The sequence below is a fragment of the Hibiscus syriacus genome, unplaced genomic scaffold (genome assembly GCF_006381635.1).
Source record: "Hibiscus syriacus cultivar Baekdansim isolate YM2019G1 unplaced genomic scaffold, ASM638163v2 tig00110577_pilon, whole genome shotgun sequence".
Taxonomy (NCBI): Eukaryota; Viridiplantae; Streptophyta; class Magnoliopsida; order Malvales; family Malvaceae; genus Hibiscus; species Hibiscus syriacus.
In genome coordinates, this window is record NW_024062788.1 from 240,229 (window position 1) to 384,407 (window position 144,179).

General features: G+C 34.4%; 12 protein-coding genes, 1 long non-coding RNA gene and 1 pseudogene across 14 annotated transcripts; 5 read left to right on the top strand and 9 right to left on the bottom strand.

Annotated features, from left to right (window-relative positions):
* Nucleotides 1-4,000: 4,000 nt before the first annotated feature.
* LOC120133110 (piezo-type mechanosensitive ion channel homolog) lies at nucleotides 4,001-20,400 on the bottom strand. The gene is given in 19 exon segments (XM_039149761.1): nucleotides 4,001-4,550; nucleotides 4,710-4,854; nucleotides 4,953-5,109; nucleotides 5,371-5,862; nucleotides 6,570-6,728; nucleotides 9,307-9,702; nucleotides 9,853-12,338; nucleotides 12,726-14,264; nucleotides 14,785-15,015; nucleotides 15,116-15,289; nucleotides 15,467-15,595; nucleotides 16,188-16,362; nucleotides 16,465-16,870; nucleotides 17,456-17,571; nucleotides 18,185-18,371; nucleotides 18,495-18,651; nucleotides 19,511-19,668; nucleotides 19,762-19,921; nucleotides 20,325-20,400. Coding segments are annotated over 18 exon segments (7,266 nt in total). The 5' UTR covers nucleotides 19,785-19,921; nucleotides 20,325-20,400; the 3' UTR covers nucleotides 4,001-4,414.
* A 2,908-nt stretch (nucleotides 20,401-23,308) lies between these two features.
* On the top strand, nucleotides 23,309-24,455 carry LOC120133127 (probable galacturonosyltransferase-like 4). The gene has a single exon (XM_039149777.1). It carries the CDS (start codon nucleotides 23,492-23,494, stop codon nucleotides 24,335-24,337), a length of 846 nt encoding a protein of 281 aa, XP_039005708.1. The 5' UTR covers nucleotides 23,309-23,491; the 3' UTR covers nucleotides 24,338-24,455.
* A 1,575-nt stretch (nucleotides 24,456-26,030) lies between these two features.
* On the top strand, nucleotides 26,031-26,867 carry LOC120133194. The gene is made up of 2 exons (XM_039149836.1): nucleotides 26,031-26,419; nucleotides 26,855-26,867. The coding sequence occupies exons 1-2, from the start codon at nucleotides 26,031-26,033 to the stop codon at nucleotides 26,865-26,867; spliced, it is 402 nt and encodes a 133-aa protein (XP_039005767.1).
* A 2,673-nt stretch (nucleotides 26,868-29,540) lies between these two features.
* LOC120133150 (adenylate isopentenyltransferase 3, chloroplastic-like) lies at nucleotides 29,541-30,791 on the bottom strand. The gene is made up of 2 exons (XM_039149800.1): nucleotides 30,615-30,791; nucleotides 29,541-30,527 (listed from the first exon to the last, which is right to left on the bottom strand). Exon 2 carries the CDS (start codon nucleotides 30,516-30,518, stop codon nucleotides 29,553-29,555), a length of 966 nt encoding a protein of 321 aa, XP_039005731.1. The 5' UTR covers nucleotides 30,519-30,527; nucleotides 30,615-30,791; the 3' UTR covers nucleotides 29,541-29,552.
* Nucleotides 30,792-41,056: 10,265 nt separating this feature from the next.
* Nucleotides 41,057-43,114, top strand: LOC120133104 (small nuclear ribonucleoprotein SmD1a-like). The gene is made up of 4 exons (XM_039149754.1): nucleotides 41,057-41,178; nucleotides 41,319-41,395; nucleotides 42,602-42,793; nucleotides 42,902-43,114. The coding sequence occupies exons 1-4, from the start codon at nucleotides 41,165-41,167 to the stop codon at nucleotides 42,961-42,963; spliced, it is 345 nt and encodes a 114-aa protein (XP_039005685.1). The 5' UTR covers nucleotides 41,057-41,164; the 3' UTR covers nucleotides 42,964-43,114.
* Nucleotides 43,115-51,380: 8,266 nt separating this feature from the next.
* LOC120133121 (F-box protein At2g27310-like) lies at nucleotides 51,381-53,621 on the top strand. Of its 2 annotated transcripts, none has more exons than XM_039149770.1 (2): nucleotides 51,381-51,674; nucleotides 52,206-53,621. In XM_039149770.1, the coding sequence occupies exon 2, from the start codon at nucleotides 52,375-52,377 to the stop codon at nucleotides 53,506-53,508; it is 1,134 nt and encodes a 377-aa protein (XP_039005701.1). In that variant the 5' UTR covers nucleotides 51,381-51,674; nucleotides 52,206-52,374; the 3' UTR covers nucleotides 53,509-53,621. The 2 variants fall into 2 exon arrangements, with proteins under 2 accessions (XP_039005701.1, XP_039005702.1); XM_039149771.1 differs by having other exon boundaries at nucleotides 52,358-53,621.
* A 12,501-nt stretch (nucleotides 53,622-66,122) lies between these two features.
* LOC120133135 (protein FANTASTIC FOUR 2-like) lies at nucleotides 66,123-66,917 on the bottom strand. The gene has a single exon (XM_039149785.1). The coding sequence runs from the start codon at nucleotides 66,910-66,912 to the stop codon at nucleotides 66,133-66,135; it is 780 nt and encodes a 259-aa protein (XP_039005716.1). The 5' UTR covers nucleotides 66,913-66,917; the 3' UTR covers nucleotides 66,123-66,132.
* Nucleotides 66,918-72,493: 5,576 nt separating this feature from the next.
* LOC120133239 lies at nucleotides 72,494-98,371 on the top strand. The gene is made up of 3 exons (XR_005517075.1): nucleotides 72,494-72,505; nucleotides 90,612-90,768; nucleotides 98,360-98,371. It is a non-coding gene; the product is annotated as an uncharacterized LOC120133239 (long non-coding RNA).
* LOC120133236 (late embryogenesis abundant protein 3-like) lies at nucleotides 84,508-85,251 on the bottom strand. Its single transcript, XM_039149868.1, has 2 exons — nucleotides 84,770-85,251; nucleotides 84,508-84,686 (listed from the first exon to the last, which is right to left on the bottom strand). Exons 1-2 carry the CDS (start codon nucleotides 85,145-85,147, stop codon nucleotides 84,522-84,524), a joined length of 543 nt encoding a protein of 180 aa, XP_039005799.1. The 5' UTR covers nucleotides 85,148-85,251; the 3' UTR covers nucleotides 84,508-84,521.
* LOC120133235 (FCS-Like Zinc finger 8-like) lies at nucleotides 90,514-92,060 on the bottom strand. The gene is made up of 2 exons (XM_039149867.1): nucleotides 90,785-92,060; nucleotides 90,514-90,699 (listed from the first exon to the last, which is right to left on the bottom strand). The coding sequence occupies exons 1-2, from the start codon at nucleotides 91,492-91,494 to the stop codon at nucleotides 90,630-90,632; spliced, it is 780 nt and encodes a 259-aa protein (XP_039005798.1). The 5' UTR covers nucleotides 91,495-92,060; the 3' UTR covers nucleotides 90,514-90,629.
* LOC120133238 (3-isopropylmalate dehydratase large subunit, chloroplastic-like) lies at nucleotides 94,788-95,844 on the bottom strand. Its single transcript, XM_039149869.1, has 3 exons — nucleotides 95,524-95,844; nucleotides 95,204-95,303; nucleotides 94,788-95,093 (listed from the first exon to the last, which is right to left on the bottom strand). Exons 1-3 carry the CDS (start codon nucleotides 95,580-95,582, stop codon nucleotides 95,013-95,015), a joined length of 240 nt encoding a protein of 79 aa, XP_039005800.1. The 5' UTR covers nucleotides 95,583-95,844; the 3' UTR covers nucleotides 94,788-95,012.
* Nucleotides 98,372-102,670: 4,299 nt separating the features above from the next.
* Nucleotides 102,671-103,577, bottom strand: LOC120133195 (annotated as a pseudogene).
* A 1,322-nt stretch (nucleotides 103,578-104,899) lies between these two features.
* Nucleotides 104,900-107,481, bottom strand: LOC120133126 (anamorsin homolog). Its single transcript, XM_039149776.1, has 8 exons — nucleotides 107,376-107,481; nucleotides 107,019-107,163; nucleotides 106,423-106,589; nucleotides 106,273-106,353; nucleotides 105,771-105,930; nucleotides 105,528-105,664; nucleotides 105,155-105,229; nucleotides 104,900-105,025 (listed from the first exon to the last, which is right to left on the bottom strand). Exons 1-8 carry the CDS (start codon nucleotides 107,376-107,378, stop codon nucleotides 104,987-104,989), a joined length of 807 nt encoding a protein of 268 aa, XP_039005707.1. The 5' UTR covers nucleotides 107,379-107,481; the 3' UTR covers nucleotides 104,900-104,986.
* Nucleotides 107,482-109,969: 2,488 nt separating this feature from the next.
* On the bottom strand, nucleotides 109,970-114,492 carry LOC120133233 (sulfate transporter 3.1-like). Its single transcript, XM_039149862.1, has 11 exons — nucleotides 114,071-114,492; nucleotides 113,780-113,987; nucleotides 113,172-113,343; nucleotides 112,972-113,037; nucleotides 112,570-112,683; nucleotides 111,593-111,709; nucleotides 111,363-111,489; nucleotides 110,991-111,277; nucleotides 110,714-110,904; nucleotides 110,554-110,639; nucleotides 109,970-110,441 (listed from the first exon to the last, which is right to left on the bottom strand). The coding sequence occupies exons 1-11, from the start codon at nucleotides 114,399-114,401 to the stop codon at nucleotides 110,179-110,181; spliced, it is 1,962 nt and encodes a 653-aa protein (XP_039005793.1). The 5' UTR covers nucleotides 114,402-114,492; the 3' UTR covers nucleotides 109,970-110,178.
* Nucleotides 114,493-144,179: the final 29,687 nt, after the last annotated feature.

Sequence of the window (144,179 nt, forward strand, 5' to 3'; positions counted from 1 at the left end):
TCTATTTTGGTTACTAAAGTTTTAAAAAAATAATTTAGCTACTCAACTTTCAAATTACTCTTGTGTTAATCACTCTAATTTATTTTCTTAATAATTTTTTGACATGAAATTTTTTATTATTGTTTTATTAATATATAATTAAAATAAAAAAAAATATTGAAAGTTAGAGTGATTAAATTAGGAGTAATTTGAAAGTTAAGTAATTAATTAAAAAAATTAAACTTTAGTGACCAAACTAGGAGTGAGAAGATAATTTAATGATGGATGGTGCAATTTACCAATAAAAAAGGTGCCACATACAAAAACACGATATGTTTTTAACAGCGACACGAACCAAGTGACCTCGGTGATAAAAGAATTGCTGTTATTCCTTGAGGTATTGCGTTCGAGCACCAGAAATGTCATAGATGTGAGCATTTAATGTCAAATTAGTTATTTATGAACAAATATTGTCTTGTACTTACCCCATATCCCATATCGATAAAAAAACAATTTTCTAATAATATGATACTAAAATGAAACAAAAATTAAACGTTAGATATAATTTTAAAATAAATGAAAGTTTATATACTAAATGTGTAGTCTACCCTTATTTAATTGATAATATAATTCTTATTTGAAAAGCCACGTCACTGGAAATCCGGCTTCTAAAACTCTCATTCCATGCAATTTCCAAATGGAGCCCCTATATCATGGATTTTTTTTTCTTCAATGGATTACATTTTAGATGGGAAAGCTATCGAATTTAAGATTATTTTGTAAAACGTAAAACTATAGCTTTGGTTCCTCTTTATGTTTAACATTACATATTTGAATACGGTAAAGGACCAAAATCATAATTTGACCATGGAAGCAAGCTTTGGAAAAAAAAATAGTATTTAAGCTAGCAAGCAATATTATAGCTTCATCCGAGGTCCCCCATCAAGGTTTCCAGTAAGGCTCCTGGATGGCATGGCATGGCATGGATATGAAAACAAAATAATAAGAAATTTGTGATGGGAAAGTGACAAAATGGCATCCACGAAAAGTAGGGAATGAATAAATAAATAGAGTTGTAAGGGTTAGGTGAAGAATAATGATATTTAAAGAGGACTAAATCTGAAAGTCCAGCTGGGATTTGCTGTTATCATCGATACGTGAGTTCCTTTTCTTCTCAACTAAATCACATCGACACCTTCTTCCTATAAGCCCTTTTGGCTTTTGGCTGTTGGGAGATTCTCCTCGCTTCATTTGAATTATTATTTTAATGTTAATGTGTCATAAAATTAATTTAATGTAATATTTTAACTAATATTTTTCGTCATTTGATCGTTATGGTGTTAATATGACGGTCCACGGTATTGATATGACAGTCTACCTGTCATGTTTGAGTTACCAATTTAAGTTATCCACCATGTTATCAACTACCGTGGACCACACGTTATCACAGTAATTATCAATGACAAAAAATGTTGGTCAAAAGACCTCATTAAACTTATTTTATGAGTTAAATGGCCACGTTAAAATGAATAATACAACAAGAGAAAATAACCTCAGTGACCAAAAATCCTAGATAATATACGATTTTGACCAACTTTTTTTGGATTTGCGAAAATGACCAACAAAATCGCAATGCGATCTCTAATGCGCATTGCGATCTCCACTATCGCAAATTCGCGTTGCATTTCGCGTTGCGATTTTCCATTTCGCGTCGCGATAGTTGAAAATCGCGTTGCGATTTTTCATTTCGCGTTGCGATTTTCCATTTCGCGTTGCGATAGTCTACAGTTGTCGTTACGATTTAAAAAAAAAGATTTTGTTTCTTAAGAATTTTCTCTAAAAAGATAGTATCCGCGCGGACGTGTCGAAGACACGTATGACCACGACCACGACCACGGCCCGAGACGGACGGCGGCGGCGGCGCGCGAGAGTCCCCCTTGTTCTCTATCACTCAACAAGGAAGTGGGAAAGCCAAGCCTTAAATATCATTCCCAATAGTATTTTCAATACTATGTGGGATTGAGCATTACCAACACTTGTTTCCAATACAATATGATTATTCAGGAAACAATTAACAATCATGCACCTTAAAACAACTGAATTAGCAACCAATTGCATTAGTATTATACGATTAAATATGTCATAATTAAAAGTCAATCTACAATCAATCGCGATTATTGTAATTTTAAGCAAAACATTCAAAAATAATATCACTATTTAAGGCTCAATCTCACATAGTATTGGGAACAAGTGTTGGTAATGCTCAAATCCCACATAGTATTGGAAACACTATTGAGAATAGTATTTAAGGCTTGACTTTCTCACTTCCTTGTTGAGTGATAGAGAACAAGGGGGACTCTCGCGCACCGTCGCCGCCGCCGTCCCGTCTCGTCTCGTCTTGTGGTCGTGGTCGTGGTAATGGTAATACGTGTCTTCGACACGTCCGCGCGGATACTATCTTTTTAAAGAAAATTCTTAAGAAACAAAATCGTATATTATCTGAGATTTTTGATCACTTAGGTTATTTTCTCATACAACAATCACATTATTATTTTTTTAAGTATAGGACCTCTAACTCCTTTTCGCCTATAATAATTTATTTTAAAATATTGAAATCTTCTTACATTTATGTTTAGTTTTATCGTTGATTATTGATTTGATAACTATAAAATTAAAAACGTAAAACAATTTTTTAAGTCATCTACATTTATAGTTTGTATCAAATTGACCCTAAAAAATTATAAACATAGATGATTGAAAAATAATATTGGTCAATTAATGCTAATATTTTGACTTAATAAACTATTTACCCCCTAAATTATACATATTTCACCGAGTTATCCTTTTTTTTGTCATTTAGCCCCCCTAAACTTTAAAAACGTTACACAAAATCCCATTTTCAACATTATTTGGAGAAAAAAAAACAGGTCAATCAAAGATAGCCACATTAACGCCTTACTTTTATTCTCTAATTTTTAGTTGATATTAATAAATGGGAGAAATTTTAATTAAATAAATTTAAAATATTAAAATAAATATCAGCTTTGGAATATTTACATAAGCCCATTTTTTTGTTTAGAAAAAAAAAATCAGATACTATTTTATTATATGGAGATCTAGAAGTTGAGCTTAAAGTGTAATGATTTATTTATATTTTTTCCCAAAAAAAAAATTATAATTGTTATATTTGTTGATGATTCGAAGGAGAGAAGGCTCCATCAGAGAACCCTTTGAGCTGGTAAATATGAAAAGGACTTGATCTTCGTTAAACAGAGTGATGATATGTAGGTTTAGAGGGGAAAATTAATAATGGATATAGTTTTTGTTAAGTTCAACTTACCTCACAGCAAATTCTTTTTCTTCTTGTCTCCTTTACCATAATTATTGCTTCCAAGTTATCCAGAATAAATCAAATAAAATTTGATAAGACAGAAAAGAAGATGAGGTTTTACAACTGCCGTTGAGACAATATTGGTATAGCATCAATAATTGTGTCTGTGTTTCTCTATAAGTATATGTACGCATGGTTTTTGCCCGAAAATTTTAAATTAGTATATATTTTAAGTATTTTATTAGTATTTATTTATTGATAGTCTGTTTTCGATCTTTTTAAAGTTTTATAAGTTGGTATTCTTTAAAATTTTAGAAATTCGTTCCATTAATAAAAAATTTTGTGTCCATAGTGTATGTTGTATAAGTTAAGTGGTCACAATAAGCTGTTGAGAAAGTGGTAGCTGCAAATCTTATCAGAACATTAATGGTGCACGAAGCTGGAATAATCACATGGTTCTGCTGCAGTGGCGCAGACAGTGTGGGTCCGGTCGAGGCATTAACAGAAAACAAAACAGCAGAAACCTTAACAGACTGTTAACTAAGTTGTCAGAATCATCAGTTGACACCAGAACTGGGATCAAAATCTTAGACGATCTCCAAAGCGCAGATATTTTTGAAGAATGCAGCTTCCTCTTCAACTCGGATAACTTGTTTACAAGGCATAAAGTTCTAAAATAATATTTGCCCATGTAAGGCTACGGTTTCAAAATTTGTAAAGCAATAGCATCATTGTATTCATTTGTAGAAGAGCATCTAATACTGTACAATCTATGTACATGGCCAGCATAAGAAACTCCTCCCTAGAAATCATTCCTTCATATAAAAGCAACGACGCCTTTCTCATACCAAATTTGAAACTAAGCAAATGACATACTGCAAGAACATGGATTGTAGTTGCTAGTCCATAACATACTGCCTGTTCCTCATGTTCTGAAGCGTAGCATTTTGTGTTTCTTCTGCATGGGGAACGAATCTACGACCACCAGAGATTTTCTTGGCCACCAAACAAGAATCACAAACCATTTCAATTGGTTGTAGTAAGTCAGGCTGTCAGTCAAAACTAGTTTCACAAATAAAACTGTAGGGATTCGATATCGACAACCTAGTCAGGTTTGGTGTACTCGAGCAGGACGTGAGGTGACCTATAAATCTTCACTAGGGTCCAGTAAAGGACTTCTTCAACTCCAAGCTCACCCTCTGCTCTTGCAGCATATATGTTTTCGCAGATGGCTATCAACCTACACCAAAAACGAATCAGCGGCTATCAAGGAAATAAGAAATGAGTGGAATAATTCTCTGTGCCTTCATCCACTACCCTTCTACGAGTAAGGAATTCTACCATTCTCTACCCTTTTAAGGATACATCTTTGATTTTGATAGATAAATTAAAACCGTACCTGTCACATGAAGGTAGGTTTTCAAACGGTATCCTCATTCTTAAGTCGGAACACTGAAGCCTGATAAAGCGACCAACAGCAAGCACAAAAGTAATGTAGAGACCCCAAATGCTGAACTTGCTCAGCGTGTCTCCAAGAATGCCTTCTGATGTTGTATCGCAATATTAATTGATTCAATAAACAAAATCATAATATATTCTTATTAGAACAGATGCAACATACAAATGGTTTTCTAGAACTTACGCGGAGGTGTTTCTTCGGATACTACGATGGCCATCGGTCCAGTCCAACCTCCGAAGTTCCTTACATTAGACGAATTGAGATCATGGAACGACCACCACTCAAAAGCTGCACGATTGATAACAAGATCTGCGCTCACTGAAATAGCTCCTGAAGTTACCTGTAAATTTGGGTTTGGTGTCAAAAACAGATTACTAATCATTATACACCTTTCACAATAACTTCCTATAATTTAGGGTCTCCCCACCCCATTGACTGAATGATCAATAGCTTAAACTGAAGCAATAGAGTATAGGGTGAAACATTTTTACTAATAATGTCACTAAAGATGAAATGTTATCGATGGAAAAAGTACTAACTGATGTATTGTGAAGGGAGAGGGACGTGAAAAAGGAAAAACCAAATGAAGAGTCCTGTGTACCTCTTGCTCAAAAGATCTGACTTCACCAGAACCAGTGACACGGAAGTATCTTGGATAGAGATTATACACCCTAAAGCTTATTGTAGAACCATTGAGAACCTTTTGGACATCTGATGGTTTGGGAAGATTTTTGGAATCGACAGGTTTCTCATATTTCACGACTTCCTTGCCCTTTGGTCTTTCTCTTGTAAGCAGCCAAGTAGAAGTTATAACCATGTCCCTATCCCAGTCAAGGAACTCAATAAACCTTCTCTTAACCACATCAGAGACAAGCCAAAAAATGCTTGCATCAGCTAGGCAGCGTATCAATTGTATATCATTCTTATTGTAGGCATCAAAATTAACATCAGAATTGAGGTTATCCCATTGGAGCTTTTCACAGAGAGTTGTCTGATACAAGGTCAACCTTCCTCCATTAGTAATAATGTCTATCTGAAAACTTGCATCATTGATGGGATTTGCAATATTTGTCGGATTGCCACTGCTGTACATCTGGCCGAACAGAACAAAATAAAATTTATCGACTGATCCAGATATAGAATACTTCTTCCACCTAGTCACAGGTAACAATATAGCTAGACTTATTGACATTCATAGTTATGTACGACTTCTAATAACAGCATTACTGATGCCAGTATGCACTGTTATACAATACGGATGTCATAACTTTCAGTTAAACAATTGCAACATTTTATTTTATCAGGTTTTAAGCGTAATATCATACAACAGTTGTAGTTTAAAGTTTTAGATTTATTCTTTGTTTTATTCACATCTGGGCTCAGAAAATAGCAAATAGAAAGCAGCTCTGACAGAACTCCTTGCCCCTTGGATCATCTGCCAACATTTTATAAACTTCAAAGTGAGGATAAAAAGAACTCCACGTGTATGAAGTATACATGATAAACTCAATCAATGGAATCTAATCTGCGTTGGGGAACCATGATTTTACGTAGGCCTGAGAATAATTGTAAAGGATAGGTACACTTATGTTTGATGATCTAGATTTCTTTAAAAAATAAGGCATGCATTATTGATGTTGGGTCAAATCAATAAACAAAAGTCAATAAACAAACAGAGTCCCTTCCGAAAAAGAAGTTTCTGAAATAGTTTCTAGGTAGTAGATGCTACACTGAAAATGGAAATATATATATATATATATATGTTATGCATATAGTATATCTGGTTAAGAAATCCCTTACCAGCATAGGAGTCCAAATAACACAAATTAATATAAAGAAGAGACATATCCCATTACAGCACTTGGTCATTTTTGTTTGCTTCTCTCCTTGTTTGTGTGTAGCTCTATTCAACACAGCATCACATTTGGCAAGGTACAAACTTGCATTTATATCTTCCAGCTGAGAAGAAAGCAACATGTTAATTCCAGATAATCATCAGGAAATCAATTCAATCAGACTCATCGTTTACTAAAGCTCTGAGCAACTATTCTTTAAAAAACAAGTAATACAAAAACCATTATCTGAAAAAAGAAAAAACATGTACTAAGGTCCAAGTAATTGATCGCAGAGCTTCTTTATTTTTCAGAATAATTTCCACGAGTTCATTAATTCATTTATTTCTGTTTCACTTTTGGACGAGAAAGTGCAGAGGCGGTGAATTAACCAGTTGATGGTAGTAATTGCATACTCAAGTCGGATGAAATCATGCAACAAGTAGTTTTTCTAAGTCGTGCAATTGTTATTTCGGAAAGTTCGGCATCTACCGTTAAAGAGCAGAATCAAACTTTCTTCTCGTTCTCTGCCCTTGGAGAATTTGGGCAATATTTTCCAGTTTTGTCCAAGTTTTTTTGTCAAGCATCCTATCTATGGTATAGAGATTAAACTTGAAAATAAGGGCACAATAAACCCTCATTTAGTTGATGTGGGATAGATGAAAACAAACTTACAAGTGATAAAAATGTACCAACCACCAGGATAACAAAGTGACAAAATAGTGATTAGCAAATAAATACTAAAAAGGTCCTGTAGGCTAAATCTTAGGATTAATTTATTGCAGTTAATGTAGGATATTAAGTTACCTATTATAGGAGGCTTATATTTGGGTATATACTCATACAGTTCATGAAAAATATATACAAGTATTATGTTTTTTTCTTAAATCATTGGTTACTTTACCTACCCATAAACGAGTTATTGGATGTAAATGAGTGTTTAACGTCAAATTCTATCTTGACTAACCTCTGCATTAGTTAGATATAAAGAATATTTTTCTTCATGATGATCTTTAAGAGGAGGTATATATGAAGCAATCATCTAATTTTGTTGCTAAGGGGAGTATGAGAAAATATGTCATATGAAAAAAAATCTTTACATGACTTAAACAGAGTTCTTGAACTTGATTTGGGAAGTTTATTCAAACTTAGTCCTTCAAGAGGAGGTATATATGGAGCTATGACAATGCTGATAATCAAATTGCAGTTAACATTACTTCTAATTTAGTCTTTTATGAACGAAAAAATACATTGAGGTTGATTCTCATTTCATTCGCGAGAAGATCTAATATGGCTTGATTACTATCGATTATGTGAAAACTGGAGAATAACTAGATATATTTTTCAGAAACGCTCTTAATGGGGTCTGAAATAACCAAGGAATATTTTCAAAAAGACTCTTAAAGGGGTCTAGATCAGTGTTATCTAATTCGTGATTCGCGGAACATGTATAAAATCACAATTCGTTAATTTTACCGTTTGTGGTTTATTGTGGGTAGACTTCTTTATAATGGATTTTGGTTCGCTGATAATTTTTTTTTAATAATTTGTCTATATGTTAAACAGTGAGAATATAATATTTTTCATAATTCTTTAGTTATTATAAAATTGAAGGACTAAGTTTATAATTAAACCAATTATCTTAAACAGTAAAAAACACAATACTAAAAAGAGCTATTTGAGTTTCATGAGATCTCAATTTTACTTTCTTCTCTTTCTCTTCCCACACTTTCACTCTTTTCCATCTTCCTTTCTTCTCCTACACCAAAACGCCTATCAATAGAATTTGTCGACTACACCACCGACGACCGGCAAGATCAACCCTTACACAGTCTTCATTACTGCCCCTTCTACTGAGCTCTTGCCTTTATCTTTGTTTCCTTTGTTTTTGTTGTGATGGGTTTTTGTTTCCTTTGCTTGTATTGTGATTAGTTTCTATTTTCTTTGGTTTGCTGTGATGGGTTTCTATTTCTTTGGCTTCTTGTGATTTTTGTGTGTGATGGTTTTCAGTACGCTAATTTCATCATTTCGGTACGCAAACGAACCGTGAATTGGGACAAGATATATGGGGGTGTGGGGGTGGGGAGCGAATTAGGTAACACTGGTCTAGATTGATTATCTATGTAACAAGCTGGACATATTAATATTTATGCTCAAACTTGAGGGTGAGTGTTAAAAATTTTATAAGCTAAATCTTAGGACTAATATATTGTAATTAATGTAGGGAGCTTTATATTTGTATCCATACCCATACATGTGATGAATAACATAGACGAGAAGTATTATTCTCTCTTTTTCTGCGTCTGCAGTCCTAAACCAAGTGCACATATTGATGAATAACATAGACGAGAAGTATTATTCTCTCTTTTTCTGCGTCTGCAGTCCTAAACCAGGTGCACATACTTGTGAGATTATCACTAAAAGAATTTTCCAGGACTTAACCTCTGTTTCCGGAAACTAAAAAGGTCCTAAACCTGTATGTTTCCACCCCTTTAATGCCTAAAGCTTAGCCTGTTTCCCTACCCTAAAAACAACTAAATTTCTTGAATCTAAGCCAATATGAGCTCATAGTAAGATATTCCAAATATTTCCTCAATTACAGTTGGTGTATAATTTCCAAAGGGGCAGGCAACTAAACCAACTTAAGTTTTCGCACGCGGCTAAATAAAAATGCTAATAATATAAGAAAAATGCTATGGACTTACTTTGAGCCAGTCATACATGGTTAATGACGTCGTTGTGCATGACCAATCGAGTACGCATCGTAATTCATAAAGAAATGGTAGAGCCCGATAAAGTCTATAGGCTAGGTAATTAATTCTTGAAATCTTGCTGGTCAAAAACTGCATATACAAGGTGGTTTTCTGAGGAATTCCATGTCGAATTTGTACACCCTGAAGTGCTAAAGAAACTGCTTTAGCAAGAAATATAGCACGGAGTGCTAGCCGTCCAGCATGCTGGCCAGAAGGTTCCATCTGCCAAGCACACTTTGTAATTGAATACGTGAAGAGAACAAGATTGAAAAGATAGAAAATAACTTTTCCTGTGGCGAATGAACAGAGATAAAGTATGCGATCAACAACAATCAAGAAAAAGATGATGCATGAAAGAATTTGACTGAATTAGGATTTAGATCACAATATATTAGGCATGATAGCTTAAGAGAGAACGCAAAGAAAATTACAACTAAGCCATGATAAATACTCGTGTAAATCAAGGTGGTTAAGAAGAGAGAGAAGAAATAGACTTACCATTAAGATAATAACAAACTCTATAGGGAACTGATCTTCTAGCTGATAAACATTTAGAAGATCACTATTGTTCTTTATGACAGATTGGTAGAAAATTGCAACCAAGAAAAATACAGTAAGATCAGCAACAAATATGTAAGCATAGAGATCAAATTCCCTTTTTCCACCACCAACTACAGAGAGTATTTGGTACGGGAATCCCATCTCTTCAACAAACCCAGCATGCCGTGCCTGGAGAATTTCTTTTGCCACATCAGCTGCTGGAGTTAGAGACTTGTACCAACCTGCTGGCATACATCCTATCAAACGAGATGCATAAACCACCTCAAAAACAACCAAAGCCACGTTTTGATCTTCTCGACTTCTTTCAATGCTTTGAACCTGAACCCTACTTGCAAGTGGACAATGGCCTCGGATTTTTTCAGTACATCTCTTATCATGAACTACCCTGAGCAGTTGATTTATTCCAGACTCGACCCTTTCTGGCTGAACCCCATCTTTTGGCCACAAGTGAACATCCATGGACACTTGAACAAAATAAGGTGGAGTTTCTGCTCCCTGTATCAGTGATTTCCAGTACCAGAAGAATCTTCTAATTACTTGTTTCACCATATCTATTACAAATTGGAGCGACTTTGATACCTTTTCTCTCCAGCTGTAGTTCACAAGAACCTCTTTTCTATAAAAAGAACTCCATCTGTTGAAGTTAAAGTCAGTAGAGAACATCCATTCACCATCTTTTGCACTTATAGAGCTCTGTATGAGGGTAAATAAGTAGACAAGAAATAGAGGCAACGAGCACACAACAAAAGATGACTTGATTTCACAAGTAGGAAATCCTATGTTACGTAGTAGGTCTGAATTCACACTCAATCCACAATGCTGGATTACAATTTGAAACATATACTGAAGCAAAATATAAACCTCTGTGTAAATTAGCATAATAACCCAGAAGATATAAGTTGGACCAGTATTCACACATAGAGCATACAAGAAAAGAGCTGCAAGATACACCATGGAAAGCAAACCGAAGTTCCATATAAAGACAAGGACAAATAAGCAGTAACACACAACATTGCTATTAGACTGCATTCGGGACCATATATGGCATAAGATCCTTCCCAGCTGCAAACTTGTAGCATCGGATCTTTTATCAGATTGCCGAGAAGAAGAATTGTTCAAATGCATATTCTGCATCTTTTGGCTCTCTGACTCATCATATGCCTCACCCTTGACATAGAAGCCCTCATTCATATCTGAATCTTCAGATTTTATGTTCAGGAAATTGGCAAGGTTATTAACTGCCTGATTTCCAATAGACTGTACGTGTGAAACACCATCACCTAGGAAGTTTACAGCAGAAATTAAAGGATTGTCCTTTGATCGGCTTTTCCTCCTTTGCCCTGTATCAAAAATAGCACAATCAGCATCATGCTCAATTTCAGTGATCTCGCAAGGTCTATATTCCTTTGAATTGTTAGGGGGTTCCACTACTTCAGGATTTTCTCCTTTTATATGAGCAGCATATGCATGTACATCAAGTGGAAATACTGAATCATCCTTAATAACTCGCTCTTGCTTCCAAAGAGTGTTTTCCTCTTTTTCAGGTGGCTCAACATCCCTATTTGAGGTCAGGGAAACACTTCTACTCTGTAGGCCTTTATCATCATGAGAAACATCACTCAGAGTTGCAGTTGAGTTCTTGCTATGAAGCTGTGTTTGCAAGTTAAGCATCTCAGATTTCATGTTCTCCACTTGCAAGTTGCGCTGATGTTTCTTCTCCTCAGATTCACGACTCTGTTGTAACTGTGCAGTTTTCCATGCAGCTTTTTTCTCTTGCTCACGTACAATTGCACCAATTTGCTCTGCTTCAAGATACCTTGACACGTAATCAGACTCTTGGGAGCAAAACATATATGACTGAAGAGATACCAACATAAATATGATAATCTCAACAAGTACAGATCTGGAAGTAATTCGAAACCCATAGTTATACTTTGAAAATCCAATGACTTCATATAAGTTGACAGTTTTGCACTTCCCAGAACTAAACTCCCCTACGAAAGGAGATTGATAGGCAAGAGAAAGAACGATGACCGCAAAGTTGTAGATACGCAGGAATTTGAGCATTTTATTCTTCTTCTTGAGAATTTCAAGCCTCATCCGAGAAAATAAAAGAGCAAAAGCAAGATAACCAAGGTGCAGAATATCATACTCAAGAGTTCCAGTAATCAAAATCAGTACCAGGACAAGGTCCAATAGATGGCAATAACAATAAAGTCTTACATAGTCAAGAAAGGTCCATGTGCTTTTGGTTTCAAAAGAGAGTTCTCGCCAAACAAATAAATTTTCATGTTGAGACATCATTTGCAAATATGTTGATGACCCTGAGAAATATGCTGACTGATCTGCACGAAGTTTGAAGCACGCCAGCAGAAAGACCAAAAAGTAGCTTATAAGCATTCGGGGCTCATCAATGATCAGTCCTACAGGAAAAGGGGGAATCACTTGCAGATGCTTGAACTTTCTTTAAAGTGAACATGGAACACATTTAAAATCGATAGATAAACATGGACCATTGACATAGAAGGAATTATATCAACTCTTCCAAGTATAAGCAAATTAAAGACAAGTTATAAAGCAGTCTAAAAGTTGTTTAAATACCGAAATGAAATATACCAAACTTCTTACCAACAGGGGAAAGAAAAAAAAGGATTTAAGACATGTCCAAGTAGCATACAGGATAATGATAAGACAAAGATCATTAAAATAAGTCAAATTTTCTTCTAGGAATAAAAAAGAAAAGTATGAACTGTTCTTTGCTTGTCTTCCTATTTAAGGTGCAATTAGTATATGGATTAAGAGAGCAATACCTAGCCAACAGCTCCTACAATATTGGAAATATGAAGATGAGCTTTTCCAGCAGTCATGGCAACGTATTTCAGTCTGATTTGGTTGATTCAGAGGAAACATACTCTTCCAGAGGGCAATATACTCAAGGATGAGTATGGAAGCAAATAAGAATACAAGCACCGGCCATAATTTATGTATTATCCAGCGATCCAAAACGACACAAACAACAAGCACCACAATATATATCATAGATATAGCATTCAACAAAGCGAAACTTGCAAGAAGCAAAGCAATCATGTTAATCTCAAGACCAAGAAGGTTAAACATGTTTTCTGTCCAGAATTTCAAATATATTTTTAGGAGAGCTTTCTGAGTTTCGATTCTTTCTTCCCTTAAAACAAGGATCCTCTTCTTTTTCCACTTATGACTCTCCTTGCTGTTTCCCCAAAGATATCCGAATGAACATTTTCCCATGCTGCTAACCTCAGAGCCTCCTGCTTTGGAGGACACAGTAGGAGTTGCTTGAGATAAAGCAGCATTCAAAGATGACCACGAATTGTTTGCTTCTCTGACTTCTCTTATAGGTACCATTCCAACAGAAGATGATATATCTTCCCTATTAAACAAGAAGCCATTAGTGAAGGCATCCTCCGCTGACAAAAATAAGGGACAAGGCTCATCCCACTTGCCTCTGTTTGAAATACCACTTGGCATATTATCCAACCAAAAGAAAACATTGTACTGAAGGATGCAAGCAGAAATTACCAGCACCTTTCCCCTCAAGCCCGATTCTACACCCCAAAATCCCATCTCATATGAACGGAGACCCAGAATGAGTGACAGATCAGAATGTTTTTGCCCTGGAAACATTCCAGCTTGTTTACCCCACATCTGAAAAAGATACTCAGTTGTGACCAGAAATCCAGTATAAACTAAGAATGATTTGGATGGAATCCGAGAAGCCTTAGGTAAAGTTGAAAATATGACAAGGCCAAGTAGATACAAGAATCCAAAAGCAGAAATTGGAGACAAAGACGCATAGAATAATGCGACAAACAGGATCTTCTGACTGTGCCAAATCAGAAATCGCCTAGTAAAGCCAAGAACCCCAGAATCTAAAGGATTGGCAAAGCCAGTCTTGTACTTGTTCTTTCTCCTTTCATAGCTATAAAGTTGCATCACAATTAAAACTGCTAGAGATTGCCAAATATTATCCAACAACGAAGCTTCAGGATCATAACCCAAATAAAAATACAGATCCATAAATCCAGACAACCAAATCCTAAAGCTGGTAAAACTGCTTAAGCTATAGATAAAAATGAACACCGTGACAGCATATGTTTTCAATGGAAACCATAAGCGCCTTCTTGTTCTCTCACCAAGTTGTCTTCCAATAATCCAGACAAGAAGAAGGAAGATGTATCCAAATGATATATAGTTGGGTGTTACCATGAGAACAGTAATAAGAATAGTCAGCAAAGCAATGTAGGTTCCACATGCTCTGTACATTGATAAAAAATTCTGCCCAATTCCACTAAGGAATGATGCTATCGTTCTCTCTGAAATTACATAAAAAAAATAAGTACATAATGCTGTCAATAGAGCAGTAGAGGTAAAAGGGGTGCTAGAAATGTTGATAAACAAATCAGTAGAAGCAATCACACTATAATATGTATATCTATTATTGAAGATCTTTAAGACTCCATTTTCATGAGAAAACAGTCATCTCAAGATCAGGCTAAGAACCCGCTAGAGTCCAGACATTCTAAAACCATTTTCTATTATGTTTAGATCCATAAAACCCACTAATACAGGGTATATATCAACTTGTACTAATTTCCACAATTCCATTTGCTATAACCTTCGAATAAATTGTTGAGCATGCAACTTACCAAGTGCTCTATCTAGAGTACAACCACAGACGTATAAAAAAGATTGTACAACCACATCATGACCATGATTTGCCCATATTCATTTCACATAAGCTAAAAATGAAGGACAAGTAGGTAAATTTTATTGTAGCATTTGCCACTAATATTGGAAAACTGAACCCTTTTTTAGGCATAAAGGAGATTATACCATAAGAAAGATTATCGTGGCAGAAGGATGTATTTGGGGATACATATACTGACAAGAGGACAGATTTGTTTAAACCAGCTCTCAAGATGCTAAACCCAACAGGAGGACAAGGGCTGTGCTGCACAATTGCTGAGAATGAAAATAGCACCTCAAATCCACGGTTATGAATTGCACAGACGCAACAAAGCAAAGCTATTTCCAGAAAGTTCCCCGAGCTTTGATTAAGGAGACCTGCATCAATTTAGAGAAGATAGTTTAGTCTGTTCCTCTTTCCCGGGAAAGAATTCCATCCTTCCATCTTAAGTCAACAAGCAAATAAAACAAAGCATACCTAAATGTGACATTATTTCCATACTCCAGGAGCCTTTTTGCTCCAAAGCATCAGAGATCAAATCAATCCGAAGAAGGTATACTAATGCAAAGTGAGCTTCACAAAGAAGAATCAGAGACCCACGTATCTTTCTGCTGATGTTGTGGCTCAAAAGATAGATCAAAAAGAAAATTACTGAAGCAGAGGTAAGAACATGAAGCCAATTAGAAATTACCATGGATAAACTCAAAAGTAATATCAATTTGCACTTGCTTATGTGAATCCTCCAAGAACATTGGGCAAAATCCTTATGATAAATGACAATTTTAACTTAACTAAGTACTATAACAGACAAGGTTTAATAGAACATACTGTATACATCATGGATAAATCCATGTTTCATTGCTATGATAAATATCAGAGCAAGCATGATTGCTCGAGAACATTTCCGTAGTCCCCATGCAATTGTAGCCACTATGAATACCTTGGTCTCTCCATCCACTGAAAGTAAAGGATATGATAAAATGAATATATAGATTAAAAGTATAATTAACATCCTTTTGCATCCATGAACAATCTCAAAATAGATAAGAAATAGGAAAGTAGCAGTCTAATGATTATACCCTAGTAGCAGATTGTAAAATATTAAGAAGAGAATGTTTTCTTGTATTTTATTCATCGACATTATATTGGTATATATACAAGTATAAAACCCTATAATATGTAAAGTGATATCATACATAACTAGGAAATATCATACATTAGATACAATATATATCACCCCTAAAATTTAGCCTGTATATTTGTAACACAGATATAATAAATAAAACCTAAGAAAGTAATATGTTTTATCTGCTATCTGGAAGCAAGAACATCAAAGCAAAAATTTTAAATGATATAATAACAAAAGAAACTAAAGTATTGGAGCTTGCAGTTGTAAAATAGAAATCTCACTCCATATATGCACACAACTCTAGAATTACATCCTTTCTGAGGAATCATAGAGATATATTCTGAAGCCAATCTATTAATCGTCCTCAAATGCATATTCCAAAAAAGAATTAGATAGCATTCAGAATATAGATCTTCATACCTTTCACAGAACAGTTGTTTGATGATAGTGCAGCCTCATCAGATAAGTAGAGGAAAACCGAGTTATTTACGAGATTACCCAAAGCAACCAGAATTCCGAGACAAAACTGTGCAAGCAAAAATAGTCCTGGTATGGGATAATGCCAAAATCCAATCATATCCCAAATTTCCATATCCTGCATGCGACCAGAGATCGATAAAACATAAGAAAAATGAAATTTGAACCATTTAAATGTACGATAAAGAAGAATCTGCAAACTTCCAAAAGAGAGGAGTACCTTCCCAAAATTCCTATTCAAGAATGCAAATGCCACATTGAATATATAGGTGCTAGCAGCCCACGAAAGAATGAAGACAAGAAGGAGCCCATTTAAACGGTGTAAATGAAACAGGGAAGGAAAGGAGTATAGAATGTAACCAACATATACAAGTAGCCCCAAAGCACATAGACTTGCAAAATGAAAACTCCAGAAGGAAAGAGCAAATAAGGATACCTGTAAAGTTTCCACTGAAAAATTACATACAAACCTCAATATTAATAAAATTAAATAAAGACCTAGGAGAGTTCAGCAACATCTAGTATAAGGTTGTGATCATACTGGAAAACCATAAGTGAAAAAGTTGATGGTGAAAGTCCGGAAAACTGCCTGTCGTAGTAAAACATTGGTATGCCTTACACCAGATCTGGAGAATTAGCTGTAGTCATTACATAACTCAAAACAATCCATTGTTTAATGCGTGAAATTTTCTTTATTTTTCCTCAAAAACAGGAGTAGAAGCACAAATGATGCATGAACATTTTGTCCAATGTAGTTTATCAAACTGATAGTACATATGTCGGTTAAAAAAACAGCATAAAGCTAGCGGAAAAGGAAATTGTGAATTAAGGTGGTAATTCAAATAATTCAAAATGATGGCTTCTCAAACATAATTTTGAGACAATAAATGATTTTGAAAAAGAAAAGTTGTTCCCTCTTTTTCTTAGTATCCTCTCACTACTTCATCTTCCTATCAGGGTAGAAAAGCTTGCTCAAAATGGTAAATCATAAAATAAACACTTTTAGGCTAAGAAAAGGAGAACTTCAAAAACAGATACAATGGTATAAATGATTGTTTGAATCAAAAAGCTACTTCTATACTAAAGATGCAAGAAAGAACTAAATCTATGAAGAAAACAAAGACCCTTGAGTTTGAAATTTATGGTGTATGCATAAATATTCTCTCTTTTGAAGCATTCAAATAACAAAACACAAGATGTATGTGTGTTACCTTGATTCACGAATGAAGAATGAATGCTTTGAGGGAAGTAGTTGCTCTGTCAAGTTACTTTCTTGCATGGACATGATAACATCCATTTCCTCCAAATCATATTTGACATAGGATAGCTGCACTCCAAGTCGGAATATTTAAATAGAAGGATTATACACCCAGACGAAAACAGTATAAATATTTAAAAGCTTAACAACACTTTTAATGTAAGATCACAGGAAGCTCAAGAACAGAAGTTGGGTAATGCCACTTGAGTAATATTCTCCCCTCATACGTAGCTCACAGAGCCCACGTATAGACAACCTCACTAGAGGTTGTCAATCTCAGTTGAGGTTCCGCAGGAAGAACATAACAGAACCTAGGCTCTAATACCATGTAAAGCAGCCTACCTGGAACCAATTGGTAGATGGAAAGACCTGACTTGAACATAATACCCACAAGAAACCCATACTCGACAAAGGTGGGATAGCACCACTTAACAATTTTTGACACAATCATACCTACATTGGGAAATTTAGAGGGGGGGGGGGGGAACACTTCAAACCATCATAAAATTGTAATATCAAGAAAATACTAAATCATAAGGACAAATCAGATACAAGATAGAGTACAATGAAGTAGCAGCATAATCCAAGATTCTAGGAAGAGGGAAGAGTGTTTTGCATTTCATTTAAGGGTTCAGCTAGAATCTTATGAAATCAAATATATAGTAATACAACTCCTACATACCATGATGTAAAAATGTAGAAGAGAAGCAGCGGAGCAAATTTCAGGCCACTCAGACGTTGAAGATATTTTGAATAGACCAACAAATTCAGCTATCCTTTGTAACGTATTTGGAAACTCTAAAGGGAGCTGATGCAAATAAAGCAAGACAATGATGAAGCCTGCATAAAGCTGGAGAGCCCTCCAGAACCTAGAAGAAAGTACCAAAACATAAGCTACTAAAGGTACTAACAGATGGTAAACATAAATTCATTGAAGAAGATAGTACATAGAACACTGGTCAGTAGTGTACAAAAAGTCACTAGGCAATCACCTGAAAAGTCCTAGAAAATTGCTTGTCAGAGACCAATCCACTAGCCCAACGCAGCTACCAACAAAAAATGGCAAAGAAACCCATGAAGGATGGCTAATTCCCACAGCCAGCTGAATAGCAGGCAGAAGTAAACAGGAAGCAACTCTAAGATGGGAACCTTTCAAGAAAGAAACCATGGAAATAATTCTATCAGTATTAATTTAAATATAAATATTTGGGGTGGCAAAAAATTCCACCTGTGGTTTTTAGAACCTGAAGGAAAAATAAAAGATTAGGAAAGAAATTCTTTAAATTTAACTTATTTTTTGTTTTCTTTAAAGAGACAAACACAAGTACACCTCCTTTAAAAAAAAGGCTTAACGGGCACTGAGATTTATACGTAGAAAGTATAAAGTAGAGCGAATTCGACTAAGCAGTGAGATTATTTAAGTTGCTAACCCATGAAATAGTAGCCTATCAGGCTGACACCTTATGTATTATTAATTCATTCTGCAAATATATTGATATCACCAATTTGCAAGGATGCAACTCATAGATACTACAGAGCTATGATGCATGAAATACCCAGCATTTGTGCTCACAGCGCAATGATTGAGACAGAAACTTTACATCTGACTCAATCATATGAGACAAACTGTTGTTTTAAAGATCCTAATGGCTAATTGATAAGCACTCAAGTAGGCTACACAGCTCAATAATTTCACCTCCAGTCCAGAAGGCAAAAGAGAAGTAGAGAATTATCCAAAGATCACAAGAAACTACTATCATCAATCACAATGAAAACAAGACATTGGAGCTGCTTTAGAAGGGCATAACTGGGAGAAGGGGTGTTGAGCATGATTAAATAACAAAATGAATAAAATCAGCTCTTTCTCATATCCTCTGCATAATGAGCAAATCACACAACATGCATATGGATCGGTTAAATGGATCCCTTCCTGGGTTGGGGAGAGTACAGAGTGCAACAATACAACCACATCAAAAACAATTAGAAAAATAAGGAAATACTTACAAACCTAAATGTTCAATAGCTGTTAAGAAACGACTCCAACAAGAATACTGCCATGGGAGAAGACCAAATCTGTTATCATGTATATCAAGCAAAGCAACAAATCCCGCTAGCAGTTGTACGATCAAGAAATAAACCACAGTAGGACATTTCCAAGACTGGATTCTGCAAAAGCATGCGCAAATAGGACAAATTGACAAATTTTCTGTGGCGTTTAAGGGACAAAGGAACTAGAGAAAAACAAAAATATATTCTTACATCATAAAACCAATTAGTTTCATCCACCAAGCCTCACATACGCTCTGTTTGTAACCTTTAACAGCCCATACAACGAGATATAAAGCTTGTGAAAGAAAAACAAGTAGGGAAAAGATGATAACTGGCCAAAGTAACAAATATTGCCTCCGGAAACGAAATCCTACAAGAAAATAGTCCTAAATTACTTTATATGAAATGAGGATAACTCCAAATAAAGTATTAAGGAACAATAATCAGAAACAGAAGTTAAACTTCTAAAGTGCAAGTTGTCTAGAAAATACCTCAAAACCCTTCACTAATTTTCTTAAATATATATAATAAAAGAAATAACAGATATAAAAGGACACGGGATTCTTTAGCATTAAAGACTGTTGCCACTGAAACTACAATTATGAACTTTGTAAAGTTCATTAGATATAACTTCACCAAAATCTAAAGCACCAACCAAATATAAATCTAGAGCAAAAATGTCAAACAAGTATGACCCTGCTGACTTATGGAATAGTATAACTATAGAAATTCAACAATAAAGCAAACCTTTACAGAAAATTTTCATTGCTTACCTATTTTAGGTGCAGTATACTGAATGAGAAGGAAAGCTATCAAATCAACAAGAGAGATCAAACTCCAGTTGCTCAATGCAGCTTCAAGAAAAGAAAAACAGGTAAAATCCATTAGTTATGATGGCTTAGCACATGTATATTTTTTTGGCCTACACACAATAAATTGCAGCCTCTAAACAGTAACTCGTAAAAGATTATAGATGATAATATAAGCACTATGTGAAGATTTTTCCCATGCGAGTATACTGTGTAGAACTTTTGTAAGTTATCCGTTTAAAACTCTCTCAGCTTCTAACAATTAATAAAAACTGTGGTATTTTGCTTAATATCAGGACTCAAAGTCCATTAACAACCAACCTATACCTCCATAACACGAGTACCAATGAAGTATTTGCTTTCAAGTGACTTTTAACTAAGAGAAAACTTGTTATCGTTTCAGGTTCCAAAGTGAAAAAAACCAGTTGAATAATAGCAGAATAGTCAAAATTTTAAACTGGGTTCAAGTATCCATCCAAGATTTCAGCAGTCTTAAAAGTCAAAATTTATGCTTATGATACTTGTCTAGGTCAAGATTGACTTGTTTCAACACAAAAGAATATCCAAACAATAAATGGAATGAACTGAACAGAACATGATACATTTAAATAATAAAAGGACTGGTGTTCTCCACCTGAACTCGGGCTAGGACTAATACCAGCTTGGATAATTTACAAGGCTAGAAAGTAATTCAAACTCTCTTAACTTCCTAACATATCCATCATGGCATTGGAACCGAGTCATATCCTTATGGGACAGCATCCAAGAATGATAACTTATCCAGACAACTAAGGTATAATGATAAACACGCACACAATCATAAAAATAGCTCACATAAACGCGTACACATTGTGGATTCCAACACAAACATATCATAAAATGAAATGCTATTAGAAGGAAGAAAAATGGAGGGAAAAAAAAGATGAAACTTTCAGTCTCTTAGACATAGAAGATCAATTTATGAGGAAGTAAAAGGAAATTAAAGTAATGAGAATAAGAAACAAAACATACCAATTAGGAGCAGCAGAGGCAAGAGAAATCCTGCAAGAAAATTCCCCATGAGAAGATTAGCTCTTTAATACCACCAACATCAGATCAGATTGAAACAACGAAAAAAATCCCTTTCCAGGGTTTTCATTTCCATTAAAATCTACGAATACCCAGTTCGCTCCAAATCCAAATTTTCCCCAAAAAAAAAGGAATTTCGAATTGACACCCAAGAAAGCTATTTTTTTTATAAATAAAAAAATGATTTTTTTTATAAATAAAAAAATGATTTTTTTTATATCCTAAAGCTCCATAATAATGGGAAACCACTAACGGCCAACTACTGATCTTAACAGAAATTCTCCATTTCCTGATTAATTAGGAAGAGTCGAGTAATTGCAGTTCAACCGTGGGGCTATTATGGTCATAAAAGATTGTGAAGGTTTGGTGGGAATCATGGTGGTACAAGAGCGAGTGATGTCGTTTAATCGGTGCCAGTTTTAACATCGAAAGATGGATTTCAATAAGAATTGTTTGAGAAAGTGCTGATCATCCATAATGAACTCGACGCCATTCTACGATCATGGCGTTTATCCATTTCTTCTTTCAATTTCAAAAATAACAATCCCGCGTTTTTCGTCTGCAGACGCAACAAATGAAGCAGATACCCAGACAGGCATACCCGATGAAGAAAAACAAGTAATTAATATAATTTTTAATTAAATTGAAATAAGAATATATTTTTAATTATTTTATTTAAAGGATAAATTATAACATTGACCACCTAACTATATAGTCCTTTTACTTTGACCATTAATCTTTTAATTTTATCAATCAAATTACTTAATAATTTAATTATTATCAATTAAGCCACTAACCGTTAACAGTTACGGAAATACTAATGGTTAAAAAATTACATTTAGGGGCTGTTTGTTTGGCTCTGAATGTAATCATTTCAGCGTGTTTATTTCTAATCTCTGAATGAAGACTGTGTTGAATGATTCAGTAAAACAGTGATGAATGATTCAGCATCAAAGTACATTCTGAATGATTCTGAGCCATTATCAAACAACATGTCACATTCATAGCTAATTCATACAGAGCCTCTGAATCATTCAGGCCATTGAATCATTCAACGCTTAATTATTCTGAAATAAACAAGCAGCCCCTTAGTTCTCTTTTACTCAACAAGAAAGTGGATAATCTAAACTTTAAATACTCATTCTCAATAGTATTTTCAATATTTGTGGGCACTTTAAATTAATAATATATATTAGGCATAGATTAACCAACATTTTCAAGCTTCGTTCCGTTTGTAAGTAAATAATGCAAAAAAATCATAAATCCACCTTTATTGCAGGAGGGGGAAAAGACAGTTTTACGTCAACGCAAAAAAAAAAATCATGCTCATTCCCGGTTCTTTTTTACATGCTAATTTACCTAATTTGGTCGGCTGGTTCTACGGACATAATTTTATTAATTTTTTATTAATACGAGTTAAATACAACGTAGGTTATGTTTAAAAATAATTCTTAAATTTCAATTATTTGATATTATAAACTCATATTATTGATATTTTTTTGTGTTCTAACCTGAAATCTTAACGAATAACAACATTTTATTTATTATTGAGATCATTTAGTTCGTACCATTATACATAATTTTAAATAAATTTAATTTTAAAATTTTGTCGACCAAAACAAATACAAAACCAAGAAGATGGATTTGTTTTGTCTCCGCAGTTTCCAAATAGTCCGAGGATTCTTCTTTTCCTCTCATTGTGTACCAAAATATGGCCTTCCAATGTCTTTAAAATGTAAACAAAATTAACCAAAAAACCTTTCAATCATTTCTTCGTTGCTGTCCTTCCAAAAATGGTTGATATCCTCTCGCCTCGTGGCCTCTGATTCCCTTCACACACCACACTCTTTTCAAAACCTCCCCTCAAAGACAGGATGGCTGTCCCTCTCTTCGGCCGCCTGTCTTTCCTCCTCGTCGTCACCACATCCACCTTGGCAACCAGAATCCACTATGGCAGCATCATCCGAAAATCATCCTCCGATGTTTCGACATTCAGGGAGGCCCCGAAGTTCCGCAACGGGGATGATTGTGGCTCCAATGCTTCCAAAACAATCCACATTGCCATGACATTGGACGCAAACTACCTCAGGGGCACCATGGCTGCTGTCCTCTCCATCCTCAAGCATTCAACGTGCCCCGAAAACATGGAATTCCATTTCTTGTGTGGGAAGTATGATACCAACGTGCTCCGAACCATCAACACCACCTTCCCTTACCTCAACTTCAAAGTTTACCGCTTCAACCCCAACCGTGTTCGCGGAAAGATATCGAGATCCATACGTCAAGCACTCGATCAGCCTTTGAACTATGCTAGGATTTACCTCGCCGATATACTACCGCCGGATGTTAAGCGCGTAATATACTTGGATTCCGACATCGTTGTGGTGGACGACATCATGAAACTCTGGGAAGTCAATTTAGATGGCAAAGTGTTGGCTGCACCTGAATATTGCCACGTGAATTTCAAACAATATTTCACGGACTTGTTCTGGTCGGACAAGGAATTGTCTAGCACTTTCAACGGAAGACAGCCGTGTTATTTCAACACGGGGGTCATGGTGGTGGATGTTGATAAGTGGAGGCAAGGCAGATACGCGGCAAAAGTGGAGGAGTGGATGGCGATGCAAAAGCAGAAGAGGATATACACCTTGGGTTCGTTGCCACCATTTTTGTTGGTGTTAGCTGGGAATATAAAAGCCGTTCATCATAGGTGGAACCAACATGGACTAGGGGGAGATAACATTGACGGAAAGTGTAGGAGTTTGCATCCCGGACCTATCAGTTTGTTGCATTGGAGTGGCAAAGGGAAGCCTTGGTTGAGGCTCGACTCGAGGAAGCCATGTGCCGTCGATCATCTTTGGGCACCGTATGATCTGTATGGCTCGCCGGTTCAATCTTTGGAAGAATAAGGGAAGACATTGGAGATACTTCAACCTGTTGGCCATTAATGATTACTTGAAGGATACTTCAAGACTAAAAATGAATTTATTGTAATACAGTGTATGAACGAATGTGCAACATTTATCTTCAAACATGGTGGTAGAGATATAAAATAGATAACCATAATTTAATATTGTCTGTAAAAGAATATTAATAACTTAATACAAAATTTATGGCCTGTCAGTAGAGCAAATTCACACTCCCAACTTTTAAAAGCTCTGCTACCTCTGAAGCTCTACCTTGACATTTCAACAAGTTGTTCACGAATTGATTGAACCTACTTTTGATGTGGAAAAGAGAAGAGTGAAAGGAAAAAAAAATGAAAGGGAAAAGACAAACCAACTCTTACAGTACTTAAACCGCTTGAACTAATGCTTTAACTTATACCGAATTTCGTTTTAACATTGATCGAAGGTTGATTCTGTTACATTGGTTTCAACAAAAGGAGGTAATGCAAGCATGTTTCCTTTCTGGGAACTGGGTGGAAGGTGCTTAGTAGGCTTTTGTGATTGAATGGTCCAGGGCAAGAAGACGCCCGTACCGTCACGAGGAAGTTTTTTAGGGCACATTACCATTGGACGCACGGGAGTTAGCATGACCACAGGACCTTGGACGACTCCCATGCCAGTTTTGGCATTATATCCAGTACCTCATAGCCATTAAGAGCTCCATTTGACATTTTATATGGAACTGGTACACTCGGTTGCCATAGTGTCATTGGACCAACCTGGGGAGCAGTTGGTGGTGAATGAACTTGGTTGGTGTCGGATCGAACTCGAAAGAACGTAATGCTAACCCTCTTGCTTGGAGATGAGCACATGGCGTGTCTTGCCATGTCAGAACTGTTTCCCCTCATTACTTGAAAAGATCTGCATAATATGTCACAAGCTTTCTTGTCAAGTAAGGTTATTGCCATAAAAAACACACGGCTAAGCTGACCATTTTACAGTATAATCAGAAAATTGTTTGTGTTTTTCATTTGTTAATACTTGGGCCTTATCGTTGGAGTCAACTTACCCTAGATCATGGGCCTTACTCGTTTCAGCGTTCTAATTCTATTATGGGAACAAAATGCTAGACCCTAGAAGCACCACTTCATTCTTTCTCTCAAACTTTTGGAATTCTTCTGTCATCTTTAAATTTGAGTAGCATTTGATTAAAAATATAATCATATTGGACTTGGACAGAACAAAGGTCCTTGATTTCTTACTCGAACTTGATCCGAATTCGAAATAAGTCTAGTACAATTAGATGTTAATAAAAATTATTTTATATTATTACATCTTTGATAATCATTTAAATTTAAATTATATCTAGAATTGAATTAGAATGGAATGAGATTACATAAATCATTTAGATTAGCATAAAACAATTTGGCGCCTAAGAAAGATTATCACACTGAATGAACAGAAGAAAATGGATAAATAAATCCACTGAGAAACCAAAACTTTCCCCATAACATCAAGAAACCACTCCCATTCTCTTGGACATGCCTATTTCCATATTCTTTTCGCCTCATAACAGATCTTAATAATATAAGAAAGAAGGCAACAAGTTTATGAATGAGCCGAGTATAAATTCAACTATATGCAAACATATTAAAATCCCATCAAATCTATCTAAATAAAGCAAAAACAAATAAGAAAGATTGAGATATAGAAAATGACAAAGGCCGTGATCATTGCAATATCATTTCTCTCGTCATTGTTTACCGTGGGCGTGCCTACAAAACTGCCATGGCTATGTGGTTCGCTTCGTCCAATTTGTGTTTCTCAAATTAGCATACTGAACTACGCATGCGGAGGGCTGCCGTTATCCCCGTTCCCACCTCCGTCTCATCACCGGAAAGGTCGTGGTCGAAGTAGTTGCAAGCACAGGCGTAGGCGTAGGCACGGGCAACATCGCAGGTCGGACAGACAAAACTATTGTTGTCAATGGCTGAGGCAGGTGGACAATGAGTGTGTGTGTGACGTGCTAGCTCACTTGCCTGCCTTCCTTTCCAGGCCTAACCATCAGTACACCATCCCCATTGGTGATACCTGCACCATCAGGTTTTCATGTGGAGGCCGACTAGTACCATGATTGCACCACCATCTGGATTTGTGCTTAATTCTATGTAATCGAATAAAATTCGATAATAATGCTAAACAGATAACTTTTTTTCATTCAATAAGACATTTATATGATTACATATCTCCATTTTCATGGAATTGCATGGTTATTTAGTGATTTGTACCGGAAAAGTTATCACTACAGATTATAATCGGAGAAGAGCGTAGGATTTCAGGTTAGGGGATGACTGTTTCCTCGATCCATACTTGATTACAATTATGGGAGTTGATATTCCAAAGGTTGCCATCATATCAAGAATCGTATCGACAATAACAACAACCGTTGTCCGAATGAGATTTAGGGAGAGTGGTGATGGATTGGACCAAGGCAAAAAGTTTTATTCCTGGCTTGATTAGCTTGATTCCAATTTCCAGGAAACCAGAGTAAGTGGCTTACAGTTTGGTTTGAAATAACTAGTCGGTTTCATGTTGCTCCATAATTCATTCCCACATCGCTCAATCCCCCCGCCCCCTTTTTTTTCAGGTTTGGTCCAATTGCCAACTTTGCATGTACGAGCAAATTTCTAAAAACTTTATATGAATATGTGCATTTTAATGTGATACCCAAGTTTCTTTTCCTTACAGGGATCAGAAATTGTAAGATTTTGTCGTTTAATATACTAGCTAATCCAAATGATATTATGTGTCCTGTAAAATTTAGTAAGATTTTACCCAAACAATTTTGTAAAGCAACTTTTTTTGTGATGATTAGTTTAAAGTCATTTTAATACAAGGTTAAATAATATTTCACCCTTGAAATTATATTTCGCTGTCATTTTAATATTTAATATTTGATTTAATTTTTGAATTTTTTTAATTGTGATGTACGTTATCTCAATCCATTTCTAAATGAACATATGCACAGGTCAACAATTGAAAGATTTGGTCGTTTTATGGTACAATATGCTCTTACAAATTGTCCTATGTTCTAGTAAGATTTGAGTCAAACAGTTATGTAAAGTAACTTTCTTTTTTTCTTTTATGGTACTCTGGTTCTAAGATTTCATTGGTTATACATCTGATTTTGGTAGATGAGTTTTTCGACGGAGATTTTTTTCATATACAAAGACTCAAAGCTTAAACTTTGTTTAAGCGATGTCAAGTTGTTTATCACTTGAATCAACTTGCTAATAGTAAAGTAACTTTTTATGATCACTAGTTTAAAGTTGTTTTTAATATAAGGTCAAATGATATTTGAACCTTGATTTTTTTCACCATCACTTTAATATTTAGAAAAAAAAATTATTCAATTCAATTTGATTTCTTTTTTATTTTTTTAACTATAATGTATGCTATTCTATTTATTTAAATGAATATATATGCATTTTAATATGATGGTCTAAGTTTTTCTCCTCACTTGGGTCCACAATTGTAAGATTTAAAATCATTTTTAATAATCAATTTTATAAAGTAACTTTTTTATAATAGTAAGTTTAAAGTCATTTTCAATGCAACGCTAAAAGATATTTGAGACTTGAAATTATTATTATTTATTATTTTTGCATTTGAAAAAAAAGTAATCTAATTTTTAAAATTTTCAAATGTGATGTATGTAATTACAGAAAACTTATATAACTTTCTAGAAATATATCATGCAAGTCTTAAAACAAAAATTATTCTCAAATTTTAATATATCAAAAAGGTTTTTCCTAATATTTATTTTAGATATTTTTAAATATTTTTTTATGAATTTTCTTTAAAAAAAATTAAAATTTAATATATATTATGTGATACGTGGAATACTCTTAATATATCACGTGAATTTTTTTATAATAAAAAATATGTATCACAATTAAAAAAATAAAAAGTCAAACTAAATTAAAAAAAAAGTATAAAGTTCTAAAACAAATAATAATATACCATTTAATACTTAATGTTATATCATAATATATCGAGAAATATATGTGACAGGAGAGAATATAGAAAAGAGTTGATACCCAATAAAAGTGCTTTCCTTTTCTTCAGATACTTCAAAATTTAAGCCAAAAGTGTTGTTATTTTGCTCTCTTGTGGTTCCATAAGCACTTTTTTTTCTTCCTTTTTAAATAAATTTTGAGTCTGTTTATGCCTTTGTGACATGAGTCCCAGTATGAGAAGAACTAAATAATGGACCAATTTGTTGTTTGTTTGCACGTGCGTACGTGGTTCTCCCCCTAAAAGATCCAAGATAAGTTAAAAAAATCAATTCTAAATATTAAATTATTTTTAACCTCCAACCATAGCATTTAAGAATTTTAGAATAAATCATAACGAATAATTAAAAAATGGTTTTAATGATAAAAATGATATATTCTTTCAAAGTGATTTAGATTCGAATAATATTATTTATAAGTAGGAACAAAATGGTATATTTATATTATAGACTCGACCAAGAATTCAGTGTTAGTGGCGAATATCAGCATCCACCCATTGTTGCCAAACACATTACATTGTATATAATAATCTCTCCTCTTCCTCGTTAGGTTCTCACGAACCTCTTCTAACAACATTTTTTCAGTTTTTTTCTTTCGACAAATGGCTCCTGGAATCTTTTTGAGAATTATGCACCGGCTTCGATGTTGCTTTCCAACTGAACGGCCACTAGGGAATTACACTTCTCTGGAAAGTTTTTTTTTTATAACATAGGACCTTCTAAAATTAGGTTAAAGAACTCGACCCTACAAATCAACCTCCGGAGATACTCAAAGAACCTACTACTCTGTCTCTCGATTTTTTTAAGATTTTTAGTTAGCACAGTTTGAACTTAAGACATAAAACCAACTCATAATCTTAAAAGTACTTGCTTTGCAAACCAGTTTAAACAGTAGTACTTCTGCCACTGCCACCATCTGATATTTAAGTATATCAGAAAAATAACGGCTTGTCAACTGATGAGACACCAAAAAGGGAGAAAAATAAATAAAAAAACACTTTCACATCGTTAGATGGAAGGAAGGGGGCCATGAAATTTGAGCATCTTTTTTGTTTTTTTCTTTCCCAAAAAGTGAGTTCCATTAAGTAGCGTATCTCCATTATTATTTTTCTTAAAAAAAAGAGTATCAATTTATTAGTTATTGCTGGGTCAGATGTGATTTTACAGCATGATGCCACAAGGGAGTGAGGGCACTCTAATGGTGGGATTATTGACCAGGGTCTCCGAGCTGAAATTATATAGAAATTCTGCTACTATCTCCGTGCTAGGTCCGGCTACGAGCTTTTCCCACACCTCGTCGACTTCTTTTCCGTGCCTGAGGAAAACCTCGGTGGCGTCGACCGTCTGTATCTTCCAATTCTTCTTGTTCCTCAGACGTTGGATCTTTTCCAATTGTCGACGAGCTAATTTGCTGGTGTTCCTTTTGATCTCTTGTATCGCTTCTTGCAGCAGTTCATCGCATTCTCGTTTGTTCAAATATGGTTCGGCTCTGAAGTAGCGGTCGAATTCCGGGACGCCGATGGCTTTCCTAATCCCCACTGCGTAATTCGCCTTGGCATCGAAGAATTTCCTCACTTCATCAACCATTCCCATTTCGACCATCTTATCAACTCGGTCGGACACATATTGATCGAGCACCGGCATTGCTACATCTACGCATAGGAAGCAACATTCGTATTTCGATCGGAACAGGAAATCTTTGTCGTCGACTAAGGCCTCGATGTACGAATTCGAGCCTCCGGCTATAATTGGGACCTGGCTGCGTGACAAAATCGAAGCCATGGCATCCGAAGCCATGTCGACAAAATCTCTCGCTGTTAAATCAGCGTTGGGACGTATCACACCTAACAAATGGTGCGGAATACCACACCGTTCTTCCTCGGGGATTTTGTTGGTCGCTATGTCGAGTCCGGCGTGTACTTGTATTTTATCGGAATTTATAATCTCTGCAGGAAATCGAGTCGCGAGGTCGATGGAAAGGCGAGATTTGCCTGTTCCGGTGGCTCCTAGTAGGATCACAACCTTATCTTTCTCTCGCCTTGGCCTAAAGAAGTTCGATTTGAACACCCCGGAAGGTATGTCTAGTAAAGACATTGTTTGCTTGTACATAGACACGGAAAATGTCATGATCGGAACCTGACATGAAACAACAACATTTAATTTTAAAATAAAGTTGAAAACTAAAGAACGAAAGAATAAACAAGCATGTTTTAAAAGCGTTACCTTATGGTGTATGCAGCAAACCCAAGATGGAATAAGACAGTATCCAAAGATGGATTACTAATTAGTAATGATTATGAGAGAATTTTATGCAGGAATGTGAAGTAATTAGTAAATGAAGACAAGTACACGAGTGACAACAAGGTGGAGCTAAGTAATTTATATAGGGAATGGGAATGAAGACAAGTACACGAGTGACAACAAGGTGGAGCTAAGTAATTTATATAGGGAATGGGTAAATGCTAAAGTGGTCAACTTGCAGTCTACTTTTGTGATCCATCACCCAGTCAAAGAAAAAGTAGTTTTTATGATATTCCTTCTAAAAATGAAATGCATTTGTTTACTCTACCTTAATAATTATATTAATAGAATTGAATTGGACCCTCCAATATCATGGAAAGGCACAATACTATTTATAAGAAGACAATGGCGAAATGGGTCTTTTTTTGTGATATGGTATTCATATATAGATGGCTATATATAGTACATCAAATTGTATATAAAAAATGATTTAAAGTAGGTTCTTTGGCCTGCATTTGCACGTCTAAAATATGAATTATTTAAATGGGGATGTTTGCTTATACAACCTTAAAGTTCACTACAATTTTGCCGGGGGAAAAAGTTTAATGGATTCTTACAGTGACAATGAATGTTTAAGCTGGTGGACTGTATTTGTAGTGTATTGCGAATGGAGCTTTCCCTTGGATAACACATTATTCCCTCATATCTAAGAGATGAGACTTTCTGCACGGCTGGGCTGATGCGAAAAACCCGTCCCCGGCTGTCAAAATCGAATCGTTATGTTAAGAAGCCATTGAGGGAGTTAGCTGTCAGTGGGATGAAGGTGGAGGGCAACGTCAACCTGACGACAAATTACGTAGTAATCATCTGATAATTATTACACTAGGAAATAAAAGGTTGCTGCCGAGGGTGAAAAATCACCTTATTTTTGGGACAGCAGAAAGGTATCAACGTTTTTGGAGGGTGGAGGGTTGGGATTCAAATGTGGAAAGTGTAAGGTTATCATCAAGAATCTCCATGATCCGACTCCCCAACAACAACAACATTGTTGCCTTAATAAGTCAATGAGGTGTGACATTTTTTTTATTACTATGATTTTGCCCATCAAAACTAATTAAAAGGGTTACTTTTATTAGGCCTTCGTATTTTAAATTAATTACAAACTTGAAAACATTTTTATTGAATTTTCAAAGCATTAATACTATCTTGATAAGATCCTTTCACTGGTTCAGTAATTAAATCAATAACTTCAAAAAAGTAGAGGAACTAATAGCAAAGTTTGACACTGCTCTAGCTTCATATGCTCTAAAGTGTCATTTGACTGTTAATCTTTCGATGATTCCAATCATGGGTTTGACTCACAGAACAAGTGTGATGATTTACCCTGAATCTTTATATTTTTTCCACTCTTTTATCTAACAGAGAAAAATAGGTTCTGAAAGATTGATATCTAACACATACACGCTTTGATTCTAAAGTAAACAAGAGAAGCCATTTAGGGTGGACCTGTTTTGTTTTTGCTTTGCCTTTTTCAGTTATCAATCATTCAGAATGTGCAAGAAAGTCTTCCCCCCGCATACTTGTTAGGCAAAATCAAGTGATGGACTGCTCTAACCTAATTTTTTATATTTGATTTCATCAGTTTTTATTCGTGAGCGGTCGACACCCAACAGAGAAAAAAAGATTTAAACAAAATAATATTTATTCATAATTTTTTAAACCTATTGATAACGTATACACATCTTACAAATATAACTGTTCAAACTCATTACCGTTAAAAAGAATAATATTTTCTTTTATCGTTAAGATCTTTCTTCCTATTATTTAAAATGTATCAACATCTCATTATCAGTATACTATAGCAATAACATCAAAACTATTAATAGATAAAGTTGATAATTCATTGAAAATATGCATACGGAATAGCAATAGATTTGCTGAGGAGACAGTCGAAGATTTTTCGACAAGTGCTTAATTATTTTTAAATTTTAATTTTCTAATAATTTATTTAAATAACACGAGCTTAACCTATATTTTAAATATTATAATACGAGCTTGACCTATATTTTAAAAAGAACGGTTAAGTCTTTTTTTTAATATTTTTATTTAAATATAAAAATATTTTAGACTTGAATGAACAACTTAATTAAAGATCAGTTTGGTATAACTTTTAAAAAGTTATTTTAAAAGTACCTTCGAAATGAACTTGTGTTGTACAAAGTAACAATTTAAAATTTAATTGTTTAAAAATGTTATAAAAAAGTGAGTTTGAAAAGATAAAATGTCTACTACATATATTATGTTGTAAACTAAAAATATAAATATAAATTATATTTATACTTATACTTATATATGAATCATATCAATTTAAATTATAATAAATTCAAAAAAAATATTATTATATATGAATTATATCAATTTAAACTATAGTAAAAATAGAAAAAAATATAAATAAAAAATATAATTATAATAAAAATATATTTTATATAACTTATTATTAATATTTTAATATATAAATCATGAATTTTATTTATTTTTAAATAATTAAAATAAATTATTAAAAGTAATAAATTAATTTTTAAGGAGGTTAGTATTAAGTTATTAAAATAAAATGTAAATACATAATTTAGTGGAGTCCATGTATCAGTAAGGGTAAAATTATATTTTATTTTCAAATGTAAAGTTAAAAATTAAAAAAAAAAGTTAGAAATCATAATTTTTTTTGTTGGTTTGAAACCATTATTTCCATCGTATTTTTTTTCTACCCGTTTGACATTAATTTTACTATCAAAACAAAATTTTTAATTAAAAATATTTATAGAAAATATTACCGAACGGGCCTTAAATATTCAATACCGTGGGGTGGCTTATTTATTATTATTTTTCTGGTAATTGTCATATCCCATTTTACCTCAAAGTTACTATCACCGTATCTCATCCTTACTTATCCATTGACCTGTAATTGATATAAAGTACAATTCAGTTTTCAAAATCAAATATGTTTAAGGCTGATTTGGGACTCACTCTAAAGTGGATGCATCTCAATAAAATATATGAATAAATTTTATTTTAAAATTTCAAATAATATTGATTCATTAATATAAAATTATATATTATTAATACATCAAATATAAATTATAAAATATGGTACATAATTAGGTGCTATAAACCATGATTGACATGAACATATGATTCTATTCCAACCATATATATATATATATATATGTAATGGGAGTGGTATATATCCTTATTATATCAGCCGCTGCGCTATGTTGGGTAGTGTCATGGGTGAGTTGAACTTGAAAAGCAACTTTAATTCAGCTACGTCTTGTCCTTTGTTTCTATCCAATTCGATAAGGACTAAACCCCATGCGGACGTATAGTTTTAATAAACTATATATGGCAACTCTAAAAGCAAATAAAAGGTACAGGTTCAATCATTAAATGGGCAAAATTTTTCCATATGAAGCCAATCTCATCCCATCATTATATCAATCATATATATGCACTAAATCTTTGCTACACTCCGTAAAAACAATGATTATAGATTGACGAGTAAAGAATTTAGGTATAAATCATATTGAATACTGAATTATACAATATCTCTTTAATAAAAGAAATTATACAATAACTGAGTGTGTTGCAGAAATGACAATTGATGCATGAAGCAAACTATGGCTGCTGTATAATTTCACTGTGAAGCTTGACCGGATGATCTCACCATTTCCAAAGCATGTAATTTGCACCTCCACTGGGGATTTATGCCTGGCTGTGCATGCTCCCACAGTCCCATCCAGAGGAGTTTTCTCGTTTTGGACATATAGTTAGGCTTCCTAATCCTTAATCAAATCATTAAACTATCACCTCATACTTTTATCACTTAGGTAAGTTTTTGGTTTGAGGGTCAAAAACACCCTCAAATTATTTTGAAAAATTTAATTATTTTTCAAAACTCTCATTTAATTGGATATTTAAATCACTGATGCATGAAGTAGTTCTGATGCAGTAGTGGCTAAGTCGTCATGCAGATAAGAGTAAATAACAGTAGACGGATTAAAAACTCTATTGGCACCAAACCGGAAAGTCCAAGAGACTTTGCCCATGGTATCAACAGTTCTGTTGTTTCCACCTTAGACATGAGAAAAACGAAACTGTCAGTTTCGAGAAAGAAGATCAATCGAATGAGGCACCATGTGGGAGATCCTCTCCATTACCATACCTTGGTTGAGCAGAGCAAAAACTTCCTTACAATGCGTTTCGACCACAATATGGTGAAAGTTGAGTTTTCAAACTACCTTCAAACCCTTATAGATACCCCATAGTTCTGCATCAAGAACAGAGCACCAGCATTTAAATTCTTTTAGATTTTTAGTAGACATCAACATTACTACACTAATGTGAAAGTCAACAAATGTATCATATCATAACAATCAATGAGTACAAATGATGTCTCAGTGTTTAATTAATATTATTATTTGATGAAAAGATCCATGAGTTTCGATGAATTTACAAGTGTCGATTAAACATACAAAAAATAAAGTCCGAGCCAAGTTCAAATTAAAATGGCAATGCAACTACCCAAATACCCAATGCTAATTAGCAGCCCGACAGCTATACCAGACCCGATTGGGTTTCAGCTACCCAAAGGCCTAATCCAGAAGGGGCCCAAGAACAAATTAATGGTTGGTAATTTTTATTAGAAATTTTAAATACTTATTTCCTTTTTTAAGATTTAAAATATTCAAAGGAATGTGTTAAAATCTTTTTTTTAAAATATTTAATAATTAAAATATATAATGTTTACACGTTTCCATTTGATCCGAAAACAAGTTCATACTCTACTTATCAGGCACAAACACTAATACTCAATCAATCTCACGAAAAAATTATCCTATAGGCTAGATAAGTAAAACATTGTTACATTAGGTTATCTCTAAAATTAATTTAGGATCTACAACAAATATTACAATGTAGGATAAACTCTTTACGCCCACATAACAAGTTCGCCCAAAATAATATTTTTTATTTAAACTCGTCATATTGAGATGACAAGTTTAAAAAAATATATAATTACTTATTAAAATTTTATTACATCTAAATGACAAATTCCAATGTAAAGATATATTTTACTGGAACTCGTCAAGCCCACGTGACAAGTTTCAAGTTAGTGTTGCAAATGTTGTAGTTCCCAAAATAAAATATTTGGTGCCATATTAGGCTAAAGAATTAGCTTGCCTATTCAATTTTTCCATCAATCTCATACACAATGGACGACAAGCTTATCACCTCTAAGGGTGCAGTTTAAAATTTAAATATTTGAGAACTTAAATAATTAAGGATAAAAATATAATTTCATCCTAAAAATGATTTTTCACCGTAAAAGCTAAAAGAATTAACTTTTGAGATTAGATTAAAAGTTACATTTCCAACAATGATTTTAAATCAATTTTTGAGTATTTGACATGAATAATATTTTTTATTATCGAAAGTTTTCTAAAGTAGATAAATCCCAACTCAAAGAAACATCCTGAGAGACAATTAATTTAGATGGAAAAAAAAACATAAAAAAGATAACATGTAATTATGAAACATACAAAAAATATGTAAAATTAAAAATCAAATAAAATAATATGGTTCCCTCTTCATATTCCTAAGTATAATATTATTACTTGGATGGCTCTCCTTGACATATTACCAACCAAGGATAGGTTGATTTGAATGGGGTTCATTCAACATTGAAGGTAAATGTGTACTTTGTAATGACTCGATGGAAACTAGAGATCATTTGTTTTTTCACTGTACTTTGGCAAATTCGATATAGAACTCTATTATGAATCTCAATGGCATTTGCAGAGGATCTTGTTCGTGGGGTACTCACCTTTCGTGGGCATGTGCTTCCTAGAAAGGAAAATCATTGCTAACTACTATCATAAAGCTAGTTTGGACTACTTTTACTTACACTATTTGGGAGAAGAGGAACAAAAAAATTTACCAAGGACTCTCAAGAAATATTGATGACTTACTCCTTGCTATTAAAGATTTTGTTGCTATTCAACTAAGGGGTAGAGAAATTAATAGAAATGGCTATGTTAATAGCGTGATTTGTATTCAATGGGGTATAGATTATTTATGTTTTGTTTTGATGTTTACAGTTTGAAAGTATAGGTATTTTTGTAAGAACATGTATTTTTTTGAAGAAGTTTCTGTTCTTTTTGATATAAAAATTGATTTATCCAAAAAAAAAAAAAGAACAAAACTCTGGTGAAGAGAAGAATAAGGAAAAAGGAAATGAGAAAATTTAGAAGGAAGATGAAAACGCCTAATAGAAAAATGAAATGAAAGAAAAAGACCTTAGAAGTGAATATATAATTAAAAAGTACTTTAGATTAAATCAGATTTAAGATTTTTACTTTAAATTTGACTCGTTTAACCCCGATTAATTTTCTCAAAATCCACCTTAAATTCAAATTAAAAAAATTAAACAATCTTTACAAGATTAAATAGAATTGAAATTAGTTGAATCCAATTAATTTTACCATGGACTCCCAATCAAACTAGAAAAAAAATTAACTGACCCTATTCCCATATGTTAAGAGAACTTCCGTGGGAGACCTCCGACAGTCAGAATTATGAATTGCTCACCGTGAGAATCGATCTCACAACCACAAGATTAAGAACCTTGCGCTCTTACCGATCAAACTAGAAGAAACCCAAAAAACCCTTGAAAGTCCATTTCATAATCATTTTCAGATGCTCGAGGGTCTCCGGTCTTTATAAACATTCATATAGCACTTTTTGAAGTTAATACGAGACAGACAGAGATGACAGTCCAACTTATTTAAACTTTAAAAGCAATCTTATTTCTTGCTTCGTAGTTCCTACTAAATTCCAACGTTTCTGTGTCTCAAAAGATATCAGCTAAGCTAAAAACCAAGCATGAATATGACACAATGACAAACAGGTTGTGCCCGTTGCCTCACTTTGGAGTTCGAATTCAATACTCAGATCAAACAAAGAGAAGCAGAGAAAGAAACGCAAACCATATATGCCCAGTGCTTAACTTAATTATAGCAACAATTATCTAAATTTAGATAAATATGGGTTCAAGTACATAAAAAATGGGTTAGTTAAATATGGCAGAAAGGTCGTTGAATTGAAGGCACGATTGAGGTTGAGACAAAGGGTAGTTTTGTTTGGGCGCCAACGACAACCACCATCGAAACGACAGCCTCTGGCTCTGGAGCCCCGACCAGGCAAAGGGCTGTCGTCGTTTTCCCGACATGGCGGATGTTTTCATTACCTGGGTCTCAGCTTTTAGAATCGTGTTTTCTCTCCTTTTCCTGGTCGCCATAGCTTCTGTTCTCCTTTCCATTCCCATTGAAAAGGCATTTCCTTTTTCTTACATTCATATGCTTGTTTTGCTTTCTTATAAGATGATCTTATAAATAATTGATATTCCAAAATTGTATCTTTTTTTTCATATTTGCATCTCTGCGACTTTATTAATCAAAAAGAATCGAAGATGCAGACGGTGATGTGTTTTCTGTTCTGGGTCTCAGCACAAATGCATTCATTCTTGGCCGAACGGTGAGTCTTTCGAACCGGGGTGTGATGTTTATGACTACCTGAATATAAGCTTACCTTTTATTTACAGAAAGAAAGTTTCTAATGAATTTTATTTGCTTTTTTCTGGCAGTTGGGAAGATCCTATTTGATATCTAAACTAAGGAATTATCCAAAGTTACAGGCTGTTGCTAGTGCAATTGAGACATCAGTTTAACAAAATAAAGGAACGGAGGTGTATTCGCACAGTTTTTTAAGGGATCAAGCTCCTCAGTTTAACAAAATAACATAGGTGGAACAATGTTGCTGCTTAGCCTCTTCCATGGTTCCTTCTATATTGTTTTGCACATTTTATTTAAATGCTAAGTAGCTAATTTGTCAGACAAAGATGAGTGAAATGAAATGAAAGATGAATAAAAATGTACTGTCGTTAAATATGAGGTCATATACCAATTTAGGTTGCTAATGGAAAAGATATATGTGCACCAGGCTCCTTGCTTGTTAGTAAAGAAATAAATTACCTCCGAAGAACTAGGAAGCAGTTCCTGCAATGTTTGATACCTTCAGCGATTCGTATCTTGCGTTGCTGTATACATAGAAAGATATTATCCAAGTAACATGCTTGAAAATCCAAAATCAAATAATGGTACAGCATCCACATTCCAAATCCAGTTATATTTGTTGGGGTCATTTATTACTAGTATGTTTAAAGGCTAGGAAAGATAGTATACTTACACGATCGTTTGCAGGAGCTCTTGGTTTGGGTACACGGCACTGTGGTTTAGACCAGAAACTGGGTGCATCAAATGTTCCCTTTGATTGAAAGTGACAATCATTTGGTTCTTGCATACAGAAAGCATTGTTTTGCTGAAAGACACAATGTTGCATTATGAGTAAGTTCTTTTAGTTCTAAGTTTGAACAGGTTCTTGATGCGAGAGTCTCAGATGCATGCAACATAATTGTAACATAGAGAAAGAAGTTAACCTGTGCATGGAATTCATATTCCGCACTATAAAATGTGTTCGCAGATAGTCTATCATGTTGCCTCAAAAATATGTCCTGCAAGAAAAGCAGTTTTATCAGAAATTATCCCTGCTGGAAAGAAGAAAAGGCAGTTTTGCTTATACACTTGCAGAAGCTTCATGGTTGTTGATTCAGTAGAGGAAGCAGATAGCTTTAGATTCCCATGCTCTGGCTCAAGGGAAAAGGCATCTGGACCAGAGCAGAAAGCCTTTCTTTGAATTTCAGATATCCCATCAACAGCATGTATGCCACTAACTGGAGAACCAATGCTCTCTTAACACATCAGCAGTAGGAACCTCTTCAAGACTCTCTGTTAGAAATTCAACATAACTGTGAGGCATTTTGAGACACTCAATCCACTGAGACAAGGATTGGAGACTAGGCCGATTTGTGTTTCTCCCCGTCGCCCTGAGTAATACCGGGTTCGTATCATCCACATAGCCATACGAGAAATCATTGACATTCCTATCAGAATTCAGTGACATCTGAGGGTTCTCATGACCAGGTTGTCCATCCATATCTCCAAAAGTAAAATCAATTGGCCCTTAACTGGACAAATAACTAGACAAAAACAAAGAATAAATCAATTTCTACTACGATAAAATACTTATAGCAGACACATCATCAACATGTTGCAGCAAGAATAATGAAAAGGGGCACTTGGTCATGGTGAAAAGAGAAAATTGTAGCTCATAATTTTAGCCTAATTCTCAAAGCTTGCAATCATCTTCTCCACAACCCAACAAAACAAAACAAAATTTAAGCAGGGTTTCCTAAAGCTCAACAGGCCAAAGAAAAAGAACACCCAACAAACAGCTCATACGGAGCCATATATACAAAGAAGAAATTAGAAGTGCAAGTTGAGAAATAAGAAGAAAAAAAAGACTACAACTTCCTGGATATTAAAGCGTTAAAAGGAAGACGACCTTGTTACAAATCGAAGGAGAACAATTTTTTTTCCCAAAGTTTTAGTTAAGGCAAATCACTAGAGCTAAAGAGTAAAACATATTTAATCAACCTATATTCATGTATTTTTACGTCATGAAAGTTGAGAACAACTTAAATTGGAGATCAAACGCGAGGTTTTAGAAACAGGGTTTAAAAAGGGGGAGAATAGGGGCAGGGGCGGGGCTAGTCCTTTGGCAGTCACCTTCGCTTGGGGTATTAGTGTACGTACATTTTATAACAGATCATTTCAGCTGCAGGCTGCAGCAGATGATGCTGAGGGGGTTCGCTGGAATTACTATTTTGCCACTACACTAGGCTCAATCCGGTTCGACGGGCTCAAGAATTGCCAGGCAGGCCCATAACTTTGGGGTTACCACACGAACAACTGGACATCCGAAGAGAATCATTACTAAAACAGATTCCTCTGTTGTTTCCTCCACCTACATCGCCATTTGTTTGCTTATCACAGCTACATCCAGTTTGCACCTTGGAACAATCCTTTTATCTTTAAAGTCTTGAGTTTTGACGGGAAGACAAAATTTTAAAATTTTATATAAAAAATATATTTAAAATTTTAAAATTTTTAAAAAGGACAATCGTCCCACTTCCCTCCTCTAAATCCATCTCTTGTCAAATTACGTGATACATCATAGTATAAAATAAGTTTTCATTCTCATGAGTAATATTTTGGATGTTATTTAACTAAATAATTAAATATAATAATATTACTTTAGTAAAAATGCCCCGACTTAGAATTTGTCGAGGGTGAGAGCCTAAGTTAATGGATGGCCCAACATTAAATCAATTGGTCCAGCTACGTCGTCGTTTTCTTATGAAGACATTTTAGCTGTGGCCCGAGCCCTAAATCACCTCCGACTTCGAAGACCTGGCGGAAGCAGCAAACAGGTCCGCTTCTCTCTCTTTCCCGCTTCTTTGGATTAGCTTTTACTTTTATCGCCTTTTGCATCAAGCTCTTCTTCTGCTCTCTCATCTCAACATGAAGCTCGTCAGGTCAGTTTCACTTTCCCTCTTTAAACTCAACTCCTGATCAGATAATCGTGTCTCCTCTCCGTGTTTAACAATTATGTCCAAAAAAATAAAACGTCTTAGATCTCTTTATAATCGGATTCGGTTTGTAAAACATTGTGCAGGTTTTTGATGAAGCTGAACAATGAAACGGTTTCGATTGAGCTCAAGAACGGAACTGTCGTTCACGGCACCATCACAGGTTCCTCTATTTTTCCTCGTCTCTTTTCCCCCCTACATTAGGGTTTACCTAAACCCTAATCCTGCGCTTTAGCCAAGTTGTCCGCTATAATCATGATTTTCACCTCAATTGTGTATTATATCGCTAGCCTTTTGGTTACACTGCTAGCATTAAAAATTGTGAACAGACTTAGGTGTTCTGGCATGATTTCAGTTATTCATTGTTGTACCTTTTAAGATGGAACTGTTTTGTACTTGATCTGCTTTTGACTATAAAACATCACGCCTGATAAACTATTCAACTGTTTTTATTTTTATCAATTTTGAGGTATAATGTATTATCATGACATGCTTCTCATTCTAGATGAAAGTGCGTTAATTGCTGGTTCTCTTTATAAACTTAGATGTTTACTATATGCACAGTTTATTGTCACCTTCTTGTTGTTATTGGATGACTTGGTGTAGTTTTATTAAATGACATGCTTATTTTCTACTCTCTGCCTTGCTGACTAGTTGGAGAGTAAAATGAAACCGCTAAATCCCTCTTGGCTATCTAGACCATGACAATTACTCAATTGGTACCACATTGCATTGTTTAAATTACTACTCTCATGAAACAAATGGATTTTGGCAAGATACCCCTTTATTTGTTTAGCTTCTTAACGTCTCATATTAGGAATATACTTTTGGCTTTCATGTCATGAGAATTCCATAGTTACTGCTATTAACGTTAATAATAACAAACTTTGAATCCATTATCCTTCTGGAAAAGATGCAATGGTTTTCTTTGGCATAGCTGATCATCAGTTACGACATTTTAAGCTCATGATGATTTCTATAGTGGAGAAGTAGAGTGATGCTATCTCAAAAAGAGGGGTAAAAGATTCCAAGAGCATATGCTATGTACTTTAATTCAAACTTGCATAGACACGAGTCTTTTTGCTTGAAGTCAAGATCCCCCTTTATCACACATTTCACAGTAGCTATAAGCCTGTAATAGACTTTTCTTCTGGCCTCCCGATAGCAGATTCAGTCTCCTACATTTCTGGATTTCTTGCTCACAAATGTACTGAATGTCTGTCATTCTTTCTCATGTTGTATTCCTGTAATCAAAAGTTCTCTGTCAGTGTTCAAAGACAGTTAAATAATAGTCTGGGTGGTTTCCTGATTGAACATACATTTTGGCATGCAATTTTTCTTGACTGATTGATTTGCTATGTTTGTTTAGGTGTGGATGTCAGTATGAACACCCATTTGAAAACAGTGAAACTTACATTGAAGGGCAAAAATCCTGTGAGTTTGGATCACCTTAGTGTGAGGGGTAACAATATTCGCTACTATATCCTGCCTGACAGCTTAAATCTTGAGACATTGCTGGTTGAAGAGACGCCAAGGGTGAAGCCCAAAAAGCCAACTGCTGGTATTGCTATTTCTTTCCGGCTTCTTTTTACTTTGTTTGAATGCCCTTGTATAAATATAAACTTGTGTTCTTGTAGTATTTGTCTTTATATTCCATTTCCAAATTCAGGCAGGGCTTTGGGACGTGGAAGAGGTCGTGGGCGTGGGCGTGGACGTGGTCGAGGCCGTTAAATATGTTGCTCGTTTTTTAAATTTTAGTGACAGCTGGGTGTGTAGACAGCTTTGTTGTAGTGAGAATTTGTGGGTGATGATACGTATTTAAAGGAATTGTATTGGTATTTTACTACTATTTGTGATTATTTATTGGATTGGCTTACATGAATTCTGAGATTCCCAGCGCCGGCTGAGGCACGAACAGCCTTGGATTATCATATGATCCAACCAAGTGCTAACACAGTACTGTTTTCTTTTAGATTACCGTTGGTAATTTAATAAAAAGTATCGTAATCTCTCCTTAATCAAACTCTATTTTAAAAGTCCACAAACAGTTGCCATGATACGCACCGTTTTGCCATTTAATGATACATGTCGTTTTAGGCTTTATGTTTTTAATTAGTATGATATCGTTTGATGTTTGTGTCAAATGGCAAAGGGGAAAACTATATTTTAAAGTTTTATCCAATCTGTTCAGGGTGCTTAGTAATTATACAAGTCCCAATTATATTCAAATTTTAATTGGATAAAACTTTTAGATATAAAAATAATATTACCTTTTAAATATGGAGTAAATTTAAATTCAAAATTTTATTTAAAATATCTTAACCTACCCCACAGATGACGGTCAAAGTGACAGAATTATCAGTTGAGCTTGTTTGTTTGTTATGGTTCTGGTGTCATTTTCTGGAAACAGCACGTTCCGATTTTGGGGATGCAAAATCAGCCACGTCTGCAAATGTGTTCCACGTCTGCAAAATCAGCCACGACGAGCGACGGCTGCTGGGGGTGGCTGACGATCGTGGCTTACTCATGAGGTGACGCCGGTGCGGTTAGTAACGGCAATGAATGCCACAGCTAGACGTAGGTCGATGAACGGAGGGACGATGAGGGTAGCAGGTTTGGGCTGAAGGAATTCTCTGCAATTTTAATTTTGGGGTTTTTGCTTCCATCGATGAGAACACTTTTTTTTTTACAAAGACCGATGGAACAATCATGTTACAAGGCCCCAAACAATCAGAAAGTTTGTAAACGACCCCAAAATTTCCAAATTTAGCAGTTTGATCCTAACTACTATTCAATTAAAATAAATTAACTTAAGCAATGAAAATCGGGGTGTGACACTGACACCTACCAAGAGGAATGATGGCTATTTTGTGCAGTGGAGAGAAGGGACCAGTTGTCCCGTTGCTCCCGATGATGAGGGAAATCATTGTTGGCATGCACGCTAGATTGGGAACCAGATCCGACGTGGACGATGGAAGCTTTTGGAAACCCTAGAGGCAACGACGACGTTTGAAGGGTTACAAACCCTAATTGCTTCATGCATGGAAGACTGTTGGATCTCAAACAGATCCAACAACTGATAGTTGGTGGCGCAGGGACAATACTAAAAACCCCTAGTTGTGTTGTATCTTGCACGTGGACTTGCTTGGGTCGATCCTTGCTTTTGGTTGCTAATTGTGTAATTTGGGTTGCTGTAATTGATCTTTGTAACATAGATTTTGAAGAATAAAATAAATAAAAATATTAAACTAGTTATTTATTTAATAAAAGTATAACATATATTCCTAGATTTAAGTTAATTAAATTAATTGACCGTCATTAATATATATATAACATAATTAATAAAATTCAATTTATTTGTTATAAGTATGTATAAATATTAGCCCAAACATCAAAAGCAAACAATTAAAATAAACCCAAAGTAAAAATTAAAGGCTCAAAAGTAAAAAAAGAAAATAAAATTTCCGGACAAAAATAGTATCTACAGAAAGAATAAGTAATTCACGATGGACGGAATCCTTATTTTCCATAGAAAATGAATAAAAATGTTGAAAAATTCTAGAATTTGGGTCCTGTTGCGGAAGACGGCTATCGGATAGAGCAAAATCGCAACTGATAATTTGAGAAAATAAAAATGAAGATAAAAGAGACACAAAAATTTACGTGGAAAACCCCTGAATAATATAGAGTAAAAACCACGGGCAACAGTAGAAGAATTTCACTATGAGAAAATAGGAATTACAACTTCTCTCGATCTACCAATGAGAAAACAATGATAATTCTCTCTTGATAAAAAGGAGAAAACAAACTCTCAAGAAACTCTCTAAATTCTCTCGAGTATTGGAAGAAAGCTAGAATGCTTTGGGATGGTTTTGAAGCTAAATGAGCTAAGGTATTTATAGTTGAAACCTAAGGACTAATCTTGTAAATACCCTAAAATTAAAGTGACTAAATTGGGTATTTTACCCTTGCTAATTTTCAACAATTTGCAACCATTTTAGACTAATATTAACCGCCCATATGCTAAATTCATTTTTGACTTTCAACAATCTCTCACTTGAAGAATTGATTGAAACAATCATATCTTCACACCATTTTTTCTACCTTATACCATCATGTTGCTTACGTTTCTGACAGACCACAAGAGGATCGACACCAGTTAAATTTATCAGTATTGATTGCCTTCGTCATGAAATTTGCTATGTTGTCTTTAGTATGGATCTTCTGTATATCTACCGTTCCTTCTTCCATCTTTTCACGAATGAAATGGTACTGAACTCGTATGTGCTTTGTCCTTGAATGAAATGATGGATTCCTTGCTAGATGCAAGGCGCTTTGACTGTCACAAAACAAATAGACATACTCTTGATTGTGCCCAAGCTCCTCCAGTAACATCTTCAACCAAATTGCTTCTTTACTGGCTTGTGTAGCTGCTACATATTCTGCCCCTGTTGTGGATATAGCCATAACTGACTGCAATTTTGAAACCCAGCTTACAGCTCCACCAACAACTTTGAACACATATCTTTTAGTAGATTTGCTTTTATCCAAATCCCCTGCATAGTCAGAATCTCCATACCCATTGATTAGTAAGTTTGATCCTCCGTAACATAATGCAACATTTGAGGTCCCTTTGATGTATCTCAGGATCCTCTTTACTGTATTCCAATGCTCTTTTCCTGGATTCGCCATGTACCGACTAACCACTCCCACTGCTTGAGCAATGTCTGGTCTTGTGCATATCATAGCGAACATTAAACTTCCCACTGCTGATGCATACGGTACTCGAGACATCTTCATCCTCTCTTCTTCACTACTAGGACTCATACTGGAGGATAATTTGAAGTTAATAGGAAGACGGGTAGAAATTGGCTTACAATCTTGCATGCTGAATCGTGACAAGATCTTCTTCAAGTAATTCTTTTGTGAAAGCGAAATCTTCATATTACTTCTGTCTCGGTGAATTTGCATCCCTAGAATCTTGTTTGCTGATCCCAAGTCCTTAATTTCAAATTTCCTAGCCAGTTGTGCCTTCAATTCTTCAATATGATCTTTGTTGGGTCCTGCAACCAACATGTCATCCACATACAACAGTAATATAACAAAATTGTTATCACCAGACCTCTTGAAATAAGCACAAGGGTCTGCATTAAGTCTGCTGTATCCAAGGCACATAATGAAGGAATCAAATCTCTTATACCAACACCTCGGCGCCTGCTTTAGACCGTACAGAGATTTGTTCAACCTGCAAACCAAGTTCTTCTTTTCTTTTTCTTCAAAACCTTCAGGCTGGAGCATATAAATTTCTTCTTCAAGATTTTCATGAAGAAAAGCTGTTTTAACATCTAGCTGCTCTAGATGTAAGTCCAATGTAGCACACATTGCCAAAACTACTCGAATTGTTGTTAGTCGAACCACATGAGAAAATATTTCATTGAAATCAATACCTTCTTTTTGAGCATATCCTTTGACCACCAGTCTTGTACGATACCTCTCAACTTGATCGTCACCATTTCGCTTGATTTTGAAGACCCATTTGTTACCAATTGGCTTCCTTCCTTGTGGTAGTGGCACAAGGTCCCATGCATTATTTTTATGAATGGCTTCGATTTCTTCTTGCATCGCCATCATCCACAGTGAAGCATCTGAGCTGTTTATTGCCTCCTGGTATGTTGATGGCTCACCGTCCTCTGTTAAAAGACAGTATGCAATATTACCTTCTATAACATAATCTGAGTGCCAATTGAGACGTCTTCTCACAAGATCTGATTGACGAGTTGTTGAACCTTCAGAACTCTCTGGTTCTTGTTCATCATGTGCTGGTTCTGCTTCAGAATAATCTCCTTGTTCAATCTCCTTTTCCACATGTATCTGTGTAGTCTCTGACTTTTCAGCACTATCATTGTCTTCTTTTCTTTGTAGTTTATCTTCTATAAAGATAACATCTCTACTGATGATCACTTTGCGGGCAGTGGGATCCCACAAACGATACCCCTTTACACCATCAGCATACCCTAAGAATTTGCATTTCCTGGATTCTGGATCTAGCTTTGAAATTTCTTGGGAGTTGTACATCACGTACACAATACTTCCAAATACATGGAGGTTTAAATAATCAGCTGGTTTACCAGTCCACATCTCCATTGGTGTCTTCAGCTCTATTGCAGTTGATGGAGCTCGATTCACCAAATAACAAGCGGTATTGACTGCTTCTGCCCAGAATGATTTTCTAAGACTGCATCCCTCAACATTGCTCTTGTTCTTTCTAACAAGGTTCTGTTCATCCGCTCTGCCACTCCATTTTGTTGAGGAGTGTTCGCCACTGTGAACTGCCTTTTGATGTCTTCTTTCCTGCAAAAGTCATCAAATTCTTCACTTGTGTATTCTCCTCCATTATCTATTCTGAAACACTTGATCTTATTTCCAGAATCAAGTTCCACCCGCGCTTTGAAGTTTTTGAAAGTTGAAAACACGTCTGACTTCTTCTTAATAGGGTGCACCCAACATCTCATGGAGTAGTCATCAATAAATGAGACAAAGTATTTTGCTCCACCTAGGGATGTTACTGGTGCTTGCCATACGTCAGAGTGAACCAATTCTAGAACACTTTTGCCTCTAGAATTTGATGTGTTGAATTTCAACCGGTGCTGCTTACTTGTTATGCAATGCTTACACAAAGTAAGTGATACATTTATTAAGCCTGGAAGTAGCTTTTGCTCCACAAGGACTTTCATTCCTTGTTCTGACATGTGTCCAAGTTTCTTATACCATAGCATTGCAGAATCTGAACTACATGAGGCAACAGAGGCTTCTGCTTCTAGCAATGTCTCTCCCTTCAGCATGTACAAGTTTGCAGCTATCTTTTCACTTTTCAGCACCACAAGCGCTCCACGGAACACCTTCATGATTCCTTTCCATGTTTCAATCTTGCTAGCATTATTATCCAACAATCCGTAGGCTAATAAATTTTTCTTCAGACCTTTCACGTGCCGCACATCTCGAACAACTTTAATTGTTCCATCATACATCTTTAATTTGATGGTTCCCACGCCAATGATTTCTAAGGCATGATTATTGCAACTATACACAGATCCTCCTGAGGCTGGTTTATAATGATGGAACCATTCTCTTCTTGAGGTCATGTGATATGTTACTCCCGAATCAATGAGTCATATATCTGCAAATCGTTTTCTTCCTTCCACGGTGGTTGACGCTTCACAACATAGAGCATCTCCATCATCTGAAGTGTTTGTGGTATTGCCTTGTGGATTGGAGTTTTTATTTAGACTCCAACAATCCTTCTTCAAGTGACCATTCTTTCCACAGTTGTAACACTTTAAATTCTTCTTGCTTCTCGACTTTGATATACCATGTTTATGACTGCTGCTTTGGCCACGTTCTGTTGATCTCCCTCTCATCGTTGTCAACGCTTCTGCTTGTTGCAGATTTACTTGTCTGTCTTCCTTGTTCTTGCGCCGATTTTCTTCTTGTAGAACAGCAGCTGCAACGTCATCGAAGACTAGACTGGTGACATTACTGTTTATCAAGTTGATGATAAGTTGATCGTACGAATCCGGTAGACTTTGAAGTAGAAGTTCAGCACGTTCTTGTTCTCCTATTTTACAGCTTAAGGATGTAAGCTGAGAAAATAAGGTGTTTAGTGTATTTAAGTGCTCCGTCACTGAAGTAGATTCTGACATACGGAGAGTGTACAATTTCCTCTTAAGGAAAATTTTATTGTTCAGCGATGTGGCTTCATACAATTTGATGAAATGATCACATATCTCCTTAGCTGTCTTCTTCTCCTCGATGCTTGACAATACTTCATCTGCTAATGCTAGATGAAAGTTTGCCATAGCATTCCCGTCCATCTCGTTCCATTTGATGTCATCTGCGAAATCCACCGGCCTTTCATTGATAGCCACTAGACACCCGTCTTTCCTTAGGATGGTCTTCATCTTCAATTTCCACAATGAGAAATTTCTCCCATTGAATTTTTCAATATCAAATTTCGTTGCCATAGCTTCTTTTACGGATAGCTCCCACTATTTCACTATCGTGAATAGTTCTCTGGAACCTTCAAAGAATGGGTAATAACTTCTTATTTTCTTATGTTGGAGGATCCACCTTTTGGTGGCAACCATAAAGACAATAAGCAGATATTACACACTCTAATCTAGCTCGGATACCAATTGTTGTGGAAGACGGCTATCGGATAGAGCAAAATCACAACTGATAATTTGATAAAATAAAAATGAAGATAAAAGAGACACAAAATTTACGTGGAAAACCCCTGAATAATATAGGGTAAAAACCACGGGCATCGGTAGAAGAATTTCACTATGAGAAAATAGGAATTACAACTTCTCTCGATCTACCAAAGAGAAAACAATGATAATTCTCTCTTGATAAAAAGGAGAAAACAACTCTCAAGAAACTCTCTAAATTCTCTCTAGTATTGGAAGAAAGCTAGAATGCTTTGGGATGGTTTTGAAGCTAAATGAGCTAGGATATTTATAGTTGAAACATAATGACTAATCTTACAAATATCCTAAAATTAAAGTGACTAAATTAAGTATTTTACCCTTACTAATTTTCAACAATTTACAATCATTTTAGACTAATATTAATCGTCCCATATTAACCGCCCATATGCTAAATTCATTTTTAACTTTCAACATGTCCTTCGTAGAAGGTCCAAAAAGGCAAATGCTGGTCGAAATTTGTTCCCATCATCTCATCGACATCATGCGGCAAATGCATTGCTGGCCTAGGCATATCAAAACTGCCAACAAGTTGGCATAGGAATCTCAAATCTTATCTTCTAGAAAGCTCATTTTTGTTCTTTCATGCGGTAAATTACACCTAACCCAATCTATTATGATCGTCCTCATCAATTGTATCTGTCGGTTTCTAAAGTGTCTCCACCCCAAAGAAATATATTAAATATTTATGCACTTTCACTTGAGTTCTAATTTCATTTTACTTTTAAAAAATAATTTTTATTTTTGATAAGATTGCTAATTATTCCGAAACGAAAATTTGACAAGATTGGTATTATTTAATTTATGATTTTGACGTTTGGGTTACACATTAATAGTTTAGAAATTGCAGTAGGTGGTCCGGTGAGATAGATTTCAAGTTTTTATCAGAAGACAATATTGGAACAACCCATATTAAATACCCTTTAAAATAAATAAAATTCTCTCTCTTTTTTTTTTTAGTTGGTTCTCACTGATTTTGCATTTCTCCTGAGACGTGTGTAGATGGTCTTAATCTTCTAAGATATGGCTAAAATGGTATAATGGTAAAAAGAAAAGCCCTCGTTGTTCGTCACCTTTTCAATTGTGGTTTTGAAGTTTTTAATTGATCATTTAAATTTTCAGATAAAGTCCTTTTGGACGTTTTATTGGCTATCAACGTATTCAGTGAATGCACCCCCGAGTAGAGTAATGGAAAATTTATGTATATTCGATAATTAAATAATATTTTTTATTATTTTATCTAAAGGTGAGATAAAATTAGAATTGAAGAGTAAAAAGATATAATAACACAAGAACATCAACGTTTATTTTTTTAACTGTAATTTTAACATTTTTATGTTACTTGAGAAAACATGATCCTTAGTTACTGCTCAAAAATAGTTTATTTGAAAAAAATTAAGATTTAAATCGTTAAGTAAAAAACTTCAAGGGTATAATTAAAAAAGATGAAAACATTGAGAGCCTTTTTTTTACTATTAAGCCAAAAAGCACACATGGATTGAAATAACAGTACCATAAGAACATACCAGGGTTTCGAATAGCAACTAATAATGGTGTCGCGGCCGTTATATTACGGTCGCCGAAACAAATATCACGAAAAATAATAATGTGAAGCGAGATCACATTAATAGAGGCGGATTACGATCGTAATTTAATGAATCATAGTCAATCACAGCAATAATATACCGTTATTCTACTATTATTCCGTTATTTTAATATTTTTAAAATAAAATTTTTTATTAAAAATATAAACTAATCGCGATATTCGTAATGATAATAATAACATTTGTTATATTCACAAATGTAATAAACGTCATACGACGCGAACTCTATTTAAAACCAACCCCCCCCCCCCACCCAAACCAAGGACAAAGTACCTAAGAAATCTGTCATGAAGATGAGCGGAAAGTGACCTCAAACCCCCCCCCCCTTCTCTCTCTCTCTCTCTTCTTTTTTATCTCTTTAACATTTTGACCTCAAAACCCATACTCGAATCCGCCATATTTGGTTTCTAAGGTCTTATCTTATCATTCTCTTGCCTTTCATTTTGACTTTAGACAAATTCCCACTACTTCAAAATCAAAAGCAATCAAACAACAGCCTCGTATTGTTCCTGTTATTTCCCTTATAAGCTTGGTTTCGCCATCGTGTTTCTTACATTTGCATGTTCATTTTAAGGTAATCTCCTCCTCCTTGCTGGCCTTCTTTTTTCGGTTGCATTTTTGGTTCTGTGAGAAAACAACGAGGGTGCCGGAACTGCCCTCGATAAAGATTGAGGTTTTGGTATTTCTGCAAGTATTTTTTTGAACTGATCTGTTATGGTCATCTGAAATTGAGTTTTTTAATCTGGTTTTTTACTCTTAACTTGTAAAAATCAAATCTTTAAGTGTCTTTTGAATAAAGATAGTTTTGCATGTGGAGTTGGTTTTGAGGAGATTTTCTTTCTGTGAAGCGTTTTTATTTGACTTGTCATGTAGGGAATTTTCTGTAATTTTGATAGGTGTTAGGGTTTTCTTGCGTTAACCAGAATACTTCCGTTTGATGGATTCAAATTTCACTCAGATGTGCTCCTCAAATCAAAAGAATTTTAACCATGATTATTGCATACTCTGCTTTGTATCCCTTTTTGGACTATATTAGCTTTATCTGGATAGAAAACTGCTATCTTGTAGATAAAAGCTTTTAAGCCTCTCTTTTGGTTTCGTTTAGGGATTCCACGTTGAGTGTTTTCTCCAGTTATGCGTGCTAAAGTTACCTCGACTAATCGACAACATATTCCTTAGAGGCATACACTACCGGTGTTCTTAGACTTATCTACTGGAGTAATTATGAACGATTCCCTTTTATGTGGTTCTCTGTAGATTAGAGGCCTGTAGCTATGTCCATAGAAGCCATTGAGAGAATGACATCATTGGGTACCGATGTTTTCTACGACATATTGAGGCGCCTTGATGGTCCAACTTTGGCTGCCGCAGCATGCTCGTGTGCAACTTTTTGTACGATCTCTAGAGAGGAGAGACTATGGAAGAATGTTTGTTCTTCTATGTGGCCTTCAACCAACAGAGAAGATGTTAAAAGTTTGATTTCGTCGATTGGTGGGTTTAGAAAATTCTATGCTGATTGTTTTCCGCTTATTGTTAATAAGGAAGTTACAGAGTATGAGTGGAATGCCCATTGTTTCTCTTCTTTAGAGTACCCCGAAGAATGGACTGAAGCTGAATATTATGGCGACACCGATGGGCTCGAAAGTATTACACCGTTAGATTTTGTTTCAGTTGTGGATATTAGGTATAAAGATAAAACAATCTGCTCAAAAGTGCTGTGGGGTATTCCTAATGCAAATGGATCCAATAGTTGGTTTCACAATTGCCCGTTTCGGATCGATCTTCTTAATTATGCTGCTAGAGATGACGATAGTGAAAGCGAAGTAACACTTTCAGTTTCTGATGGTCTGCCACCGATTACCTCCATGGAAAAGGAAAGGAAAGACGGAAAGCTTTGGCAGGAACTCCAAGACAGCCTCTGCCTTAGTTGGATCATTGTAAACCGAAAAGTTAAGCAAGCCGCTAATCTTGCGAGCTGGAGCCCTCTCGGTGGACAGAGACATTGGCCGACAGACAAGGATTTCGTGATAAGGTTTGGGTCTATTCTTCCTGCCAAAGACATCCTTCCGTGTCAAGTAGTCGAGTGCATTTTTATAATGAAGTTCAGAATCGCACACACTGAAGGCGACGGCGTGGAAACGACTCTCAAATTGACGGAGCTAAGCATGCAGTTGGAAGACATGGAAGGTGCGCATGTTAACGGAAAGAACAGTTTGCTTATTCTCAAGGAAGCTCTAAGCTGTCGTCGAAGCAAAAACTACAGTGAAGTTCTGGAATCGTGTCATCTGTACTCGAAAGTGAAGAGAAAGTTGAAAGAGGAAAAGATGAGGAACGAAAGCAGGTTAGATAGACTGTGTATCTTGAGCGGCATTGCTGCTTTCGTGACGTTTTGCTATTACATATTGTAAATGTAGATGATCTGGACAACCTTTTCCAGAGGATGTTCTAGCAATCTCTGGTTCCTTATGATGTAAAGCTTCAATTTTGGATCAAGTAATAAAAAAGGAGCAAAGTTTTGATCTTTTTGCTTATTTTTTGGGGTATATAATTGTGAAATTTATATATGTAGATAATTTACCTGCAGACTTCTCTGCATTTTTTCTTGATATACAAATTCCTGTCTGCTTTTTTTGAGTTTTTCCCCGTAAATTCTAATGATCAATCTCAAAGTTTTAACCTAACATGGAAGAGATTCGTTTGTGTCAATATTTCGCTGAGTGCTGATAATGAGGTATTGGCAGTTGGGTAGACAGGAGTACAAATCGTTGAGATATGTTTGGCAACTCGTTCCCTCAATGGAGGTTCGATCGATCTGCTGGAACTCTGCAAATTGCTTCACCGGAAACGGAAACATGATCGTGAAGCTGTTTCCGAGGATAACTGTTTGCCTGCTGGAAAGAAAAAGCTCGTTTGATCGGTTCCATCTGAGATGAAGTAAGATCATATTGAAATTCTGGAGCCGATTCTTCTACTTTTGCATTTTCTAACAAGTACCCCCATTAACTGATTAAAAGGGAATGTCGTTCTCTTTTGAAGTTTTGGGTTCAAATAATTGTGTCCGATTCGTTGATAATGATTAAAACAGGTTATAAATAAATATTACCTCCTTACTATGGCATTTAGATATTTGAGGGTGAATGGGAAAAGAATGGTTTTTTGGGGTCTACGTTTGGCACTTCAATTGTCTTAACAAGACTTCAACAAAACGACCCATATATTTCCTCAAGAGATCTAAGAAATCTAACATTTTCTCAGCAGAAGATCTAGATTCTATATCGTGTAAAGGCCACGGTCCACACACGAGTCCTCAATTGCCCAAAGATTTGAAGCTTATTTTCTCCACCCACCTCTTCTCTTTATCTATCTGTTTCTCACTCTTTGTTTCTTTGTTGTTTTATGAGTACTTAGCGATTACAAATGATATTACCTGTGTTCTGAAGACTCTTATTTTCTAAACATGAAAACGTTTGTCTTGGTGTGCACGACTGACTTCCATTTGCTACTGAAATTAAAACAAGTCTTCTTCTCATTTTCATCGGCACTTGCAAAGTATTCTTCGAAGCACCCCACAAAAATAAAAAATAAAAATAATAGGGTAAACTACACATTTAGTATCTAAAGTTTCCCTTTTGGTATGTTTTAGTATTTGAAGTTTCAATGTTTACAAAATCATATCTAAAATTTAATTTTTGCACCCCACCATTAAGTTCCGTGACGTGTCACCACCATATTAAAAATGAAACAAAGGGGAAATGTCCTTAAATAAGTCTACAAGGATTTGAAATGGGGTATACTTGAAGGATGAGCACCCAACCATCTACGATAGGCATAATATTGATGTCAATTTGCTGAAGTTTGTATTTAACTTATATAAACTATAACTATAAAATAAAAGGAATTTATTAGATCTAATTACTTGAACTTAAGACCTATCACAAAAATATTCAAACATTTAACCAATAAATCAGATTAAAAATTGATGTGGTACATACTAAAATTATTATTTAACTTATAAAAACATTTAATTAAAATTAAATAATTTCTCATTTAATTTTAAAATAAAAAATAAAAAATTTATATATCTTATAAGTTTATATTAATTTATTTTAAAAATTAAATTTATGATAGTTATTATAATATAATACAAGTTTTAAATTATTTTAAATAAATATAATTTTATTATAATAAAAATAAGAAATTATTTAAAACTTGTATTCTATTATAATAAATATCATATATTTATTTTTTTAAAAATAAATTAATATCAATTTTATAAATATATAAATATTTATTTAATAAATTTAATTTTAAAATAAATCTAATAAATTTCTTTTATTCTATAGTTATAGTTTATATAAGTTAAATACAAACTTCAGCAAATTGATATCAATAATATCCCTAGCCTAGATGGTTGGGCTCCCATATCTGCTCCCGGGATTCCTAGGTTTAATTCCTGGCAATCTCCTCTGAGATGAATTTACCTTTACTGTATTTCTATGTCACCGCATTATTGGTTGAAAAATTAATTAAATAATAATTTAAGTCGTTAATTTTTCAACGATAGGTATTAAAATAAAACAAAAATTAAACTTTATATATGATTTTATAAAAATTAAAACTTCAGGTACTAAATGCATAATTTACCCAAAATAATAAGATTCCGTATCAAGTACTGCTTTTAATTGCCGCTGAATTAGATTTTTCATTCAATCCGAACTCCAACAGACGCGGCCTCTATCATAAGGTTTTGCATCAACTGCTGGGGGAAACTTGACCCAAAACTTTGGCTCATTGTCCCCAGGTTTTAGATGACTTCAAAACCTTCTTTTTACTTAGTTACAAGCCTTATCATTTGATGATCACAAAAGGCGTTCAAACTCATTAACCCTCCTCTTTCTCTGTTCTCTCGTTGACAATATAATCTGGCATCAACCAAAATGGGTTGGTTTTATTAAATTATCCATGTGACCTTTTGTTAGTCGGCCCATGGTGGACATGATTGAATAAGAAAGGCTAAATTGACAAATTATTATTTTCTCAATTTGATACTTATATTTTCTGTTCAGAAATATCATCTCAACTATTTTTTTCATTGTCTAAATCACTTGAAAACGTTAAATTCTAATATATATATATATAAATTATGAATCAAGGAGTCATTGGATTTTATAATGTTTCTTTTTTTTTAGTATTATGCAGTGGCAGAGTCATTGGATGGACTACCACAAGAGACCACCCGCTATTCTCAGGCCGCCTCCATGATCCTTCAAGGCCAACCAACCCTTTGGGGCGATTCACCGTCAGCCAGTTACACAACAGGTTTAATCCAATTAGCGTTTTCCAAGGGGACAATTGATTCAGACAACCACCAATTCCATGTGGCCGTCCAAGGCACGTCCCAGTGTCTCCTCAAATACATTATGTTTACCGTTCCGTACCCCCATAGCCTGTATCGAGACGACAACTCTCCCAAGATACGTGACACCACACCGGCGCCGGGTTCCTCAAGGGGATCCCCACGGAGGAACTTAGCGTTAATCATGTACTAGCGGAGAGGAGGCGACGCGAGAAGCTGAACGAACGGTTCATTATATCAAGGTCGTTAGTTCCATTCATTACCAAAATGGATAAAGCTTCCATACTAGGGGACACCATCGCGTACGTGAAACACTTACGTAAAAAGATTGAAACACTCGAAACACAAAGCAAGGGAATAGAGGCCAACATAGAACAGTCGAGATCAGAATATTGGCTAAACAGAACGAGTAGCTTGAAGGAATTAAGAAGTGGGATAAGGGTGTCGGAGTCGGAGAGGGCAAGGTCATTGAGTCCGGAACCGGGGAGGGATAAAACTAAGATGAGGAAGACGCAGCAGGTAACGAGGGAGACGACGGTGGAGGTGTCGATAATCGAAAGTGACGCGTTGTTGGAGTTGCAATGCGGGTATAGAGAAGGATTGTTGCTTGACATAATGAAGATGTTAAAGGAGAAGCTTCGGATTGAGATAACGACGGTTCAGTCTTGTTTGAATTAGGGGGTGTTTGTAGCAGAGTTGAGAGCCAAGGTAAACACCATGATCATTATTTCTATTTTCTTTTGGGAATTACACTGACAGTTGTATGCTATGTTTTTTCTGTGAATGTCAGGTGAAGGATAGTGTAAAATGAAAGAAAGTAAGCATAAAGGAGGTGAAGAGGGCCATAAATCAAACAATACAATCATTGTAAAGGATCCATTTCTAAAGTCCAATTATGTTTTATCCCAATCTAATTATTGATTTAACAATATAGGTAATATAATATAACAGTGTACATATCTTCTTTACATTAGAGGGATATTATGAGGTTAAGCTGCAGTTATTCCTTTTGACTGCCAACATAAAAAATAAAAGAAATGCCAAGGGAAACAAACCTGTTCAAGTACAGTGTTTAAACTTGCAAGTGCCCATTAAGCATTCAATGTTCTTCTTCCTAATGACAAAATTGCAGAATTTTACAGAACTTGGGGAAGTAGGACAACCTGGTGATTAAGTTGTACATTGTGGACTCAAAATTTGTTCATGGTGGGCGTATCCCCTTTTGTTTTCTAGTTTGAATGAGAAGAGACTTAATACAACATTTAATGCATGCTTCCATCTCCCTCTTCTCCAAATCTTCTTGTGATAGTAGTCTTCCTACCACTGCCACCGATGTTATCATGAGGTTGAGCCATTTTTCTTAGGAATTGCACCCCCCAAAAGGAAGCGTTATCATGCCAAATATATATATATATGTGTTAAACAACCGAGGATTTTATATTCAGGTACACAAACTTTTAGCTTACTGTAAGTCTGATATTTAAATATTTAGCATAAATAAATACCACCTTAGGCCACAGGGATCTACATATGATTTCTGTCCAAGCAGACAAATCCACTATGCAAGAGCCATACTTCTTTTTAGAATTAAAAGCCACCTATTGCAGACAGAAATTATGCTCAACACTCGAACATTAAACATACATACACCAATAAACAAGGCGTCACAATTATGAAGCTCAAGAAACATTTTAAAGTTCAAACGATTTGAAAGTTCCTTGCTCAGCTTCCACCAAGTTTTTCCTTTCCTATAACAAAAGAGGGCTCTCATTGTCTCTCATCTCTTTCTCTGATCAAACAAGCAAGACAAGAGGTTTCTAATCAAACACCAAGTTATAGGAAAACATAAGAACAAATTTAGAGCTTGTGAATGTTATGAATGAAGCTCACAACACTCAACTGGTCAAAACCCTAAATAAATCCATAAGCTTGCTTTACACCATCTTCCATTGAAGATGTGGAGCTTAAATTGAAGCTCTATGAATTCTAGAACTAAAACTTGTCTTCTTTTGACCAAAATCCTCGACAAAAATGACCAAGATTGCACCTTGAGCCATTGGACTTCCAAAGCTCGGAAGATAAAGGTGAAATGAGAAAGGAAAGATGAAGAAGATGAGTGAAAAAGCATTAAGCTTTTACCCCCAAATTTCTCACGTATGATATAAGCATAATTAAGTGAATTCAGTCTTGTTTCCATTCAATGGTATAATTAACTATATGGTCCTCTTCATTTGATTTCAAATCAAAAGTTCACTTTTTATAGGCGTACATTTTGTCCAACAATTTTAACTATAATCTCACATTATTCCATAGACCACTCGGATCAACCCGAACATGTTGACTTGAAAATCCAGGTCGTTGCAAGCTATGTGAAGCCTCGGGCAGTGCTTGTAGGGGCTCAATGCTTTGAGCAATGTGAGGGTGAAGGTCATGGTTAAGTAGCTGCTGGTGGTCGATGGTGAGCTAGGGCCTAGGTGAAGGCTCGGGCAGTGCTTGTGGGGCTCGATGTTGTGAGCAATGTGAGGGTAGATAGCTCGAGAGAGGACAACAGATTTGTTGGCGTGGATAGGGGTTGTCGTAGCAGGGTAATCTGTAAGTGAAGGTTGTCGAGGGACAGCAGGGTATATGATGATGGTGAAAAATGGTAAAAATGATGTTGGCGTGCTCTACTTTAACCCTTAGCTAATTGGGTTGGCGTAACAAATCCTAAATTTTCTTTTAAGCGCCAATTTCCCCTACAGGTGTGAAATCAAGAGATTCCAGAAACGTGTTCTCTGCAGCATAATACAAGCATTCTAAAATTGTGTCTCCTTGACAGATAGTCTGTTTGTTCATCAACAGCCATGGTAGCATTTCTTGCCTATTATCATTGACGATAAGAACTATGAATATTGAAACAAAGTATTATAGTTTGTATAGCCTTTTTTTTTCTTTGCATGATCAAGTAACTATCCTTTCTCTTTCATCATGTAAAAGAAGTATATCCACTCAATTAAGTAGTGGTAGTAGTTTTCTTTTTTTATACCCCTGTAAAAGCTCCGAGAAACTTATAAGCTTCACAGAAACCTAAACGAACAGCTACCACGTCCATCATCAACGCATCAACTTAGCTAACGATCACACATACACACGGCCCAAAACCTTTGAGTGGGCGTTTGTAAACCACTGTTTTCCATATATTTGAGCTCTTTCAGGGGCTTATATGGTTCTCAGTTTGCAGTACAGTATATGTGAAGAAATATTTAAGAAAAACTTCGGAATGATACTAGGGTTAAGAAAATTTAAAATTCTCATAAAATTTAGATTTTTTTTACATTTTTTGATAATATGTATTTGTCTCTTAAAATTTTACAAATTTTTTATTTAAAATTTTATAAATTTATTATTTAAAATTTTATAATCGCCCTATCGTAAGTCGACTTTTAAATAATAGCTTGCACAGTTTAAAGCGATATAAACTGGAATAGTTCGATGACTTGGATGTCAACAACTTTATCCATGTATAAAATCGTTGCAATCAGATACATGTGGAGAGCAATGAAGTAGAGCACGTAAGTAAAGTAGGTTACATGAGTGGAAGACCACAAAAATTGGTGGGGGATATCCAACTCTACACGTTTGCACGATGGAGTTAATCATGTATGGATCCTCTTTACAAATATTTCGTTACACAGATATTTGAAGGATATAGCATTAAAGCTATTGTTCACAATCGATTATTTGATATATAATTTTTGAAATTTTCTTTTAAAATATTTAAAAAGCTCTCGGCTCGTTCAAGTATTTAAGGTTGTTAATGGATGCGGATGCGGTCCTCCGTGAGATTGTCGAGTGTGGGGGTATATATTTTGCCTTGCAGTCAGTTGTCATCCCTATAGGGACAGGGACAACTCGATCTTAGCTATATTTCCATTGGAAAATAAATACACAAAAGGTCGTGAGTTAATTGGTCATTTTTGAAAGGGGATATATGATGTTCTTTTTGCTGTCCAAATTGGCTGAGTGGATCTTGTTCAAAGTGGTAGGGTTGGAGTACGTACGTCTTGCCTCTCTAAAAAAATAAAAATAAAAATATGAGTTTTGAATAGTATAACACGATGTAAGATAATATCTAAATTCATTAAAATTTGAATAGTATAGGAAGAACAACATTTTCTTTGTCATAACCTAATTTATAGAAAATTTAGAAATAAAATAAAAGGTTAAAAATTTAGAATTTTAATTGGTTGAAATTTGGGGACTAAATTGTAAAATCTCGAAGCTAGCAAGTCATTTTAGGAAGTTGTAGAAAATTCAGGGATTTGAACCCAAATTTTATTATTTTTATATCAAGTGAAAAATAAACTTAACCCGAATGGTTTAATCCCAAATTATTTTCCCCCAAATAAAACCCAATCCATAACCCCCAAAATTCATCTACCCCGTCGACCCTCGTTACCACCTCAATCCGCCACCGTCCGGCCACCGTTCGTCGCTCCGACACCACCAGTAGACTCATCGTCAACTAGCGACTAAAACCAGGCCCATATTCCATCGTGAATCGCCACCGTTCTCCGTGGAGGAGCCAAGAAAAGCCCGTAAAAAAACCCCATCGCCGAGTGAATTTTTGACGATTCCGGTAGCCTCCGACGTTGTTTCGACTCACCGTCGCTTCCATTGCATTCATCGGTGTCGTGGGAAAAACCCGATCAGTTTCGTTCCTCGTTGACGCGCCATCGTCGACCACCGTTGGGTAAGTTACCGATCGGTTGTTGGTGATAGTTTGGCTTGGTTTCAATGTGATATTAGATTGGTTTTTGATGTAATTGAGGCCATGGTTGAATCATGAGTAATCGACCGGTGAAATGGTCCCGGTCGTCGCCACTCCCCGGTAGTGCACGTGGTGGTCTCCTGTCGTTCCAGGAAATTTTTGGAACCGAGCCAGACAGAATCGAATCAGTTTGACGCGACCCGAATCGTTGACAGGTCTGACCGTTGACCTTGACAGGTCATATCGTTGATTTTGACCGGTCAGACCGTTGACTTTCACATTGACTGAAAAGTCAAATTTTTTGAAAAATCCTATTTTACGTTTTTCAATGTCATGAGTCCGATTTTGAAGTCTGTTTTGCTAAATTCAAAACCTAAAAGCCTCCAAATCGAGCCGTCAAACCCAAATATGTTTATGTAATTAAGTGTTTTAATTTCGAAATAATTAAAGTAAGACTTGAGACTGATTAATTGTTTTTATTTGAAGGTACTAAGACTTATCTGATCGCTCTCCAGCTCGACCCAACTTTTCTCGATCCGCTAGACCACGTGAGCCGATAGTCACTCGTATGAACCGTGAACTTTATGAATACCCCGATTAGAATATTACTTCGATATTAACTCAGTTTGGTATGAATTAGGTTCGAGCACTGTAGCGGAGCATGACGAGGTCGGTGCTCAGTAGATTTGTTGTTTGACCCGATTTTACGAGGTGTGTTCCATATGTGCTACCCGATTGTTTTATCTGATTTGAAATATGTTTCACTGAAAATTATGATTTACTGGTTGATGGTTTATGGACTATGACTAAATGATGCATGGAATTTGAATATTTGTTTCACTAGAAAATATAATTTTACCGAATACAGATCATGGAAATTACTGCTCATTATGTGAACTGTTTTATTGAAACATTTTCTTTGGGTAGGCTGGAGAATGGAGGTTCAACTCTGATCAAGCTGGTAAATCCTTACGGACCTAAGGTGACCCTTGGGTAGGCTCTACGGCCACGAGAACTTTCTTGGGTAGGTTCTCAGGTCCCAAGATGATCCCTTAAGTTGGCTTCTTATATCCAATGGGTATAAGGTAAGCCCCATGGATGCAGTTTTGGGGAATTGCATATGGTGTACGGGAGGAGGGTAAACTAAGAGTTTTAAAAACTTATGATTTATTAGGATTTCCCTGATATTTTACTGGACTATTATTTGATTGTTTTACATACTATGTTTTATTGCACTATTGGGACACACTGAGCCCCTGGCTCAATTTTCAAATTGTTTTACTCCCTTTCAGATACTTTTAGATAGGTACCCAAATCAAGCACTCGGAGGATCGACGCATTCTCGAAGAACATTTTGTTGTAATATTTTATCTTTTGAATTGCTTTCAATTATGGTGACATGTGCCTTTATTTTGAAGTACTTATTTTATGATGATGTTTACTACCTTTTGCTACTGATATTCGATTTACCGTACTTCAGATTTATGATATATTTTGTTTTACTTAGTCACTTTTATTTTTAAATTTACGAGTTGGGTTTTTATCGTTATTTATTATACTTTTATAATTTTTATTTGTAATATGATTTTAAATTATCAAATATCGTTTTTAAAAAATATTTTAAGAATTTTTAATGTAATCCGTTAGAGTTAGTCGAAACGCAAAGGTTGGGTCCCACATAAAAATTTTAAACTATTTCAAAAACGTTTTGCAAATTTTTGTAAGGTCATGTCACACGTTTTTACAAGTTAAATGTGTCTAGTACTCCAATGTCAATCTAACCCTAAGTTTACCTCTTATAGTGAATTCAAGATCCTTCTTGGGTAGGCCCTGTGGCCCTGAGTAACTTTCTTGGGTAGGCATTCCCCAAGACATTTTTATAGGTATTATACTTACGTACCCCAATGATCGATGTCGACTCCAAATTTCAAATTAAACCAAAATCCAATTTTTTTAAATAATGTCATAATTATTTTCAAACTTATTTTTAAAAAATTGTTATGACAACATCAAATAAAAAATATAAATGAGACAATGTAAGATAATATCTAAAGTTATTAGAATTTGAATTTTGTAAGAATAACAACCTTCTTTTTAAATATTAAAATCTTTTGAATTCTATCTATATACGATATAAAATATAAAAGAACCCATAGAATATTTTAACATCTATCTTTTTATATTATCTCTTCTTTTTCGTTTTCTTCCAAGAATATTGATGTTATATTTTCATTCGTGTATTGATATTGATTAGGAAATTGAGTTTCATTCTTACCTAGTGTTGGAGCTTCATCTTCCAAAGTTTTTGGGAGGAAGAAATGGGAGTCCCCCCCCCCCCTTCTCCTCCTCCTCTCACCCGAAATCAGTAGTGGATCACTTAAACAAATCAAAACCAATAGAATTCCAAATAATATACAACTTGTGTCTTTATCTACATCAGTTTCAATGTAAGAAAGACAACAGCCGGTTTTCCACGCGGAATCAACAGGAAACAAGTTCATAGTTTTATTTAAAATGGAACACTAATGAACAGTTGGGAATTTGAATGAAAATCTGAACCCATAACTAAAACCAACCAAAGTAACTGCTTCTGTTGGGTTAGGTTGAATAAACCAACCAAAGTAACTGATCACTCGGGGAAAAAATAAAAAGAAACTAAAGAAATAGGACCACCAAATTTGTGATGCTCACGTCTCCGTGCACCTTGTAATATATTCAAGCAGGTAAAGTTTCTGACTCCTTCGACCACTAAATTACATTCACTTATATATTTTTAATTCAATCATATATTACTCTTTCATCGAGAGAATTAAAATTTGAAACTTGAACCCATATATTATGTTCCTTTTTGCACGTTGAGTAATCCCCGCAACCTGCACCCCTTGATGTTGTGTCGTTGAAATTTGAAAAGGAAGGTGATCGATCGTCAAAATTTTCCAACTCCTGCCTAGCTAACTAGAGGAAAATCTTTCCTACCATTCAATTAAGCATCTTTTTTAGCCCAACATATATGATTTTAATTGACAGTAAAAAATAAATACGAGGAGACATGGTGATAGCCACAAGATTTCACTTGCCTGCGGGTGTGATATGGTGAGAGAATAATTTGTGTGATTAAAGGAAAGGCTCTCTAAGGTTCTCAAAGCACATGATGGATGTCACGACACAATGATGCATTTTTGGACTGCTAACATTTGACAAATTCAGCATCCCCACTCTTACCCGAAAATAACCCTAAAAACTTTAAGGAAAAAAAAAGGGGTACCTAACCCCAATTGCATGGGACGATGCCCTTCTCTTTTCAGGAATGTTACCCCATCTTTCCCAGGACCCAAAACCAACCAATCAATTTCCTAGCCTCTAAAAGCCTTTTGCTGATTGCCCGTATCCCAAAAGTTACCTTTTGTAAATAATGCCCTGGCATGGAAATTGCCCTTTCTTTTATTGCCGCGGTACAAATTTTGTTTTAAACATCTATAATCAATGCTTTTAATGATCTTCCGCTTTCATTACACTCAAACATTCTTCCGATTGTCCTTCGTAACGATGGGTTCGGATCATACATTTTTCTTAGAGTGTAACTTGAGAATTGTTGGGTTATTTATTGTCTTTCACGTTATATTAAAGAAGAAACAACTCATGAGCAATTATTGTTATATCTTTGGAGATGACAACTCTCCTCCAATTGAAATTCCTAGATAGACTCATCCGCCCGTCGAAGTTATTAAGGAATCATTGATTTCCGGACAATTATGATCTAATAATATTTTTTAGGGTAGATACATATATTAATAATAAAAATTTTAAGATGCGAGCACAAAAAAAATTTAGGGTGAACACCTCAATAAAATGGACACCTAACCTAAAAAAAATTGAATTTTAGGGTGGACACGTGCCTACCATAAACAATACATACATATGTGACTATCTCCGAGGATGATAACACCATTAACTTTCTGACAAAATATAAGGCATAGATAAGACCTCTAGACTAAATCCCTAACAGAACCTGATCTACTAGGGTAAAATAAAAGATCTAATTATCAAAGTTATCTAGATAGTTGACCTACGAATAGTCATAATAATCTTATATCTGACGTTATCAGATGAAGACCACAATAAATACCCCTAATAGAGAACAAAAAAGAGGTTGAATCCTCGAATATATGCATTCAATCTTCATCTTTTTCTTTCTCATGAACAATTCTATCTTACATAGAATACCAGCTAACGACTGTTTTCTCACCGACTACAATTCTCAATCCAAATTAAAATGGATAAATTCTCAATGGTCGACAAGACCAATTTATTTTCAGCTTAATATCATTTTTATCGTCAAAGCCGTTAGAAAGAAGTTTAAACTGATTGGAACCCGAGTTTAATAGAGGAAGCAGCAGGTACCCAAAGCACATGGATGATTTGTCTGATGAGGTGATCAGTTGCATGTTGTCTTTGGTGGCCCAGTAATTTCTATAATTACCAAGCATTCTTATGAATCTGAGTTTATTTGATATTTTCATTCAATAATTTCATAATTTAAGTGAACCATAGGACTATCTGTGTATGTTGGAAAATGAGCACAGAAATTAACGGCAACCCTAGTAATCGATCGTGCTTGGATTGAGGACCAGACGATTCACTACACTCGGTGGTTGAGAAAAAAACAAGGGAAATCCTTGATTGGTGTCCTGTGTTTGCGTAAATCTTTGCTTTGCAAGTAATTGTAAGAATTTGTATAGGTAAGATTAAACAAGATAGAAAAAGAAACATACACGGATGGTCCTACAACGAAAATAACTACCAACAATAGCTTATTTTAGGAAATCCATGGTACGTAATCTTAAACTTGTAATACTCTAACTAAAAATTAGAAATCTAATTCTCAGTTCAGAGTGGTGAAAATTATCCCAATTTTGGCCATATTTTTTAAGTAGTCACCAAGAATGGTTTCCAATTAAGCAAGCCTCCTTTGTGGCCTCGATTACTTTCTTTGCAGCTGCTTGGCCTTGGCATCTTCCCTGCCTCGATTTCACCCCCAACATTCCCGTTGTTTTCTTCTTTATTCTCAGTTTCCCCATAAAACTCTTCTTCAACTTCGACATCATCTTCTTGTTCTTCGTTGTTGTCTTCCATGCGGAGAATTGTGGTAGTGTCCTTGAAAAGGGAAAGCCTAAGCCTCCCCTCGCTACGTTCTGCATGGAAGTAACTATGACAGGTAGGGAAACTAATGGCTTGAATAATTAAGCGGCCGTTTTCCCGATGAGGCTTGATCTGAACACCATTCGAACCGCTAATGGACGTCAAAAGAGGCGGAAAGCTGTAGCCACGCCTCATATTTCTGGTGGACGAACTTTCCCTCGGTTTCGACGGAATAATATCGCAAGCCACGGATTGAGTTTCCAAGGAAAGCAAGGAACCTTCGCTTCCAGTTTCGCTACCTAATTGTTCGGTGCACATTTCGAGGCTTTCATCACTTAGCCTAGAACCCGAACGCTTAAGAAGAGGATGCACGTAGACATTTTGGTTCACGGCCGGAGCTGTTGCGTCAGACAGGGAGTGGAGGAAACTCGAGCCACCCATGATGGCAGTGTTTGTTTCTTCATTATTTGGCTCAGTGAAACTTGTTTGGGGTGGAGCCAGTTTCAGCCTAAAGAAACGTGATTCAATCACCTCCTCCTGGCACCCTTGACAGACACTTGAGCACATTTTCGTATCCAAAATCAAAACTTGCAAGAAGAGGAGAAGCAGGGGAGCTTAAATGAAGGGGATTTTTGGAGCTTTCTGAAATCACATGGGAAAGTGAGGATATAAACGAAAGAGAAATATTTTGTTTGATATATGGAAGTAAATGAAGATGAGTAGTTTTGGAGAAGAGAAAGAACAAAGCATCAGCATGAGAGAAAAATGAAAGGGGTGGTGGTTTATTTATAGTAGAGAATCGAGGGCAAAATGCTAAACGCACTGAAACTTCTACAATATAAAAGTAAGTATCTAAATTATATCTTAAAATATGATTTGGTGTTTAAAGAATTATTTTTTTTTTGTTAAAAATAGGTGTTTAAAATTTCTAACGTTACAATTTTAATTGTCTGGACAATAATGACCGTTAAATGTGATCGTTATCTGACATATGTCACGCATATAAAATTATTTTTTTTTTCTAAATTCTTTTATTATCAAGATGAAAAGTGATGGTGGTGGGAGAAGAAGAGTCGTGAAGAAGAATGGGAAGGGGGCGAGAGAGAACGAGAATATTTAGGTTATTTTTAATAATATTTTTATTATTAAAAATTAAAAAAATTAAAAATATAATGATAGACATCTAAAATTATAAATGAAAAAAATGAAAGATTACGTTGCAAACTATACTCTTAGTAATTAGAATTAAAACTATTTTTTATTTTAATCATTCAATTATCTTTTATTTCAAAATCATATATAATGATATATTTTAGTTGTATAAGATAATATATATTTATAATTTTTTTAGTCATTGACAATAAAATATATCATGCAGATGTAATTCCTCAAACTCAGGATCTCTAAGTAGAATAATATTCCTCTTAGTCACTGAAATCACTTTATTCGAATTAAATTTAATTTTTTTGGAATAATTCTTATCTAGAGGAGAAGGGAAGGAAAATTCACTTCTTATCGATATTGAATCATAATCTATGAAAGATGAAATATATTAACTAAAAACTTTTAACCACCTACTCCAAAAATTGTTTATAATTAAATTTATATTTTAAAATCTATCATTAATTCGTACTAATATATTTTTGTAACTTCGTATTTACTTTTGTTGTAGAAGCACTAATATCATGCAATGTGATATTAGTCATATAATATATCTGATTTTCTATAATAAAATCTAATTATATTTTCTTCTATCTTTATAATATGATTATTTATATGTGTTTATAATATAATTTTATCTATTGTTATTGTAGTTTGGTATTGTGTGTTGTATTTATCTCGACAGATTTTCTAATTAGAAAAATCCGACGATCTTATATTGATATATTTCTTTTTGTGACAATTTGTTGATGCGTTTAAAATATTCCACGAAACAATCTATTAAATTGGTTTTTTTAATTCTCCACGCCTACATCAATATTACATCCAATTTTAAATAGAGACAAATAAATCACTAATAATAATTATTTTCTTAAAAAGATGAAACATGTATTTAAAAAGAATGTGTTAGTTTTATTTTTCTGTTGAATTTTCATATTGAGATTATACAACTTTTCTTATACCTTATTTTTTGTTTGTTGAAACATTAATTTTTATTAAAAAATTTAATTATATTATAGTTTATTTTGTCCATCTTAATTTGAGCTTTTACAACGTTTTGTTTAATAACAATCTGTTTAACTTTTGTACCTGAAAATTAAAAATGAATGATTAACAAAAGCAAGTCAAAATTAGAGGCCTGTCTGTCTGCTTGTCTGTCTCTGCCCGGGCACCGACTCGTAAAAACTAAAAGAATGGCATGCTAAGTTCACAACAAGAGGGGCAAAGGCAAAGCAGGCTTGTACGAATGGATGAGATGTTTATCCCACCGAATTTGCTTTGTTTGCGGCCTGATGGCATGGAAACTGCTTGTCCTTCCAAAAACTAATCGGACAATCAAAAATCTTTTACACAAAAAAAGAGCCATTTATATACGCAGTACACTGTCCATTCAACAAAAATCCATATACATGCAAGCATTTAGGAAAACAAAATCTGAACCTTTGATGTTGTGGTCGGATCTATTCATTTTGCAACTGATGTTTCATTTGTACTAAGATCTTGTCCCAAAGGTTTCCACCTGAAATCCAACAGAAGTAGAAAAGGAAATGATAGGTTTCATAGTTGTATATTCTTAGCTTGATTTCTTTGTGTTTTATGGTAAAATATCGAATCAAAGTTTCATTTTATATTATTACATATTTTTTATTCGAATTGAATTTAAATAATTAACATATATCATACCATATTTTCATTTACCCAATGAAAATCTAGATTTAAATAAATAATTTGATCATGAAATAAATTTAAACTTATCCCGACAAAGAACATGTACATATTCTACACACTCAGAGCCCTAACCATTGAAATTGCTTTCAAAATCCCCTTTCTCGGGAAGTTTTATAGTGCGGCACCCTTAATATACGGTTAAAAGAAGGCGTTATCGGTTTTGTTATTATTTAAATAACAAAACCGGTAAAAAATTATCTAAAACATTATTATTTCTACCTAAAACATCAATGTTTTTTAATATTTCCGGTAAAGTGTTCAACAATAACAAAATCAATAGAAATAATAATATTTTCGATAAATTTTTACGGATTTTATTATTTAAATAATAATAAAACCGATAATATCTTTTTTTAATAATATATTACGGAATGATTCCCGCTCTTTCTTTCTTTCTTTTCCCTTTTTAGGGTAGCCAACGAATCAACGGGAAAAAGAAACTTTTGCCCCTAAAATATTAAGGAAAATGTGTCATGCTCCCATTGGCTATTTGTTACACTTGAAATAAACCCCACAACACGTGTTTGCTTATCTGTCTCGATTTAGATAGAAAAAATATTAATGTTGATTAAAAATTAGGGTAAACTACACAAATGTTCCTTCAACTATGGGGTACTACTTTGATGAGTCCCTTAACTATTAAAACTTATAAAATGGTCTTTCAATTATAAGACGCTATTTTGTTGAGTCCCATGATTATGAAATGTTACAAAATGGTAATCTGACTATTCATATGTTTCAAACTCGCCCATTTTTGTTAAAAAAAATACCGACCATTGAGTTGGACGTTAAAATTTTGATTGATATATTATAAAATTATATTTTAATGATGTCTATTGTCATCGTCGTTGCTTTCAAATACTAGCTCGATAACGTAATGCTTCAAGTACTAACTGGACAACATAATGTTTCAAGTACTAACTGGGCAACATAATGTAACGAATATCCAATCTATAAAATGCAGCTCAAATGATTTTTAATAAGATTTTATCATGTTTCATTCAATAGGTTAACTTCCAACTCAGAATGCCGCCAATTTTTTAACAAAAAATGATGAGTTTGGAACTCATGAATGGTCGGGTGGCCATTTTGTAACTTTTAATAGTTAGAGGACCCAGCAAAATAGTGTCCTATATTCGAGAGATCATTTTATAACTTTTAATAGTTGACGAACTAAACCAAGTATCATCCTATAATTGAGGAACCATTTATGTACTTTACCCAATAATGTAGTGTTATTTTTTCTAAAACAATAATCTAATAATTGTTAACCGATGAATGTATAGAATTTTTTATTTTTAATAATAATTTTATGATTTTTCTTTAAAATATAATATAATCTATTGAATAATTTATTAAACTTCCAATTATCAAATTTTTTTCATAGAAAAACTGTCTTCCAAACTTCACCAGAAGTGATTAGAAGGTTCACATAATAAAAAACACTCTGAATTCTTGAGACTAACCTCATACGAAATACGAGTATTTTTACTTATTGGAGTTTGAACCCCCAACTATAAAAGATCCAGCTTCACACACAACTATTAACCCCCTGATTTTCCCTTTCTATTCCCAATAATCACTTACGATTCTTGATACGGGTTGTATAAATAGTGGCGGATCCATCCTTTGTTCAAGATGAACATGTATCTATCTTAAAATTCAAACTCATTTTTTCGTTAAAAAATAGATGATATTCTGAGTTAAATGTTAACTTGTTAATTGTGATATGCTAAAATTTGATCTGAAAATCTCAAATGACTATGATATCTCAGTTATCTTGTTAATGTCCAACTTAAACAACTGTCAATTTTTTAACGAAAAAAGATGAGTTTGGAACATAATGAATAATCAGGTGACCATGTTGTAACTTTTAATAGTTAAGAGACTCAAAAAAGCAACATTCTATAATCGAATGACTATTTTACAACTTTTAATAGTCGAGGAACTTAATAAAGTAGTACCTATAGTCGTGAGACTATTTGCATTCTTTACCATTAAATAATTTGATTAATTTTTAATTTAGCTCTTAACTTCATTATTTCTTCAATTTCTCTTTCATTTTATGTCTATTTTTGACCAAGTTAGAACAATATGCTTCTTAACCATGGGAGATTTTATATCGGTTCAATTCCCCTTTCTAACAAATAAATTCCTCTTTTTCAAGTTAGTTTATTCATTTTACATGATTTTTTCCAGTTCCTCATGTAACACCATAAACCCAATTTGTCAACGCTAGGTTTAAAGTGTCACATTTGGGCCCAAGAGCTACCCAAAATCCATAATATAAAAATTTCTTTAATTGAAAACTTAAAAAACACCTTTCATATTTAGAGACACAACATACGACAACTAAGAGAGTTAGTATACAAAATATTGAGCTCCGACTCTTTAACGATCCATAAAAATATGTATCAGTTCCAAAATAAGATTGGATATCAGACTAAATACATATATATAACACAAGTACACATGGAATGTACATGTCCCTTAATAGAATTCAGAATTGTACTCTGGTAGTTGAGATACTAGAATACATGAGATTAAATACATATATAACACAATACATCATCACTCTCGTATTTAGGTGTGTATCTCGTATAATACATGTAACACCATAAACCCGAATGGGCCTAAAATGTTACATTGGGTCATCGAGGTAACCCCTGGTTTTTCAAAACCCGTTCATTTCCATTTTAAACAGACTATGATATAAAAAATAAACATAAATATATGTTATAAAAAATGTTTTATAAATCGAAGCTCTATTACACATTGTTTAAATCAAAATAGTATAAACTCAGAGTTACAAATTTGAATATATGAGTAAGGTTCTATGAAAACATATGCCCACTAAAGGTATAGTACAATACTCTGAAGAAGATGTTGGAAGTCCTGTTGTGATGATCCTCCACGATCGGCTCTAGCTACTGACCTGCGAACGGAAAACATTCGAACACTGAGCTTACAAAACCCAATAGTATAAAGCGCTAATCTAGAGAAGCATTATGAATATAAAAAACATAAGCATGCTAAAAACATCGTACTAAGTAGTAGATACATACATGATCTTACTCAAGTACTATATACTTAGGGTTTAACTATTCTAGCACTAAAGTATGAGTCTTACGCTTCCCTTAATCTTCTGCTAACTGTCTCGCCACACTGACTAGTATCTAGTCTCACATAGCATCAAATAATAGTTAATTAAGAGAACCCGATGTCACATAGTATCAGTGAAATTCCCACTAAGCTGCTGAATGATCTCTTGGTCCTCACATAGCCATTAGGTAAATCATGGAGGTGGAACCGGGTGTCACATAGCATCAGTACAATTCTCGCTCAACTGAAGCATTGGCTCGGTCTCACATAGCCATTAAGCCAAGCTTTATAGATATCTTCTATACTTGACTGATGCAACTATACATGCATATCAAAGGGCCCAAAGGCCACATAACACTAACATTTTTAACCCATTCCTCGTGAGTGTTAAGACCTCATGCCTTAGTTAGTCCCTGAAGTGCCTCGCACACTGAAAATGCCCCACTAGGGCAACTAAGGTAGTTTGAATATATTATAGCAAGTATACACGACGAACAAGTAATAAAGTGATGAGTATCGTATCCATAGGGATTGAAGGGAAAATTCAAGTAAAGTTTAAGCACCTAAAACATAAACTAATGAACATAAAATGGTATGAACAATTGTAGAAAATGTTTTGGTAAAGGTAAGATAGGTGAAATGATGTAGCAAAAAGTAAAGTAAGAAATACTCTAGCAAAATTTTATGATGAGAAATGGTGCATGAGATAAGACAACGATATAACTTCAAACGTGTGGAACACTCAATGAGGTTAATTGGCTAGGTTTATCTTAGAATTCTATGTCTTACGACTGTTAATGATTTCCAATTAATACAATGCTCGATAGAGTTTCCTAAGTTATTTCTAAACTATCTCTAGTGAGAAACCTGACAGTGAAAATTCTAAGGCAATACTTCTCAGCTTGAATCCTAACAACTACTATCGAATAAGCCCTACTCTTGTTAGTCGTTGAAACCCTTTTCTTATCTTTAAGGCGAGTTAGAATTTTGCTACCCAGCTCCACTCTATTGTTCACGTACATCTAAGCTCAACTCTCTCAAAATCAGCCATCAAATAAAGGTAAATGATAACTATCGAAAGCTCTTACAAATCTAAACGAGAAAATAATGAACAAAGCATGTATATATTTGGAAATGCTATAACATTCATTAAGACAAAAACATATTCATCCAAAATAAACCCAAGCCAAATTAAGTTAGTTCATGGCTGGGTGAAAAACATCCAATATCATTCGTTTAATACAACCTATTTCAAAACAAAGATGGAAGAAAAAACAAGCAACAAAGGCGAATAAGACTCTCAAGCCAAAAGCTACTATGGACTGTCGTGAACCACCTCAAGCGTTGCTATTTCTCTCAAAGGCCAGTAAGCTTTATCCCCTTGAAGTTTCAGTAGTTGAGGCTACCACGATGAAGAAGAGAAGAAGAAAGAATGGCCACTTCTATCTTTCTCTTTCTTATCTGTCACTTTCTATCATTTCATAAATGTGGTGTCCTTTTTTCCTTATATAGTGAGAGTTCCTAGGGTTTGTGCCCTAATTCTTAAGGGAATATACCTTTCACGTGTGGGGCACAAATGGCAAGGTGTCACATGTGGGATGCTGCCAATAATTATCTTCTTCGTTTGTCTTCTAATGCACCTAGAAATATTGTTCCCTTTGCTACAACATAAGCGTCCACTCCAGGCAATTCACCTTAAGTTACCTGCATATCACCACATCGAAACAAACCCTTCTCAAGTAGAACCAATTCCACCAATACATCAAATAAGACAATAAAATCCATGATACGTAAATGGCTAAGCTATATGCAACTAAATGTAACTAAATGGGCTTAATAACATTCGATAATTTTAGTAAAAAAACATGAAATATTCTATTTTTATAGGGTTAACGAACCCCCAAACTCAAGTTATTACTTGTCCTCAAGCAATGAGTGTTGGCCAATAGAAGTTATGCTACAACAAAGTTCATTCTAAGACAGTTGGTAGGTTTTAAATTTCATCCCTCAGAACATCGGCTTCAATATGCTAGATAGATTGAGAGATCAAAGACTTTCCTCTAAGACAATGTCTTTTGTATGTGTGTGTGTAATTGTATCCCATCTATGCTTAGTAAAGTTAGAAAAATTCTAGGCAAGCTCCCTATTTTGCCTTAGTATTTTTTTTCAATCTTTAAGCACAAATTTACTCCAATTTTTTATTTTTTAACTGGAACGAGGGGAGTCATCCTACAACTACCATCCCTTACTCTAGATGAACCGGAGCAAACATTCTATCCCCGAGCTAGTAGGTAGAGTCATCTCGTGACTACTTTCATTCACTCATATGTTATTTTTAGCAAAGAGGAGTGTCCCTATGCTTTTATGCCGAAACATTTATTCACATTTATCAGCACAAGGGAGTTTAATTCAAATATTTCAAGTTATAATTATTTCCATTAATTATTTCCATTAATTTCACTAGTACCAATCATACTAAAGCATGCAAGAGTTCTTTCTTAAAACTTTCCTAACATTCCTAAACATAGAAGGTACACAATTGTGTAATTAATTCAGGCGTAATTAACCGTGTCCTAAACATATTCTCATCATCAAACATCATCAATTTATTCCACAAACTGTTCTAAAACCAAGCAAATGTTGTAGCAAAAATTTGTTGAACAAAACACTAATACAAATGCTTAACTATAACACCACCTCCCCCAAATTCGAGAGATGCAATGTTCTCAATGCATGGAAACTAAACTATATGCAATGCAGACGTAAGGGGTGGTACCTCATTTCGATGGAAATACTATCTTTTTAACCGTATGCTTCATACGCTTCTTGTAAAGGACTGCAATGGACTGTTCAGTATCAGATGATAGTGGTGATGGGTTGTCCTCGGTGGTCTCGTCATTCCCTTTAGTGAGAGAGTTCCATATTCTTCATGCGGTTCATTTCAGATGATGCTTAGTCCTCGGAATAGTCTCGGGTGGTACGATAGGTGTATAATTAGGGTTGTTGTTAATAGTTTTATCATCTTCTTTGTTCACCGTGACAAGTTCTTCTTCAGTTGCTTGTGATATTGGAGTGTGCATGGGGCTTTGCCTTTGTCTTACTACGGAGAATGTTGATGTACAAATGCTTCAACAGTAACAATGTGTTGTATTGTCTTTTAGAGGGGTAGAACTTCACTTGGTAGCGGAGGTGCTTTCACTGGTGCAAGCAACAAGTTTGGGAATGGAGATAAGTCAACAATTACTTGAGGTAACATTTCTTGAAAATAGTTGTTCAACATTGTATCTATCTCCTTGACATAAATGAAAAAGGTTCGTAAACTCTGCTTGAGTTCCTCCAGATTCTCTCTCGTGGTTTGTGTTGAGGCCACCACTGAGGTTAATTGTGCTGTAATAAAAGTTTTGGATCCTCCTTGCAATGATTGTACCGGAGCATCTGGATTGAATCCCTTCAGGATTGGGACCTTCTTAGGGGTCAATCTTTTCTTCCCAGGTAGAATCTCGTCAATGTGGTATTCATACACATTTTTGGACCTGTAATAAGCAATAATGAGATTAAGAAAAACCAAAGGGCTCAATTTTGTTTCTAAACAGTATCATGTTGCCAACATCAATGTTCTTGCAACAGTAGTATTCTCTGCAGAGAAATAGTGGTGTGGTGAGAGGTTGGCATTATACGTGATTTCAAAAGTGGTTCCACAACTTAGTGTCGGGCTTCAATTTTGCCCGCTCAACCATCATCTTATTCGTGACCGGGGAGATGTCCCACTTCAATCCAACAAAACACAAATCTTCCAGAATCTCCTTGTATGTACGAGGTGTTGCTTTATCTGCGAAAGAAGTGTGTAGATCAACGACATCCTTCAAGCAGTAAAATTTGTTAATTGTGGTGACTGTAAACTTGATTTTTTATCCCCTTATAAACACTCTTGACTACATGGAGATGGCTAAATGAGCATATAAATCTCTAACCAAGGAAGTCAAAATTTTCCTAGGGTGAGTAACAAATTATTTCCAGTTCTGCTATCATTCGATTTCGTTAACAACTAATACAATCAAACATCCACCCTCATTTCCTATTTCCATTCACTTCGTTAACAATTTATCATTTACTAACCTTTATTATTTTTGCTATCATTTGATTCATATATATGGTGTTATCCTATAAAACTATGATTACAAGTTCCTTTTTCATTTTGAGACTAGTTTGTGCATCAAATCCAAGATTAACAAGTTTTAAAGGACAAGCATTTCTGATTCAAATGAGAAACATTATGAGGATGTTTGTAAACTAAGAGAAATTAATCCGAATATTGGAATGAAAAACACAACGTTAGAGCATTAAAGGAAGATTATGTCTTTTACAACCGACACCAAGAAAACCTCAAATGATAAGTCCTTTCATAAAGAAACATGATGATTCTAAAAGAGAGGTTGGAACGAACAAGTACCTTTTCACACAATCGTGTTGTTTCAAGCAAGGGGATGTCCAAAAAACATGTTCCATCACCAAAGAATGTAATGTTCCTAAAATACATAAAGAATACATCTAAAAGAAACGTGCATTTACAAAGAGGCATGATGATTCAAAGAGTCACGAGATTGAAGGAGAGATGAATAACATTCCAAGTGAAGTATCCTTTAAAGGAGGACATAGGGATTCAATCACCCCTATATTAAGAAGGTATTCAACGAGAAACTACTTCGATTTACGGATAAATCACCCATAAAAAAGAGGGATGATGTGATCCTAACTAGCCCCATCATTTCACATACACTTCTCATACCTTAGGTGTTTTCTATAAATGGGTCTAGGGGAGTTTCTTCATTCTATAATTTATTCTATATCATTTATGCATTTTATTTATTCATGCATTTGTATTCATATCTTATTATATACTTAGAATATCATGCCAGATGTATCATTTATATATATGACATGACTGTATATCTTTTCTTAGGATATTATTATTACATTTTCCCATTCATAATTTATGAACGCCATATTATATAATAATCATGTATATAACTGATAGTCCACATGATTATACTAAGCATTTGATAATTTTATTATATGTTTAGTATACATCTATTACATTGGGTTATACATATAATTTTTATATTATATGATTGCATTTCATCCATACTCTTACATATATATTGTAAGTGTATTATATCATTTACTTATCTTACCTTTTTTGCTTTGTGATTAGGTACATTCAGCCATGAGGAGGGAAGTTGGATTTAAGCTATCAATTGAAACTCAAGACAACTATGTGGAATCTTACAGTCAAAGCTAGAAAAAGTTGTCAGTTGCAGTTGAGCTCATAACTGCATTAAGCTGAAGATTAGAGCTAGCTAGACTACTTAAATTAGTTGGGGAGCTGAACGGATGCAATCCTCCATAAAAGAAAATGTTTTCTACACAAATTCACATTTTCACTGTTCATGCCTTTTCGCAAATAAGTGTCTTTTCGGGACATGCCTTTTCATAAGGGGCTGCCAAACACTTAATCATGCAACAATAAACCTATGGCCAGTTCACTTTTTGCTCAATCATCCTACAACATACATTTTCATGAAGAATTACCTTCAAGAATTATGACATTTCATCGAGGAGATTGTTCATGAAGAGTCTCCACTTCAAGAGGTGTAACTTTGGTTAAAAGTTTTTGCTCAAAAGATACCTAAATCATGAAGAGATACGAGGCATATAAGGGATCACACCCATTAGGCCTAGGCATTTAAAGAGCTTAAAAAATGAACCAACACCTTATCTTTCATCTAAGGATGTGTGTATTCATCCTTAGGGTTGAACTAACTCCTTCCAAGAGCATGTATTTTCATTAAAACATGTATTTTCAAAGGTTTACATGCTTATTCATCCAAAATCCTTTAAAAACTATAAATGGCCAAGGCATTTGGCTTTGTAAGTACAATTTATTCTCTAATCAAATTACTTTATGAGGTTTCTTCTCTCTTACAAGTTCTTTTTAGAAATACACAGAATTATCAAGTATTTTATACTTGTGACATCAAATCTATCGTTTTTATCTTGATACTTATGGTTATTATATCTTTATAGATAGTTATTCTAAGTCTGTTTTCACCACCTTTCAAAGAAGTTTATAAAGTTTGGGGCTAAACTTTAATATAACTTTGTTTATTCTTTAGCATCTTTGAGGTACAACATCAAATTCCAGCTCATTATCATCACCATTGGAGTACACCATCTTTAACAAGAAAAACCATCTCCAAGATATACAAACATACCATCTGTAATACCCCAAAATTTCGGTTAGTGACCAAAATATAAATTTGAAAGTTTGGTTGCCAAAGTAAAAAATTGGAAAAAAGTTTAGGGACCTAAGTGGTAATTTTCCCAAAAATATTTTTATTCCATAAATGGATAGTTTAATCTTGAGATTGGGGTTTTATTGAAACCAGATTATTGATTTAGATATTGTGTTAAAAATAGAAAGTGTTAAAGTCCAGTGAAAATTCGATAAATCGGATCGAATAAAAATTTTGAGAAAATTTGAAGGATGATAAATTAATCTTAGAAATATTATTTCTACATTTTAAAATGATGTAAAATAATATAGAGCATTGGATTTGAGAATTTATTTTCATGTTCAATTTGGACTGTTTGATGAAAAATGGCAAGATTGAAATTTTTGGAAATGACATGGGCAAAGTTGTAAAGGGCAAAATAATTTTTTTTATTTGAATTTGGAAAGATGAGAAGGGTTATGTGGCTTGGTATTAAGGTAAATATCAAGTTTCATTAAGGGTAAAATGGACATTTCTCATTAAATGAATATTTTATTCATTAAAGCTTAAATAAAAGGTAAATTAACATAAAAGGAGAGGGAAAAAATCATAAAGTTTGTTCATTTTTCAGCTCCATTTCGTGCTCCCCATGACCAAGGTAAGAGAAATTTTATTTTTCATTTTTGAGCAATTTCCTTTGGTTTTTGGATTAAGCCGTGAAATAGAAAATTATTCTATTCGAAAAACGCTATCATTTGGTACCATTATTACATGCTAATATTGCTTGAGTTTAAAGATCCTAAATTTTAGGGTTTATTTTCATATTAGATTTTATTGAATTGATGATGGATTTTGATGTTATTGAGGTTGTAGAATCGTTTACAAGCTTGGTTGTCGATTAAAATCACATATACATGTCTATACATGCTTATTTTGATTTCGGCCTAACCCTATATTTAGGGAAAGATAATGATTTTATGAAGTTAAGTTAGGGCTTTAATTTTAGAGTTATAAGGTTGAATAGAGGTTGAATTCATACTCGAATCGGATCAAAATCGAGTAAAACTATGAAAACCCTAATCTTGAACATACAAAGCATTCAACATGACTATAGAGGATGAGAAAAAATTATGGAAAATTTTTTATAGGGACTGGAAATGGTATAGGAAGTATTCTACAAGCCTTAGAAAAATTTAGGGACTATTTTTTAATTTTATGAAAGTTGGGGACCTAATTTGTAATTATGGAAAAGTTTAGGGTTGTTGTTTAATGGTTAAATAGTTGAGGTAATATGTTGTAAATTATTGTTTGAGTGTTGAAATTGATGTTAGAATGTGAAATTGGGTCATTTTGGGAAGTTGGTAAAAGTTGAGGCTTAAATCACAAATATGGAAAAGTTGGGAGCTTAAGTGAAAATTTTATGTGAAATTTGGATAAAAAGGGACTTGAATGGTCAATTTTAAAGTGTTATGGTTAACAATTATGTTGTTACATGGAATTAGTATCGAATAAACATCGAAAGAATTTTTAGGAAATTATTTTTAGGAAATGTAAAAAGATTGGTCTCACACACCTATCATTTGCAGATGATCTTTTAATTTTTTGCAAAGGAAATCTTGAATTGATTGTTGGAGTCATAAGTGTCCTTAACCACTTCTATGACTTGTCTGGTCTTAAACTTAATGTTAGAAAGACTGAATTGTTTGCTGCTGGAATTTCTCCTAGAAATCTTGAGACTATCAAATTTACTACTGGTTTCAAGCATGGTTTCTTACCTGTAAGGTACCTAGGGGTACCTTTAGTCACTAGAAAGCTTACTGAACAGGATTGTCTGCCTCTTATTGATAAAATCAAATTAAGGCTTCATGATTGGTCTGGTAAACTTTTAAGCTATGCTGGGAGATTTGAACTTGTCAAAACTATCTTATTCAGTGTTGCTAATTACTGGTGCATACAATTTATTCTTCCTTGGATTGTTATCAACCGAATAGACCAACTCTTCTCTCATTTTTTATGGAAAGGATCAGATAAAGCAGCATCTGATGCAAGAATCAGCTGGGAAAGAATTTGTTGTCCCAAATTAGAAAGAGGTCTTGGTTTAAAGGACATTAAATCTTGGAACAAAGCATGTATGATTCAACTTAATCGTAATATACTTGTCGGAGATGGATCTCTATGGGTTGCTTGGATTAACAGTTATGTGATTAAGAGCAATGACTTCATAGACATGAATGAATGTCTTGCTTACAGCTGGTGCATCAGAAAACTAATGAAGCTAAGGACTGAAGCCCTCCCCATACTTAACGTAGGAACTACGAAGACTAAAGATATATGGGAAGAAATTAGAGTCCAAAGAAACAAGGTTCCTTGGCACAAGGTGATCTGATTCCCTCTATATATTCCTAAGTTTAGTATGATATCTTGGATGGCTATTCTGGACAGAATCCCAACTCGGGAGAAGTTTTCTCGGATGAGAATAGTCTCTGAGCGATTATGTGTCTTATGCAACGAGGCTCTCAGAACAAGGAATCGTCTATTTGCTGATTGTAACTTCTCAAATTCTCTGTGGAAATCTATCTTGAATATTTCTCACTTGCGCAAACCCCACATGTCTTAGGAAGCAATGACGAATGGGCTTGTGAAGATTGGAAGGGCAAATCTCTTCTTTCAACCATCTTGAAGATAGCTTGGAGTGCTTTCATCTACTCGATTTGAGAGGAAAGAAATTGAAGAATTTTTCAAGGAGGGTCTAGAACTGTTGATCAGATTTTGAAGTCCATCAAGGAGCTTTTTCGAATTCAACTCAGAGGAAGAAATTTAAATAGAATAGATAATGTTAATATTAACCTATGTAACTATTGGGGTATAGATTAACTATTTTTTGTTGTAAGTAAGTTGTTTATACTCCTAATTGGGATGTTTGTTGTAGCAGAACATTACTTCTTTGGATAATAAATTTTAACTTATCCAAAAAAAAAGATTTTAACATATGGTTTGAATTTGAATATGTTTGTAATAATGCTCATTTAGATTGTGTGCTTGAAATCAAGATAAAAAAATATTAAATCTAAGGAAAAACTTAAGGATGTAATGTGAAATCCTAAGAGAAGTTTGCAAGCTAAGGACACCAGGTGAGTACAAATTTAATTTGTACTTATGTTATCGAATAAACATTGGCTTGCAATGAGCCAGTAACGAAGTTACTATGGTAAGGAGTGTCTCCTAAAATTTTATGTGATTTGTGATGCATGCATATATGTGCATTTTGTGAGCTAATAGAATTAGTGACAAGATGAAAATGCAAATTGGTGAAGTATGCTTAGAAATTTAGTTGTGGACAGTAAGTTTAGAAAATCACCATAAATTTAAAAAAATGATTAGAGGATGATTTTTATACATTTAGATTCTTATATCAGTATAGTTTTGTTTAGAACAAACGGTAACTAATTTCTAGGTATATACAGAAATATATGTATTTTTAACCGAGGATAGGTCAAAAAACGAGGCAGCAGATTCTACTGAAAACATATTCTGTTAGTCAACTTTGAAAATTCATTATAAATTGCAAACATTGAAATAAAATGAGTGCCTTATATGGTTAGATTATTATTCGAGTATAATTTCTAGTAGTATAAACGGAATATTTTTTTAGTATGTATATTAATACATAATAATATTTCTTTAAAGGTAGTGCAAACTGCCATGATATGAAATTATGACAAATTTTGGGATTTAACCAAACTAAAAACAAAGGATCAAGTTAAAGCTTAGTGATACTTATATTTTGACTTGTATATAATGTCAAAATGAGTTCAATGCATGCATAACATTATGCATGGATGTTCTATATATCATTGGGTAGAACTTGCGATGAGTCTACCTTATTTATGTTAGGAAGATATTTATGTCATTCATCATATATTTGACATATTCTAAATATGTAAAAGGTTGAACATAAAATGAATTGATCACTAATCGTTACATATGATGTGTATCATGAACATATATGATGTGTATCATGAACATATATGATATTTATCATGAATCATATTTCGGGTAAGAATTGCCCAATGTTAAATTATGATAATATACTTTACCATGGATGGATCAAATAAAATAGACTGTATGTCCAAGTAAGTCATTGAAAGACATGATATAATTGGCATGTCATAGAGTCTAGCAGTTGTATAATCGGATTAACACTATAGTGTGTAAGGACACTTAGTGCATATGGTACTATGGTGCGTAAGGACACTTAGTACAATATTATAGTGTGTAAGTACACTTAGTACAACACTGTAGTGTGTAAGGAAACTTAGTACAACACTGTAGTGTGTAAGGACACTCAATGTATATGAAGCACTTTGGTGCATCTTTGACTCGAATATCCAGGGTCTTCGCAGGTTTACGTTTGGGCTACGGTTTATTGGTTAATAAATAATAAACAGGTGACTAAGCTTATGAGCTTATGGAACACATGACAAGTAAGAAATTTATATGTGATTCAAATCATGTTCATATTAGTAGCATGATTGAAAAATACAGGTAAAAATGATCATAATGCATTGAATATTATTGTTTACATTTATGTGTTGCATTGCCTTGAATATATTTCTATTGATTGCCTCACTAAGTGTATACTTAGCGTGTGATGATTTTCACGCGTAAGTAAAATGAAGAAAAAAGTGTAAGGAGCTGAGTTTGGCATCAATCATCAAGGAATATTTTAGGTAACAGTAATGAACAACATAGGATGTTCTAAAGTTTCTAGTTGGCATGTATACGAGAATGAAATATCTACAAATATTTATTATAGTTAGTATTAAATAAATTTATAGTTTAAATAAATATTACTATATTAAATTATATTTTAATTATTAATTAAATTAGACTTTTAAACCAGACAATTTTATTTATTATATGAACAAAGCATAACTGCTTGTTACTACATGAGATCGGACTTGAATTAGAAATTGAAATATTATATTTTGAATTCCTCTAATTATTTATTTTATAATATAAATGGTTACAAATATAGAATTGTTGAAATAAATAAGATTTTACTTATTTTAAGTTAATAAATGTTTTGATTATTTGATGTGACATATATGATTTGTGTACGAGGTCGTATATAGAAAATAAGTGTTACATCATCATCTTTCGCAGCCAACTTTTATAATTCTATCTTCTTATTCTTATCCTATTCGATCTATTTTGTTTATTTTTTTTTATCATTATTATCATTCTAACTTTAGAAATAACCCAAACTTTTAAAACGGAATAACACTTATTGTTCATTCTAGACGAGGAAATAATCAAGGTAACCCATTCTTCTATATCTTTGGAGTGTGAACGATCCTTTATCAATACTAAATATTAAATTAAAATGCCTAAGGGGAAGCTGAAAGGATAAAAATGCAAAGGAAGGATCTTTGCATAGTAAGATGAACTTGAAGTACCTAGCATCCTACTTCAAAAATGGACGATTGTGTATATGTTTGTTTATTTTTAGATTAGATGGGAAAATAGTAACATTTATAATATTATATATCTAAATTAATTAAAAAATAATTTAAACACCTGATAAAAATAATGTAACTTTCATACTTATTTTTATATTAAGTTTTATTTTTATAGTATTGCCTTGAACAATTTGGCGACGGATTTTCAGTACCTCGGCTGAGAGATTTCGGGTATATTATTGAACAATACATGGAATTGCGATTTATGTTACTACTCCCAATCTAATTGAGGTTTCCTTTCGTTACAACTTCGTCTATTTACAAAATTGCTGCAGCAAATTTATTAATTGACAATTTTTTTATTTGTAAAATGGTTAATATGTATCTACACCACGGATCATCCATCATACATAATATATAAAACCAAAACATTTTGCTAAAAAAAAACCCTTCATAGCTTATCATCCCGGTTGACCCTAGCAGCTGTGGCCAAGATATCCGCCACTCCTCCAGGCGTGGGCATTGACTCGGGTTTGTTAATCACCTCCGCACCTCTCACGCCATCAGCATCTTCCCTTGTCACTGCTTTATCTCGAGGCAGCTTTGCAGTAGCATCCTGTCCCAACACAAAAATGACGTATTAACTGGGAAATAACTAGTTAATTTGTCTTCAATCTAATCGATTAAATGATTTATTACCGACAAAACATCAGATATAGTGATCTTATTGTAATCATAAGCCACACGGTCATTAAAATTGACAGCGGCTTGAGCTTTGGCCCCAAGGCCGGCTGCGTGACTACCCGCGGCTCTCAACTCAGCTGCTCGTATTGCTGCTACATCGCCGCGGTCAACCGGTTTGTCGCCGACAGAGATAGCGGCTGCTTCCAAAGCTTCTCCAACGGAGATGCCACTCGAATCAACCGCACCCGTTGTAGGTGCCGGTCGCACAGTTGGAGTTGGAGATGGAGATGGGGAAAGGGTTGAAGGCGCAGCACCGATGGCATCGAAGACATCGCCGAAGTTGATGCCTTCCTGGTTAGAAGCCTGGGGTCTTCTCGGTTGTCGCTTACTCATTTTTCAAAGGCTTGGAGGGTTCAGGAGAAGCATTAGAGGGCATATAAATGCGTATTCTAGATGTAACCAAGTTTGCACGTTTCAGCTGGGTAAAGGGACATTTGGAGCATAGGTGGTGGAGTTTCGAGCATTATATTTAGCCTCCAAATACGAGCAACAGCGACATATGGCAATGGATAAGTATTGGGTTTTAAGTTGAAGTTGAACCTGGTCGGTCATTTGTTCTACACTTGTCTGGATCCGAGCCGAACAACTGCAAAGTTCTAGGGAGTCGACAAAAAACAAATCAATTTCTCTCAAAGGCTAGTGGACAGCAAATTGGGACGCTTTGTGGGGTCAGTATTTGGATCAATATTGGCCCAATACGCCTAGGCTTGGAATGTATTACTTTGATTTAAATATTCTTTAGATCCTCCCAAATTTTATTGTCTTCAGTTATAATAATATTCTAATTACTGGGGATGACAATATAACCCGAACCCGAGTTGAATGATATCGGGTCACGTTTGGGTTCAGGGATATTTTTCGGGGATTTGTTTGGGTCGGGTTCGGGTTCGGGGCAAGGTATTCCCGCCCCGACCCGTCTCGATTATATATATATATATATAATTTTTTATATTTTTTATATTAATTATATATATATATAATATTTTATATTTTTTATATTAATTATATATAAAATATTTTTGGGTTCGGGTATAATATTTCGGGTCGGGTTCGGGGACGGGGCAAAAAAAATCCCCGATGGGGCGCCCGATAAAAAATCCGTTGGGGATCGGGTCGGGGTCGGAGACGGGGATTCATTTTGAGTTCGGGGACGGGGCGAGCAAAACCCGCCCTGAACCCGACCCGTTGTCATTCCTACTAATTACGAGACAAATTTATAAACATAGATTGATTTATATAATCATACCAATAAATATCATATAAAGTAGACACTTCATATTACTTTACGAATTTTAATTTGCATTATTATTGCAAGCAATATAATAAAAATTTAGGGTTACTGCAAGGATGATCACTTATGTTTGTACTTTGTCTAGTTTTGGTCACTGATTTTAAAAAACATAAGATATAGTCACTTTCATTTTTATTTAATTAAGATATGTTCACCTTCATTTTTATTTAATTAAGATGTGATCATCAAGAGTTAACTATTGTTAACAATTAACATAATATGTGAATCGCTCATTTGATCCCTTTTATTTACATATTCTTTCAATTTAATCATACTTTTAAATAAATTTTAACATAAAATATATATTTTTAAATGAAAATAAAAAAATATTTTTAAATTAAATTAATAATAAAATATATTTAATAAGCTAATATAAAAAAGTTAATATATATAAAATATTATGAATTTAAGTATTTATACACTAAGATACAAAATATATACATCATGTTGTCTACTTTAGACTAAGCAATGGTCTTGGCTTAATGGCTGGACACATGTTTAGTTTCTTAAGTAACCAAAGTTTAAATCTTTTTTGCCCCGACTTTCCTTTGTTTTCTTTCAACCAAAGGGTGACACATGTCACTCTTTGATTGGTGGAAATAAATATATTAAATTAAAATAAAGTTTCCTCAAACCGAATGGTGACACGTGTCATCATTCGATCGGAGGATTAAATTTATTTTAATTTATTAAAAGTATGACTAAATTAAGAGAATATATAAATAACAATGACCAAATGTGTGATTATATCAAAATATTTAACTGTTGTTAATGTCAGTTAACTCGAGGTGGTCACATCTTAATTAAATAAAAACGAAAGTGACCATATCTTATATTTTTTTTTAAATCAATAGCCAAAAGTAGATAAAACACAAATATAAGTGATCATCATGTAATTAACCCTAAAATTTAAGTTTGGAATCACTAGAGTGATCCACAATTTAAACTTCATTAAGTTATAAGCATTTGAATTGAAAAGCAAATAATACAAAAAAATTGAAGATACAATATTAATACATTGTAATAAGCTAAAAATATGTATACTAAAAATATATTAATACTTTATGTCATCTACTTTAGATCGAGCAATGATCTTAATTTAGTGGTTGGATATATGTTTAACATATAATTATAATATTTTTATTAATAATTAGAATTATTTTATAATTAACTATGCTTTTTTTATAAATATTGTTGAATAAAAGTATTAAAGATAATAAAAGTAAATAAAATAATAATAAAAATTGGTCAAGGATAAATTATTCATTAAAAATCTCATGGGTTAAATAGGGGTAAGTGAAATTTTCACCAAACCTAAGGAGAAAAGTTGATTTACCTTTATTATTAGTATTATTTTAAAAGTTAAATAATATTTTAACCCTTTGAGTTGAATTATATTTTAACCCTTTTGAGTTGAATTAAACTCTAAACTGTAATTAATCAAAAAATCTAAACTGTAAATTTTAAATTAGTTATAATCTTATTTTATTTATTAAACAAAATAAAAGTATTATAATTCACTACCTAAGATATATAAGTAATATATTAATCGTATATATTATCAATTACATTGGGTGGTACATATTGGTTTCCATCGGATTCCAAAGAGGTACATTTTGGTTCGCTCCGTTATTGAAGATTTGAAGTTGTGTTGTATGGCTAGTTTTCTGGGCGAGGCTTCTACACTATACTCATGTAACGCTCTAAATCTCAAGTTAATAAGTTTAGCCTAATCCGATATTTATTTAGGCAAATTCATTAGACATATAGAAAGTTTGGACCAATTTAAGATGGGTTTGAAACTTAGGTTAGATCTAATTAGTAGCAAAAAATAAAAAGATATTTTATTAATTGGGATAGTTGAAAGGATTAAAAGGGCAATTACACCCTCTTATGATTTAAAAGATAATTTGATTTTAAATGGGATGATGTATTATGCTTATCCACTCCCTTTTTCCCCCAATTTTCAACACTCTGCCTCCTTCCTCCCCATTTTCATAATTTTCTTTCTCCAAACAAATACAAAGGTGGAAACTTGATAGCCTTTCAACCTTATTACAAAATTTTCAAGGTAAGAATTATGATCTCCTCACCTCAAGCTTTCATTTAAGCCCTCAATCTCAAATCTTGATAACAATGGTCATAGATGTGGGTTTAGGAAACTAGTGATTTGTAACTTGTTTTAGTGGATTTGAGTTTAAGAAAGTGTGCATTTTAGTCTCATAAATAAGTTAGTAACTCATTTTCCATTTTATATTAGTAAGAGAAGTTGGAAAAGGTTTCAAAACCAAAGGAAAAGATAAGCTAGTCCTTGGTCGATTTGGAGACGTTATTCAAAGCTCAACTCCAAGGCAACACATTTATAACCTCCCTATACCATTTGTGGGTCATTAAGATTAGCTAGCATGAGTTTATGAAATATTGATCATGTTCATGGTAGATTCTAGTTGGAAGTGTTTTTAAGCATGAAAAATGACTCCTTAGAACTTCTATATACTTACATAAGATTCAAACATCAACTAATAGCCTTAAGGGGGCACATAGGTAAAGTTAGATTGCATTATTGTGCCCAAAACAGGGCATTTTTGGGTTCGAGTATCGGTACTAAAAAACAATATCAATATTGTTCATCGGCTAGCTTGATATAAGGGAGTTTTGGAAGGATAAGTATCGATACTCATCCACAAAGTATCAATACTGCAGGTCAGGTTTTGATACTCACATGGTAATATTGATATTGTTTTTAGATTTAGGATTTCAATAGTCTATTTTGGTACCGATATTCAATGGAGTATCGATACTATGGTGAGGATACCAATACCCTAAATAAGGGTATCAATACTTAGTTATTTTATTCAAACATCAAAGTTATTTTTGGTATCGATACCCATAAATTGGTATCGATACCTTAGAGATCAGTACATATACTATAAGGCCAATACCGATACCCTAGTCTTGAGTAGGGTAAGAAATCATTCTCATCTAAAGTATGATAGTTCGGGAATTCAAGGCCATTCAAGCTCCATAAATAAGACTCCAAGAGATAACATTATTATGACTATAATTACATCTAGAAATGTAATTCAATTTGGAACTCATAAAACTAGCCTTGTATGATGCTCGGAAAATAATCAAGACACCCGAGGCACTCTAGTTATAAGATGATCGTTTGTATGTTAGAATGTACGTATATGTCCCATTTACTGTGCAAGGCACTTAAATGTTGACCGGACGTAGATGCCCCAAGTACTCGCAAGGAGTTGGTTGGCCGAGTGAATATTTTCGATGTTGAAATTCTGGATCTCACCCTATGTAGGCTAGAGGGGTATGTGTCTCTGAGATGTAGTGAAACCCTGCGACCGCACCATGATGCCTACCTTGGTATGTATGCTCAACTTAGCATCTTAGTATGCTAAGATTTACATTTATTAGCATGTGTATGTAGATAAATGCATGTAGTATAGTTTGGTTATTAGTGTGACACTGAGTTTGTGAGCTTTGTGTTTAAAATTTGTTTTTATGCCCTAGTTCTTAGGAGGAGCTTTTCGTGGAGGTTATCGCGCAATTCGCTTTTTAGACCATCAACATTTTTTGAGTATGTCTTGAGTATATTGTAAAGGGCATGCACTGTGTATGGACCCTTTGTATTCGAGTCGTAACTGTATTTTGAAATATTCTTTTAAATCAGATTGGATGTATTTTGAGACTCCCGATTTGTAAACTTAAACACTATTGTTTTATTTTATGTTTATGATGGATGTTTAAAAATTGGTTTTAATAATTGTTTTAAAAAGAAAATTTTCAAGTTAACCACTTCAATGGTCTCGTGTAGCATATTAATCCTTCGATCTTCGGATCGTAGTAGATTAAGGCGTTACAATTCCCCGTTGACAAATTTTAATTTTTATTATTGAAAAGTATTTTTCATCTCAGTTCAAATAATTTTATACATTATGAATTACATCCTTTATCCGATCATCAATTGGACAAAAGGTTGAATGAGTTTTGGACCACAGTCCATAATTGTCATGCCTCTTCATCATTTAAATATATCCTTTTTTTTTGGGGGGGGGGGGTGACCTGGCCATGATAATCAATTCACGTTCACAAATTTGAACTTATCAAAGTATCAAACTTCTCAACTACTTATTATTTAATTGTTTCACTCCTCTACGCATTGATCTAGAAAGAGACGAGTTTAGATCTATTTCATCAAAATTAAACCCGTAATTAAGATATGATTAAGGGTTGTTTATATATTCTGAACCAAGATTAACCATAGTTGGGTATACGGTATAATCGCCTGAGAAAGTGATAAGGAAGACAGCTGTATGAGTGAAGTAATTAGAGGAATAAAGAAAGATAAAGGCTAGTTTAGTTCTCAATCATGCATCAGTTACGTATTGAATGAAGCCAATCTTTAAATAATTTACTCAAACAAAAATTAATCTCATCCTCTCTTATCTCATATCTGCAGGGGAGAGGGAAAAAGATGAACAAAATAAGAACAAGTGATGAAAATTCTTAATTCTCGCCTCCATCCAGGAGCATTTCTTGATATCGGCACTCTGGACTGCAAAAAGCTTTCTCACCTCTGCATTGCAAACACAAAAAAACATTAAAAACTGATCAGAATATGCATTAAAACCTAGTGTAATCGTGTGTTAATGGGTTTTCACCTGTAAATGTAAATGTCAACTTTCTGTTCAAGACTCTTCTTGCATGTGTGACAAAAGGTAAGGAAACTCCCGGTTGCAGGCTTGGGTTCATTATCAGGTACAGTATAGTAGCTTTCCACAACGCAGTTATCGAATATGTGTGTGGTTCTGGGATTAGGACCGTGAAATATCACACATGTATAATCCTCGGACAGCTCCATTTCAGTAACGGGAAGATCCTTCGTTTGGATACCAGAACCAGGGGACCCGAATGTTGGAGATAAATATGAATTCCTGGTCTTGATTCCAAAATCAGTAGGTGCGAGTGGAGGAATCTGGACTCTGGGTTCTGTCCCAAACAAGACCTTTCTTTTGTTTGGCTCGCAGGAACTGTTGTCTTCACTTCGGTTATCGTTGATGAATGTGTCGAGTATAGCAAGACCGATACCTTTTGGTTCAGGATTTCCAAGTGAGAAAACTTTCGGCGATTTTGGACGGGTTAAGGCAAAGGGATTACAGAAGGGAAAGAAGGGTTTGTTGTCGAGGATTGAAGTAGGGCTCTTGATAGCTTCGGTTTCAGGGAGGGATTTTGAGGTGAAAGCTTTGAATCTGGAAGAATCGAAGAAAGATGGAATTGGGTTAGTGCAATTCTGGACAGGGGATGCTTGAGAGCTGTGATCAGCCATTAAAGCTTGCTTGCTGGTCACTGCTCTCGACCTATTCCTCAGCATAACTAAGCTTATATAATCAGAATCAGACCCCCTAAATTCCTAACATGAAAAACAAACATGAACTGAAGAAAAAAATGAAAGTTTTTATGTTAAAAATTATTTCAAGATGCAGAAACGCATAATCTGGGAAATTGAAATGCTTTCTAAATCTCTGTAGCCTCCATGACTGAACATTGAAAAAGAAACAGAAAAAAAACTGGGTTTCCCTATTTTCTTTTGTCTTTTTTTCCCCTCAGATTGTTGGATCGACTGGCTCAACAAGGACAAGACTGGAGACCCATCATAATAACTGGCATGCATAGCACATGATCAAGAGCAGGCACGAACAATTTCTATGCCATTTCTTTTTACTGCAAAGGAACTATATGGTTGTTTCAGGTAAAAATGGCATAACTTTGCGCATTCTTCTTTCTTTCTCTGGGACTTTTACTTTCCGTTAGTGGACTCTTTAACTGTTCCACTGCCAATCTCTTTCTTTATTCAGTTCCTTTCAGCTCCTGCAAAAAACCCCACGAATTTGCAGAAAAGAGAGAAACGGTAAGAGCCAAGAGAAAAGGGAACAAGTTGAAGCTTAATCAGGAAGAGTTTGGTCGTTGGGTGCGGGATTTTAAAGAGAGAGGCGTATGTTAGTGGGTTTGTTCGTTTCAGTAAAAGCAGGACACTAGCGTCCACCATTTTTCCTTCTTTTTTATGTTCATTTGTAAGCTTTTTAACAGTATAATGAATTATATAATTAGACTAAAAATAAGCTGCGTAGAAATCATCAACTCTTAAATTACCTTTCTTCTTAGAATCGATTTATTGAATTTGTTATTCAAGGTTATGATTTTAAAAATATAAGATTTTATTTTTATTATAATCATCGATATTTGATATATTAATCGACTAATCAGGATCAAATATTAAGAGTTAAGAACAATCCTCCCAACTCAATCGGCTTATTTTATCCTACACCAGAATCAATGGGATGGGAAGACCATCATTGGAACCTTGCCTGGAATTTTGACGGCCCTCAACGTAACAAAAATTTTACTTGACTGATCCTCCGCAATCGGATTATGACTAGCGTGGAACGAACGAGGCGTGGTATAACGGTTTATCTCAGAGGTGTAAATCTTTAATGTTAAAAGTAAAAAAATTATATTATTTTATAATTATATCAGATTAAATAAAAAAATCATCAACCCATAATAATATTTTTAAAATAAAAGTTAATTACAAGTATGTTCGTTCGTTCATGTGTAAGACTTTTTCAAAGATCAATCCTTGTAGACAACTTTTTGATTACACTGTGGAATTCATTATAGTTTATTAAATAGAGTTATTATTAGTAAAATGAGGTTTTGTCGTATCGTGGAATGAATTTCGAGGTGCAGATTTTAATGGTATTTTGTCCAGACTTTCCTGCTGTGTTGTCAGTCGGTGTTTCGAACTCAGAAATAAACACGCACGCACTCTTAGGGTGCGTTTGGTTCACGGAATGTAAGATTACTAGTGGAAATAAAAGATTACTAGAGAATAGGATTACTGGGAATGTTATATTACTGTGTTTGGTTGGTTTGGCAAGAATGTAAGATTACAGTGTTTGGTTGAAGGAATAAAAGATTACTGGAATGTATATTTTACCAAATTATCCTTATTGTATATTTTTTAACAAGTGAAATTCTAAATATTTAAATAAAAATTATTTATATAAAAATTATATTTGTTGATAATATATTACTTGAGTATTTAAATATATAATATATTATTTTAATTTTAATTAATATTAAATTTTACATAATTTATGTAAAAATATATTAAAATGTTACATTAACATTTAACTAAATGTTTACATTGTGGAATTCAGTTCATATGTGACGCATTCACTGGGAGGTTTCTTGTATTTTTTAATTGACAAAGTTTACATTCTTCTATATACAATAATTTATCATAGATATTCATAATAATAAAAAGATGTAAATTATTTTTGTTATCTAAGATATAATATTTATTATATCTTCTATATACAATAATTTATTTATTTATCTTTTATATTTATACTTAATTCTGCATACTTTATCATTATTATTTATCGATTCATATTACAAAAACATAATTCAAATAAGAAAATATAACACTAATAAAAATCATATTGTCTATAATTTTATATTTTACCGTCATTCATCATTATCTTTGTTAATATTTTAATAAAATTATTAATACTCAATTCTAATCTGATTTGTACTTAACTCCTGATTATGAAAAGCAAACAACTCAATAATTCATGTTTCTCAACCTGTAATTTCTCTCTGAACATACAAAAACTGACAGAGGCCAAGCTTTGAACATACTAGACCGTTAATTTCTTTCAGATCATACACAAAGAACAAGTTAAATATCTTACATGTATCAAAAGAGAATTCTAAAACAATTTTAAGTGGTTGCTAATTTGGCCATGTTTGAATTATTCTAAACTATCGGTCATGAGATTGCTTTTCGAAAAAAGTGTTAATGACATCTGCTTCAGGGTTGGAACATTGATGGCTATTGCAATGTTAGGATTTGCATGAATTCTGAAGAGAACCCATCTCAAATGTCTGAATATTTCCACAACAGAACGTTTGGCATTAAGAGCAGGACCTCATTGCCGACCAGCTTATATATGTATAACAACCATCAAGAGCTGTGAATGCAAAGGAGGATAAAAACCTTGCATATATTTAAACTACTATTCGTCCTCGCCGGAACCCATGCTACTTGGAATTCGGACATTTCATAGAAATGGATAACTAAAGAATGTCCATGGGAACATAATTAAGATTTCAAGCTTATCAAAATGGAATAATTGCCTACAAGTATACGATCTTACCTGCAAAATCAAATCCTTTGCAAGATGATAAGGAGGCATTTCACCATCCATTACAAATCTCAAAGTTGGTGGAACCCGCAATCGAATATGCAACAGAATATACCACCAAATTAATCGTAATTTTATAAGTGTCAGCCTTCAACTCATACAAGTCATGAATATTCGTTTGCAAAAGAAAATGCCAAGATGGTCTACCAGATTAAACTATATGCCTAGAGCAACGGATATGAAGGACAAAACTGTTCATCAAATAGCTAAAATTTCGTCGAAAATCCTTCAATGAATTTGGATAACAGAGTTGGACCACCTTAAAATCTCATTCGAAAAAGAACATCTATAATTCTATGGTGGGCATAAAGCTATTACGCTACGAACCTAAAGTAGACAAATACTAGTACGAAACCAAATGAAAAATCAAAATGCACCAAAAACAAACGCACACACATTTTTTAATCAAGTAAAACATCAAAGAATAATTAACACGCCTTTAGCATAAGCTTCCCGGTGCCTAATACAAAGCCTACATCTGTATGTCCAATTCCTGTAGCAAAATGACCGAATACTCCGGCAGTGCAGGTGTGAGAATCCCTCCCTAGTAAAACCTGAAGGCAGAGATAAAAGATAATACCAGCTCCAAAGTCTGACACATGAATTGAAGTTTTGCATTTCAGTAGTTATGGTGGGGAGGCCTGCAGTGACCCTCTTGGGCAAGTGCAACATGGCATACTCCTTTATAATCAAGGTTTGCCTGCAATGTTGTGAATTAGGATTCAGCTTTATGTCAATGAACACAGAATATACCCCTAGTTCTTCAGAATATCAGACTGGAAACGAATGAAAACATAACGAGTGGCATACCTTAAAATTACCAAGATCTTTTACATCATAAAAATACTTGATATTTTGCTCCGTGCAGAAATCCCTCAAAATATCCACATTACGGTTCACACGTTCATCACTGGTGAATATGTAAAGGTATAATAATGAACTCAACCACAGCAAAGGACACACAAAGAACTAACAGCAGTGACGTAGCTATTGTTACTTAATGAAACCACAATTTCCGATTCCAAAATGCTAATTATATTCGAACAACCATCAACAAGAGCTCAATCATGCACAAAACTAAGTTAAGAGAAAATAAAGAAAACAAGTAAGATAGCAGATGAACAGAACACCTTTTCATTTTCACCAAATTCTTTCTTGAATATACCAATGGAACCAGGACCACCAACATCACATGTCATCAAAATATCAACATTAACCCAAACATTATCACCTGGGTTCAACTGTGGGTTCAACTGTGGTTTCTCAGAGGCTCTTGCAAGAATCTTCTCTGTCACTGTCATTCTAGTCTTCACCGGAGGAAAAAAGAACCCAATTTTTTTCATAAATCAACTCAAACACATTAACCAATCAATGAAGATAAAAAGTGAAATTTTATAAAAAATGAACTAACAGAGCCAGTCGTAGCTGGTTCACGCTCAGATTGCCGGGGTGCCATGAGCCCATGACCGAGACGATTTTCGTCGAAACTTGTTTCTTGCATTTCTGAATGGAAAATTGAGATGTTGAAGGAAAAGCAGAAAAGCCCGAACCTTTCGGGCCATAAAAATTGATTTTTTCTTTCTTATTAGCCAAAATAACTACATCAATCAAAATCATAAAATGGGTAATTGAAAGCACTGACCTTGTTCCTGATGAATGAAGAAACTTGGTCTTAGTAAACAAAAAAAACACCAAACGACAGTGCACAAAATAAAATCTTAACGTTGAACACGAAGAAGAAGCAGATTTTCTTTCAGCCAGAAGCAAGCGAGGAGAAGGGTAGTTTAGACAACGGAGACAGGGAATAAGCAAATACCTAAGAGAGGTGAGGGAATGATATTCCCGGGAAAAGAGGGGAAAAATACCACTGTTGGTATTCATTCTTTACCAGCACTTGGAAATGCGACTCATCCAAACATGGGTATAGATACCAGGAAAAAAATATTACTCCCAGGAATAAAATATGACCTGAACCAAACGGGACCTTAAGGGAATGATCATTATATCACAAGTGACCACAAAATAGTTTGACCTATTAGCGTCTTAGTATTTACACACGCCGTTCATCAAATTCAAAAATGAAACAAGTCATTTACTCATTTCCATGGACGAAAATGAAACAAGTTTGATACGCGAAAGATGAACTGGTAGTTCGTCTGATGTACATGGTGGCCATTAATTTAAAATAAACAGTTCATCATTTTCTAATTTGAGTAAAGAGCGCCATCAAGAAAAAAGGAATTTTAACATGTGTAATCATTTGTTGGTCATTTTGCTCGTTATTATTATTGGTAGAGTATTTGGGAAGCCTTGAACTGTTCCTAGGGTTTTCTTAGGGTTGTTTGCAATGAAATTAGTTTAATGAATCGGGAGTCATGGGTTGACTATCTGTTATGGCGATGTTACATGTTAAAACTTATAATAAGATTGTATATATTATTATAAGTTTCAAACACTAATCATTCTATCGAGTAAATTCAGTGATGAAAGAAGTTATATTTTCCTAAAAAAATAATTCAAGTTTGAGTAACATTAATAATACATTAAAGATGTATTAAAAATATTTTCTTATAATTATTTTTACGTATAAAATGAATTACTAGTATATAATATGGCGTTTAAATTGAATGGACGTAACCTATGGGGTAGAGGGTACACTTGAAATGACAAATGTCAATTGTAATGATAACCATAAAATAGAAGGAAACAAATCACAGAGAAGATAGGCCTCAGTTTTGGGAGAAATGATTACGTAAGACAATTTAATATACACTTAAAAAAATGTTATTAATTTTGTTATTATTTAAATAATAAAATCAATAAAAAATTATTAAAAATATTGTTATTTATATCGATTTTTTATTATTATACGTTTTATTGATTTTGTTATTTTTCTATCGATTTTATTATTATTGACCATTTTACCGAAAATATTAAAAATATTGATTTTTAAATAAAAATAATAATATTTTAAATAATTTTTTATCGATTTTATTATTTAAATAATAAAAAAAATCGATAACATCTTTTTTTTTTATTATATATTAAAGGTGGGTAAAAATTTAGATAAACAAAAACATCAAAACAAAATAAGTTGGGCCCACCAATTATTAATGCTTTTCTTTTGTCTGATTGGTCCGGTCCATTAGTGGAAGTGCTGCCCCTTTGATAGTAACTTCTTATTTCTAATTTTTCGTTTTAAGATTTATTTTTTAAATTTTTTTATTAAAATATTATGTTTTGTTAAATATATTATGTTATTATAATTTCATTTTTTGAATGGATTTGTATAATTTTATTATTTAAATAAACAACTATAAAAGATGAATAATGATATCAAAAACAAAAAAAGGATATATAAATATATGTAGAGTATATGTGAAAAAAATATATAAACGTTTTACTAATAGAAAATATATAAATATATTTTAAAATTAAATAAAATGATATATAACTATATATCATTCAACATGTTACATCTATTATTGTTTTGTATTTATTATTAGAAGTATTAATAGTAGAATTTTTTTGCTATGTTGTTATTATTATTATTATTATTATTATCATAATAATAATCATTATTTTTAATATTTTTATTATTATTACTACCATGTATCATAATTTAAAAGAAGAAATAATTTCTCTCGGTTAGACAAATTTAGAGAAAAAAATGTGGAAAACGATGAACAGAAGAATAATTTCTCTTTCCTAATTGGTTTGGAAGAAATTAATGGGATTTTTGGTGTTTTCTCAATGTTTACTAACCTTTCTATTATTAAGGAATTTATCAATTTTAAAATATTAAACATTATTTATCCATACATGACACATGTACTTCAAATTTCCATCAAAACACGTTACCAATGCCATTCAGGTTACTATTCATGCAACATTTACTTTTACTCACTTTATAATTTGGTCCTTAAGCTTTCAATAAAAAAATCAAATCCTTATTTTAACATTTAGTTTTATCTTATATAAATAAATAAATTTATTTTTACAAAACACGAAGTTCATCAACTTTTCAGATGATTTCATTTATTTTTGGATAAATAATACAATAAATATATAAAATTTGCTTTTCGTAGACCGTGAAGTATTTAAACGCGTTTTGTATAATGTAAGGTATTTTTGTGTATAATTTGAAGAATATTTTTCAATTAATATTGGTTGGGGTTATTTTTTCAATAAAATAATAAATGAGAGTTTTTCTTTTAATAAAGCCGATTCAAACCGTGGGCCAATTATTTGTGGGTTGTTATTAATAGGGAAGGAATGATGAGCAGATGGTTATGTATGCATGGGTCCAAACTATCCCTTTCACCATAACATATCATCAAGGATAGATCAAAGCAATCAATTACGTACAAAATTGTTTATTTTATTTAGAATTGTATATGTGCATGAATGGTACAATATGAAATACTATTTATATAAATATCTAATTTATTTTTCTATAACATCAATCTGATAAAAAATTAAATATTAAAAATAAATAATAATATAGTTTTCAGCTGCATTAAAATTTCTTTGGCATTATTAGCTATTATATATCAAAATTTTGAATAAACATATTAATTAAATAATTAATATTTAGACAGTGAACGCACTCCCAAAGAAATAGTCTATGAAAAGCTTGAAAATATATACTATAAGATGATTATTTTATAAATTTAAGATAATTATAAATGATAGTATTTATTTTAAAGATCTTTAATTATTTAATAATAAATATTAAAATATTTTATAACCATAGACATTAGAATCTAAATTTTTTAAAAATAATATTTTTTTCATTAAACAATAAAATCGTTTAATTTATGCTTGTATAAGATAATTTTTAAAAATGATAAAAGAAAGTCAGTATCATGTTTAATTATTACCTTGATGAAGTGTAATTATATGATTAGGACTACTTTTGGTAAGACCGAAAGGAAAGAAAGTGTCATTACTGTTTAATTTATATTAAATAAATGTTAAATAACACAGCTGTTATGGGACAAGACATGGGTTATTATAGTGCGTTAGGTATCTAGCATTAATGTAGACTTCATGCACTATTGTAGGAAAGATTTTACGTAAATATAGCCCCCGTCAAGTATAAGTGGTGGTTAAAAGGATAATCGATGATAACTAAGCATAAAATTAAGATATTTTTTTTGTAACAATTGACACTAAAATTTAATATATCAAGATAAATACGAATATATATGAATACATCCATAAGAGCAAACCATCTTGAAAACATTACTACAAATACAAATTATGTATCTAAATTAATTCGATAGTTTAAAACAAAAAAATATCACCTTAAATATATCCTACGACATTAAAATCAACTCTATTAACCCAAGATGGTAATTAAGATTAATTAGCCAGCTGAAGCCGCAATTCATACGATCATCTCACCTACGGTCCAAGTTACGTGTTTTCAAGATACTAATGCAACAGTACTTTTTCAAAAATTTCTCCATACTGAAAATATATATATTATAGGGTTGGACATTTTCATATACGAAATCTCTCTCATAGTAAGCTTGGCGTCATCAGGAAAACCTAATTTTCTTCGAACATATATCACTAACCTTATCAACTCGTCAGGCAGTGGCTCGTCCCTTTCAGTTCAGACGTAGACGGCATGATTCCAGCTGTCGCCGGTGCCACCTGGCGATACGCAAGAAGAAGGAGGGTAACAATAGAGCCATCTTTTTCACAGTCAGATGATCCATTCCCCTCAGAACTTATTAAAGGAAGAAGTGATCCTTTGGAGAAACAATTCAAAAATCTACATTTATTCTTCTTAAATGTGAATCAGGCTAAATCCCAGTTTTAGACCAAATCATTCCAGGTTCAGCAATGGGGAGATTTTTTTCTTTTCTTTTTGTGCGTGTTCATCCAATCATTTAATATACCATGTTTAATATATTCATTTAATTTTATAAGAATTCTCAAAATGAACGAATAATTAATTTAAAAGATTTTAAATGCATGCTCGATCTTTAATATTGAAACCAATTATACATGTTTTCTACTTAATTTTCTTTCATTCATATTTGACATGCATTCTTATCCGAGAATGAAATGCCAAGAGTTGAAAGGTTTTTTTTTTTTGTAAGAGGGGCACTTTGTATTAATAAGTATACAAAGTACACCACCCCAAGGACCTCATTAAAAAACCTCCCTAAACTTATTTGGAGAAAAAAGAGTGTGTCATGAGGTGGTTAATTACACAAACCACAAACTACGAGTACATCAATCGAAATATAACCCATTCAGACCAACAAAATTCATTCTTATCGATCTGAAAAACCAACCTAATTTACAATTCTCTACCATTGCTAGCTAAACCAAAGAACAGATTTCTAATAAGCAATACAACAGCAGTGACGCACAAAACATAGCAAACAGCAAAAACATCTTGTCACCTATAATCCTGATAATCTAATACAAAGAGAAGAATTCAACCATGGCAGAATTCAAATATAAAAGACCTTGGACTACGAACAAAATCCAACACACACGGAACCTTTAATGGCCACAAGGAATGCATCCAAACTCCTATCTGCAACTGAACGTTATCAAAAATCTGCTCTACTGTGAATACTTTGCCCTCGAACCGAGATTTGTTTCTACTCAGCCAAATATTCCAAATCAAGCCAAAGAAACCAATATGCCATAAAACCCGAACTTTAATTCTAATTTTATGTGAGAACCAGATTTGTAATAGCTCATTAACGTTCATGGCAAAAACAATATTGACTTCCCACACCTTATACCATCGTTGCCAGACTTGCCAAGAAACACCACAATGGAGCAACACATGGTTTTGATCTTCTATAACGCAATTGCAGAAAATGCAGAGATGATGACCATTACAAAAAATACCTCGCTTTCCACACAAAGGCGGAAATTTTAAACGAAACATACTTAGACCAAACCAGATTCCAAGTTGGATTAGCCTATTTACCAACTGAATCCAATTTAGTGCAATAATCCTTCGTATTATATTTACCGTCAGCCGAAGCCGAACCTGTCCCCTTTAAGCTGTCCGATTATGGTCCTGAAGAAGTAGCACTTTCCAGAACTAAACTGAACTCACTCCATACAGCCAATTCCCAGACGAATAATCCTCTTCTCAGCTGAATTTTCCACTCCTAGGCACCACGAACCCAATTCCCAAACTCATCAACAGTACCAGATTTTTTAATCGCAATTCCATAAATTCGAGGAAATGATTATTTTAAAGAACGAACTTCAGTCCAATAATCTGTCCAAAAATCAATTCTTGACCCATTTCCCATAATGCATCGTACCTCAGATAATAACCCATCCTCATACAAAACTGCCGGGTTAATAATGTCACGCCACATCCAAGAATATTTCCGACTGTTTACAGATCTTGGCAGGATAAATTATGGACCATAGTTATTCCTCGCAACTATAATCTTTTTGACAAATGAAGGAAAGTAAGAGAAGAAATTAAAATCCATAATATTAGGTTATTGCCAAAAGAATGAAATTGTTTATTTGATTTTGACACCCATTTTTATATTCTCTATATTTGAATTCTAAATTAAGTAATTGTGTTTATGAAATAAATAAAATTATAATAAAATCACAACATTTAAAATATTTTTTAAATAAAGTAGATTAATCATATCAGCTAATTATTTCTTCTAAATCCACGACAGAAATATAAACTAGTTACTAAATAATAAAAATATGAGTGTACATAGAACAGTAAAAAGAATCAAACACAAAACTAAAAAAATAAAAATATAAATAAACAACATTATCGATAGTGAATAATAAATTATCATTCACACTAATATATATATATATATATATATAATGACAACTTGACTATTACAAATCAAATGCAATCTATATGACTAAATTAAAAATGATATTTTAATTAACATTCTTATTAATAAATAAGTTTTACATTAAAAAATTTCAAATAAATTCAAAAAAAAAAAAAACTCGGAGCGTTGAGCTATTTCTTATTTAGCATTATAGTAAATCTAACCTTCAACATTTAGAATTCTTATTAAATTAACTCATATTCTATTTTTCACTAATCTTGACCTTTAAACCTCACTTTTTTTTCTTTAACGAAAATATAAATGTTGCTTTATCCCATCACTTCCCATATTTCCCGATTCACATCATATCTCTCATCTCAGATACAAGGAATTCCATGCCTCAACATCGGTAGACTTCCCAAAATGAAACCAACAAATCTATTAAAAAATAAATAGATAAAAGAGTTAAGATCTAAATTCTTAGTTTTGTACAAGTACAACCAAAAATTGTTCCTCGGCACTTTGTCATCGGAGCTGCCTGACGCCATGTAGGTGTATCACCCCCAACTGTCAATATATCAACATCAGACATCAGTCGGATTTCCCAATTAAACCGACCAGGGCCGATTACCCCTCCGATAATGTAAATTTCACCTTTTAGCCATGTCATCACAAATCTGATTCTCCTACGAAACTCGAAGAAAAACTCACAACCTTTCTCACTTAAGCTGCTTGAAAATAAGTCCATGGCTCATCACGTATAGGGCTCTCTGTACAACTGCCATTGGACTCTGGTCCACCCAGACCCCACGTTGTCCAGGACTTGCACTTTAGATAACCCCTTGTGAAAGATATGCACCTTTCCTCCAATAACTAATCCTGAACATGCTGAAAATTGTGTGTGGTGGAGATCGGGTATTGGAATCCAGACATCCTTCTCAGGATCATACATTTCTGCTTGAGATATAGGTTTTCTGCAGCTGGTGAAACCTCCAGCCACGATGATATTTCCCTTCAAAACGCAACAAGCGAACATGGCACGGGTAAGATCATGGATGCACGTTGGCCTACCGGCACACTATAGGGTTAACTTAGATAGCTACCTTTGCAAGTTTAGACTTTGAAAAGTGATAAAAACTCAAGTAAAATGTAATTCTTGAAAGGACAGAACGTAGATAGAAGTTAGAGACTCAATAAATTGTGAATTGCAATGAATAGAGACTTGAAAACCTTAGAGTGTAGGCAGTGAGCTTTTAGAACATTTCTATACATGCATACTTGGTTATCTTGTATCTTTTGCAATTAGATTATTTACTCAGGAGAGCCAGACTTGCCATTCATAATACTCGTTACTGTTATAACCGTTTACTTATTGCCATTTTGTATAAACGGTGTTGTAAAGTTTTCCCAGAATATGATGGTTTACGGGGAGTATTTTTTTTTTTTTTGAATAGGTTTAGGGGAGTTTTTTGAATCACTTGGAGGTAGTTTTCTGGGATTTGAGTTTACTCCCTTTTAGGTGTATAGTTTCTTGCTAATGTATGTGAGAACATACTAACGTATCTAAATAGAAGATGGATAGTGTTGAAAATAGTATTCTCTGTTTTTCTTCTGTTGGCTACTACTTGTCAGATGTTTACTTTGTTATGGTATGGAAATTACCAGGTGCAAATGACATTCTAGATTGCCAAAGGTAGTATGTGCATGTATGGATTGGAATGAAGAAATTTAGTGTCATTTTTTATAAAAAAAAATTATTACCCTGCCGTAACTATTATTGCGTGTGAGTTCCTTTGTGACGTAAAGTCTGGTTTTTGCTATCTGTACAATGTGCATGTGCTCTTTTTTGCGATAATTAACAAAGTACTTTCGTTCGTAAGCATGGGACAATGTAGCTTTCAGTTCAAATTCGTCTTATGGATTTTATGTACCGATAGGGTTATCTTTCGAGAATGAAGAGTCATAAATTTGTTATATGAAACATTTTGGCATCACCCACGTTTTGCATGCTCATTTTGGTGATCATGTTTTGCAGCTGGTCCCAAGGATACTACAATGGATCTTGTGTTGGAGAGGACATACGATCCTAAGACCGGGAAGGGCATGCCTGATCTTTAAACGTCTTTCGATCATGTGGTTGGCATCAAGCATATAATTGGATACCATCAACAGTTTTGTTGCCAAGGTCTTGATCTAACAAGTGAAAATTTTGGACTGTATATCAAAGCCCAAGGTTTAACATTTTCATTGTGATCGAATACGCATCTGTTCGCCGAATGAAACTGTTATGATGAAATTTGAACTAATTTGTAATGAGATTCAAACTTGATCTCAGAAATTTCAAAACCTTGGCCAAAATCATAATTCATCCAAGACAATTTGACCCTTCTTTCAAATTCGATTATTTTTAGTCTCCCATATACATATATATATATATATATATATATATATATATATCTACAAATATCATTAAATGAGTAAGTGAAACTATATGTACAAATATTATAATATTCATCTAAAATAAGTAAAATAAAATTTATAACACCAGGTGAGCAAGAAGTGTGACCTATTATGGAACAGTCTGATGATGATTTGCGTTTAGTATTTAGAATGCATCCATAAAATCAAATATCCACTTCCACACTAAAACAAGATCTTCAAGTATCAAATGTTTCTATAAAATAGAAGTCGAATTTTTACCTTTTACGCTAAACCACCAAACAAAACCAGTATCTAATGTAATCAAGTACCAGAAGCTAAGATTCGGGCCAAAACCATTAGTTCGAGTTCAAATGTCAGCTGCAAGAAAGTTCCCCGACAGAGATACCTGGATGGAGAAATCATTCCAAGTCATACTTGTTCTAAAATGTAACCATTTGGTGTGCCAACATTTCATTAAAGGAAAATTGTTATAGTGTGCATACAAGTGTGAGTAAGAGTCTACGAGAAACCCTACCTTCTCACCCAGCTTGAATGGTGGAAGACCCTTATATGGGCATGTACTGCAGCGGAATGCATCACCTAGTCCACACTGTTATTTCAAAGCATAAGGAGAAAAGGAAGTATTAGTCTACACTCCAAAGTTTCAGAGCATAACGAAAAACAAAAGTATGAACTGTGATTTGTTTTCGACGCTTTGCTTTTTATTTTTTCCCATTAAAATTGATCGAAAGCAAAATTTTAAAACCAAATAAGCAAAACTGCAAAAGCATCAATTATACAGTCTCGGTCGATGACTGCAAAGTAATCATCATAAATTTATCACGACAGTAAATTCAATTTAAATCAATGAAACCAAATATGAGAGAGGACTATAGAAGAAGATGTACATTTCCACAAGCTGATTGAGGATTGTTTAACTGATCTGCCGTCAGATCTAGCTTCTGCACTTTCTCCTCTTGTTCTGCCCTTCCACAAGTACAATTCTTGCAAGCTTTCCTTGTGCTTCCCACTTCACAGTCACCAACTAAAGAAATAGTACTTTTAAGTAATGTAATATGATAGTCCTAATTTTCCACCTAAAGAATTAAAAAACCAAAAATTATTGGTCTTGTTGAGTCTTGCCATCTTACCAGTAGGTAATTGGGGTTTCTTCAAGTCCTCTTCAGTTAAGAGGGAATCTTCATCAATTAGATCTGAGTCATCATCCATCTGAATTTTCAACGGATTTTTCACGGTCTTTTTAATAGCAAAAGAAGATCCAATCTTCCAAGATGGCTTCTTAGCCTTGATCTAAATGAGGCAATGTTCTCAATAGTTAGCCTTAATCTAAAACACCCAATAGGCAACATAACGCTGAATTTGAAATGAATGACTCAGTTAAATAGCAAGCCTCATTTCAATAATAAAAGAGCAATACAAGAGCTGAAGCAGCATTCCTCCATTACAAATACAATTGGGAAAGCAAAATAAACACAATGACTAAATTAGAATTGAAAAATCTATAAATAAACTAACATCAGAGCAGGAGGATATATATATATCAGAAACCTAGTTCAAAAACCACGGAAATACATGCTACATGTACCAAACAGAAGGATTAAACCTTAAAGGGTGAAACAAATATGCACTCACCCCAACAGCCTGAGCAAGTTGAAAATGTTCCACATCCAAAAATCCGGTCAATAATAATTTGCGCTCAACAGCAGACAATACCTGCAAGAAATACTAGTAAGTTGCGTTGACTACAACTCCATCAAAGTCACAAAACCAGAAAACTGTTACCATCTCTACTCCTTTTGTCTCGGACTGAAAACCCCGACAAACTACCAGCTTTCCACCAGGTGTCAAAACTCTAAAGACTTCGGAATACAACTCATCAACAGGAACTTCAATTGATCTAGAGATAAAAATGACCAGGTCTGCATAGGATAATTCTAAGGGTAGACGAGCTGATATAACCCAGAGACAAAAACATAAGTAATTAAGTTATCAGAAATAAAGCCACCAAATAGAACACCAAAAGGTTATATAATTGAAGAAAAATAGCATGGCATGAGAATGTTGAAACTACAGTAAAGAGGAATGAAATACAATTGTTGCTTTTTACTAATTAATTTTGCTTGAAGTTAAATTAAGATGTTTTCCATGCATCAAATATCAAATCCTAACTTTCTTCCTTTTTAATATAGGGAAAACGATAACCAATTAAAGCATATTCTATTAAGAGTATATTCATCTAATCATCTTTGATACCGTACCCTCGAGGTTCTCTAACTAAAAGACGTGAGTGCATATATAATTGAAGTGTATTTTAGTTTAAAAGAGACATCATTTAAAAAAAATAAACTAGAAAATTAAAAGGGGTAAAATAGAAGTACCTAAAGAAGAAGATTGAACGATGATTAGAGGGTCGAAGCGTTTGGGGTCTTCGTTCTCATAACTCCAAATTGCATCCAGCGTATTATGGGCATAACTTGCATCATCTGTGACCACCACTGCGGAGGTCCGCTCCGATCTTGAATCCTATCAAGTAAAAGAGGGCTCAAAATTAAATTGGGAAAATTGCAGCAAACAGAACCATCAAATGCGTTACGTAATGCTCAAAAGTTTAAGCTTGAAAATGGAAAAAAAAAATCAAATATTGTCAGTCTCCGGGCATATATGACGAGAGACCAACCGACGAAAGATAGTAGTTACAGAAAAGAAGACACGGATATGGATAGAATGATGCTCACCATGCAGATCAGGGTTCAAAATCGTAACAAAAAGATCCCTAACAATTTGAAAAAAAAGGGCGTAAAGAGCTTAATATTCTGGAATGTACGATTTCACACTGGTTTTACAATACCGACCAACCTTTTTATCTTAATTTTTGTTGGTTAAACTATGCCAATAGTCCTTTTATTTTAAGTCTAACTAATCTGGAACGGGACGTAGTTAGGATTTTAATTTGAGGAGGCAAACTATAATTTTTTTTAAAATTTGGAGGGAAATTTCATAATTATTCCATAAATATTTAAATTATATATATAAATTAAAGTTTAAAAAACAAACTTTTGGCTGAGTAGGTTCCTCCTAAGCCCCTATAATCAACTTTGATTACTTATTTTTAATTAAATACGTTTTATCTTTTATATTATCAGTTTATTCGATTTAAATCAATTAACCATTAATTTTCGTTAACTCATTAACAAAATTCTAAGTTAACAATTTAAAATTAAAAAAATAAATAAAGACCCACGTGTGGTCTTATTCTTCTTCTCTTCCTTTTTGGTTCTCTGTTAGAAAAGTCTTTGGTGACAGTAATTCATGAATATATCTTAAGCAAGGCAACTCTTTATCCTCAACTCAGCTGTCTCAGCCTTTCACAGGCCTTGGAAGAACACCCTACCATCAATGATGGAGAACCTCAAGCTAATCAATGGGATTCCGTTAATGGTTGCTGAGAATAAACCACTGGATCCAACAGAACATGACAATGTCGTTGAGGAAGAGTATCTGACTCCAACCAATGCTAGACAACGCTGAAATGAGGATGAGGACAGAGTGTGAGAGATTCCTGCCAGGGAACCCAATCATTAGTAGCCGCGAAGATAGCTGGAGATGAGGGTTCAAAGATCTACTGATGATCTCTTGTTACATGGGCCGCTATTGGACTTATCATTACAACCTCGGTTCTTTTGTTCAAAAAGTTCATGAAATCTAGCGGACATGGTGTTGTTTTCATGAGTGGTTCATGATTCTTCCCGGCAAAGATGTCGGTTGAGTTGTATTCGCTTTGCCGAATTAGTTCAACAAGAAGTAAGAAACCTATCAAAGACATTGATTTGGATACTAAGCAGGTATATTTATACCACGAGTTTGGTATCTGCTTTTAAGTGTGGTTAAGAGAGAGAGAGATGCAAAACAAAACAGACTCCATATGTGAAACTGGAGAGGAATCAAAAGAAATACGTGAATACAACATAGAGTACCTTAAAAGTAATGGAAATGGCATTGCCGACGACGTCAGGCGCAGAAAAGAAATCGAGAAAACTAGAAAAAAAAATGTTATGAAACAAAAAGGGACAGAGAATTCAAGGAAGAAATACTATAGGGGTTTCCATTTTATTGTAAAAGACCAAAACACCAACTCCATTGTTCTAAGAGAAGAAAATTGAAAACCCAGAAACATAGAACAAAAAATAAATATGGGAAAAAGAGTGGAGGATAGACAGACAAGTATCCTTCTCTAAGAGGAGAAATTGGTTGCTCCATAAAGCTTATGAGCTTTTTGTGCTTTATGATCATCTTCTCTGATCGCGGCAAACTCTTTAAGTTTAGCAGTTCTAGATGTATACAATTACGTTAAACATTTAAGCATACATATACTCAAAATGTGCTACATATTTTTTTCTGGTTAACTTCCTTAGTTTTCATCACTTGAACTTAAATGTTTCCTTGCATGTTTTTCTGTGGGTTTGTTAAATTCGCACGATTAAGTTTCTTCTATAAGCGTTTGTAAACCAAAATCTCCGAGTATAAAAGAAGAGTTTTTTGCGGAACTATCTTTATGGTGGGGTGAAAACCAACCTGAAGAAGAAGAAACCGCACTTCTGCTCATGCGTGCGACCCCTAACTAATGAAAATTGAGGCAATTACCTATTCCTCATCGGCGCAATACATTTTCAGTAGTTTACCAGAAATGCGACTTTAGTTGCATTGTCCATAAATATGCCTTACTTTTTTGTGTTTTGCATGTATTTAGTTTCTTATACAGGCTTTGTTCTTTTACTTTAAGAGATTTCCTACTGTATATTACAGGCTCATGATATACCCTAAAAGATCCCTTCTCTATATGTTTGTCGATTTGGCGTAAATATTGATTTCAATGGAAATTATTTTCTTCAAGGTATATGTTAATCTTTTGTTTTGTGCATTGATTTTAGAGCTGTTTACGTATTTCATTCTGGAGTGGTGTTAGCCCATTTTCCTCCCCAATCCTACCCAAATCCCACATTTTAGTAAATATCTCAAATTAAGGTGGATCCAAGAGTTTTTATTCTAGATTCGACTTGAACTTGAATTTTGTTTACACTAAATTCCTTCTAAACTCGACTTTTCTGAAGAAGAAAATTTGTCCTAATCGGAACTCGTTAAGTTAGTGAAAATTTGTCATTTCTACTCCGTCTATTCCAATTCGAATTCAGCTCGACTGATAACTTGACTTGTTCAAGTTTAAATTCAAGTTTTTTCTGAGTTTACAACGGGGTTGAGTTGAGAACTTATTCAGAAAAACTAAATACTAAAATTTCTCCATGCGGTTGTCAACAGCATTCATTAACTCTTTTTGTTTTGAACTTTCATTGCCATGATATGTATCACTCTACAACTTGCTTATTTTTGGAAGAGGGAAAGTAGACCTCCAACTTCCAATTGATGCATCTAAAGCTTAATTAAACCATGCATCCTGATTCCCGGATGCACAAGGCCTTTAAATTATAAGAAAAAGAAAGAAAAATCATGTTCTTCCTGGTACATCAAAAAATCTATTAAGCTTTACACATTGTTCCACGTCTGCAATTCCTCATTGGTGGAGTCTGGTTTGCATGTATGAAGCTTGTAATGGCAGGCTTCAACAGCTTCTCCTACTGTTAAATATACCCATTCTTCACCTATCGTTTCTATGAACTTTGATTTGTTCAGTTTCTTCATCACCTCCGCTCCAGGGTTAGCCATTACAAGCTTGATCCCCCTTCTGTCTGTAGTTTTCTTCACCTCTTCAAGCATGCTTATTCCACTGGTATCAATGTTACCAACAGCTGTGAAACCATAAAATGTAACCCCTGTGAGAATCTTTATAGCTTTTCTGTTCATTAATGTTGCAGATAATATGGCTGCATGCAGTTCGAGCCGGATTGATAAATCACTCACCACTCATGTAAAGTATGACATATTGTAAGTTTGTTTCCCCTGAAGATTTCAGCCTGTCTTCCTCTTCATCAATCCACCTTGAGATCCTGATAAGATCAATAATCCATTTTGATCAAATTATGATGTTTGATAATATTTAAGCAATCAAATTCTCAAATACCTTTCTCTTAAGTAGCTTGCGTTAGCAAAGTAAATTGGAGCATCAATCTCGAGTATAAGAATCCCAGGAACACTGTTTGTAGTAGGATATTGCTCAACATTTCTGTAAATGGTGGAATTCGGAATGTTTCCGAGAAGAAAGGTCCTCGGTCTTGCGATAAACAGAAGCAATCTCAGCACAGATATTGCAACCTGCATTTTATTGCAGAATCAATTATTAGATGAAGGAACTAAGTTCATGTTCTGTTGTGTTTTTGCTGATATATGTATTATCGTACCGCTATGACTAAGCCAATCTCCACGCTTGCAAAAACGACACCAAGGAATGCGCCTATACACACCACGAAATCGAATTTATCGACCTTCCAAAGATGAATTGCAGCCTCGTAATCGATGAGACCAAGCATTGCAGCCATGATAATAGCGGACAACACTACCAGGGGAGTGTAATGGAACAGTGGTGTTAGGAAGAGCAATGTGAACATAACTGCAATGGCCATGACAACGTTCGACATTGCCGTTTTACACCCTGCATTGAAGTTGACAGCCGACCGAGAAAATGGCCCTGAAAATGTATCAATGCCAATACCACGATTAGCAAATTATACATACATAAAAGAAACCCTTTCAGTTAGGATAGCAAGATTCACCTGTTGTGAGATAGCAGGAAAAGCAAGAACCAACGATGTTCATGGTCCCAATAGCTACCATTTCTTTGTTCCCATCGATGTGGTAGTGTTTGTACATTGCGAAACTTCTTCCCACTGCTATTCCTTCCTGGTATTTCGCAGCAAGCAACAAACACAATCAGTCTATGTCTTGTCCTTAAACTAATGAAAATCGATGGAATTCGAAGTTAGAATCGAGAGAGGTAGCTTACGGCGAGAGCGATGATGCCGGCGACGATGCCGGTCTTCACAGCTGTTGACAGATACGAAGAGGTAAAAACCAAATCCCCAAACGACGGTGGATTCAGCCCTTTCTTCAAGTTTCCTATCTGCCATTGTTACATCAACAAGGTTGCAAGAAAGTCAAGCTCTTGATGCTTTCACGAAGTAGTATGACAAGAAATATATTGATTTTATAGTTAATTACACTTTGTAGTTTCTTTTAAAACAATAAATGTGAAAAATAATAGTCCAATCAGTGAGGTTGGAGGGACTGGGAGCTCAGCCTAAGCAACTATTAGGATTGGCCCAACACAACTTATTTTAAAGGCATTTATAATACCACTTTTCTTGTTCTTCAATATGTTTCTGTTGGACTCTTTTGTTCCACTTCATTGTGGTAAATCTTTTTATTATTGGAAAACCTTTACGTACGCTAAAGCTACGTCGTTTTTATAATTTTAAAATATAAGAGAAGAGGTTATCTTAAAAACAAATATATATAACGATCAAATTAATTTTTGATGTTTATTTAAATGATTATTTTAGTCCTTATTTTTTCTAAACATTTTAGTTTTGAATGTTTAATTGTTTTATTAAAATCATCTATGTTAGATGAAAACTATTAATTAATGGTCAATTCATATTATTGATTTTATAGTTTTATGTATATTAAATTAGTAATGTGACATATATCACATATAACCTGACATATATCATATTATTATTTTAAATGACATGACATATATTATATCATCAATTTAGTACAGGTAAAAATATCACGTCAGTAATATATATATATATATATATATATATATAAATTATTAGTCAATTAATAATTTTCATTTAAAATGAATAATTTTAATAAAAATAAAAGTTTAAATAATTATTTAAATAAATATTGGGACACGTTTTGTTGTTATATAGTAAAAAATAAAGGAGAGAAAGAGAGAGGGGGGTTTTAGTTTACCACTTGAACGCCGTGTTTCTCGGCATGTGTGAGATAAACGAGAAGACTACCGAGAATGACTGATGTCAAAGGTGCCATTGCTGATATCCAAAATAGCTTGGGTCGCCGTTTGCTCTGTTTGCCATTCAACAGTCCAAACCATGTTATATATTATATTATAGTATAGTATTTCTCATAAAAATATAAAAAGAATATACGTTTCTTAATCTCCAGAGTAAAAGCAAACCTTGACGCCATCAGACCCATATTTCTAATTAACTTCTTCTATTGAACTACCAGCTGCTTTAATTATTTGTTAAATGATACGACTTTTCTTTTATACTTCATTTGTTTTTGGTTTCTGTTTAGTTCAAAGTTGGACTCCCCCATATCCTTCTAATAATAATAAAAAGATTCACTTACGACGTATCTGGTGCTGAGGAGGAAGAAGAGGAATCCAATGCCCAGCACAGCACTCTCCCATCTCCACTGTCAAATAAAACATATTTGATTTATTGTGAGTGAAGAAAGTATTTTAAAAAAAAATATTCCTATATATATACATAAATGAATTACAGAAAGAGATGCATTTTTTTATATTCAGTTTCAAAAGTAGGATTGACCTCGTGAATTTGGGAGAAGACGGAACGCAAGACGGAGATAATATCGGTAGATTGAGTGAAGTGCTCCAGTCCAAAGACTCCCTTTAGCTGTTGCAATATCACTACGGTCGCTGCTCCTGCCATGAACCCTACTATTGTCGCATGCGAAAGAAAATCCACTATGAACCCTAACCTGCACCAATAATTCAACTCAATTTTCATTTTTTTGCTTCAAGAATATCTGCTCGTTTTACTTATTTTACTGTGTCAAAAATTACTTCATATAGACATTATATGAAAAAGGGTTTTTTTTCTTTCCTCTTTTTTCTTTTTGCTTATTTATATTGTTAAATTAAAATTATCACGTAGGGTCTTCTATCCGACAACAATAAATGACAATGGCCATTGGGAAAGCAATGGTTCGATCGTATTCTGTGTAGATTCTCGCTGTTATATATGGTGAAATTTTATTTCTTTCTAAACTCTTACTGGTATACTAATGTTAGTTTCATGAAGGTTTTTTTTTAAACACAGCCATTCAGAATTTACCCTATACTTAGACTTTGCAGAACCTGGAGAGTGAAAGAAGAAGAGAATCGTGTATATATACGGGTGATCAAATTATGTACCTTAAGAGGCCTAACGAAGCTTGAAGAAGACCGGCGAAAAAAGTTGCGGTGAAAGCAAGGTGAAGATAAAGCGTGGGATTCTCAGCAGCATTCACTTCATCCCCCAACATAGAAGCCACGAGCAGTGATGCAACTGCAACTGTCCCTACTGCCAAATCTCTTGAACTTCCCATCATCGCATAAATCAGTGGTGGAATAAAGCTTGAATCTTTATTTCCCAACAACACAAAAAGTTGATCAGTACATTTTAAACAACAACGTTATAATCTAATAACATTTTTTGGAACTTACAAAGGCCGAGAATGGGTGGCAAGTTAGCAAGCTTGGCATAGCTAATGCCCTGAGGGATAGCAAGACTGGCGATGGTGATCCCCGAGATGAGGTCAGATTTCAAGAAGCCGAAGCTGTAACGAGGACCCCATTCGAGAATCGGGAAGAAATATTGCAGGCCGAGTAAGAGCTTCCGTGAAGGTGATTTGTTCTTGAATTGCCTGAGCGGGTCATCTGGGAAGAACGTCTCCTTGAGAGAATTCTTGAATGTCTTGAAAAACGGTTGCGGCGGAGGAACCGCCACTCGATGAGGAGGTTGACGATCGGTGTAGACATAATCAGAGTTGCCCATCGAAGTGATGGTGTGCTTAGTTTATGTGGAGGAGATTCAAAGGAAGATAGAGAAAGAGGATATGGTGCAAGGAGGCATATGGGAGGGAAATGGGGTGACCTTGGGGTGGCTTTATAGAAGGGGAAGGATGCATGTTCATTCACTCGGTTGAGTGGTGTAAGGGGCCCAGTTCTCGTATCTCCCATTAATAAATTATAATAAGTATCTGTTTAAAATATTTTTTTTAATTATTAATAACGTAAATATATTTTATAAATACATTTGTTTAAATATGAAAATTTTGATAAGAATAATATTTTTTTATCATTAAAAAATAAAAATATAAAATTATAAATTATAAAAAAATTAATAAAAATAAAATACATGAAAATTAATTAAATTACATTATTATTATTTTTTAAAAAAAGAAAAGGTCCGCCACGATCCATTCCAATTTATGTTTTAATATAATAAATTCCGGCTGCCCACCTCGTGCAGTTTTAGATAGAATCGGGAGCAGAATCCTGAAAGTTCACGTTAATTTCATTTTCAAAATTCTATATTGTAATGGGCCACGTGGCTTATCATGCTACGCGTAGAAGTGTTATTGGATAGTTAGAGAATACGACTTTTTCATTGACACGTAAACAAATAGCAGTTTTAATATTCTGTTTTACGAAAGAAAAAACTTGTAGAAAATTGAGTTGGTAAATACGTATTTTTCATTGACACGTAAACAAATAGCAGTGTTAATCTTCTGTTTTACGAAAGAAAAACTCGTAGAAAATTGAGTTAGTAAATATGTATTTTTGTTGACAGTAGGTACTAACTTAGATAGTTATTGGGCGTGTATTTAACTAAAAATTGAATACTTCCAGACGCCTGTGGTCTGGCGTGCGAATCAATAAGGCCTAAGGGGATAGGATTGACCACTTTGATCCTAATTATTATGTATATGCATTAGCACCTAAAGTTGATGTCCCGAATCACAAGCAACAACGTCGGCTGGAGTCTTTTGTTTTGTCTAAACCTTAATCAAAGAGGAGAAAGCCAACACAATTTTGAGTGGTTTGACCTGTCATTTCTAACATTAGTGATGTTCGCAGCTTTTGACTTTGACATTTTATTTTTTTTGTCGGAATTGTTCTTTGTTTCTTGTTGTTTTACATAGCCCATAATAAACACGATCAAAATTTGTTTTAAAAATGCATTAATCAAGAAAAAATCAAGGCAGGTTTGCACATTTGCAGCCCTCCTAAAGTTGTTTAATTTTCCATTATGTCCTTGAATTTGTATATCGTCTCTATTTCTTGGTTCAATGAGACGATACTTTTACTGATAAATTATTCACCGAATAACATTATTGGTAAATTTGAACTTTAATATTTTTAAGGCATTAATAAATATCTAACTAATAAAATTAACTTAGACTAGTCAATAGTGTGTAACTATATAAACATTTACACGTATAAAAAGATTATTAATTTATTTTGTTGGAATAAAATTCATTAATTTGTATCATTACAAATGAAAGTATAAAAAAATCTTGTGGTACAAAGATAGGTCAAAGATGACTGGTGCTAAGGATAAGTTGGGTCAAATGTTGAATTTGAGACAAATTATGTATTTTTCTGTTTTGAGCAAGGCTGCTGCACACGTGCGGTTCCTTTGCTATTCTTTTCTTTTGAAGGAAATCGAAGGCTATAACCCAAGGTCTCATCCCACGTGTCAACGCCTTGACGAATGTGATGGGACCAACTAAACCTCCTTTTAACATGAGCCTACTATTTACCTAGGCATCACTCAATTCTCAAATTAACATATTTGTGTATTAATTCTCAGATCAGTATCATTTTAATTATGTCAGACATACCCTTAAACGTACGCACTGCTTTGCTTACGTGGCAATACGACTGCAAAGCTTGTAAAAAAAATTTATTTTATATGTATAGCCGTCTTGACTCTTTTTATTAATAATGAAAGAGAAAATGAGGTGAAAATTAGAAACAAAATTGAGTTGAAGAATAACGACACATTTGTGCTTTGCATTAGGAACATAAAATCTAGTGGGTGAACATTATTTTGCTGGGCCATTAAGATGAATATAGAGCAGCAGTGCGCGGTGACAGCAGCTAATGCCTACCTCTCCGACCACATGAACTTCGTGTTTCGACAGCTCAAGTGTCAGCGATGACGGTTTAATAAGAGTTCCACATCACCTAATATTCCTTTCATATCCAATTTCATGATTACTCGATTGAATTTATTCCCACGTGTAAGAAAAATTTGAATTCCAAATTTATCAATTTAGTCCTACATTTATCGGATATGCTTTAATTCTGTTGATCCAAAACTAATCTGGCATCAGCAAGTTATCACATTGAATCAGCTACACCTGCAGTATCCTTCCTATTCAATTTAGAATCATGCAATCGAATTCGCACAGCTTCCTTGATGGCCATCTTTCTGTTGCCTCGTAACGAATCTGTAGTTTCTTTATTTTCAAAACCAATGAACATGAGCAGTCAACACATACTTAAGTAACAAAATATTTCTGATGGAGTTAATAATCAACCAAGTTTACAAGGTCAATTGTTAATCAACTTAATATTTAATTACCCAATCAATTAACCGAACTAAATTTCATTTCAATCAATTAATTCAATTCAAACCGAAGAATGAACATCTATATAGATAGTTCCCAATAAACAATCCATTAAAGTCGACGTATATAATTAAAGATAGATAGAATAGTTGTTCATTTTATCTTTCAATGTGATTAAAGATTTGGTTTTTATAAACAGTTAACTACTATTATTATATATCCTAATTACGAAATATAGAAAGATATCATATCTAACACATGAGATAAAGTGTTGTTGTTAGGGGTATTTATAAAGTATAAGGTTTAAAATCTGTTGTAATGCAGGACAGTCATGACATAAGGCTGAAACCAATGTATGTATATATCTAAATGCCAAATAATGGGCAGCTGAAGGATACGAGAAGAATACAGAAACTAGATATGCAGGTTGCAGGCAAAATGCAATTTTGATTTTGCTAGCATCTATTCTATCCACAAAGTAGATTGGACAATATGTTTGTATCTTTGGATTGAGATAAAGTTCGTCATTTTCTTACCAACTTGTATTTATATATTTATTTGTTCGGCCAAGTATTGGAATATCCATCCTTTTTAAGTGCAGTTAGGCCTAAGAAATCAACTTCAAGTGGATTTAAGTAAGCTCCATATGGGATTAAAAATTATTATAGTGGATTTAAGTAAGTTCAATAGTCCATACAGTTGAGCCTAATTCTTAATCCCGCATGGATTATTTGATTGAAAAAGCCGAATATTTCCAGCCAAAACAAATTTAGATACCATATTAAGGAAAACACAGGCAAAAAGTGCAAGTCTTTTACCTTACCCAGAAATTTATTATTTATAAACTAATTGCATAACATCTTTTTGAAGTTGACTACAAAAAAATGACGCAAGCACGCAACATATAATGCCTTCAAGCAAAAGGTATTTGGCATTATATTTAGGGCATCCTATTATTAATGCTATGCGTTTCTGTAGCAGCCAGCAGCGTCGTGGTGGGGAACTTGGCCTTCTGGGAGAGGCTGATTTAGTACCCACCACCATTTGTGGTTCAACTCTCTTCTGGCCGCTACAAGGATTCTCGAGTGCTGATATCATATCATAAAATGTGAAGACATTCAATAATTGATCAAAGAGACGCATGCCACAAAAAGATTGAAATCGCATAGTTGAGTAAGACTTTGATGGTTCAGTCCTGTCAGTATCGCTGCGTAGACCATACACGTGGATTGGTCCCGAAATAGTGGGTTTTGTTGGCAATGGTGGATGTATATCTTATTTCATTTGGATTCGTCACATCCTGAAATTTCAATTTTTTGTCAATTTTATTTTATTTTATTGATATTGTTTAATTTAAAATTTTATTTGTGCTTGTATTTTTGGTATTAATACATATGTCTCCTAAAAGAATATTTCTGGATCCATACTGTAGAGATGATTACAAGGTCAATGGTTGTGAATGAAAATCTCCAAACAGGGTTCATGGTCGATTAGGTGTACAGGAGTCCATTCTAATTCTGATGTTGTTGCTGCTAGCTAGGCCCAGGGTGTAGGTGATTGTCGTAACCGGTTTTCGCTCGGGTACAAAATTTTTATTTGGTGGGAAAAATAATGTGGATAAAAAATGTTTTGAGAGTCGCCATCGGCCTTTTGGGTCAGGTAGGTCGAATACCAAAAAATTATCTTTTAAAAGAGTTTTTAAGAAAACATCAGTTAAAAGGTAAACTGGTCTGCGTTTTAACCAAAAATTCGTTTTTTTAATAATCAAAAGGGATTCGTGGTAGATTACGTTTGGGGAAGGATCAACACCTCACAACGCCCAAAATTGGTACTCATTAATTATAAATTGTCTCTATTATTGTAAATTTAAAAATTCAAAAATATATTTATTTCATAATCCTGTTATTTCAAATTTATTAATATAATTTTAAGAAAATCTATTAATATATATATATATATATATATATATATATATATATAAGATATTTATTTATTTAGAAATATCAGAAAAGGACTTCTAGGTGCTTTAAGACAGCTCTTTTCTTAATATTAAAAAATAAATAAATATTAATAAAACATTTATCTAAAAACAATTAAAATATATATAATTTATAAAAGTAAAATATTTATTTATTTAAAAATATTAGAAAATGAACATCTATTTACTTTAAGACTGCCCTTTCATAATATTGAAAAATAAATACTAAAACATGATTAAAATAATTTAAAAGTAATTTATAAAATTAAATTTATAAATAGGATTTTAATAGAAAACAAATAAAATAAATAAATATTATTTATTAGATTTATATTTATATGACTACATAATAATAACAATAATAATTAAATATATAAACATATAAAATTAAAATATAAATAAACAATGACTAAAATAAATAAAATTAAAAAGTAATAAAACTTGTAAAAATAAATGAAAGTAGTGATTAAATTATAACATATAAAACTTAAATACCCTAATTAGTAATTAATCATTTAAAATTATAGGGGAAAAACATGTTATTTTTCCTTACTATTAATTTAGTGACTAAAATAAACATAATTAAAACAATATAATTTAAATGTAAAATATTAAAATTCAAGGACCTAATTTGAATTTAGCCTTAATTAATTATTTTGGGGTTAAAATAAAATTTATTAAAATTACCAGGGATTAAATAAAGTATTTACCATAAATATATATAAACACTGATGATGACTAAATTATAATTAAATAAAATTATAAGACCGAATTGAAATGATTATAAAGTGATTTTAGTGGCCAACTCGTAATGTTACAAAATTGCAGGTATAACAGAAAGGGTTTACCCCTGCACGTAAATTACACAAACACCCCTCCGCAGAATGACGTCGTTCAGGGAGGGGTATTTAAACTTCAAAGTCGGCCCTATATCCCCTTATTTCTCTCATTTTTTTTCATTTCTTCTCTCTCTAAACGAGAGAATCAGAGTTCTCTGCCTTCTCTCTAGATTTCCCTCGCCAGAGGGAAATTGGTCGCCGGTCGGCAGCCATACGTCGCTGTCGACACTACCGTCGGCCACCACCACCGGTGGCCAAAAAATATCAACTTACCTTAAAATAAAGATCGGAACGCCCTAAGGTTGATTCATGTATCTTTTTTTCTTAAATATCCTTAAAATTGCTTAGATCTACAAAAATACCTTCAGGTATTTCGAATCTTTGTGTGGCTCGTGAATGTTCGTGGTTTCTCTAGTGAGTTTCTTCTTTCCTTTTTTCTTTTCGTTTGTTGTTTGATTGTTGTGGGTTCTCTATTGTTCTATGTTTTTTGTATGTTTTCGGTCGTCGTGGTTGTCGTTCTCCTTTCTCTCTGTTACTATTTTTTTATTTTGCAGGTGGTTGGCTTTTATAAGCCTCGTCGGTGTCCTCTTCGGACTGGTCCCAAGGAGATGGCTTAGGTGAATCACCATAGATATGGTGGTGACTCACCGTAGAACTCGACGTGTGGAGGGGCAACTGGCCTTCTGGACGCTTCGGTTGAAGGTGGCGTCGTGGCAGCAGTGTCGACTGGAAGCAGAGGTGGCGCCACGTGGTCTTCTGGAAGCAGTGGCGTCTTCTGGAAGCGGCGGCAGCTGGATGATAACCTAGGGTTATAAAACCCTAGGGCTTCATGCTGGTATCCTGTGGACCGTTGGATCTCTCAGATCCAACGGCTAAAATTGATTGGCGGTTGGGATCTGAGATGAAACCCTAGTTGGGTTTAAGGTTCGGTTGTTGGGCTAGAAATGGGATCCGAGATTGGATCTGGACTAGATTGGGTTTTGGGTCACTGTTTGTAATTGGGCTCCGATTATGGGCCTGTAATATGTTATAATAATATTTATTAATAATAAAAAAATATAATATTAATAATTATTATAATAATCATAATAATAAAAAAAATAAAAATAAAAATAAAAAAGGCCAAAAATTTAGTTTCTACAGCTGCCCCTCTTTGTATATTCTTGTGTTAACAAGAATAGGAAAAAGACGAAAAGAAAATAAGTTTTGTTCAATTGACTTCTCTTGATTAAGATGGAAATGTTGAACAAGTTCTTATCTGGGATTAGTTCTTCTCATTATGAACTTTTCCACTGGGAATGACAATTTATCTCATTCTGTGATGTAATTTAGCAAAAAGTTGAACAAATTCTTCTCATTATGAATTTCTTCTCCTTCTTCAGATGAGTTCTTCTTATTATGAACTCCTTCTGGAAATGCTGATCTTTAAAATAGGGGTTGTTAATTTGGCTTCAATATGTGATGAATTAAGGCAAGGTTGAACAAGTCCTTCTCATTATGAACTTCTTCTCCTTCTTCAGATGAGTTGTTCTCATTATGAACACTTCTGGAAATGTTGATGCTGATATATCTCATTCTGTGATAGAATCGAGCAAAAAGTTGAACAAGTTCTTCTCATTATGAACTTCTTCTTCCTTCTTCAGATGAGTTCTTCTCATTATGAACTTTATCTGGAAATATTGATGATGATTTATCTCCTTCTGTGATAGAATCGAGCAAAAAGTTGAACAAGTTCTTCTCATTATGAACTTCTTCTTCCTTCTTTAGATGAGTTCTTCTCATTATGAACTTTATCTAGAAATATTGATGTTGATCTATCTCCTTCTGTGATAGAATCGAGCAAAAAGTTGAACAAGTTCTTCTCATTATGAACTTCTTCTTCCTTCTTCAGATGAGTTCTTCTCATTATGAACTTCTTCTGGAAAAGTTGATCCATCGAGTGATGAATTCAAGCAAAAGGTTAAACAAATTCTTCTCATTATGAATTTATTCTTCCTTCTTCATATGAGTTATTCTCATTATGAACTCTACCTGGCAATGTTGATCCATCAAGTGATGAATTTGAGCAAAAGGTTGAACAAGTTCTTCCCATTATGAACTTCTTCTTCTTTCTTCATATGAGTTCTTCTCATTATGACCTCTACCTGGTAATGCTGATCCATCGAATGATGAATTCGAATCTTTGCTAAAATTTTTGAAATTCCTGTCAAATATTCAAATTGATAAAATGAATGAAAATGCCCCTATTTTTGCAAATGCCTAAATATGATGCTTGAATGTTGAATGTATTTTTTACTTCAAAGTGGCAAACTTGGTCTTCCTTCATTTAGTCAAAATGTCATTTAAAGCTGACATTTCTGATTTGGAAGGGCAATCTTTATGTCCTCTTTGTTTCATTTGCGTTAAAGTCTCAGAAGAAATGTTTCATACATAAAATTCTTGTTGTGATCAGAATTATGACCTTGTTGCCCCATCTTATCATGGATAACACCGACTTTCCTTGCTTGGACTTGTGTAGAGATCCAATAAATCTTTCTTCTTTGAAAAGAGAATATATCATCTTTGAAGAGAGAATCTATCATCTTTGAAGAGTATAGATGTAGATATGCCTGACTCAGTAGGGATTAATTAGGAGATCAGCGTCTGCTCTGATTTGACTTTTGAAACACATCATAAGGAGGATTTATCCTAATTCATTTCATGTCTCCATATCTAATCATATCTCGAACGAAGCCATTCAGACCATATTATGTCGAGATGCTAAACAACAACCTATCGTTCAACCTTGGTTGGCTCCACTAGTTTCTTGCTGATAAAATTTCAGCTCCCTTTCTCATGGAAAGAAATATTCATCATATCTCACTTCTAACCTTGGGGTCGAAGAATACAGGCTTTATCTTGAAAAAAAATGGAAACCATATGATCACAACATTGGTTCAACATCAGAATAAATAGTTCGTAAAACATTTGACAACACATGCATCATCTCATGTGGTTTCTGCTCAGATTTCTGGTCAGGGAAGTTCTTTCATAGTGTTTAAAACTTTTGTATGATGTCACATGACCACTTGAAAACAAAACTCGCTGGGAATACAAGTGATACGTTGGCATGACCAAAAAGTTGGTCAAATTCACAAAATATGTTAATGTTGAATTGAATAAGAGATACCAACTGATCTTGATATCATCTCGGGAAAGGGTGATATTGATCATATTTTCTTTCATAATGAGTGTTGTATGACATAGACACACATAAACTATATGAGCCATGTACAGAAAGAGGTCCATGGAATTCTTGCTGCTATATATGAAACGCACATGATAAACCAAATAGATGAAAACTCAGTTCATCATGACTGGCAATGATAACCCCAGTAACAACGGGAATAAGAATAACATAAGTTGAGCCTCTTTATTTAATGTCATCAACAGTATGGTGGAAACTAACTGCCAGGAATCTTAAAGAAATATGTCCAATCATCACTAACACACAAGAGACCGAATTAAAAGCTGAGATCTTTAGAAATTGAACCCTGGATCAACCGTGATATATCTTAACAAAGAACACTGTCATGTGACACATGATTAAGATGATTGTGTATTTGAAACCATATTTTCTGGGTAAATATTTGTTCAACAGTAGGACCCTAATACAAATGGTTGATGAATGAAACAATTATGTATAATCAGCTCTACTGTCAATGTTTCTCCATTTTCATTCTTCATACTTTCCTGTCTTATCGAAAATATTTGCTTAATTCAATGATCTTTCCATAAGATGATATGGATCTACAACATTCCCCAAGATTTATTGATACAAGCGTTCAAAATGCGTCAATATTCCTGATTCTTATTGAAATGAGCTTTTTGTATGTCCCAGTATTTGCTGATACAAACATTCAAAATGCATCAATATTTCAATTTCTGATTGGAATGGGCTTTCAGCATGCTCCAACATTTGTTTCTTGTTGATGTGTGCTTTCAAAAATGCTCCAACATTTGCTGATACAGATGTTAAAAGTGTGTTCAACATTAATTCTTATTGAGATGAGCCTCCAAGAATGCCCAAATATTCATATTACTATGAGCCTTCAAAATGCCCCCACCATTCTATTTCTGGTTTAAATGGGCTTTCAAGATGTCCCGCATGGATCTGTCTGAATTGGGCTTTCAAATATGCCCTTAATCTTCTAAACTGTAAGGCTTACTTTCAATGTTTATTTGATTTCAATCTCATGATCCTCACGAGGTCCAATTTTGTTAATGCCCCTTGAGGGTACTTGTGGCTTTATTTGTGCCCAAATCTCTTAACCTTGAATGCTCTCATTCTAGTATCACTAATAAACAGGGTTATCAAGTAATTTGAAGAATTCTCTTCATGTTGTCACAAACTTAAGAAGTAATCAATCAGTCTGACGGAAATGTCTGAGATATGTTCCTCTTCTGAATGAGGTGACCATTTTCTGGATCTAGAGGGATCTAGTCGGACAGAGTGGTATAAATCACTTGGTAATCCATTCTAGACTGACATAGTGAACCTTGTTTTCAGTTAAGGCTATTTCTAGAATATACTTTTCCATGCAACAAGTTGATTCTGATAACTACTCATCTGATTATGAAGCGATCTTTCAGGATGATTTCAAAGATATTGATAGTTTTTTTTATATCGAGGAAATCCTGAATTCTGATTCTGATGAAGAGAATAAACTGTAATACTTGACAAAAATAGGGTACTCAGAGGCTGAGGCTTCAATAGCCATGGAGAGATGTGGCTGGATTCATCAATCGCAGAGTTGACATATTTTATATGTGTTGCTCAAATGGCTAAGGCTGCTGACACACTTCTTCTGGTAGAAGATAGGAAGCCATTATGCAATGACCCCAATTACAAGAAAAGGCGAAACTCGGGTTATGATTTTTTTTGGAAAAGAAAGAAGTAGAGGAATCTTGGAAAGAAGCTTCTTAATGAAGACGATCATGCAGTTCATCTTTTAAATCCAATGATTGGTTTTGGGGTTCATTGTAACATCCTCAATACCGGGTTAGTGACTAAATTAAAAATTTTCAAATTTTGGTGATTAAAATAGAATGAATGAATAGTATAAAGATATATATGTAAATGATTGTGTAGGATTGAATTGAAAGGAAGTAGGAATGGAAGGGCAAAAGAGTCATTGCAAGGATCAATTAATTAAACAAGGGATAAGGATATATATGAATACAAGTGGGTTGAAAAGGAGAGAACCAAAGGCTTCCAGACTTATCTTCTTCTTCTTTCTTCCTTGTACGCGTGAACCAAAGCAAATGTAAGATTTCTGATTATTGAGTTTCTTGTTAAATTTAATATTGGGTTTTGATTATTAGATGATAACTAAGCTTAAGGAAAGCTTAAGTTATCTTAACATCAAAGGATGATTGAGTTAGGAGAGATTTAAGATTTGAAGTTCTTAAATGAAATCTTGGAATATAGTTCATAACTAGAATTGAAAGTTATATTTGACTTGTCATCAATCTAGTTAAGATATACGAAGTGTTAAAAACGGAATTCAAACATGTTGATTTATTAATGTAATTCTTGAATTACATATGAATGATATGATTTGAAGGTTTAAGATGAAATAAATGAGTATAAATTGGTTTAAGGATGTGTACTAGAGTTAAGAATGAAAAAGAGGATTAAACATGAAGGATTTAATCCAAATGAATGAACTTTCGGGTTCAAAAAGAGGATTCTGGGCAGAGTGCACCGATGCACATTCATGGTGCATCGATGCATCAAGGTTAAAACCCAGAAATTATATGAATGTGCATCGATGCATTGGTAGTGCATCGATGCACTATTTTAAAATAAAGACATCGAATGCAATTCGTGCATCGATGCATAAGTAGTGCATCGATGCATCCCATTAATAGTGAAACATCGAATGCAATCGGTGCATCGATGCATAAGGAGTGCATCGATGCATCCCAACAATAATACTACATCGAATACCTTTGATGCACCGATACATCAGTAGTGCATCGATGAATTCCTTCATTAAAAGATGAAATTGACTTTTCTCTTAGTCTAAAGAGTGAACCATTAGAGTATATTAGTTATAATACTGATATACACCCATGTGTGATTATGTAGATACTAAAAGTAAGCTTATTCCGGAACGATCAAAGGATTAGAATCGAAACAAAGCAAAGCTAAGGTGAGTGCATACTAGATGTATATTATAATGGAATAAGACTTGTGATAAGTCTAATCCCTATGTTGATTTTTATAATATAATAGTTGTGAACATGCATACATGATAATTGTTGTTATACATGCATAAGACATATATATGTTCATGTGATATGATATGTGATATGATATGTGATATGACATGTAATATGAGAACATGATATGAAGTGACATGAGCTACATGATCACAAGAGAAATGACAGAAGTATATGAACATATGAAAAATAAGAATAATGCCCATAGTATACGATATGAGAACTATAGGTGTAGTTGGCATGCCAAGAGTCGAGGGTATAATAGTCCTTCGGGGATGTAGTCCTTCGGGATGTAATCCTTCGGGATGTAGTCCTTCGGGATGTAGTCCTTCGGGATGTAATAGTCCTACGGGACATAGATAATAGTCCTACGGGATGAATACTGAACTAAGGTTCAGTGCCCCATGAGGGAATTGATACGAGCTGTGGTGACAGCATTAGTGCACAACCTCAATGTACTCAAATACCTCTATTCTCAATAATATACATGGGCAATGCAATTGAAATACCGATTTACAGTGAAAGTGATACAAGAAGGTAAGTTTCGTATGTGCATTATATGATTATATATGTTATCATGTGATAAATAAATGCACATTGAAATGTCATGATCCAATGGTAAGTATGAACATTCATAAGTTTATCGTTGCATATTCATTTATTGCCTCACTAAGTCTATGACTTAGCGTGTAAGTGATTTACACGAAGGTACCAAGAATCAGGAAGAGTGGAAATAGAAGTAGCACAGGCAGCAATACTACTAAGAGATCATATCAGAAGTAAATTGACAAAGTATGTACTTGATTATGTATAGAGTGTTGGTATGTAATAAGTGTTAATTACGAATACTCTGATCGATTTTGTATTTTATGGTCTTATGTAAATTAATGTATTTCGTTTTAATGAAAGTTTTAAAAATTCCCGGGATTTTCTGTAAGAGTCAAAGATTTGAAAAGTCAATGTGACACCTCGGACTTGTATTCGGGTCGGATATGAGTTAAGGGTGTTACATTTAATGGTATCAGAGTTACGGTTTAGTCGATTCTCGGCATAAACTGAAGTCTAGAGTGTCTTATAAGGTATACATGCCAACAAATAGTGGAAACTTCTGATCTGATGGAATAGTAAGTATGCTGTTTTGCTAATAGAACTATATGGTTGTATTTTTATAGATGTCCGGACATGGTAGATCTAGAAATGAAGCGGGAGACGATAGACCCGCTGAAAGCAGTAATTCACCTGCCCCAGCCAGGCAGAGTGAAGAACAGATATCCTCTGGAATGCCTGTCAATGATCAAGATATATTATTTAGAACGTTAGACGCGGTATTGACGCGTTTCCAATCTCCTGTTATTTCAACTCCAAAAATAAATGTTGCGAAAGAGTTGAAGGGATTGGGAGCTCCAGAGTTTAAAGGGGAAGCTAATGAAGGTCCTGTTACTGCGGACCTTTGGCTTAATGACGTGAAGGTCATGCTTACGGGACTTCATTGTTCCGATGCTGATAAGCTAGATGGAGTAATTTCCTTGTTGAGAGGACAAGCAAGGATCTGGTGGACTAATGTTACATTGAGGATGACTAACGCCCAAGTAACTTGGTCATTGTTTTTAGAAGAATTCAAACATAAGTACATCGGAGATCAATTTGTTCGTCAAATGAAGCAAGAGTTCATGAATCTGAAACAATGGAATCACACTATATATGAGTACGAGTGTGAATTCAATAAGTTGAGTCGTTTTGCTGCCGAGCTTGTTCCTACTGAGAAGGATGCTTGTGAGTGGTTCGTAGAGGGATTACGTCCTCGGTTGAAGGAGATGTTGACTGTATTGAATCTATCCTCATTTCAAGAGGTAGTCAATCATGCCAAAGCTTTGGAAAGAGCTCAGAATGAGAGATTTGAAAATTCAAGGACTCAAACAGTCAAGAGAATAGGTGCTTCTTCGAGTTCCGCACCATCAAAAAGAGGTAGAGATGCTGGTTCTCAACCTCAAGCTAAATCGGAGTCAGTGGTATCCTCAGTTAGAGGATCAAATCCGATAAGAGGCAAACAAACTCAATCAGCAGGATCGGGGGCTGGGAGAACTAATCAGAGTCAAGCCAGACAATGTCCGTATTGTGGAAAGAATCATTTAGGGGTATGCCGGATGATTTCTGGAGTCTGTTTTAGATGTGGAGACGCCGGACACTTCGTTCGAGATTGTCCAATGTCAACTAGTGAACCTGTACAGCCTGAGAGGTCTGTTTCTGTAACCCAGAGGGGAAGAGGTAGAGGCAGAGGAAGAAGTCAGTCAGAGTCCTCTGCTCAACAAGAGATACACTCCACTACTCGGGTGTACAACCTCAAGACCAATGATGATTGTGATGACCCAGATATTATAACAGGTACCTTTCTATTGTTTGACAAAGGTGTTATTGTATTGATTGATCTCGGGTCTACATATTCATACATTACTAGTAAGTTAGTGAAATAATTGAACATTCCGTTAGAAATTACTAGCAAGGAGGTGATAGTGACGAATCCATTAGGGCACAGTGCCCGAGTAAATATGGTGAGCCAAGGGTGTCCCATACGGATTCAGGGAATTGAATTCCCTGCTAATCTGATGGAATTACCTTTTGATGAATTCGAAGTGATATTGGGTATGGATTGGTTATATCGTTATTACGCTGATGTCGATTGTAGATTGAAAAGAGTGACGTTGAGAAGTTCCGAAGGAGTAGAAATTATTGTATTTAGTGAAAGATGAAATCCGTTAGCAAATGTGATTTCAGTGATGACTGCAAAGAAGTTACTGCTACAGGGATGTCAAGGGTTTATTGCTAATGTACTGGATGTTAGAACCAAGGAGAAATGGATTGAAGGGATTCCTATAGTCAGAGAGTTTCTCGATGTATTTCCTGCAGAGTTGCCAGGTTTACCTCCTGACCGAGAGGTAGAATTTCAGATTGAGATAATACCAGGAACAGCGTCCATTGCAATGGCACCATACAGAATGGCTCTAAAAGAATTGCAAGAATTAAAGATTCAATTAAAGGAGCTATTGGAAAAAGGGTTTATTAGATCAAGTGTATCACCTTGGGGAGCTCCAGTTTTATTTGTTAAGAAGAAAGATGGATCCATGCGTCTTTGTATCGATTACAGGCAACTCAATAAAGTAACCATCAAGAACAAGTATCCACTTCCCCAAATCGACGATTTATTTGATCAATTAAAGGAGGCTTCAGTGTTCTCAAAAATTGATTTACGTTCGGGTTATCATCAATTAAAGATTCAAGAAAAAGACATTTCAAAAACGGCGTTTAGAACAAGATATGGTCACTATGAATTTATCGTGATGCCGTTTGGAGTTACGAATGCACCAGCTGCTTTTATGGATTTAATGAACAGAATTTTCCAACCGTATTTGGATCAGTTTGCTGTGGTGTTCATTGATGATATTTTAATATATTCAAAGTCAGAGGAAGAGCATAGTTCGCATTTGAGGATTGTCTTACAGATATTACGAGATAAAAAGCTTTATGCTAAATTTTCTAAATGTGAATTCTGGTTGAATGAAGTGGCATTCCTTGGACATGTAATTTCGGCAGAAGGAGTTCGAGTGGATCCCCAAAAGATTAAAGTTATTCTGGAGTGGGAAGTTCCAAAGAATATATCGGAAGTTAGAAGTTTTCTGGGGTTAGCTGGTTATTATCGAAGGTTTGTTAAAAACTTTTCGATTATAGCATTACCCCTGACTAAACTGTTGAAAAAGGAAATAAAATTTGTTTGGACTCAAGAATGTCAAGAGAGTTTTGAAAAGTTAAAGAAGATTCTTACAGAAGCTCCAGTGTTAGTTCAACCTGAGTCTGGAAAGGATTTTGTAGTGTATAGTGATGCGTCTCATAATGGCTTGGGATGCGTGTTAATGCAAGAAGGCAAGGTGGTGGCCTACGCTTCGAGGCAATTAAAACCTCATGAGAAGAATTATCCGACACACGATTTGGAGATGGCTGCAGTAGTGTTCGCTCTAAAAATATGCCGTCACTACTTGTATGGTGAAAAGTGCTACTTGTATACGGATCACAAGAGTTTAAAGTACTTGATGACTCAGAAAGAGTTGAATCTAAGACAAAGAAGGTGGGTGGAATTTCTCAAAGATTATGATGTGGTGATTGATTTCCATCCTGGAAAGACAAATGTGGTAGCTGATGCCTTGAGTCGAAAGACGTTTGCAGCTTTGCGAGCTCTTGATGCTAGATTATCGTTAAGAGGAGATGGTGCAATTTGTGCAGAACTGACTGTCAAGCCAGTATGGCTAAATCGAATTAAAGAATTGCAAGTTAAAGATGAAAAGTGTTTAAAGAGGATACAACAGATAAAGAATGGAGAGGGTACGGATTATGAGATTAAGTCTGACGAGAACTTGTATTATCGAGAAAGATTAGTAATTCCAGATGATGATGAATTAAAGAATGATTTGTTGACGGAAGCTCATTGTAGCCCATTGACAATGCATCCAGGAGGGAACAAAATGTATATGGATCTCAAGAGTCGATATTGGTGGCCGAGAATGAAGAAAGACATTACGGAATTTGTATCAAAGTGTTTGACTTGTCAACAAGTCAAAGCTGAGCATCAAGTTCCATCAGGATTGTTACAACCAATTTCAATTCCTCAATGGAAATGGGAAAACATAACGATGGATTTTGTGACGGGTTTGCCTTTAACTCCAAACAAAAAGGATTCAATCTGGGTAATCGTGGATAGATTGACTAAGTCAGCCCATTTTATTCCAGTACGAACTGATTTCTCCATGGATAGGTATGTTGAATTGTATATAAGAGAGATTATACGTTTGCATGGTATACCTATTTCCATAGTTTCTGATCGGGATCCTAGATTCACATCACGGTTTTGGAAGTCATTACATGGAGCATTGGGAACTCGGTTAAACTTCAGTACAGCGTTTCATCCTCAAACTGATGGTCAATCAGAGCGAACTATCCAAATTCTGGAGGATATGCTTAGAGCGAGTGTCATTGAATTCAAAGGATCATGGGAAAAATATTTACCACTTGCTGAATTTGCATACAACAATAGTTATCAGTCAAGCATCAAAATGGCTCCCTATGAAGCTCTTTACGGAAGAAAATGTCGTACGCCCTTGAACTGGTATGAACTTAAGGATCGAGAAGTTATTGGTCCTGAGTTGATTCAGAATACGGAAGAGAAAGTTCAAGTAATTCAGAATAATCTAAAAGCTGCAGCTGATAGACAGAAATCGTATGCCGATTTAAAAAGGAAAGAAATTGAATTTCAAGTCGGAGATAAAGTGTTCTTGAAAGTGTCTCCGTGGAAGAAAATATTGAGGTTTGGACGTAAAGGAAAGTTGAGTCATCGGTTCATTGGACCTTATGAGATTACTAGGAGGGTAGGATCAGTAGCATATCAGCTAGTTTTGCCACCTGAAATGGAAAAGATACACAATGTTTTTCATGTCTCAATGCTTAGGAAATATAGATCTGATCCATCTCACGTTGTGACTACTGAAGAAATTGAGATTCGACCAGATTTAACTTATGAGGAAGAACATGTTCAAATATTAGCTCATGAAGTCAAGCAATTAAGGAACAAGACTATTCCATTGGTTAAAGTCTTGTTGAGAAATCACAAAATAGAGGAAGCAACATGGGAACGTGAAGAGGACATGAGGATTAAGTATCCCTACCTCTTTACATAATGAAAATTCGAGGACGAATTTTCTTAAGGGGGAGAGAATTGTAACATCCTCAATACCGGGTTAGTGACTAAATTGAAAAGTTTCAAATTTTGGTGATTAAAATAGAATGAATGAATAGTATAAAGATATATATGTAAATGATTGTGTAGGATTGAATTGAAAGGAAGTAGGAATGGAAGGGCAAAAGAGTCATTGCAAGGATCAATTAATTAAACAAGGGATAAGGATATATATGAATACAAGTGGGTTGAAAAGGAGAGAACCAAAGGCTTCCAGACTTATCTTCTTCTTCTTTCTTCCTTGTACGCGTGAACCAAAGCAAAGGTAAGATTTTTGATTATTGAGTTTCTTGTTAAATTTAATATTGGGTTTTGATTATTAGATGATAACTAGGCTTAAGGAAAGCTTAAGTTATCTTAACATCAAAGGATGATTGAGTTAAGAGAGATTTAAGATTTGAAGTTCTTAAATGAAATCTTAGAATAGAGTTCATAACTAGAATTGAAAGTTATATTTGACTTGTCATCAATCTAGTTAAGATATACGAAGTGTTAAAAACGGAATTCAAACATGTTGATTTATTAATGTAATTCTTGAATTACATATGAATGATAGGATTTGAAGGTTTAAGATGAAATAAATGAGTATAAATTGGTTTAAGGATGTGTACTAGAGTTAAGAATGAAAAAGGGGATTAAACATGAAGGATTTAATCCAAATGAATGAACTTTCGGGTTCAAAAAGAGGATTCTGGGCAGAGTGCACCGATGCACATTCATGGTGCATCGATGCATCAAGGTTAAAACCCAGAAATTATATGAATGTGCATCGATGCATTGGTAGTGCATCGATGCACTATTTTAAAATAAAGACATCGAATGCAATTCGTGCATCGATGCATAAGTAGTGCATCGATGCATCCCATTAATAGTGAAACATCGAATGCAATCGGTGCATCGATGCATAAGGAGTGCATCGATGCATCCCAACAATAATACTACATCGAATACCTTTGATGCACCGATACATCAGTAGTGCATCGATGAATTCCTTCATTAAAAGATGAAATTGACTTTTCTCTTAGTCTAAAGAGTGAACCATTAGAGTATATTAGTTATAATACTGATATACACCCATGTGTGATTATGTAGATACTAAAAGTAAGCTTATTCCGGAACGATCAAAGGATTAGAATCGAAACAAAGCAAAGCTAAGGTGAGTGCATACTAGATGTATATTATAATGGAATAAGACTTGTGATAAGTCTAATCCCTATGTTGATTTTTATAATATAATAGTTGTGAACATGCATACATGATAATTGTTGTTATACATGCATAAGACATATATATGTTCATGTGATATGATATGTGATATGATATGTGATATGACATGAGCATGATATGAAGACATGAGCTGACAGAAGTATATGAACATATGAAAATAAGAATAATGCCCATAGTATACGATATGAGAACTATAGGTGTAGTTGGCATGCCAAGAGTCGAGGGTATAATAGTCCTTCGGGATGTAGTCCTTCGGGATGTAGTCCTTCGGGATGTAGTCCTTCGGGATGTAATGGTCCTACGGGACATAGATAATAGTCCTACGGGATGAATACTGAACTAAGGTTCGGTGCCCCATTAGGGAATTGATACGAGCTGTGGTGACAGCATTAGTGCACAACCTCAATGTACTCACATACCTCTATTCTCAATAATATACATGGGCAATGCAATTGAAATACCGATTTACAGTGAAAGTGATACAAGAAGGTAAGTTTCGTATGTGCATTATATGATTATATATGTTATCATGTGATAAATAAATGCACATTGAAATGTCATGATCCAATGGTAAGTATGAACATTCATAAGTTTATTGTTGCATATTCATTTATTGCCTCACTAAGTCTATGACTTAGCGTGTAAGTGATTTACACGTAGGTACCAAGAATTAGGAAGAGTGGAAATAGAAGTAGCACAGGCAGCAATACTACTAAGAGATCAGATCAGAAGTAAATTGACAAAGTATGTACTTGATTATGTATAGAGTGTTGGTATGTAATAAGTGTTAATTACGAATACTCTGATCGATTTTGTATTTTATGGTCTTATGTAAATTAATGTATTTCGTTTTAATGAAATTTTTAAAAATTCCCGGGATTTTCTGTAAGAGTCAAAGATTTGAAAAGTCAATGTGACACCTCGGACTTGTATTCGGGTCGGATATGAGTTAAGGGTGTTACATTCATACCGAACTAGATCAGATAACTCAAAGAACACTTCCAAAAGATGATATTGGGTCTCCTTATTTCTACTACGAGAACGTGGCGCTTGCTCCAATTGGTGCTTGGATGTAGAACCAGAATTTGTAGATTCGAAGTATTTTTGTGCTACTGTACAGAAAAGGGGCTATATTCATAATCTGCCAATTGAGAACAGATTTCCTCTTATTCTGCTTCTTCCACCCACCATACATGATGCTTTTCCATTGACAAAAAAATGGTGGGCTTCTTGGAATCCAAGAACAAAGTTGAACTGTTTATAAACATGTACGGGAAATACCAAATTAACATAAAGGATCCGTAAGGCTCTTGAAGCTTATGACGATGAGCCTCCTTCGAGTGTCTAGAAGTACGTTCTTGATGAGTGCCGAAAATGGAATCTGGTATGGATTAGAAGGAATAAAGTTGCTCCACTTGAACTTGATGAGGTGGAAATGCTTCTAGGTTTCCCTAAATACCATACATGAGGAGGAGTATCTGCTAAAGACATGTTCCCTGGTGGTATCAATGTCCTGTCTCTTTTCTCTGGGATCAGTGATGCAGAGGTTGCCTTCTACCTGTCTTGGCATACCTTTGAAAATAGATGCGCAAGAATTGAATGGTGATCTGTTAGAGCAATTGATGAGTAGATTTGGAGGATTCGACCTGGTTGTTGGAGGCATCCAGTGTAACAACCTTACTGGAAGAAATAGACATCATCGTGATAGACTCGAGGATTTTTTTTGTTGGTGTCTTGTAATAGATGCTACAACAATTTGCCTCTTCTGCTGTTCTAAGATACACACCGCCATATCCTACTCTTCCCAACCCATGGAAATGTTTAGTTGATATGGGCTTTCAGCATGTCCCTGTAGAACAAGGTAATCATTCTTGATGAGTTGCTGATAATGTCACAAGAGAGTGTTACAAGTTCAATTCTCCAGACTTTCTGGCTTCTTGGACCACTGGCTTTCAAGATTGCTTCATCATTCTGGCCTCGTTTATTCTTTTTCTATAATAAAGGTATAACAGGCAACAATTTGCTTCAAGAACCTTTCTCATTTGAGACTGTCCTGTTTGAAAATGTTTTTCTCCTTTCTTTGTCAAAGAATGAAAGAATTTTGTAAAATATTGCCTCTTAATTTAGGCTCAAAATGGAATCAAATCATAAAACATGAGTTTAATGAATATCAAATAAATCAACTACAATTTAAAAAAATCATAGTCCTATGGCAAGTGTCAAAATTATTGACTGATTTAAGGTGTATATTGATTCTGGTAAGGTAAGGTATTTCAGGTTAGTCTTGCATATATGTCCCTTTTGAGTTTCCACTATCTTGAAGGAATGGTTGTTATGATCATCTCATAGAGATACTTCTTGGTTCCAGAATCTCAGGAACGTCTTTGGGATGTGCGGTGCTTCATCAAGAGCTTAAGATCGTCTCTTATGTCGTTATTGCACCATTCAATATTCGAGCCGCCTTTTCAGGTTTTCAACTCGAATCCTCCTTTGGTTTTAAGTTATTATTTAAAAATTTACATCTTGAACCCCCTTTTATCATTTTTCATATTATGCATTAAAGATAAAAAAACAATTTTTACAAATAAAAATCAATCCTGAGAGGCGGAATGAAATCTGAAGATAGTCTCTTTCACATAGAAATCCATCGCCGGAGGGAAATCGGTCGTCGGTCGGCAGCCATACACCGCCGTCGACACTGCCGTCGGCCACCACCGCCGGTGGCCGAAAAATATCAACTTACCTTAAAATGAAGATCGGAATGCCCTAAGATTGATTCTGGTATCTTTTTTTCTTAAATATCCTTAAAATTGCTTAGATCTACAAAAATACCTTCGGGTATTTCGAATCTTTGTGTGGCTCGTGGATGTTCGTGGTTTCTCCAGTGAGTTTCTTCTTTCATTTTTCTTTTCGTTTGTTGTTTGGTTGCTGTGGGTTTTCTATTTTTCTCTGTTTTTGGTTTGTTTGTTGTCGTCGTAGTTGTGGCTGTCGTTCTCCTTTCTCTCTGTTGCTGTTTTTTTATTTTGCAGGTGGTTGGCTTTTATAAGCCTCGCCGGTGTCCTCTTCAGATTGGTCCCAAGGAGATGGCTTAGGTGAGTCACCATAGCTATGGTGGTGACTCACCGTAGAACTCGACGTGTGGAGGGGCAGCTGGCCTTCTGGACGCTTCGGTTGAAGGTGGTGTCGTGGCAGCAGCGTCGGCTGGAAGCAGAGGTGGCACCGCGTGGTCTTCTGGAAGCAGCAGCGGCTGGATGATAACCTAGGGTTATGAAACCCTAGGGCTTCATGCTGGTATCCTGTGGACCGTTGGATCTCTCAGATCCAACGGCTGAAATTGGCTAGCGGCTGCGATCTAAGATGAAACCCTAGTTGGGTTTAGGGTTCGATTATTGGGCTAAAAATGGGCTCCAGGATTGGGTTTGGACTAGATTGGGTTTTTGGTTCACTGTTTGTAATTGGGCTCCGATTTTGGGCTTGTAATATGTTATAATAATATTTATTAATAATAATAATAATAATATAATATTAATAATTATTATAATAATCATAATAATTATTATAATAATAATAAAAAAGCCAAAATTTTAGTGTCTATAGTGATGATGACAAAACGAACCATTTTTACCTTGTTTACCTCACCCCGTTTTCAAAAAGGAAAAACATACTAATGCTGTGCTTCTGTTATAAGTTAAAGATTAGTAATTCTGTTAAACATCTGCTATATGAACTGTCAGAAGCATTGCTCGTAGGTAAGTGTGTTTGTATCTTAATGAAAAAGTATTATGATATTATACATTTTATGCTTCTTGTTGTTCCTTTCTTGCATAATTAATGACCTGATCATGGCTTCTCCCTCTTCTTTGTGTTGGCTGCAACTTCAGATGGCATACAAGGATCAGATGCTGTTACCTTTTTTCAAGACCTTTACTAATAAAACCATTACATTAGGTCTTATTTTCTATTGAGAGTCTTGCATCGACTCATCATATAGGTGGTACGATAGTTATTCCTTCTCAATATGTTTCTCATGAAGAATGTAATAAAGTTGTGTAAATCAGGAATTTCTAGCATATTAACAGCAAGACAGTGCTCTAGCTTCTTGACTTTTCTGTAAGTTCTGATGTGTTACCTGATTTAGTAAGTTGTATGTCTGCATTCGACATATGGAAAATGTATTTGTAGACACCCGTTTTTGTCTGGGTTTTTTATCGTTATTTTATTATTATTATTATTATTTTTATTAATATGTTTATTAATTACATATTACAATTTTTGCAGGCCAAAGCCCAATATAATGCAAGCCCACTATCAGCCAACCCATACCCATCACTCAGCAGCCCGATTGCAAACCCTAACCTTAGGGTATCAACATCCCAGCGCCGCACCAACATAGACCATTCGATCTGGACCCATTCAACGGTCCAGATCGATGGTAAATAGGGTTTCACAACCCTAAGCCAATCCAGCCGTCGTGCCTCTTCAACATTCCAGTAGCCGTTCAAGCCAACAGCCATCAAGCCACTGCCGCCAGTGAGGTCCAGTTTCCCAGTCGATGAGCCATCGTCGAAAGCTTCCCGAGCCGATCAGAGCCCATTCCTCAAGCAGTCAACAGTGACAACATACCAAATCAATCAGCAAATCAGAGAAAAACCCCAATAAAAAAACAAAAATAAATCTAAATAAAAAATCCCGAAAATCCCGAAAATCCGGGATTCAATCACCCTAAATCAACAACCCATAATTTCCCTAAGCCTTAGATATCATTATCACCGAAAGAACCCTTAAAAGTCCAAGAGGCAACCATTATGAAAAGGGAGAGGATTCGGTGAGAGGGATAGGGGGGGTTCAAAGAAAAGAAAAAATGAGATGGGGGGAGTTTTGAGAAAAAAAAAAAGAAAATATAAAGAAAACAGAGAGAAAAAGGGAGAAGAGAAAAGCTTACCGAGGAGGGAGGTGCGGCGAAGGCATGCAAGGAGTTCAAAGGCCACCGTGTCTTGTTGTTTCGAGAGGTAAATCGGTAGATTTAGGGGACTGGGGTAGTGTTTAGGCAAAGTGGAGTGGGGTTTTGAGTAGTAGGGGTTGAGATGTTTCTTTTGAGGGTTGTTGGGCATCTCCGGCCGCCGTGCGCCGCCGTCGTCGCCGCCGTGAGCGCCACCGGCGACGGCGTTATTCCTTTTCTCTTATGTGGGAGTTGAGAGAGTTCTGAAACTCTCTCTCTCTCTGTTTTATGAATTAAAACCAAATGAGAGAGGGGAAGCTAAGATAAGCCGGTTTTGGGCTTATATTTCCAAAACAAAACGGCGTCGTTTTGAGGGGACGAGTTCTGTAATTTCACGCATGGGGTAACTACGCTTTTAGTCCTTTCTGCTTTGTAACCTCACGGTTTAGTCATTAAATAAAATTATATTTATTTTATTTCGAGCCTTAATGTTTCAATATTGGTATTTTGGTCTGGTACTTGTTTGTTTTATTATTATTATTAATGTTGAACGTTGGCCATAGTATTTATAATTATTTCAATTTAGTCATGGGTTATGTGTTGTTTATTTCTTGTGAATGTTAGAATTTGGCCATGATATTTATGTTTCTTATATTTTAGTCACTGTTTGGTATTTGGTATAATTATTGTTTGAATCTTTAAGTTTCTGTTTATTCTAAAATGGACCACTGATTTTGTTCTGTTTTATTGTAGCCATTGATTAATCTAGTTTCTCTATTTTATGTTTCTGATACTGTAGTTTCAATTTACACAGTTTAGTCACTTGTCTATAAAGCTTAGTTATTTTATTTTATTTGCGTTATGGTTTGCCATGTTTGCATGTTTACATTTTAACCCATGTTATATTATTATACTCATATTTTACTTTGGCCACAATGTTTGTATTAGTTTCATTTTAGTCACTGATTTTTGTATGTTGTATATTTGGCTGATGTTCAAATTTGACTCTAAGATTTGTAAATCTGTTTATTTTAGTCACTAGTTTGCATTTGGTTTAATTACTATTTTAGTCCCTACGTTTCTGTTTTTGCCATTTTAGTCTTTTAATTTTCTATTTTTCTGTTTTAGCCCTTTAATTTATTATTACCATGTTAGTCATTGTAATTATTAAATACTTACTTTTTGACCATTTATATTTTGGGTTGTAACATTCTTTTAATCCCCTATGTATGTACATTTTTCATGTTATGTATTTATTTGTACTATATGTAATTAAATATGCTTAATTTTATTTGTTGTAAATATTTATTTCACATATTTCTATTTCTATTTATTTTCCATTTTTCTTTATTTGAATATTGTCCAAATACTTTTAAGAACACGTATGCGTAGAATGAGCGTGGAAAGTATCACTTGGTCGAAGTGGTGCGATCCGATACGGCATTTTAACGACATAGGAACTTGCAACAAGTCGAGTATATATCACTAATTAATTTGTGCAAATGATGCAATGTGTGTTATTTTAAATAGTAATTTATTTTATTTTATGTAAATGTCAATTTCAAAATTTGCATTTGTATTCAATTCATATTTTGGTTAATCAATTTATTTTGTTGTATGCAAACGTCAATTTTATTTATATTCGATTCACATTTTACCAGGAGGGAAATATTCTTTATGGATGAGAAATAGTCGAGTTAGCTTTCCCGATGGAGGATTGCTAATTTCGAGATTTCTTTTCGAGTTAAAGAATTTTCTCTAATTATTTGATTCGAAGCAAATTAATCAACGTTCGATAAATAGATCACATTTTAACTTTATATTCGACTCATAAATTCCACCATTTACAACGATGTGTAAGCGACACAGTACCAATTTTGGGCGTTGTAGGGGTGTTTATCCTTCCCCACACGTAACCGACTCCCGAACCTATTTTAAATGAATCTTTGGTAACGTAGTTCAAATTTTTGTCTTATAAAACTATTTTTCTTAAAATTGTTTTTAAAAGACGTTTTTAGGTATTCGACCTACCTAACCCAAAGGTCGATGGCGACTCTATTCAATTTAATTCAAATTAATTTCAAATCACCAATTTTCAAATAAAAGTCATAATCGTTTTTTTAAATAATATTTAATTATTTTACTAAAAAATGGTTATGACAGCTTGGCGACTCTGCTGGGGACTTTTTTTAGAGAGTCAGGCTGTATGTCGTTTACATATTGTCATCTTGGTGGAAATTATGATTTCTAGTTTTTAGTTAATTTATGATCCGTTTATTGAAATTTTTAATTGCTTCGTTTTTTTTGTCGTACTAACATTTTATTTTTGGCTTTCAGCTTTGTCAGGATTTTATCATTTTTCCTTGTTTTGTTTTCCTTTTGGGTCGAAGGTAGGTATGTTCCTCCTCACACACATCACTTGCATTAGCATAACATAAGCTCTAGACACGAGCTTCGATCCAAATTAGTTGGGGTGAATGCTTTACTCTCGTAAGAATTTATTCTTCGTATGAGTTTTAGCAAATAACCCATGGGATACATACCTTATACCTTCGTAGGAATTTATTCCTCGTATGGGTATAAGGCAGTGAATCCCCTCGAATTGAACTCGGTCCGTTTGAAACCTGTAATGGGTAAGGATTGAGGGTCTGGCAGCCCAAGGGGGCACCGACATCAAGGACAATTCGAGTCCCTTTTTTCGTTAGAACCGAAACCAAGCATATAGTGAACCGTCGAACGATCACCCTAGGTATAGTTATATCGAACCTCTGTCCGTCAGTAGGTACCCAAACTAGGTGTACACAAAGGAGGAGTGTTTCTAAACCCTTATCTTTTGCTTTAATTTCGTAGAATTTGTTTTCTTTTTGAATAAAAGCATGCGAACTAGATACCATGCGGTTAGGACCAATTTTTTGAAATTATTCATTTTGGGTAGATAACATGTACGGGCAGGACTATTATCTATTTAAAGCATGCTCGGGTAGATATCATGATGGGTAGGTGTTATATTCATCTTTTAATAACACTTTTATCTACATCGATTGTCTTACCTGTACTAACTATTTTCTTTGTGTGCACTAACTTATTTATTTTCTGTTGTTTTTGTTTTTTTCATTCTTCTTTACATTGCATCATCATAACCTAATGCGAAAATGTTGATCAGCAAGGGAATATTCGAGAGAAAATTTTCACAAGAAGAGATAAAAGTTTTCAACCAAGCAGTCGCGTACACAGACATGCACCGAAGGCTAAAAAGAAATGCACAGAGTACGAGAAGGAGACTTGCTCAAGATGATCGTGCAACGTTCGAGAATAAAATGATGAGCCACTGATCCGATGAGTGATCCAGCAGGCGATTTTTATCTACGATCATTTCATCGCTATTTATCAAGGAGCGGCACACTGACTTCCGCACCACTGGGGCATTAACAGAGTTAGGGTACAGAATGTTTTAGGGGCATTAGTTCCAAATACAAAGATCCGAGACAAAGCAGTGATCTCGAAGATCTGGGGATTAATCCAGCAGTAGATTATTATTTACGATCGTTCCGACGTTATTCATCGAAGAGTGATGCATTGACTTCAGCATCGCCGGGGCATTAAAAGAGTCTGTTTACAAAACGCTTGAGGGGCATCATTTTCAAGGATGAAGATCCAAGATGAAGCATCGACCCATTTCAGATTCAACATCTAAGAGAAGTCAAGTCTGTAAAGTGGACTGTCTTGTAATGTGAAAACTTTATTTCTGGTGAAAATTGTTCTAAAATATTCATTGTTGGGATCAACATTTCTGCATTTGCATTTGCATCGTTGCATTTTGCATAACATTCATTTAAGCATGTTTACATGCATTAATCATACCCTGCTGGAAACTTTGAGGAAGCACTTCTAACTGTGCAATTGCATTCACACAGTACTGAGAATGGATGCAAAAATATGAGGAATTAAGGAAAGAGCTGAACGAGAGTTTGCAAAAGATGCAAGTTGAGTAGGAGGATGCAAAAGACCGCCGTGGATCGTATCTTGCAAAACCAAAAAGACCTAGTTGACCAAATGGTAGCAAAGATGGCTGAGCTCAACCAAGAAAAGGATTCCTAGTCACCAAGCGACGAGAAGAGCCAAGAACGAGATCCCAGAGAATTTGAAACAGTGGTGCAGAGAGACATTTCAGGGAATGAGAGGACAAACCTCTCACAACGGGATGGATGCAACAGAACTAGTACTAGTTCCCGACTTGGTGCTCCCGCCCAAATTCAGGATGCCCGAGTTTGAAAAGTACAGGGGAACTAGTTGCCCCAATGCCCACCTCACGATGTTTATTCGAAAGATGACTGGATACACTAACAATGATCAGATGTTGATCCACTGCTTTCAAGACAGTTTGATTGGACCCGCTTCAAGGTGGTACCACCAACTGAGTCGTTCTCAAGTCCGCTCCTGGAGGGATTTGGCTAGTGCTTCTTTGGGCCAATACAAGCACATGATTGATATGGCCCCGATCGAACAATGCTTCAGAATATGGGGATGAAGAATTATGAGAGCTTTCGACAGTACGCACAACGATGGAGGGATATTGCATCTCAAGTGCATCCACCAATGACTAAAAAAGAGTTCATCACTCTATTCATCGATACATTGAAGTCTCCATATATTGACTACATGATAGGGGTTGCCACTAAGAGTTTCTTTGACATTGTCATGTGTGGAGAAATGATCGAAAGAGCAGTCAAGAATGGCCAGATATGAGGCACTAGTCTTTCCGACAAAGAGGAAAGAGATGAGATTAACATTGAAGGATCTTATCCAGCTAATCTGGGGACCAAACCTCACAAGACCTTCCTTCGCATCAATCCAATCCCAATGACATATGAGGAATTGCTCCCAATGCTAGTTGAGAGGAACCTTGTGACTCGAGTTCAATCCAAACCAAGAGAGACCCCATATCCTGAAGGCCATGATATTAACGCCATATGCAGCTATCATATTGGGAGCTCGGGGCATACCACGGACAACTGCAAGACACTAAAGCACAAAATCCATAATATGTTTTATTCAGGGGTATCCTAATACTAAGCCAGAGAAGTCATTGCATCAACCACTTGCATCTTTAGAGATTGTTTTGTTTGAACTCGTTTTTGTTCTTTCTTCAATATTTGCTTAAATATTTTTAATCTTTGATGACTGAAATGATGCTACCTTCTAAGGTTAAATAATTGAACAAATTTTAATCTTTAGTTCTTTGAATATCGAATGAATTACATATTCTTTTAATTCTTCAAGAATTATATATTTTTGACATATGGCAATATTAGACCTATTTTATCCTGTCTAAAACCCTAAAATAAAATCTCTCGATTTTTACCCGAAATAATTCCTGGTCACTACCAAATAATCAATTTTTGACATTCTATCACATTCTATCTCTTTGAGACCTTGAAACATTCTTTCCACTTTGAAACACTGTATTTATTTTTTTTGAGACACAAAAGTCATACCCATACACGAAAAACCAACATTTTCTACCAATAAAACCTACAGACATTGAGTACAAGATGTTCACTTGAACATAAACCTTCCTACAAAGAAGACACAGTGTGGGGCATCTCGCATCAATTTTCTGAAGACGAGCATGAACAATTGAGACATGTTGAGAGCAAGAAGCGAAGAGAAAAAATATAATTCATTCAAAATAATTCTATCATGCATTAATTACTGTTTTCATTTAAATAAAAATTAATCCTGAAAATCTATCCCCCTGGGGATACCTCTTCTGCAAGGACTTCTGTGTATGAGATGATGAACGGCTTTCTTTCTTTATCCCTTCACAAAAGGAGAAAATATATCCCTTGTGTCCCCATTTGAGCCTGAATGATATTTTCTTCTGATTCAACCCTAATCAAGGATCACCCTCCATATTGGGGGGCAAGTTAGAGGAAATCTGCTCGTATGAGTGAAGACCATTGATCCAGATAAGATACCAAAAGATGAACCAAATACACAGTGCAAAGATCATATTAAAGCGAAGAGAAAAGAAAAACAAAGAGAAATAAACAAAGTGAAAAAAGAAGAGAAAGTGGACAAAGAGCACATACAAAGAGTCTCTCGACTCAAATGGCACATCAAGTTTCAAACTATGAGATTGATCCAGAATTAGTTCACCAGAAG

What these genes read in the sequence shown, in the direction of transcription:
- LOC120133127 (XM_039149777.1), top strand. Translation starts at nt 23,492, where the DNA reads ATGACATTGGACGCAAACTACCTCAGGGGCACCATGGCTGCTGTCCTC.
- LOC120133194 (XM_039149836.1), top strand. Translation starts at nt 26,031, where the DNA reads ATGACAAAGGCCGTGATCATTGCAATATCATTTCTCTCGTCATTGTTT.
- LOC120133150 (XM_039149800.1), bottom strand. Translation starts at nt 30,518, where the DNA reads ATGACATTTTCCGTGTCTATGTACAAGCAAACAATGTCTTTACTAGAC.
- LOC120133104 (XM_039149754.1), top strand. An exon ending in CGTTCACGGCACCATCACAG is followed by an intron (nt 41,396 to 42,601) that starts GTTCCTCTATTT and finishes ATGTTTGTTTAG; the next exon opens with GTGTGGATGTCAGTATGAAC. An exon ending in GCCCAAAAAGCCAACTGCTG is followed by an intron (nt 42,794 to 42,901) that starts GTATTGCTATTT and finishes TTCCAAATTCAG; the next exon opens with GCAGGGCTTTGGGACGTGGA.
- LOC120133121 (XM_039149770.1), top strand. Translation starts at nt 52,375, where the DNA reads ATGTCCATAGAAGCCATTGAGAGAATGACATCATTGGGTACCGATGTT.
- LOC120133135 (XM_039149785.1), bottom strand. Translation starts at nt 66,912, where the DNA reads ATGTGCTCAAGTGTCTGTCAAGGGTGCCAGGAGGAGGTGATTGAATCA.
- LOC120133236 (XM_039149868.1), bottom strand. Translation starts at nt 85,147, where the DNA reads ATGAGTAAGCGACAACCGAGAAGACCCCAGGCTTCTAACCAGGAAGGC. An exon ending in CTATATCTGATGTTTTGTCG is followed by an intron (nt 84,687 to 84,769) that starts GTAATAAATCAT and finishes GTGTTGGGACAG; the next exon opens with GATGCTACTGCAAAGCTGCC.
- LOC120133235 (XM_039149867.1), bottom strand. Translation starts at nt 91,494, where the DNA reads ATGCTGAGGAATAGGTCGAGAGCAGTGACCAGCAAGCAAGCTTTAATG. An exon ending in GTTGACATTTACATTTACAG is followed by an intron (nt 90,700 to 90,784) that starts GTGAAAACCCAT and finishes TTTGCAATGCAG; the next exon opens with AGGTGAGAAAGCTTTTTGCA.
- LOC120133238 (XM_039149869.1), bottom strand. Translation starts at nt 95,582, where the DNA reads ATGTTGGTGGTCCTGGTTCCATTGGTATATTCAAGAAAGAATTTGGTG. An exon ending in AATTTGGTGAAAATGAAAAG is followed by an intron (nt 95,304 to 95,523) that starts GTGTTCTGTTCA and finishes CATATTCACCAG; the next exon opens with TGATGAACGTGTGAACCGTA. An exon ending in AAGATCTTGGTAATTTTAAG is followed by an intron (nt 95,094 to 95,203) that starts GTATGCCACTCG and finishes ACAACATTGCAG; the next exon opens with GCAAACCTTGATTATAAAGG.
- LOC120133126 (XM_039149776.1), bottom strand. An exon ending in CGTTCAATCTTCTTCTTTAG is followed by an intron (nt 106,590 to 107,018) that starts GTACTTCTATTT and finishes GGGTTATATCAG; the next exon opens with CTCGTCTACCCTTAGAATTA. An exon ending in CTCAATCAGCTTGTGGAAAT is followed by an intron (nt 105,230 to 105,527) that starts GTACATCTTCTT and finishes TTGAAATAACAG; the next exon opens with TGTGGACTAGGTGATGCATT.
- LOC120133233 (XM_039149862.1), bottom strand. Translation starts at nt 114,401, where the DNA reads ATGGGCAACTCTGATTATGTCTACACCGATCGTCAACCTCCTCATCGA. An exon ending in CCGGCATCATCGCTCTCGCC is followed by an intron (nt 111,490 to 111,592) that starts GTAAGCTACCTC and finishes GCGAAATACCAG; the next exon opens with GAAGGAATAGCAGTGGGAAG. An exon ending in TGTCATACTTTACATGAGTG is followed by an intron (nt 110,442 to 110,553) that starts GTGAGTGATTTA and finishes ATGGTTTCACAG; the next exon opens with CTGTTGGTAACATTGATACC.